Below are 144,179 nucleotides of genomic sequence, written 5' to 3' on the forward strand. Positions count from 1 at the left end.
TGCATGAAAGTGAAAAGTGAAAGTGAAGTCGCTCAGTCGTGTCTGACTCTTAGTAACCCCATGGACTGCAGCCCACCAGGATCCTCCATCCATGGGATTTTCCCGGTGAGTACTGGAGTGGGGTGCCATTGCTTTCTCCACCCATTAGATGACTCTACCACAATTTATGAATGTATTCTGTAGATAGAAGCTACTTGGGTAATTTCTAGTTTGGGTCTTTTTGGAAAGTGCTGCTATGAACATTATTGGGCACATTTTTTGGTAAATATATGTTCACTTTTTTTTGGCCCATGTATTGGAAGGACTGATGCTGAGGCTGAAATTCCAATACTTTGGCCACCTCATGTGAAGAACTGACTCATTGGAAAAGACCCCGATGCTGGGAGGGATTGGGGGCAGGAGGAGAAGGGGACGACAGAGGATGAGATGGCTGGATGGCATCAGCGACTTGATGCACATGAGTTTGGGTGATCTCTGGGAGTTGGTGATGGACAGGGAGGCCTGGCGTGCTGCGATTCATGGGGTCGCAAAGAGTCGGACACGACTGAGTGACTGAACTGAACTGAACTGAAACGTAGGACCGGAATTGCTGAGTCAAAACATTTGTTTAACTAAGAACTTCCCACTTAATTTTTCCCCATGATTGTACCAATTTATTCTCCCACCAGCAAGGTAAAAGAGTTTTCTGGTTGTTTCACATCCTTTTCAACTGTTGATAATTCCTGTCTTATTTTCTGTATTTTTGTTTTAGCCACAGTGATGGAAAACATATCCTTATTAAAGAGACAGCTGGTCAGAAAAATCCCTGGGCCTGTTACCTTACATGAACTTCATTTTGGCAATGTTAGCTAGTTCATTCTCTCTTAATGAAATGAATCTAGGACAGACTGAGCACATTCAGCCTCTGAAGTCCTTCAAAAGTGAATGATCACCCAACCCTCTGCCACCTTCCTCTAAACACAAATGATCTGAGCTCACAGTTACCAGGGCTCTTGAGAAAGCAGTTTTTGCCAAGACTGTCTTTTTCTAGTTTTCTTAGGAAGAGATTCTACAGGATTTCACTCATTAATCAAAACTATCTCTGCCTTTAAAACGTATCTCGGTTGTTATAACATCTATGTTTTATTTATAATTTCAGAGTAGTCTAGAAGTGGTTCTTTATATGCCTATGTTGTGGCATATGCTTTTTTTATTTTTCAGAATTCTACTTTTCACTGAAACAGCTGGGAAAAAATATTATGCTCTCTCCCTCAACTCACATTTCTAGAATTCTTTTTTAGTCAGCAGTGTAAATCTGCTGACTTTTCCAAATTTTGTCTTTCTGACAAGAAAAGAAAATCTAGAAGAGAACATTTTAAGATCTTATTAATTATTTTCCATTGCCTTTGTGTTTGTTTTGCTCTGTTTCATACTATTATCCAGTTAATACTATCCTGCCTATTATTTACTTTAAAATAAAGACTTAGAATAGTTTTTCATATTTTTTGAGAAGACTCCCTTAATGAGAAAGGTATTTCTGGGCAATAAAAATTTTAACTGTGAAATCCTGTCAATAATCTGAGAAAGTTTGAAATATCTTTTTGTTGTATATAGAGTTAGGTGATCCCTTGAATTCTACATGAATTTTACACACAATGATCTTTCAGTAACTAGTCTCTAAGAAGAATAGAGACTTTTCCATACTTAATTTACAAACCTATCTTTAAATTTGTCTCTTCATTTTGTTTATGGTAACTTTTGCCATGAAAACATAAGTGATTTTAAAATAGCCACATATATCTAGTTTTTTCTTTATGGTTTTTGAGATGTCTGTCATACTTAGGAAAATCTTTTCCATCTCAGATTTATACCAATAGCCTCCTACAGTTCCTTCAAATATTTTTCTTTTAAAAAGAAAAAGATCAGTGTCCAGTTCTGTTTTCTTCTGAATATAATATATCTTTCCTTCTGATATAGTGTATCAGCACCATTTGTTAAATTAAACGCTCTTTCTCACTAAGTTAGATAAAAACCACATATATACTTATCTTTCTGTGGATGCTCCATCATATCTGACTAATATATTTATATATAAATATTATATACTTTTGATTACAGTGACTTTATAATTATCTTAGTATCTAAAGTTCTCTCACTTTTTATTAATTGTTCTTATTCAGTATTCAGAAATTTCTTGGCTTCTTTTAGAGATTTATTCTTGCAGTACACATTTCAGAATTATTTTATATAGTTCCATAGAAAAGTTCATTGAGATGGTAATTTGAAATGGATAAACATTTATGTGTTAATTTTAGAAGCACCAACATTCCTATATTAGTTATTATTCCAGTTTATGTCCTTCATTTGGACTCCAAATTTTAATTTTTATGTCTTAAACCATTCTTGCTAGATTTAGGTCTAAGAATTCTATTGTTTTATCTCTATTATAAATCTATATTTTTTCTACTTTAATGTCAAACATTATTGTTAAGACAGAGAAAAAGTTATAGAGTCTCATAAAGTGTCCAATCAGAATTAATTTTGGGACTTTTTCAGGAGCTGCTGGGAGGAGATGCTCAAAATGAAAAACATCTTGTCATGAGGAACTTGGGAATCAACTCAATAGTAAGGAAAATAGAGTCTAGAGATGGAAACATAGTAGGTTCTAAAGCTATTATTTGAATGTATGGAACAAACCATATCCGAAACCATTATCACTTACTCTTTTCAATTTCTCAAGTCAATAATCTTCCCCCATTTCCATTTGATTTTAACAAGTTTCAGTCAGTTCAGTTCAGTCTCTCAGTCATGTCCTACTCTTTGCAACCCCATGGACTGCAGCACGCCAAGCCTCCCTGTCCATCACCAATTCCCAGAGTTTACTCAAACTCATGTCCATTGAGTTGGTGATGCCTTCCAACCATCTCATCCTCTGTCGTCCCCTTCTCCTCCCGCCTTTAATCTTCCCCAGCATCAGGGCCATTTCCAATGAGTCAGTTCTTTGTATCAGGTGGCCAAAGTATTGGAGTTTCAGCTTCAGCCTAAGTCCTTCCGATGAATATTCAGGACTGATTTCCTTTAGGATGAACTGGTTGGATCTCTTTGCAGCCCAAGAGACTCTCAAGAATCTTCTCCAACACCACAGTTCAAAAGCTGTTTAAGTGGGTCTTATTTTTCTTTCCTATCAAATAAGACAGGTATAGACATCATATTAAAAAGCAGAGACATTACTTAGCCAACAAAGGTTTGTCTAGTGAAAGCTATGGTTTTCCCAGTAATCATATATGGATGTGAGAGTTGAACCATAAAGAAAGCTGAGTGCTGAAGAATTGATGCTTTTGAACAACGGTGTTGGAGAAGACTCTTGAGAGTCCCTTGGACTGCAAGGAAATCCAACCAGTCCATCCTAAAGAAAATGAGTCCTGAATATTCATTGGAAGGACTGATGCTGAAGCTGAAACTCCAATACTTTGGCCACCTGATACAAAGAACTGACTCATTGGAAAAGGCCTTGATGCTGGGAAGGAATGAAGGTTGGAGGAGAAAGGGACGACAAAGGATGAGATGGATGGATGGCATCACTGACTCAATGGACATGAGTTTGAGCAAGCTCTGGGAATTGGTGAAGGACAGAGAAGCCTGGCACGCCGCAGTCCATGGGGTCACAAAGAGTCGGACACGACTGAGTGACTGAACTGAACTGATAGACATTTGAACTGGACTCTCCCAGATGATTTTGATGCTGGGAATCTTCAGAAAAATGCCAACTCACACTCTACTACTATCATGGAAAAAATAATTTAATGGAAGTAGAGGTGAACTTGAGAGTTGTTGAAATGTTATAAAAAATGTGATAAAACCAAGATTGCTTCATTAAAGAGCCCAATTTTAAGAGATACTGATACAATAAAAAGTAGGGGTGGGGATTCCAAATGCAAAACTGTAAAAAAATAAAGCAAGTCAGTTGTGTGAAAGGATGATGAAGGGCACTTATGTTCTACTTTGTGTAAAATATAAATTGATATTTTAATATTTCCTTTCTAATAGAGAGTTTAGAAATTCATTTGACAATCATTATTTTATTCAAGGTGTTTTTATTAATTTAAAACAAACATTAATTATATGTAACATAATTATATTCTTTTACTCAAAATATTGCTTGAACCTACTATGATGTTCTGAAGTTTCTTATGTACCCATCTTGCTTATCTGGCAGGCTAATTTCTTCACTACTGGCTTCCTTACAACCCATTCCTCAATTCTGATTTTGTGTTTCAGTTTTAAAGTCACTCTGAGACCAATCAATAGCTTTCAAATATTCGATCATGGTTGAGATTATTTAGGGAAATCCTTTGCTTCCTGTTTAAAAATAGATGAAGCTCAAGTAGAATTTGGACTGGCCATTTATCACTCAGGGTTTCAAAACAATTTCTATATCATTTGATAACTCACGTATTCATTCTTTCATTTCACTCCACATATGTTTAATTGTCTGTGACTATAATCCAGATGCTTTTCTAGACAGAACAGAAACATCACCAGAAAATAGACAAATATCTTGCTCTCATGGAACTTAGATACCAAATAAGACAGAGCAAATAAATCTATAAGCAACATATAAATGATGTCAAGTGGCATTAAGTACTATGAATTAATGTGAAGTAAGGATAGAGTAAACAACAATATAGCATAGGAACCTGGAATGTCAGGTCCATGAATCAAGGCAAATTGGAAGTGGTCAAACAGGAGATGGCAAGAGTGAATGTCAACATTCTAGGAATCAGCGAACTAAAATGGACTGGAATAGGTGAATTTAACTCAGATGACCATTATATCTACTACTGCGGGCAGGAATCCCTCAGAAGAAATGGAGTAGCCATTATGGCCAACAAAAGAGTCCAAAATGCAGTACTTGGACGCAATCTCAAAAATGACAGAATGATCTCTGTGCGTTTCCAAGGCAAACCATTCAATATCACAGTAATCCAAGCCTATGCCTCAACCAGTAACGCTGAAGAAGCTGAAGTTGAACGGTTCTATGAAGACCTACAAGACCTTTTAGAACTAATACCCAAAAAAGGTGTCCTTTTCATTATAGGGGACTGGAATGCAAAAGTAGGAAGACAAGAAACACCTGGAGTAACAGGCAAATTTGGCCTTGGAATACAGAATGAAGCAGGGCAAAGACTAATAGAGTTTTGCCAAGAAAATGCATGGGTCATAGCAAACACCCTCTTCCAACAACACAAGAGAAGACTCTACACATGGACATCACCAGATGGTTAACACTGAAATCAGATTGATTATATTCTTTGCAGCCAAAGATGGAGAAGCTCTATACAGTCAACAAAAACAAGACCAGGAGCTGACTGTGGCTCAGATCACGAACTCCTTATTACCAAATTCAGACTTATATTGAAGAAAGTAGGGAAAACCATTAGACCATTCAGGTATGACCTAAATCAAATCCCTTATGATTATACAGTGGAAGTGAGAAATAGATTTAAGGGCCTAGATCTGATAGATAGAGTGCCTGAAGAACTATGGACAGAGGTTCATGACACTGTACAGGAGACAGGGATCAAGACCATCCCCATGGAAAAGAAATGAAAAAAGCAAAATGGCTGTCTGGGGAGGCCTTACAAATAGCTGTGAAAAGAAGAGAAGTGAAAAGCAAAGGAGAAAAGGAAAGATATAAGCATCTGAATGCAGAGTTCCAAAGAATAGCAAGAAGAGATAAGAAAGCCTTCCTCAGCGATCAATGCAAAGAAATAGAGGAAAACAACAGAATGGGAAAGACTAGAGATCTCTTCAAGAAAATTAGAGACACCAAGGGAACATTTCATGCAAAGATGGGCTTGATAAAGGACAGAAATGGTATGGACCTAACAGAAGCAGAAGATACTCAGAACAGGTGGAAAGAATACACACAAGAACTGTACAAAAAAGATCTTCATGATCCAGATAATCATGATGGTGTGATCACTCACCTAGAGCCAGACATCTTGGAATGTGAAGTCAAGTGGGCCTTAGAAAGCATCACTATGAACAAAGCTAGTGGAGGTGATGGAATTCCAGTTGAGCTATTTCAAATCCTGAAAGATGATGCTGTGAAAGTGCTGCACTCAATATACCAGCAAATTTGGAAAACTCAGCAGTGGCCACAAGACTGGAAAAGGTCAGTTTTCATTCCAATCCCAAAGAAAGGCAATGCCAAAGAATGCTCAAACTACCGCACAATTGCACTCATCTCACATGCTAGTAAAGTAATGCTCAAAATTCTCCAAGCCAGGCTTCAGCAGTACGTGAACCACGAACTTCCAGATGTGCAAGCTGGTTTTAGAAAAGGCAGAGGAACCACAGATCAAATTTCCAACATCCACTGGATCACAGAAATAGCGAGAGAGTTGCAGAAAAACATCTATTTCTGCTTTATTGACTATGCCAAAGCCTTTGACTGTGTGGATCACAATAAACTGTGGAAAATTCTGAAAGAGATGGGAATACCAAACCACCTGACCTGCCTCTTGATAAATTTGTAGGCAGGTCAGGAAGCAACAGTTAGAACTGGACATGAAACAACAGACTGGTTCCAAATAGGAAAAGGAGTACATCAAGGCTGTATATTGTCACCCGCTTATTTAACTTATATGCAGAGTACATCATGAGAAACACTGGGCTGGAAGAAACACAAGCTGGAATCAAGATTGCTGGCAGAAATATCGATAACCTCAGATATGCAGATGACACCACCCTTATGGCAGAAAGTGAAGAGGAACTGAAAAGCCTCTTGATGAAAGTGAAAGTGGAGAGTGAAAAAGTTGGCTTAAAGCTCAACATTCAGAAAACGAAGATCATGGCATCTAGTCCCATCATTTAATGGGAAATAGATGGGGAACCAGTGGAAACAGTGTCAGACTTTATTTTTCTGGGCTCCAAAATCACTGTATATGGTGACTGTGGCCATGAAATTAAAAGACACTTACTCCTTGGAAGGAAAGTTATGACCAACCTAGATAGCATATTCAAAAGCAGAGACATTACTTTGCCAACAAAGGTTCGTCTAGTCAAGGCTATGGTTTTTCCTGTGGTCAGGTATGGATGTGAGAGTTGGACTGTGAAGAAAGCTGAGCACCGAAGAATTGATGCTTTTGAACTGTGGTGTTGGAGAAGACTCTTGAGAGTCCCTTGGACTGCAAGGAGATCCAACCAGTCCATTCTGAAGGAGATCAGCCCTGGGATTTCTTTGGAAGGAATGATGCTAAAGCTGAAACTCCAGTACTTTGGCCACCTCATGCAAAGAGTTGACTCATTGGAAAAGAGTCTGATTCTGGGAGGGATTGGGGGCAGGAGGAGAAGAGGATGACAGAGGTTGAGATGGCTGGATGGCATCACTAACTCGTTGGACGTGAGTCTGAGTGAACTCTGGGAGTTGGTGATGGACAGGGAGGCCTGGCATGCTGCGATTCATGGGGTCGCAAAGAGTCAGACACGACTGAGCAACTGATATGAACTGAAGGATAGAGAATGCTTGTGGAGAGAGCTAAGGGTACCCTTTCATATGACAATGAGGTGGCCTTTATGTAGAGAGTTGAAGTAATGGATGTTTAAGGAGCGCACATTTCAGAAAAGTGAAGAGACTCTGAGACAAGAGCATGCTAGAAAAAGAGTATGCTAAACATATTTAAAAAGTAGCAGAAAAAAAGAGTTGGAGTAGAATGAGGATCCAGGAGAGACCGAAAACAGGTTTGAGAGGCTGGATCATGAGAGACATATTTGTTTTGAAGGAGGAAACAGAACAGGCTCTATCTTGAAAGCAGGACTCTATCTTGGGCCGGACTGTGGAGTTTGAGCTATATGTCCAATATCTATGGAAACAACATACCAACAGGAAAACAGGCCCCGGGAAGGAAGAGCCCCGGGGCTCTCTGTCGCTAAAAGAATGCCTTAATTATCTGTGTAACCAAATAGAATCATACTTTCTATTATGCTTATTGGAGTATGACTACAGGCCTATTAATAATTGTCCACTGTTAACTACCTAGGCTTAAGGCATATGAATTACAGGTTAACTTTGATTGTATCTTTCTTTTCCTTTGTTCAGACTAGTTTCAGGGAATTTGGGGAAGTGCGTTTGGACATGTACACTTAGGTTATATAGGGTTTTCACAAAAACTAGTTGGGGTCCTTGGCTAAGAGGAGACTCTGCCTTGGGCCCACCGGTGTAATAAACTGCACTCCACTATCTGCATTGTCCTTCTGATTGAGTTTGTTTCCTGAAACTTGTGGCTACAACAGTTTCAGAAGGTTGCTCTTTTTGTGTTTGAGAATAGACTGTAGAAGGGCAACTATAAGCTATTATATTATATACCTGCAAGACCGTTACTAAGAAATGACATTAAATTCTTCAGTGTGGAGGTCGTTAATGACTTCGACAAGATCAGTGTAGAAAAAATAAATTTTGTAGTTCAAAAGATAGCTATAGATTTTCTATTGCACGCTCTTCTGGGCCTTAGAAGGCAATGGTCTCTGGGGCAAAACCACTACTATTGCAGTAATACTGAAGAGAGAGACGATGGTGCTTGGACAGGGAAGTGTTTGTGAGACGTGGTCAAATGATATATTTTGGAAATTGAAGAGGAGAATTTGCTGGATGTGAAACAGAGGGCTTGCATCAATGTTCTATCACAAAAGATATGGCACATTTAAGTATGATAATCAGCAATGTGTTAACAAAGGAATTATTTAAAAAGATGCAAGTAGGGTAAAGAGGAACCCAAGGCATAGTGCAACGCCCTGGAGAATGAATATAAAAGCTTGTGTTAAGTGGAATTTTAACAGAAAATCTTAAGGAGAGCACCCAGCTCAAAACTGCCCCATGAGGATGTTGATGAAGGAATCAGTACTTTGACTTCCCTCGCCTCCCCCACTCCAAGCTTCAGCAAAGGCTCCCCACTCACTGAAACCAATTGCAAAGCAAAGGGCAATCTTCATTTAGTTCCCATAGGTCCGTTTTCATTGTCACAAATTAGGGAGTGGAAGGATGGAGAATGAGTCTCCTGAGACAAATGGAAGATACCTAGGATAACTGTATACATTTGGCTTGAGTAACTAGAACTGCGAGAGGACCAGTGGGGTGTATATGTGTGTGTGTGTTAAAAAAGGTTTGATTGAAAGAAATCAAAGTAGAATTTTGGCTAACACAATTTTAAGATGGAAATGTGACAGTAAATGTGAATTTTTAAAATACATGTCAGGAGTTCCCAGAAGAAATTAAAATTGAAGATATAATATTAGGAATTGTAAGCACATAGTTAGCATTTAAACCCCCAGAACTGGATTAAATCACCTGGAGAAGAGCTTATGAAAACAATCAACAGGACCCAGCAAAGGGGACAGCAAAAACATTTTTTTTCAAAGAGGAGGAAGTTGTTAGTTATGTCAAAAGCTGTTAATAGCTAGAGCAAGATAATTACTGAGAAACGATATCAGATTTTTTAGTGTAAAGGTTATTAATGACCTTGACAAGGTTAGTGTAGATAAAAACTTTATGTCTTAATAGAAACCCTTCTGGGTTACCAGATTCTAGCCCAGTTCATTGTCTTTGCGCCATTTTGCAACTTTTTGTAAATGAAGGTAATTGTTAGGTAAATTCTGACTTGTCTGGTAGTATTTAATTAACATTTTCTATCCAGTTTGGTAGTAATTTGAATGACTTGGAAAAACCACAGTTTTGTCTCCATTTGCAATTCATAGCAACATTCCTTTACTCCGAATAAATTTGGACTGTTTTGATTTTCCTCTGAACTGATTATAACATTAGTCTGGTTCTATCACAAGAATAAAATAAATCCTTTAACATGTATTCATTTTTTTATCTGTATGAAAATTATGATTTTTACCTTTTTCTGAAAATTATCTCTTAAAATTAGTTTGGTGTAGTGATGAGGGCAAAAAATTGACTCAATTGTATTTAATGGAAAATGGGGTTAAGATAGTTGATTTTCTATCCAGAAAAATCTATTTTGGTAAAACACATTAAAAAATCCCAATGCTATATAACAATTACTTTTTAAAAGCTTGGTGGGAAAGCAGACGGCTTTCTTAAAAAGTGACGGAGATGTAGGGTGTGTCAGTATTAGATGTGCCCTTGAAACAGGAAATGAAGCTTGGGAGCAACGCTGAGTAAGAGGATACCAGTGAGGACCCTTGCATAAAGCTGGGATTCTTCAAAAGGCAAAATTTCAAGGGGAAATGCTGCCAATTTCATGGACGGGAGGGGCCTGGCAGGCTACATCCATGGGGTCCCCAAGAGCCAGACATGACTGAGCATGCACGCACACTCACCATTAAAGTGGAGATGGTGAAAGAACTTGCCTGCTTTGGCCTTAGCGTTAGTGGAGGTAGGATGAAAGAGGAAAAACTAGCCCCTGAGAATTCTAACCACAAGCTAGCACACACCTTGTTTGTTTGAAGAACTGAAAGAAGGCAGATTCAAAGAGAATGGAATGAACTAAATGAACAATAGTGTGACCCCAGGTGTGCCCTTGTCTCGTTTGATGTCTGTCACCTACGTGTTACCCTAATGTAGGATGTTGCCAAGGATAACTTCTCTATTTCAGTGGATAACTTAGCCATGAGGGTGTCTCTTGATTTACATTATGAAAACCCAAACATGATTCTTTTGTTGCAGTACACACATACAGGTAACAAGGTGATTAAAAACTACAGATTCCATCCTTCTGATCCCCATTTCACAAAAACTGATTTATTATGAAATAATATTTACTGGAGTTTTTATTTTATCATTCAATCCTCCAACTAAATAGTTATCCAAGCAAGAACATTAAAATAAAATAAAAAGAGTTATCCTCATATAATTTCCTCTTCTCTCTTCACATTTTTTATTTTCTTTGAAACCAACACTATTTTTTCCTTGGCTGAGATGGACAGTTAGTTAAAATGATAATTCCTAGGGAAAAAAAATTCTCAGAATGAGAACATAAATGTGAACTAAATTATAAATGTCGTCTTAGTCCAAAATCTCAGAAGGAGCGTTTATTTTAAGAATAGCCTTAGACCTTTCTCTGGGCTCCAACTTCATGATAATTCAATTTGAATCTTCTTAGGTGCTCTCTCATTCACATCCATCTGATGAAACATGAAGCATGTGTTTCAAAGGGAGAAGTCCTTTGGTCTTTGTACCCATTTGGTTACCTCTAGATGCCTAGTCTTTCTTTGGGATTGGAATGAAAACTGACCTTTTCCAGTCCTGTGGCCACTGCTGAGTTTTCCAAATTTGCTGGCATATTAAGTGCAGCACTTTCTCAGCATCATCTTCCAGGATTTGAAATAGCTCAACTGAAATTCCATCACCTCCACTAGCTTTGTTCATAGTGATGCTTTCTAAGGCCCACTTGACTTCACATTCCAGGATGTCTGCCTCTAGGTGAGTTATCACACCATCGTGATTATCTTCATTGTGAAGATCTTTTTGGTACAGTTCTTCTGTGTATTCCTGCTACCTCTTCTTAATATCTTCTGCTTCTGTTAGGTCCATACCATTTCTGTCCTTTATTGTGCCCCATCATTGCACGAAATGTTCCCTTGGTGTCTCTAATTTTCTTGAAGAGATCTCTAGTCTTTCCCATTCTGTTGTTTTCCTCTATTTCTTTGCATTGATCACTGAGGAAGGCTTTCTTATCTCTTCTTGCTATTCTTTGGAGCTCTGCATTCAGATGCTTATATCTTTCCTTTTCTCCTTTGCTTTTTGCTTCTTTTCTTTTCACAGCTATTTGTAAGGCCTCCTCAGACAGGCATTTTGTTTTTTTGCATTTCTTTTCCATGGGGATGGTCTTGATCCCTGTCTCCTGTACAATGTCACGAACCTCCGTCCATAGTTCATCAGGCACTCTATCTATCAGATCTAGTCCCTTAAATCTATTTCTCACTTCATGGGAAATAGATGGGGAAACAGTGGAAACAGTGTCAGACTTTATTCTTTGGCTCCAAAATCACTGCAGATGGTGATTGCAGCCATGAAATTAAAAGACGCTTACTCCTTGGAAGAAAAGTTATGACCAACCTAGATAGCATACTAAAAAGCAGAGACATTATTTGCCAACAAAGGTCTGTCTAGTCAAGGCTATGGTTTTTCCAGTAGTCACATATGGATGTGAGAATTGGACTATAAAGAAAGCTGAGCGCCAAAGAATTGATGCTTTTGAAGTGTGGTGTTGGAGAAGACTCTTGAGAGTCCCTTGGACTGCAAGGAGATCCAACCAGTCCATTCTCAAGGAGATCAGCCCTGGGATTTCTTTGGAAGGAATGATGCTAAAGCTGAAACTCCAGTACTTTGGCCACCTCATGTGAAGAGTTGACTCACTGGAAAGACTCTGATTCTGGGAGGGATTGGGGGCAGGGGGAGAAGGGAACGGCAGAGGATGAGATGGCTGGATGGCATCACTGACTCGATGGACATGAGTCTCAGTGAACTCCGGGAGTTGGTGATGGATAGGAAGGCCTGGCGTGCTGCGATTCATGGGGTCACAAAGAGTTGGACACGACTGAGCGACTGAACTGAACTGAACTGAGATGCCTCGTCTTAGCTCATACAAGTTACTGAAATCTGACAGTCTTGGGTTTCTCTGTTCTATCTGGAAGCCCAGCCAATTTTGTCTGAACTTCAGTCTCCATGAAGCCATCGATTCCCACCCAACCAAAAACTTTTCTCATCTCCTGGTATACTGTGAGGAAGCCTCACAGCTGCAGGCTCTAACTGGGAACTTCCAGCTCTCCCTTTGCAACCTCAACTTCAGGAGGACATCTCCCTTTCCCTCTCCTCTTTTCCAGGAGGTACTTTTCTCCCTTTTGTTTCCTGGGCATAATCCCTTCCAGTATTGGGAAGACAATTATTCTTTGTGTCATACAGAAAAACCTCTTATGAGATAAGAGAACATGAAGGGACTGACGGAAGGGACCGACCACCTTCTCAGAGTAGATGAGAGTGGGATAAAATCCAAGAACAAAGCACAAATTAACATCTCAATCACTTATACTTATCACTTATACTGCCTCACACTTTGTGGGAGTCCTCTCCCCTCATAACCGGAAGTACCTATAAAAGAAGGAAAGGACTGTCACTAATCACGCCATTCAATTCTTGGGTGACCAAAGGAATGCCCTAAACCTCCATCAGTGACCTAGTCCTTATAATCTGATTACAATCATCATTTTCTTTATTCCTCAAATTTGAAACCAGAAGGAGGAAGGAAACCTAAGTTACAAATGTCACCACCCATTTATTTAAAAGTCCTGTCATTCTGCGTATGCAAATGCATTGTATTCTCTTGCAATCTACCTAAACTCCATTTACACTAGCTACCTTCAGGATATCAAAGAAGTACAATAATCTCTTAACTGCCCATGGTCAGATGAGACTGAAGTGAAAAGATTTTGCCAGGAATAACAGATGAATGTTGACTTTAGTAGGGCTTCTCAGCTGTTCAGTGGGTAAAGAATCCTCTGCCTGCAATGCAGGAGATGCAGGTTCCATCTCTGGGTTGGGAAGATTCCCCTGGAGGAGGGCATGGCAACCCACTCCATTACTCTTGCCTGGAGAATCCTATGGACACAGGAGCCTGGTGGGTTACAGTCAATCAAGTCACAAAGAATCAGAAAGGACTGAAGCAACTTAGCACACAAGAGTTTAGTAAGAGACCAGTGGAGATTATGTTTACTTTTTATAAATGGCTTGTCAAATATTCATTCATAATTAAACTGAAAAGGAAAGATAAACCCATTTGAATGCAGAGTTCCAAAGAATAGCAAGGAGAGATAAGAAAGCCTTCCTCAGTGATCACTGCAAAGAAATAGAGGAAAACAATAGAATGGGAAAGAAACAATAGAATGGGAAAGACTAGAGATCTCTTCTGGAGAAGGAAATGGCAACCCACTCCAGTATTCTTGCCTGGAGAATCCCAGGGATCGAGGTGTCTGGAGGGCTGCTATCGATGGGGTTGCACAGAGTTGCACATGACTGAAGCTATTTAGCAGCAGCAGCAGCAGCAGCAGCAGAGACCTCTTTAAGAAAATTAGAGATACCAAGGGAACATTTCATGCAAAGACGGGCTCAATAAAGGATAGAAATGGTATGGACCTAACAGAAGCAGAAGATATTAAGAAGAGGTGGCAAGAATACAGAGAAGAACTGTACAAAAAAGATCTTCATGACCCAGATAATCACGATGGTGTGATCACTCACCTAGAGGCAGACATCCTGGAATGTGAAGTCAAGTGGGCCTTAGAAAGTATCACTACAAACAAAGCTAGTGGAGGTGATGGAATTCCAGTGGAGCTCTTTCAAATCCTGAAAGATGATGCTGAGAAAGTGCTGCACTCAATATGCCAGCACATTTGGAAAACTCAGCAGTGGCCACAGGACTGGAAAAGGTCAGTTTTCTTTCCAATCCCAAAGAAAGGCAATGCCAAAGAATGCTCAAACTACTGCACAATTGTACGCATCTCACATGCAAGTAAAGTAATGCTCAAAATTCTCCAAGTCAGGCTTCAGCAATATGTGAACCATGAACTTCCAGATGTTCAAGGTGGTTTTAGCAAAGGGAGAGGAACCAGAGATCAAATTGCCAACATCCATTGGATCATAGAAAAAGCAAGAGAGTTGCAGAAAAACATCTATTTCTGCTTTATTGACTATGCTAAAGCCTTTGACTGTGTGGATCACAATAAACTGTGGAAAATTCTGAAAGAGATGGAATACCAGACCACCTGACCTGCCTCTTGAGAAATCTGTATGCAGGTCAGGAAGCAACAGTTAGAACCGGACATGGAACAACAGACTGGTTCCAAATAGGAAAAGGAGTATGTCAAGGCTGTATATTGTCACCCTGTGTATTTAACTTATATGCAGAGTACATCATGAGAAACGCTGGGCTGGATGAAGCAGAAGATGGAATCAAGTTTGCCGGAAGAAATATCAATAACCTCAGATATCCACACCACCCTTATGGCAGAAAGTGAAAAAGAACTAAAGAGCCTCTTGATGAAAGTGAAAGAGGTGAAAAAGTTGGCTTAAAGCTCAACATTCAGAAAACTAAGTTCATGGCATCTGGTCCCATCACTTCATGGGAAATAGAGAAACAGTGGAAACAGTGGCAGACTTAATTTTTTGGGGCTCCAAAATCACTGCAGATGGTGACTGCAGCCATGAAATTAAAAGATGCTTGCTCCTTGGGAGGAAAGCTATGACCAACCTAGACAGCATATTAAAAAGCAGAGACATTACTTTACTGACAAAGTCCATCTAGTCAAAGCTATGGTTTTTCCAGTAGTCATGTACAGATGTGAGAGTTGGACTGTAAAGAAAGTTGAGTGCCAAAGAATTGATGCTTTTGAACTGTGGTGTTGGAGAAGACTCTTGAGAGTCCCTTGGACTGCAAGGAGATCCAACCAGTCCATCCTAAGGGAGATCAGTCCTGGGTGTTCCTTGGAGGGACTAATGTTGAAGCTGAAACTCCAATACTTTGCCCATCTGATGTGAAGAACTGACTCATTTGAAAAGACCTTGCTGCTGGGAAAGATTGAAGATGGGAGGAGATGGGGACGACAGAGGATGAAATGGTTGGATGGTATCACCGACTCAATGGACATGAGTTTGTGTAAACTCCAGGAGTTGGTGATGGACAGGGAGGCCTGGTGTGCTGCGATTCATGGGGTTGCAAAGAATCAGACACGACTCAGCTACTGAACTGAACTGATTGTTGTATTGAAAATGATAAGTGACCGTTTGTCAACATACTGCAAAGTCTATCTTGGAGCATCAGGGCTCAATGAACATGTGTTGCAGGAGGCTGACCTGGGTGAGGAATGAAATAGCTGTTAGCTCTGTCAGGTCTTTAGTTTCCTGAGAATGTATAACTGTGATAACTGTTGAGAACTATGACATATGACAGGTTTTCTTTTTTTTTTTTTTTTACATGTTGGTGTGTTCTTAACTAAAATCATATTATATGGACATTTTATTGTTCTCTTTATTTCAATGTGAGAAACAGGTCAGGGAAGTGAGCAACTGTAAATGTCCTTTTACATTGCATTTACTGTGTGGAACTGGGAGTCTCTAAAGTTCCAGTGACTCTGTACTTATGAAGTGGCCACGGAAAACATCTGTGAAAACGGAAAGAAAACTGCAGAGGAAAGGTGCTGAATAAAGGATTGTGATGTATGTTGTCAGCATTCCAGCGCTTCCTCACAACAGCAGCACATTACAAACAATCTGCTTTTCATTATATGGCTTAAAACAGAATTTAAAGCTGGCTTCACTAACTAATAATCACGTCTCAATTCCCAGTGTCTGATTGTGGGTTTTTCCGTTTTGTTTTGTTTTGTTTCTGTGTATGGGAGGAAAGGGACCTGGCCAGCATTTTTGAATGTTGGACTAGATGTACTCTAGCACCACCTACTGGGCATTAGTTTGTAGTGCCCCAAATTACAAAACAAAATCATATTCTTTTCCCAAACTTTCACTTATTTTCTTGCTCTTTTTTTCTCCTTCCTGCATCTTCTTAGTTCCTGTTGTTCTCTATTCAGTGTTATTTATTTCCTTCTACCTATTCAGTTCAGTTCAGTCGCTCAATGGTGTCCGACTCTTTGCGATCCCGTGGACTGCTGTTTCCGCTGTTTCCCCATCTATTTCCCCTGAAGTGATGGGACCGGATGCCATGATCTTAGTTTTCTGAATGTTGAGCTTTAAGCAACTTATTGACTCTCCTCTTTCACTTTCATCAAGAGGCTCTTTAGTTCGTTTTCACTTTCTGCCATAAAGGTGGTGTCATCTGCATATCTGAGGTTATTGATATTTTTCCTGGCGATTTTTATTCCATCTTGTACTTCATCCAGCCCAGCGTTTCTCATGATGTACTCTGCATAGAAGTTAAATAAGCAGGGTGACAATATACAGCCTTGACGTACTCCTTTTCCTATTTGGAACCAGTCTGTTGTTCCATGTCCAGTTCTAACTGTTGCTTCCCGACCTGCATACAGATTTCTCAAGAGGCACGTCAAGTGGTCTGGTATATTCCCATTTCCTTAAGAATTTCTCACAGTTTGTTGTGATCCACACAGTCAAAGGCTTTGGTATAGTCAATAAAGCAGAAGTAGATGTTTTTCTGAAACTCTCTTTATTTTTTGATAATCCAACAAATGTAGGCAATTTGATCTCTGGTTCCTGTGCCTTTTCTAAAACTGCCTTAAACATCTGGAAGTTCACGGTTCATGTACTGTTGAAGCCTGGCTTGGAGAATTTTGAGCATTACTTTACTAGTGTGTGAGATGAGTACAATTTGCTCTTTTTCAATATAATTCTCATATGCAATTGTCTCAAACAAGTATTTTTACAATTTATGCACAGTTTGAAAATGAGGAAAGAAGAGATCCATGCCAGGTCTTCATCTTAAAATGGTGACTCATGGCTAATTAAAGTCAGAAAAGCATTGTTATGTATAGTAAATATTAATGTTAATGTTTAGCACTTCTACACATAAATGTCTTTGAATCCCAACTTTTCCACTAATTAGCTGTGAGATAGCACAAATGCCCCAAATGTCTATCTTCTCACTTGGAAAAAAAAGCAGTGCAAATAGTACATAACTTGTAGCAATACTGTGAGAACTGAGTGATATATATGCACACAAACTCTTTGGCACAGAACCTTTTCATGTGGTAAATGTGTAAACAATGTTTTCTATTATTATTATCTTTCTGAAGATGAAATTCGGATTTTCAGTCATCTCATCACCTTAGAGAGCATGAGGGCGTTATACATGGTAAGAACTTAACAAATGCCTTTTGAATTAACTATTTGGAAAATATGAAATTATTTGCAAATAGTGATATTATTCTCATCCTTGAAATTCTAATGTTTTTTCTTTAGAAAGCTAATGAAAACATTTAATCACTATTTTCTGTCTGAATATATAGCAGAATATCTATTGTGTATGGTAAAGCAGAAAAAAAGCATTATTATCATGGTTATGAGCCAGCCATTCTACTAATCCCTTTGTAAATATTATTATATTTACTGGACAGAGGGTCCAGAGTCTTGATTTTACTCTCTGTTTTATTGTTAACTTTCTAAGTAAAAACTGAGCACTGAAGCTTAGTTTCCTTGAGAGAAGGGTAGGCTATCCAAAGTCTAAAGTGTCCTTTAGCCCTAATATCCTTACTATTATTCTGCCAACCTTATAGATGAGGGCTGAAATAAAATGTTATTGTTTAGTAATAATTCAGCATTAATACTGGCTGTCATTCTGCTGCCTTTATTCTAAAATGACAGGAGCAAGTAAAATGGAATTATAAATAAGTAAATCCAAGAGATTATTGTCTATAATTAAAGGCAAGAGAAGGCCTTCCCTGATAGCTCAGTTGGTAAAGCCTGAGATGCAGGAGACCTGGGTTCAATCCCTGCCAAGGACCAGCCCCGGCTGATCCAGGGTATTCGAAGGGGAGACGGCGTCGGAGACCTATTCAAATGGTAATTAGAGATATAAAGAGTAATAGAATGAGGATAGCTCAGTAGGAAAATTCAGTGGAGAAAAGAGGCTGAGTAGCTTGGTTTACGCGGGAGACCAATAAAACTTCAAGACAAGAAGTTTGCACCACTTACGTAGGCCGCAGGCGCCCTCTCGAATAGCGGAAGGTGCCTCACCCTAGACACCTTCTCGAGTGGGTCTTAGAAGCCCAGGCATAATTAGTAAGCATGGTGGGTTCCGTGCTCCAGATGGAGACTCAGCTGGAAGTTAAAGGGAAGAATGACATGGGGAGACCAAGCGCTGGTGAGCAAGGCCCGTAGCTTTATTTTTAACAGGGACTTTTATACCCTAAGTTACACATAGAGGATAATAGGGGATGCAAAGTCAGCAGTTTTTGATCCTTATCAAAAACCAGGGTTTCTTTCCTGCAAATTTATCGTATACAAATGGTTTAGGTGATTTACATCATCTTCTGGCCAGAAGGCCTACTAACATTTTATGACTCTTGACAAGGACTTATCAACAAAGACTTATTTTCTCTAAGAGTAATTATTTTAAGGTTTGGCGCCATCTTCCGAAGATAAAATTGCATTCCTATAGGGCGGATGTGTAATGGGTTTACAACAAAGAAAAGAATTTATTACCTTAAGGGTCTAAAGTTACTAACACCAAGGCCACTACTTATTTTTTCTACATACCAACTATATTAATTAATACACATTCAAGGATACAATTCAGGGGATGTGAAAACATGGCAACAAACATTGACTCATCAATGAAATCCTTTACTAGTTTTATTCTGACAGTTTCTAATTCTCTGAGAGGCTCTAAGCTATTTGAATATCTTAAGCTTCCCGTGCCTCTTGAGGCTGGGAGACTGTAAACAATCGTATGCATAGCTGCAGGAGTCCGGGTAAACTTGTCAGGCGAGTTAGAGAGCCATCTGAGGGGTTTGGATTTAAACACTCCTAATTGCCCAGGAACTTTATTAATTGGAGCTGTAAGTTAACTCTTTGACAGAGAGAGCAAGATGGTGGTGGGGGACAGCCCCCAGTAAAGTCAGAGGTGAGAGCACAAAGCAATAAAGTAGGCAGACTCTGGTTTTTGGGGGGAAAATGCTCGAGAATATCCGGGCGGACTCCTGAGGCTCGATCCCGCCTTTGCGTATGCCGAGCCTCCTTCCTCATGACCTTTGTCACGAGCGGAATGCCTCACCGGCTCCCGGCAAATCCCTGCATTGGGAAGATCCCCTGGAGAAGGGAAAGGCTACCCACTCCAGTATTCTGGCCTGGAGAATTCCATGGACCGTATAGTCCATGGGGTCACAAAGAATCAGACATAACTGAGCAACTCTTACTCTACAAAGCCAGGAGATCAGAAGTCTTATAGCCAACATGTGTGCTAAAATTGCTTCAGTTGTGTCTGACTCTTTGTGACCTTATGGACTGCAGGCTCCTCTATCCATGGGATTCTCCAAATAAGAATACTGGAGTGGGTTGCCATGCCCTTTTCCAGGGGAACTTCCAAACCCAGGGATCGAACCCCTCTGTGACTCCTGCATTGCAGGTGGATTCTTTGCCACTGAGCCACCAGGGAAGCCCCATAGCCAACTCTCTACCCATATTAATTAAACACACAAACACAGAGAGAAAGAGAGAGAGAGAAGTGAAATATTTTGCCCAAGATCATAACAATAGATGAAGCAATATTAAGAGTTTATTCCCAAAGGTTTGGTAGAAACAGCAGAAGATTTTTGTATACTTTAGCTTCTCCATGATAGGAACCAAAGAAAATGCAGAGTGGCACCAAAGATTTATGTTAGCCTGAAATGTAGTTGTGATATTTTTAGATGGCCACTTGTGAAATGTATACCTCAGCAAATCTAAAAACACGGAGACCATCTAATTTATGATATATATCTTCAGAAAGATGCTGAGATGTATTTGAAATAAGAAGTCCTTTCTTTAAATTTAAATTACATTGTAGTGAGTTTGAAAGGAATAAAGTCATTCATACTTACATGACTCCAAATAATCGCTTACATAGTTTCAAATATTTTTTTCCTCATCATATATTATATATATATATATATATATATATATATATATAGTTATAATCAGAGTGTTCATGAAAAAGTTCTGTTATTTGATGGTAATTTTTGCCAGTGTTACTTAGTCTCTTAGGTATCAAATGCTTGCAGTTATCTAGCAAATGACACAATTTATGCTAACATTCCACTGTATTTCTGAGAATTAAACTATTTGCCTTTCTTTCTCTCTTTTCATTTCTCTTCTCTCCCTTCTTTCCTCACTTCTGCCCTCTCCTCCTTTCTAGAACTTTAAATAATGCATTGCATCCATGGCTTTCTCTACATTTTCTGATTTTTCCATTAAAAAACTATCAGAGTGGTTGTCAAATTGCCAAATTTCCTTCTACCAAAGTGCACCGCATTTAACAATGCCACCAGTAATATAAAAGTCACACAAGTTTTGCTTCACTTCATATACAATGGGAATGATTATAACCATTTCAGTCTATATGCATGGATTATCATTACTAATACATTTGGATTTATTATAATAATTTTATTCTGAATATGTCCTGATTTCTCTGTTTTGTTTGCTTTTTCCCTTATCTTTTTTTCTTTTAAATAATTACTGTACTTCTCTACAGATTTGGAAATTATGCACTCAGTTTTTTTGTTACTTAAAATTAATTTAGCATACATAATGTAAAAGTATAGACTAATTAATGCCTCAACAATCTTACAAAACAACATCAAAACCAGGACATATTAACTTTAATCAGTTGCCTCATGATTTATAAATTAATATTGTCCAGTATGACCCCTGACATACCTGACCCTTAGTGTACATGCCCTGTATAATCTCCTATCCTTGAGTGTGGACGGGACTGTGAATATGATGAGGTATTATTCCCATGATTATGTTACATTTCTTTGGCAAAAGGAATTTTTCAGGTATAATTAAGGTCCCTAATCAGCTGACTTTGAGTTAAGCAAAGAGATTATCTTAGTTGAGTCTGGCTTAATCAGGTGAGCCCTTTAAAAGAAGGATCAGGTCCTCCCTGAAGTCAGAGAGGTTCTCATACTGGCTTCCAGAAAGTGACCTCTGTATTGTGAGAGGTCTGTGAGAGGGCCATGTGGCAATGAACTGTGAGCAGCCTCAAGTAGTTGCGCTCAGCCGCTGGTGAACAGCCAACAAAAAAGATGGGGCCTTCAGTTCTGTCACCACAAGGAACTCATTTCTGCCAACAGCCACATGAACTTGGAGGGGGACTCCAAGCTCTAGAAAGAACCACAGCCTGACCAATATCTTGATTACAACTTTATGGGATCCTGAACAGATGACCAAGCTAAGTTGTACCCAGACTCATGACTCATAGAAACTGAGATATTATAGTATGTAGTTTAAATCAATTGAGCTTGCGGTAACTTGTTATAAAGCACTAGAAAATGAATATACCTTGTATATCAATTCAATTTTAAAACATCGAAACGGCATGATGTTTTATATAAATCCAATTACGTCCACATGTAAGTCTGATGAGAGAAGAAATCTTGACTCTTTACTTTCACCGCTACTGCATTTTTTGAGCTTTTGGAAGTTAAACACAAGTTTATCATATGACTCAGCAATTCTACTTGTATATATTTACTCAAGAGAAATAAAAACATATGTCCACATAAAGATATATTCATATATATTCATAACACTTGGTTCATAATAGCCTAAAACTGGAAATAGGCAAAATAGTCTAACAACAGGTAAATAGAGAAGCAAATTCTGGCCTATCCATATAGTAGGAATACTCAGCAACAGGAAGGAATGCACTGCTGAAATACAAAAATATGAGTGATTCTCAAAAACATTATGCTGAGTAAAAATAAAAAATCCAGATATAAAATGGTACCTACTGAATAATTCCACTTATATAAAATTTTAAAATAGGCAAGACTAATGTATGGCAGAAAGATCAATGGCTACCTAGATGAGGAAATGTGGATAAGGAACATTTAAGAGTGATGAAGTATCTATATCGTATCATGATCATGGTGTAGATTGCACAAGTATATGTATTTGTTAAAACTCATTGAACTGTAACACTTATTGGTTCACTTTAGTGAATTCATTTCAGCGAAATTATACCACAATAAAGCTGACTAATGAAAATAGTGTCTGGTTATAGTAAAACATTCAATATATATTTGTGAACGGATAAAATTTTACTAAAACTCAATTTTATTCTTTAAATAATTTGCAAATTTAGGAAAAAATTATTTTCTATAATAGACCATATGAACCAGTGATTAAGCAGACATGGATCCATACTGCTTAAAATCCATACTGTGTGTTGGATTAAAAAAAAAAAATGATCGTATCTATTTTCATCAGGTCCATGTTATAAACTGTGATATCCCAGCTGCATAGCAAATAATCCACTACTTGCTCACACAGACACACACAAACACACACATATCAGATTTAAAAAATCATTTTAAAAATGATTTTTTAAAAAAATCATTTTTTTAAAAATCCAACACACAGTATGGATTTTAAAAGTGTACAATGCGTGTTAGTAATTATTAATCTCATGTGTCTGCCATGGTGAGTTATCTGTAATAAATAATTTGAAGAGTTTGCCCTTTCAACGCAATCCAATGTTGTTTTCTTTAGGTCTTGAGGATTCACATGAGTTTTTAGTCATTCTAAAATTTCTGAAAAGGTTTGTCACAAAGTGATCAATTACAGTTTAGAAAGTCACAAAGACATTGAGAATTCTAACAGTACATTTTGATACTGGAATTAATGCAGTCTGAGTAAAAACAGAAGGCATATTGTGTTAAGTAAAATAGCTTTACAAATGGGGGTCCCATTGTTTCTTAGGAAATAACATTTTTCATGTCTTTAGAGATATTAAGATAGGGCCAGATTTTTTTTTTTTTTTTTTGAGGCTCTGAGTCCTCATTGCAGTGCAGAAACTTCTTTCTCTCTCTTTTTAAAAAGATTTTAAAAATCTGTGTAATCTCCCCTCCTTGGCTGTGGATAGAACTGTGAATATGATGAGGTATTATTCCTATGATTATGTTACATTTTATGCAGGATTTTTTATAACATAATAAATACGGTAAATAAATATTTTTAAAATTTTATTTATTTTAGTTTTGGTTGCATGGGGTTTTTATTGCTGTGCGAGCTTTTCTCTAGTTATAGCAAGCGGGGCCACTCTCCAGTTGCCATGTGCGGGCTTCTCATTGCAGTGGCTTCACCCGTTGCAGAGAACTGACCCCAAAGTGAGCCAGTCCAGCAGTTGCAGCTCCTGGGCACTAGAACACAGGCTCAATAGTCGTGTCACATGGGCTTAGTTTCTCCTTGGCATGTGGGATCTTCCTGGATCAGGGATCAAACCCATTTCTCCTGCATTGGCAAGTGGATTCCTCACCACTGCACCAGTAGGGAAGCCCTAAATCGCCAGATTAAAAAAAAAGATCCCAACACTGAGAAAGTAAATATTCACATAAAATAAAAATAAATATATTAAGATATTTTGTAGGAAATTTGGTAATGCATATTAAAAGGCAGAGGAATATGACTGAGGACTCAGACTAGTTTTCCTTACCTTGTGTTGCTTTCTGGTATTTCACATGATTGTCTTCTTTATCCAAATCTCCAACAAGATAGGATTGGTTAAAAGCTATGACTCCACACTGAAAGCAGTGATTTTATTAATGAATGATTGATATAAAAATAAAGTCCAAGAATACATCTCATAAATTCACAAGGCCTCAAAGTACCTTTCAAGATCTTCTAGTATCTCCTTCCAAAATGCTTTATGGGATCAGATGTTCCCTGCCCATAGGCAAGAGTATTGGAGTGGGGTGCCATTGCCTTCTCCTAATTATCTCTTTACCTGTGCTCAAACATCTCAGGAACATTATGTGTGTATGTGTGTGTGTGTGTCTGTGTGAGCAGGTAGTGGATTGTTTGCTATGCAGCTGGGATATCACAGTTAATAATATGGACCTGATAAAAATAGATACGATCAATTTTTTTTTTAACAGAGACTTTGAACTTTCTCCTTAGCACTATTTAGCTATTTTCTTCCATCATAAGAGACATGCAGACAAAGTGTAAATGGCCAATAAGCTGGGAAGTTATGAGAAGGGCTCAGGAATAAAGAAGGCCAATGTATTAGATGTCATTTGAAGTTCATTTTGACTCAGATTCTATAACTTTTCTGAAGGCATATTTATTCTGCGCCCCCTCCCTAAATTCAAACAAGTGAGCTGGGACTGTTTTTTTTCATGCAAAATCCTTGTTTTTGCATCTCTCTGTTACAGAAATACCATATTTTTTTTGTAACTCACTCCATATAACTTGAGGAAACTATGGTATTTTGTTTTAATATAGTTATGCACTGTCATAGCTCAATATTTATTTTCATGACTTTTTTAAGCAAAATATTATTCACATTTTGTAAATAGTGAAAATCTTTTCTCCAATTTTATGTTTTTTTTTCAAGGCTGCGAAAGTTTCTATGGTGTGCTAAAATTTCCTAATTTCTCTATTATGAAATAGTGTATAATTTTTGAAAATGCATATAGACATATTATGCTTTAAAAATGATTCAGTTGTTTTATTTAAAGATATGCCCTACTGTTGAGATTTTTCCCTTAAATGTCATTTTGTCCATGGATGTTCTCTAAGCTTCAACCATTTAAATTCAGGCTCTAGACTTAACTACTCCTGTACTTAGGTACTTGGTTATAAATATTAACTCTGAGAACAAACTTTATCATTAAGCTGACATTAACCTATCCAATTTATTGACAAGAGAAAACAAAACAAAACAGGCATAAAATTTGAAACACCATTGTGACATTTAAATGTGTATTAAGACATTTATATTAATGATAGGATACTTTATAAATATATATAAACTTGATAGTGGCCATCATAACTCCAGCATCTGTTTTTAGTAGGCTTTCAAGGTTTAAGATACCAATCCAACATTTTGCCTTTAGCATTTGAAAGATAATTAGTGGCTTCAATTAAAGGCCAATGAAGGACTTATACCATGCAACCCACACAGAAATCAAACCTATGATTATTCCAGTGTTATAATCAACTGTATTACAGACACAAGAAACCTCTTAATGAGGTAAAAAACACAAGGAAAAGTCTATGTTAATACGTGACCTTATCACCTTTTACCACGTTATGAGGCATCCTTTCAAATAAATTATTAGCAAACAGTACTATGCCAACATGTTGTAAAAACAGCAATAAAAATTACTTATAAAAAGCAAAGAATCCTGTATGAAATACCATATACTTTAAATTTTGAGATGTACATTTTGAAAATATTTTTTAATGTTCCAGAAATGTGTGGGAAATGGATTAAAACTGTAAAAATCGAGGGGTTCATTGCCTTTGTAGTTAAATCTTTTCAAGTAACTGGGTGCTCATTTGAGGGGAGAAAAACAGCTGTAAAAATAACTTTATAAAACACAATACCAGACTTTTAAAGACTATTTGGAAATATGTTTCACAGAAAGTTACTACCTGTACTCTAAACAGGTAACAAACAGAAAGGGTAAATATAAAAAGAACATTTTATTAACTAAAGTGTCCCAAGAGGACAGCCAATATTAACTTAATAGATAAGTGTGGAATGAATGGATATGCAATCAAGCGTAGTGTTTTAAGTCTTAAAAATATCTTGAAAAATTTTGTATTTTTAATCATATTTCTAAGACACTTTTCCACTATATTTATTCCCTGAACCTTGGCTATCTATAAGAATCGTGAAAGAAAAATATATACCATATTTATGGTTGAGTCTTGTCTTCTAGAGATAAAATCATTCTTCCATAGAGAACACATAATTATTTTAAATAATGGTCTAAATGTTAGTGGTGTATCACCATAAATTTTAGTTGTATAAACTAAAAATTCTACAGCGTATAGAAGTTTTGCAGTGACAAGATTTTAAGCAATTAATGTTACAACCAGTGGGACTCATAATTTTATATTTCCTCTAAATCACAATGTATAATGACAGCTGATATTTTATTAACAAAAATCACTTGTTCAAATGACTTCAGCCAGCCATCATCTTGTTTAATTTGCTCTGAGGCTATCAAACATCAGTGTTTTAAAGAAGTGTGGAATGAGAGTATGGATTTGAGGTGATAAAAATAAGTTAAATGAAAACTCATGTTTATAACCGCATGCTATTTTATTTTTTGTCATAAAATTAATTCTCTTCCAAGACTTGCAAACTCAAAAGTTAAGTGTTTCTCATAACATTTCATGGGTTTCTTGAGCTTTGAACCTAGCCTACTAACTCATTAACTTTCAGGTCATCTTGAAATATTTCTTATGGAATTCATGTTGATTTATCAGGTGCAATAAAGTTTTAAAAAACAGATAAATATTTTAGGGATACTATATACATTTATGGGAACACTACTGAATAATAATGAGATTACTTTCATAAAACTTCTACCTCTTTCAAAGTTCATGTTATATCTTATAACAGAAATAAATATGTACAGTTCCAAGATAGAAAACATTCATTACAGTTAAGGTTATAAGTAGGATGCTACTTACAGATGAGAATATTTCAAATAAGTAAATCTGAAAAGGCTGTGATAGGAAGAATAAAGTAAATATTCATTATACTAAAAAGAATTTTAAAAATTAAATATAGCAAGGGAACTAATGGCAATAACTAATGATTAAGTTTCACCACTGAAAATCAATAATAACATTAGTAATTGAAGATCAGTTATAATAACAATCATGGTGGGGGGCTGTGGGAAGAAGAAAATACAAATGAAATGTCCTCCCAGTCTTTCTGTAGTCTTAAAGGATAATCTTGATTAAGAAGATTACTGTTTTTGGCTTGGATGGCCCCATCATACTGATTTTGTCCAGTCCAACTGGAAATAAACATAATTGTGTGTGTGTTTTTTTTTTTTCTTAGACCAAATGCAGACAAGTCATCGTATTAAGATAAAAGGGTTTTTTTTCCCCCTTTTAATCAAAAGAAGGTCTGTTTAAGATATATGCTTCTTACATATAAATTTTACCAATTTTTTTCTAAATAAAAAGTGAAAAAAAAATGTCTCTCATGTAGTTAGGTTTAGGAAGCATTTTGTTTTACCTGAAAAATAAATTTAGATGCTGGATTGTGAACCCAGTGGGATATTATGGCTGAGTCTTCATCGAATGTGTTTTAGGTACCTGCTGTGTGTCTGATTCTAAGCTACCAGATGCTGGAAAGAATGGAAAATAAAAAATCTAGTCTTAGGCAACTAAATCCTTATTTCCGGCCTAAGAAGACATGTGTGTGTGTGTGTGTGTGTGTGTGTGTGTGTGTTAGTTATTAATATAACCAGTGATTTGGTAGAACTTTAAATTAAAAGACACATCTGACTATTTTCTACAAAAATCAGAGAGAGTAGATTTTCACTTTCAAAGATATAGTTTGGAAGATTCTCAAGCTGTGGTACAGTATGAATTTAGTCACTTATCCAGATAATGTGCTTTACCTAACAGCCGGAACCTACCTCTCAACATGACATTGTGAAGTGACTTTTCAAAAGTCCTTTGAGAGAAAAAAAAAAAAAAGTAGATCTGTAAAAGAAAACAGCATCTATATATTTGGATAGCCATGAAATAAATGCCTTCAAATGTATTGCTTATGAAGTCAAGCAATGTGATGGTTTCAATTTTTTTAATACACTGTTCTGCGATACAAATTCAAATATCAGAAAGATACTTACTGAAAGGCCAAAAATTAATGCTGTTAAAAATTATTTTGGTTACTCTAAAGTCATGAGAAAGGATGACATTTCCAAGCTTGTCTATTCTCTCTTGTCCAAATCCCAAGAAATCATCTTCCATGGGGACACTGCTGCATTGGGATGACCGTGTGCAAGTTTCACATTTTTCTGGGCTTTTTCCAGTTCCACTCTGATTCCTTGCAGTTCATGGGCAGCTGAAATACAAGGAAGGATAAGGTTGAACCTTACCAGAAAGTATCATTAAAATCACTGCAGATATTTCATTAATGAAAAACTTTAGAAAAATGCGCTGATGGGAGAGTATCTGGTAGAATTTAGATTGTGGTGAGGAGAAAAAAGAAGCGAAATGCTGAACATGTGAATTAACATAATTAAAGATCGCAATAAATACCACTAAAGAAGTAAATAGGGAGCTGTGGTAATGACGTTTGATTATGTAAAGCTGGTTAGAGACCATATCCCAGAGCAGATGGGTTTGAGGTGTATCTTGAAGAGTGGAGAGAAGCTGACCCTGGTGACAAGGAGAGGCTTGGAACTCCCGGTACCCTAGGGGCTTCTCCACACTCCCCTTCATGGTGTTCCATGAGCATAGAACGTGTGTTCCACTTCTACCCATACATTCTTATGCTTTAGTACTCAGCTCAGGCATTTATCTGCTTAGAAGTTATTCCTGAATCTGTCTTTGCTATTCTTCTCCAGGATGTGTTAGATACAATTTCTTATTGCTCCCCTAATAATTCACAAATATCTGCCTTACCTGCAGTCCATGGGGTCGCTAAGAGTCGGACACAACTGAGCGACTTCCCTTTCACTTTTCACTTTCATGCATTGGAGAAGGACATGGCAACCCACTCCAGTGTTCTTGCCTGGAGAATCCCAGGGACGGGGGAGCCTGGTGGGCTGCCGTCTGTGGGGTCGCACAGAGTCGGACACGACTGAAGCGACTTAGCAGCAGCAGCAGCAGCATCTGCCTTACCACACTTCCTTACTGCACTGAAGTTATATGTCCTGATGCTGTCACCCTTATTCCGTTTTATAATCCTGGAATCTAGCACTTTGCCTCATAAATTGTGACTGAAAAAAATGAGGGTTTATTATTCACAAAAATTGCAGATAAAACTTTGAACCATGACAGAGCAATGAATGATACAATAAAAGCTTCCAACTGAGACTCTACCAGGCCCAAACTTTGAATTATAAAGTACGCTTTCCAACTTACCTTTTCTCTTTCCATTTTTCTTTTTTTTTGTTTGCTTGTTAAAGGAAATGTTCTTTCCTTCCATAAACCTATCATTTTCCTTCATCAGAGCCTATATACACTGGAAGAAGCTAAAGGGAGAAGGGCAGAACAGTAGATTTTCCATTATTTAACATTGTTATCTTTATATATGCTTATTTTTGAGACAGAAAAAGAAACTTAAAAATCAATTATAGTCTCAAAATTTTTTAAGTGAATTTCTAGGGAATATTATTAAAATCATGTCTGCATGCTATTTAAAATGAGCTATTCAGTCATCCCATAATCTGGAAGTGAGGTTGAAAGCTTTCATTCAAGTTTTGCTAAGTGGATTTATCAACTGACTTTATATTATCAAATTGACTTAAGTACTTCTCACCTACTATCTCTGCAGTGGGCAAAATAGTGGCATCTGAAAAATATCCTCCCCTTGGATGTCTTAATGCCCCCAAACCTGTGAACTATGTTACATGACAATGGGGAACTGAAGTTGCAGTAAAAGTAAGGTTGCTAATCAGCTGCTTAAATTAAGGAGATTTTCCCGTACTATCTGGGTGGCTCTAATGTTATCACAAAGGTTATTAAAAGTGGAAGTATTCTTCGAAGAGGAGAGTCAGAGACAGAGATGTGACAACAGATGTACTGTCAGATACTATGTTGCTGCTTTCAAAGTTGGAGGAAAAAGCACAAACCAAAGAACCCAGGCAGCTTTAGAAGCTGGAAAAAGCAGGAAATGAATTTTCCCCTAGAGGTTGCTCACATCTTGATTTTGGCCTAGTGAGAACTGTGTTGGCCTTGTGACCTGCAAAATAAGATAATAAATTTGTGTATTTTTAAGTCACTTAATTTGTGGTTATTAGTTAAAGATATAATGAATATGAATATAGTGAATATATTCACAAATATATATATAAGTTAATATATGAATGTATAATGATATAATGAATATAGTAAATGAATATAGTCTTCACTCCCCAAATTGAAGTTTGAAAAGTAACTCAAGAGAAAAATAACATAGCATTTTTTGTCAAGTACACTATTAATTTTGTAATTTACAAGAAGCATTTTAAATTAAGACTACACTATTGAAGAGATCTCTAGTCTTTCCCATTCTGTTGTTTTCCTCTATTTCTTTGCGTTGATTGCTGAGGAAGGCTTTCTTATCTCTCCTTGCTATTTTTTGGAACTCTGCATTTAGACACTTATATCTGTCCTTTTCTCCTTTGCTTTTTGCTTCTCTTCTTTTCACAGCTATTTGTAAGCCCTCTTCGGACAGCCATTTTGCTTTTTTGCATTTCTTTTCCATGGGGATGGTCTTGATCCCTGTCTCCTGTACAATATCACAAACCTCTGTCTATAGTTCATCAGGCACTCTGTCTATCAGATCTAGTCCCTTAAATCTATTTCTCACTTCCACTGTATAATCATAAGCAATTTGATTTAGGTCATACCTGAATGGTCTAGTGGTTTCCCCCACTTTCTTCAATTTAAGTCTGAATTTGGCAATAAGGAGTTCATGATCTGAGCCACAGTCAGCTCCCGGTCTTGTTTTTGCTGACTGTATAGACATTCTTCATCTTTGGCTGCAAAGAATATAATCAATCTGATTTCAGTGTTGACCATCAGGTGATGTCCATGTGTAGAGCCTTCTCTTGTGTTGTTGGAAGAGGGTGTTTGCTATGACCAGTGTGTTCTCTTGGCAAAACTCTATTAGCCTTTGCCGTGCTTCTTTCTGTACTCCAAGGCCAAATTTGCCTGTTACTCCAGGTGTTTCTTGACTTCCTACTTTTGCATTCCAGTCCCCTATAATGAAAAGGACATCTTTTTTGGGTGTTAGTTCTAAAAGATCTTGTAGGTCTTCATAGAACCATTCAATTTCAGCTTCTTCAGCATTACTGGTCGGGGCATAGACTTGGATTACCATGATATTGAATGGTTTGCCTTGGAAATGAACAGAGATCATTCTGTCGTTCTTGAGATTGCATCCAAGTACTGCATTTTGGATTCTTTTCTTGACCATGATGGTTACTCCATTTCCTCCAAGGGATTTCTGCCCACAGTAGTAGATATAATGGTCATCTGAGTTAAATTCATCCATTCCAGTCCATTTTAGTTTGCTGATTCCTAGAATGTCGACATTCACTCTTGCCATCTCCTGTTTGACCACTTCCAATTTGCCTTGATTCATGGTTTTTCCAGTGGTCATGTATGGATGTGAGAGTTGGACTGTGAAGAAAGCTGAGTGCTGAAGAATTGATGCTTTTGAACTGTGGTGTTGGAGAAGACTCTTGAGAGTCCCTTGGACTGCAAGGAGATCCAACCAGTCTATCCTAAAGGAGATCAGTCCTGGCTGTTCATAGGAAGGACTGATGCTGAAGCTGAAACTCCAATACTTTGGCCACCTCATGTGAAGCGTTGACTCATTGGAAAAGACTCTGATGCTGGGAGGGGATGGGGGCAGGAGGAGAAGGGGACGACAGAGGATGAGATGGCTGGATGGCATCACCGACTTGATGGACATGAGTTTAGGTAAACTCCGGGAGTTGGTGATGGACAGGGAAGCCTGGCATTTTGCGATTCATGGGGTTGAAAAGAGTTGGACACGACTGAGCGACTGAACTGAACTGAACACAATTGATACTATGTATAAAATAGATAAAAATAGATAACTAATATGAATGTGCTGTATAGCATAGAGAACTCTTTTCAATATTCTGTGGTGATCTAAATGGGAAAGAAATCCAAGGAAGAGGGTATATATGTATACATGTGGCTGATTCTCCTTGCTGTTTAGTAACTAACACAACATTATAAAGAAACTATACTCCAATAAAATTTTTTTTAAAGATTACAATTAAGGAGAATAACTTCTGGTACTGACCCAGGTGAGAATACAAGGAAGTAATCAGGCTAACATCCCAAGGTCCAAACTTCTAATCTTCCCTCTGTTTCTCTTCGTGAGTTCTAAGTCTTAGAGTGTGAAGAAGCTTCCAAACTGAGCTGTTGGGGCTATGAAAGCTCTCTGTTTCCTCTTCCAGAAGACCAACTATCAACACTGACACTTGAAAAGATACAGAATTCTACAAATTGTCTACAAGACCATTTCAGACTTTTACAAATGTAAATATATGATTAAATACATGATTGCAGTAGTTTTCTTCAAATAAGAAAAAAAGTGGAGTAACTGTACGGCAATTATGTTAAGCATTATTCTTTAGCACTAAGCCTCTTGAAGGCTGAGAAAGAACTTGCATTTATCTGTTGAATTTTACCTTACTTAAAGAAGGTAGCTGGAGAAGCAAATGGCAACCCACTCCAGTATTCTTGCCTGGAGAACACCCATGGACAGAGGAGCCTGGCAGGCCATGGTCCATAGGGTCACAGAGTCGGACACGACTGAAGCCACTAAGCAAGCAAGCAAGCAAGCAAGCAAAGAAGGCAGCTGCAAATAGTTTTGAATCATTTCCCTTCTACTAACCAAGAATACTAACAGTAGAGGGAAGAAGAAAAGAAACGTGTGGATAATCGCAGGAAGGATATTTAACATTAAAAACGAGCTGCCATACATCAACATGGATCAGCCATAGGTATACGTGTTCACTCCCTCTTGAGCCTCCCTTCCACCTCCTACCCCATCCCACCCCTCTAGGTTGTCACAGAGCCCTGGTTTGAATTCCCTGATTCACACAGCAAATTCCTGCTGGCTATCTATTTTACACATGTCAGTGTATATATTTCCATGCTATTCTCTCCATTCATCCCACCCTCTCCCTCCTATTTCCGACTCCTGCCCCCATGTACATAAGTCTGTTCTCTATGCCTGCCTCTCCACTGTTGCCCTGCAAATAGGTACATCAGGACTATCCTTCTAGATACCATTTTTTTCTGTGTGTGCGAGTCACTTCAGTCATGTATGACTCTTTGTGACGCTATGGACTGTAGCAGGCCAGGCTCCTCTGTCCATGGGATTCTCCAGGCAATTTATTTCTTTCTTCAGGTTGCCATTTTTTTCTCCAGGGGATCTTCCTGACCCAGGGATCCAGCCCACATCTCTAGCATCTCCTGAACTGGCAGGAGAATTCTTTACCATTGTGCCCTCTGGGTAGCCCAGGGAAAAGTTTACATTCCAATTACCTTCACTGGACCTTACCAGTGTTTGTTCTTCGTACTACTTGGTCATAACCTGGTTCAAATATTCTCTTTGGTATTTTCATTTTCCTCTCATGGTCATATTTATAGAAACATGAGAGAGAATCCTTAAAAGTGTATTAGCTAAATACAATCTTTGCTCCTTACTATTTGGACACATTTTATAGGGTAAAACCTCAACAAACCCCACTTATAAGGAGAGACAGTAATGGTTAAGGCCACCCATGTCTTATTGTGCTGGTATTAGTAACATGAAGAGTAGCTGAGACTCTGGATCACGTCTCCCCTGCACTTGGGCAAAGGTAGCGTCACTTTTCAGCCCAGCGGTAATCAATACAACCTGGAGCTAAATGGTAAAGCAGCTGCCTTCCTTGGTCAAATCTAGACTTAGAAACATGCTCACACATCCTCTTGGAAAGGGTATCTTTTGGTTTCAAGAATTTAATCTGAATAGCTTAAAAACAGAGTTTTAACAGAAGGTAACCTTAAACATGAACCCCATTTGGGTCTGTATACAGGTATTTTTGTTTTGATGATCTTTCCTGCTCTTTTAAAGCTTATAAGGATTTTTCAAAGCATGCTTTATTTAGTGTTTCTCTATAACTCCCTGCAAATGAGGAGAATGGTAAATTTAGTGATAGAGATGGATTATATTTTGGGAGACTGGAAAAAGATCAAGGTCTTAAATAACAATAAGTTCTCTTACACACACACACACATCTCCTACTAAGTTACACATCGTGAGCACCACGAATTTCACATTTTTATTTCACAACATCTGATAGCCATAAGGTATCTATTAGCATTTTTGAACCCATTTAAAAATATCAACAAGAAACTAAAAATACAGCCACATGCTTACTAAAAACAGGTCTGCTATAGTGTCCAGGCAATCATAAGAGAATAAAAACTTACATTTCCAAACTTCATTAAAGGAATGATGAATACTCACTTTTACTTATCTGAAATATTCAGAGTCTGGATGTGACTGATTGGGAACATTCATATCTCCCCATTAGAATGTAATCTCCACGAAGGAAGAGATTTTGCTTGGTTGACTCATTGCTGCATAGCTGGCACTTAGCATTACTGCCTGGCCCAGAGTAGACTTCTATAGAACATCAACTAAACAGTTCAATGAATTAAAGAGTCTGACACAGAAACTAATAAAACACTATGAAACAATAGTTAAACTTAATGCAGGCATTACTGATTCCTGAGTGCCTCACAACGAAATTAAAATATTGTCTGGATCTGCTGATGTATAGTGTCTTTGCTGCAATGAATCAAAATCAAGAAAATGGTGTAGATAAACTTTATTATATACGTAGAAAATTACTTAATTTCAAACTAGAAATGGGCGAATGCTGCAAGTTGAAATGATCTGTCCATTGGCATTCCTAATGTAGTAGAAGGGAAAAAAATGGTGTCTTAAGTGCTTAGTGTCTGACGTCATTGATAGTTTTGTAAAACTCTATAGGGTAGAAAGGTTTTGGTACTAACCTGTGGATTGTACATAGTTCTAATGCATTGTATTGACCTCTAACTTCAATTATGGTAGACTGTGCATTCAAAACTTTAAGCATTAAACATAAATAACTTATAAATAAATACAGACTGTCTTGGTGCCTGGCATGGAGATTTACGTAGCTATTATTAAAGACCTACATTAGTTCACCTAGATTGTACTCCTGCTATATATAAAAGAGGATATTGTTCAGTTGCATCAACAAGTTCTCCATATACTCAGCATTTGTCAAGCCTATGCATGTGGGGCAGGAGTGAAAGTGTGACCCTTCTAGCATGTGCATACATGCAGATAGTGGTTTTGTGTGTGTACTTGCATTTATGTGTTTATCTAGATGTCTTCCCACCTATAGACCCACAAGATAAGTTCTTAGTAGCTTTTAGAGGTGTGACCGGATGTGCATGTTTTCCTCTACACTATTGGTCAATAGGGGGCGCTATCACCTACCGCTGAAGCAGGACGGTACAAATGCAAATTGATTTTCTGTGGGGACCTGTACATCAGGTCCTATATACGTTATTTTCTCAAAATAAGGCCTATAAATTTTTATGGCCAAGTTAGTGATGGTGTATAATTTTTAACAAGATAATAAATTAGGTCAATGGTGGATTTTAGTACTTATGTACCATAGCATAGGTGTTCCCAGGCGGTGCTAGTGGTAAAGAACCCACCAACCAATGCAGGAGACGTAAGAGATTCAGGTTCACTCCTTGGGTCAGGAAGATCCCTTGGAGGAAGAAATGGCAACCCACTCCAATATTCTTGCCTGGAGAATCCCATGGACAGAGGGTCCTGGGCTGCTACAGTCCCTAGGGTCGCATAGAGTTGGATACAACTGAAATCGCATGCAATTCATGCAGTAAGACAAGGTGTGTATCCTTTACCTTTTCATCTTTTCTCATAAAACCCGTTTGCTTGATTATTTGTCTTTACGTTGCATTTGGTGCACATCCTTTGTAATCTGCAGATATTCAGGAAAAAAATGGAAAAATTAAAAAGGACAGTAAAAGTCCATATGACATATAAACCACTTTTAAAAATTTAATATGATGTTTGGATTTATCTCAAAATTTTTATCATCTACTACGTACAAGCCCTCTATTAAACACTTATCAGACATATTCTTATTTAATTATCAAAAATTATCTTCACAATTGGTTTTATTAATCAAATTTTACTGATGAAGGAATCATTGCTTACAGAAGACGGGAGACTTCTTCAGGCTTAAAGCACTAAAAAGTGGTTAATTTGACATTTGAACCCTAGTTTTTTACTCTAATTCCATGTAACTTTCTCTTCTAAATTAGTCCTCTGATCAGCTATTTGCCCAGCTGCCGGTACATGTCTAGTATATGAGATTATTCTCTCTTCAGAGATAAGTTTCCTGTTCCTCATTCTCATGGTCTGCACTTGAGAAAAACATCTTGCTCAATTTTATCATGTGCTAAGGGTGCTGTTCCGTAAGTGAGTGTTAGTTGCTCAGTCGTGCCTGACTCTTTGCGACCCCATGGACTGCAGGCCACCAGACTCCTGTGTCCATGAGATTTTCCAGGCAAGGATACTGGAGTGGGTTTGCCATTTCCTTCTCCAGGGGATCTTCCCAATCCAGGGATCGAACCTGGGTCTCCTGTATTGCAGGCAGATTCTTTAACCGACTGAGCTACAAGGGAAGCCCAAAGTGCTAATGTCATTCAAAGAATTCAAAAGTGTTACTTTTATGTTATGATGAGTCTGCCATTCTGCTCTGTTCTAGCTGGGCCTGACATACAGCAGAATGTTCTGGAAAACTTAGGCAGTCAGTGGCCTTGTCACCTGTCCAGAATGGCAGGAAAACCACAGAGACTAAGAGGTTGAATCATTAAGAAGCTGACTAGAGGATAAATGGAATCTGTCCACATATCCCCACTGTGGCTTTGTTAATGATATTTATGCTGTATTTACTACAATGTCTGATAAAATTATCATGCCTTATAATTGCATTTGGGGATATAAGGAAAGATGTCTTAAATCTAAACTTTTTTTAAATCAAGATAACCAGCAGTATATGTTATTCAAAAGCTAAGTTGGGTCTTATTTGTTGACACCTTGTTATCAAAAAGGAAGGTGAGTTATTGAGTAATTTCATTTAATTCTTGGAAATTGCACACAAAATACATTATAATAAGAAACATGTAAGGGCTTCCCTGGTGGCTCAGTGGTAAAGAGTCGACCTGCCAATGCAGGAGACATAAGTTCTATCCCTGGTCCAGGAGGATCTCACATGCAGTGGAGCAGCTAAGCCCATGGGCCCCAACCATTGAGCCTGTGCTCTAGAGCCTAGGAGCTGCAATTACTGAGCCCACATGCTGCAACTACTGAAGTAAGCATGCCCTAGAGGCCATGCTCAGCAATGAGTGAAGCCACTTCAATGAGAAGCTCGTGCAGACAAATGAAGAGTTGACACAAGCCCTGCTTGTACAAGGCTTCCCTGATAGCTCAGTCGGTAAAGAATCCGCCTGCAATGCAGGAGACCCTGGTTTAATTCCTGGGTTGGGAAGATCTTCTGTAGAAGGGATAGGCTACCCACTCCAGTATTCTGGCCTAAAGAATTCCGTGGACAAAAATCGGACATGACTGAGCAGCTTTCACTTTCACTTTTTCACTTTCCTGCTCATACACAACTGGGAAAGTCCATGCAGCAAGGAAGATCCAGCACACCCAATAAATAAATAAATTATGAAAAAAAGAAACATGTAACAGAAGCATAAGCTCTGTTTACATGGAGTCATTATTCATTAATTTTTGTGTGTGTGTATTGATATAATTGTTTGTTTATTTAAGGATATGATTATCTGTATTGCCAATTCCTAAACTTTGATTTTATTATAAGTGAGATCTTGTACTAATTTTAACATGTAATCTCCAAATTAATACTATTTTGATTCTGTTCAACAACTCTTGCTTAACCTGACTCTATGCCAAGCAGATTGAATGACTTTTTAAAGAATAGTTAAATATGAATTGTATTATTTATTTAAAACTACAAAACATCTAACCTTTAAACACTTCCACCACCACCCATTTCCTTTGATTGGATTGTTAGTATCTCCTTTGACGTAGTGGACAAAAATGTGAGTCTGGATTGAAAGAGCAAAGACCTAATCTAACAAATTGTGTCAATAATGCTTGAGATCTCCTGGGAGGTTTGACTTAGATTAGATAATCCCTAAAGAGCTACAGTGGAGAAGGCAATGGCACCCCACTCCAGTACTCTTGCCTGGAAAATCTCATGGATGGAGAAGCCTGCTGCAGTCCTTAGGGTCGCTAAGAGTCGGCACGACTGAACGACTTCACTTTCACTTTTCACTTTCGTGCATTGGAGAAGGAAATGGCAACCCACTCCAGTGTTCTTGCCTGGAGAATCCCAGGGATGGGGAGCCTGGTGGGCTGCCATCTATGGGGTCGCACAGAGTCGGACACGACTGAAGCAACTTAGCAGTAGCAGTAGCAAAGCCCTACAGAGGCAGTATAGTGCAGTGTTTAAGAGTACAGAGCTCAGAGACAGATGTGTGCGGGTGCTAATTTTCTTCAGTTGTGTCCGACTCTTTGTGACCCTATGGACTGTAGCCTGTCAAGCTCCTTTGTCCATGGGATTCTCCAAGCAAGAATACTGGAGTGAGTTGCCATGTCCTCCTCCAGGCGATCAATCTGACCTGGAGATCAAACCTCATCTCCTGTGTCTCCTGCATTGGCAAGCGGGTTCTTTACCACTAGTGTCACCTGGGAAGCTAACTTAAGTTCAGATCCCCAGTTCTAATACCTACTAGCTGTGTGACCTTGGGCAGGTTGCTTAAAGCCTCTGTTTCTTCACGTAACAAATGGGAACAAAAACAGCACCTACTTTATAAGTTTAACAAGTATGAATGAGTTCATATGAGAAAAGCACCTAGAACTTGGCCTTGTACAAAATATATATACACACACACACACACACACACACACATACATATACCTGTTTTGGGGCTTCCTCGGTGGCTCAGATGGTAAAGCGTCTGCCTGGAATGTGGGAGACCTGGGTTCAATCCCTGAGTCAGGAAGATCCCTTGGAGAAGGAAATGGCAACCTACGCCAGTACTTTTGCCTGGAAAAATCCATGGACAGAGGAGCCTGGTAGGCTAAGTCCATGGAGTTGCAAAGAGTCGGACACGACTGAACGACTTCACTTTCACTTTTCAGGTGGCAATAGTGGTAAAGAAGCTGCGTGCCATTGCAGGGGACAGAAGAGATGGGGCAGAAGAGATGTGGGTTCGATCTCTGGGTGGGGAAGATCCCCTGGAGGAGGGCATGGCAACCTACTCCAGTATTCTGGAGAAAATCCCATGGACAGAGGCGCCTGGTGGGCTCTGGTCCACACGGTTGCAAAGAATCAGACACAACTGAAGTGACTTAACACACATGCATGCACTTGTTGCTATTATCTAATTTGAGTTAAATATTCAGAAATTTGTAAAATTCTGAGCAGCTCAGATACTCAACGTTTATTCTTTGAGCCTCTAACTGCATGCCAACTGCTACACTACATTTATTCTTACCACTTTTAGATTATATCAATTGTTGTCACCTTTCAGTTCTATCTATATAGCACCAAAATCTGATTTTTTTTTTCTTTTTACAATCTGTAACAATGAGGAAATTGAAACACATTCTATATGGTGCTAGAATCAGTAGGAAGAATAGGCTATTTGTATGCTATCTATCTTAGTTGGGGGTGTGTTTTATGAAACTTGTTCTACAAGTCAGTACAAATGTTTGCATATTGTGTAACAAAATACTTTTTTCCACAGTTGAATTCTTTTCTTTCTTTGAGCCACCTGAAAAAACTCAGCTTTTTGTTGATGCAAAGTCTATCCATCCAGGGCACTCCCAGCTCTTCAACTTCAAGAGATAAGTAAATGCAGATGAAAAGCACACATGGGAAGGCATCTAGAAGAGATCGAGGTCTAATCTCATACCAACGCTAAATGAGAGATGTGGTAATAGAACCCACAGTAAGGAACAATAACAACAACAAAATAGTCCCAATGAATGCTTCCTCATTATTTCCCAGGGTTGTAATGTCTCAGATCAAAGATGTTCATAGTCATTAAACAGGGACTGACCAGAGCCACTCCAGCCTCCCAAACAAAACATACAGAAAGGTGGCGCTGCACAAAATCAAGGATGCTGCAAGCTATACTCCATTGCATTATTTTAACATGCTTGAAGGTACGTGTAAGTAGGTGGCATAGGCTATGTTGACTTTGTTCTGGTGGATATCTCTCGAGTTTTCAAATCTCCATCATCCAGGTGGAAATATAAAAGTTTTGAGTCAGGAACCACACTAAACTCAATCTTTTTCCTACAGAACATCATTTCGTTTATGTTACTAGAGATTTTAAGATTATAAAATATGCCAGTTATTTCATATCACTAATAAAGCCCTTCATTGTATAACTTTCCCCTCTATTGCTACCCAAAAGACAGCTCGTTTTCAGAATTAAAATGCCTGATTTTTCTGATAAAAATATATGCCAAATTGCTTATATTAACCCTGGTTTGTGAAAAGATGTTTACTTCAGGAAGAAGTTGGATGGAAGGAATAATTTATGCCTCAGGGCCTAGATACATCCTTGTTCCCTGACTCTGATTTCAACCTGCTATTCACCAGGCTAGGAAATATCTGAATAGTGAGAAGAGTCACAGGAAAGTCATAAAAACCAAAAATATTGCTTTCTGTGGGACATCCCTAGAAATCAAATGAAGTAGATAATATGGAACTACACAAAAGACTTTCTGCAGTCTTCCCTAAAGCCTCCTTCTTGAGACCACTCTATTTCCCATGCTGTCCTCCTTCATGCGCTAGAAGGATCAAACCAGTTTCTCTCTCATCTCAAGGATTTGCTACTGTAAAGTGGCAGACACATTTCAGTTATGAGAGGAAAAGAAGTTAACAGAGATGTTAGGTCTGCCATTATTGAACTGCGAACAAATGCCAACACAGCCTTACTTTCAGATGTCTTGTGATATAAGAAAAATGTCCCTCCATTGTTAAACTTCTATTAGACCTGTTTTCTGTTACTTCTAAGTAGAAGCATTCCTCGCTGAAATATAAGTCCTGAGTCCAGTCTGTTATTTTGAGAATTTTCATTCAGTGATTAATCACATTGATCAATCATTATTTGTTGTTTTCCTGTTGGCTTGGTATAACAAAATGATATCTGGTGAACTATTTTTTTTTTTGAGATAATTAAAATATCTTGTTAAAAGTCAAGACAACTTATGAAGCTGGTTACTCTTTGGCCCATTTCAGCAGTTTATTGAGAAAAATCATCTCTAATTGAGAGAGGGGCTCTCTAATTTTTGCTGAATCCTCTGGAAGGGAAGGCTTCCATTCATAACACATAACCCAACATAGAAATCCTTTTCATCTCTCTTTCAGTTACCCCAAAGACACACTCATCACAGAATGGCAACTTAATCCCAATCTTCTCCCTCAATTTCTTTTCTTTTTTTCTTAATTTTTACTGTAAAATAATTGTTAGAGTCTTTATTAAATGTGTTACAATACTGCTTCTGTTTTCTGCTTTGGTTTTTGGCTGTGAGGCATGTAGGATCTTAGCTCCCCAACCAGGGATTGAACCTTCACCCCCTGCATTGGAAGCAAAGTCCTAACCACTGGACTACAGCACAAGTCCCTCTCCCTCAATTTCTAACATCTTCCTTAAACCCAGACTCTTGCATCTCCTGTCCTTGCTGTTCATTTTTTTTTTTTTTTACTGTGAATAACTTTTCATTGATTTTCAGCAATGAAAATCAATCAGATGGATTACAGTATACTGTTCTTATTTCTCGTCCTTCACTCACTATTCCAGGCTGCACAACCATGCCACAAATTATGGGGACAAGGGAAAAATTCTCCTGGTATGTGAGAGATACAAGAGATTCTAAATATTCACTTGCAATTTTTTTCTTTACCATAACAAAGGGTAAGATGTTTAAAAGAATAATGTATATAAAATCAATTATTAGAGAAATATAAACAAAAGGAGAAAGATTTTCTTATTATAATGACTTCATAACAAGACTGATTTTCCATTTTTTCTATGAGATATCTTTAAGACATCTCTTTTATGTTGTTCTGAGTTATAAAACAGTTCCTAGGTCTATAATAGTTCTATAAATTATAAGTAGTGGTTGGACATTTTGTTTCCTGTTATTGTCTTAAAAAGAGAGCATTTGACAGTTTATCAATTCTCTTGCTTTTAATCCATGTTAAGCCCTAGCTAACTTCCCGTTGCCTCTGATTCATTGCATGAGAGGGAAAAAGTGGCTTTCTTAGTCATAAACCTGACTTCATATATCTTGACTGAAACCAAAGGATTTGAAACTTAAAGCAAAATTTAAGATATACTTTTCATTGTTTCTTTGACTGTATATTTCCCAGTCATGAAATTTGGCTGTTCCAGAGGCAAAGATGTCTGTCTCCCATTAAGTAATTTCAAACTATGTACAATTTATATTTAAATTAAAATCTGTAGTTAGTAAAAGTAGTTTTTTGGCTTGTTTTCCTAGGATTATGTAATATGAATTGTTTCCAATTTTGAGAGAGTCAATTTCTTCTTCCATATATATTATAAAAAAACTGAAGCCAACACATTTAAAATATTAATAGTATCTTTTATGCAGAAAGTGAAACTATGAGTCTACAGTTTCTGTAATCTATATCATGCCCAATTAAAGATACCTGAAATTATTTTTGATATGAGAAAAGGTAAATTGGGAAGATTTATTTTAATAAAAGAACTGGATGCATGCATCACTTAAAAACAACTTTTATCAGATTGTTTTATATGCTGAAAAAAAGAGTGAAAAAACATTGTTGGGGTAGTATAAAATCTTTCTGGGAAAAACTAGCTGCTATATTTAAAATGTATCACTGCTTCTAAACTGCACAGAAACATTTCTTATTTCATAGCCTTCAGATCAGATCAGATCAGTCGCTCAGTCGTGTCCGACTCTTTGCGACCCCATGAATCGCAGCACGCCAGGCCTCCCTGTCCATCACCAACTCCTGGAGTTCACTGAGACTCATTGTCCATTGAGTCAGTGAAGCCATCCAGCCATCTCATCCTCTGTCGTCCCCTTCTCCTCCTGCCCCCAATCCCTCCCAGCATCAGAGTCTTTTCCAATGAGTCCAACTCTTCACATGAGGTGGCCAAAGTACTGGAGTTTCAGCTTTAACATCATTCCTTGAAAGAAATCCCAGGGCTGATCTCCTTCAGAATGGACTGATTGGATCTCCTTGCAGTCCAAGGGACTCTCAAGAGTCTTCTCCAACACCACAGTTCAAAAGCATCAATTCTTCGGCGCTCAGCCTTCTTCACAGTCCAACTCTCACATCCATACATGACCACAGGAAAAAACCATAGCCTTGACTAGACGAACCTTTGTTGGCAATGTCTCTGCTTTTTAATATGCTATCTAGGTTGGTCATAACTTTCCTTCCAAGGAGTAAGTGTCTTTTAATTTCATGGCTGCAGTCACCATCTGTAGTGATTTTGGAGCCCAGAAAAATAAAGTCTGACACTGTTTCCACTGTTTCCCCATCTATTTCCCATGAAGTGGTGGGACTGGATGCCATCATCTTCGTTTTCTGAATGTTGAGCTTTAAGCCAACTTTTTCACTCTCCACTTTCACTTTCATCAAGAGGCTTTTGAGTTCCTCTTCACTTTCTGCCATAAGGGTAGTGTCATCTGCATATCTGAGGTTATTGATATTTCTCCCGGCAATCTTGATTCCAGTTTGTGTTTCTTCCAGTCCAGCATTTCTCATGATGTACTCTGCATATAAGTTAAATAAACAGGGTGACAATATACAGCCTTGACGAACTCCTTTTCCTATTGGAACCAGTCTGTTGTTCCATGTCCAGTTCTAACTGTTGCTTCCTGACCTGCATACAAATTTCTCAAAAGGCAGATCAGGTGGTCTGGTATTCCCATCTCTTTCAGAATTTTCCACAGTTTATTGTGACCCACAACCCTTGTTCATATAATGCTGTTAACTAGAACACTTAGGTATGACCTAAATAAAATCCATTATGGTTATACAGTGGAGGTACAAATAGATTCAATGGATTAGATCTGGTAGACAGAGTCCTGAAGTACTATGGATAGAGGCTGGTAACATTCCACAGGAGGCAGGGCCCAAAACCATCCCCAAGAAAAAGAATTCAAGAAAGCAAAGTGGTTTTCTGAAAAGGCCTTACAAATAGCTGAGAAAACAAGAGAAGCAAAAGGCAAAGGAGAATGGGAAAGATATACCCAACTGAATGCAGAGTTCTGGAAAACAGCAAGGAGAGATAAGAAAACCTTCTTAAGTGAACAATGCAAAGAAATAGAGGGAAACAATAGAGTGGGAAAGACTAGAGATCTCTTCAAGAATATTGGCGATACTGAGGTAACATTTCATGTAAAGATGGGCACAATAAAGGAAAGAAATGGCAAAGACCTAACAGAAAGTGAAAGTGGCTCAGTCCTGTCTGACTCTTTGTGACTCCATGGACTTTAGCCTTCCAGGCTTTGTCCATGGAATTCCCCAGGCCATAATACTGGAGTGGGTAGCTCTTCCTTCTCCAGGGGATCTTCCCAACCCATGGATCAAATCCAGGTCTCCCACATTGCAGGAAGATTGTTTACTGTCTGAGCAACCAGGAAAGCCCAAGAATACTGGAGTGGGTAGCCTATCTCTTCTCCGGTGGATCTTTCTGACCCAGGAATCAAACCAGAGTCTCCTGAATTGCAGGTGGATTCTTTACCAACTGAGTTACCAGGGAAGCCCCAGACCTAACAGAAGCAGAAGGTATTAAGAAGAGGTGGCAAGAATGCACAGAAGAACTATACAAGGTCTTAATGATGCAGATAACCATGAGGGTGTGATCACTCACTTAGAGCCAGACATTTGGAGTGTGAAGTCAGGCATACCTTAGGAAGCATTATTACAGACAAAGCGAGTGGAGGTGATGGTATTCCAGCTGAGTTATTTCAAATCCTAAAAGATAATGCTGTTAAAGTGCTGTACTCAATATGACAGCAAACTTGGAAAACTCAACAGGGGCCACAGGACTGGGAAAGTCAGTTTTCATTCCAGTTCCAAAGAAGGGTAATGCCAAAGAATGTTCAAACTATCATACAATTGTGCTCATTTCATATGCTAGCAAGGTGATGCTCAAAATCCTTCAAGCCAGGCTTCAGCAGCATGTGAATCCAGAACTTCTAGAGATACAAGCTGGGTTTAGAAAAGGCAGAGGAATCAGAGATCAAATTGCCAACATCCGTTGGATCGTAGAGAAAGAAAGAGAATTCCAGAAAAACATCTTCTGCTTCTACACTAAAGCCCTTGACTGTGTAGAGCACAGCAAACTGTGGAAAATTCTTAAAGAGATGGGAATACCAGACAACCTACCTGCCTCCTGAGAAACCTGTATGCAGGTCAAGAAGCAACAGTTAGAAACTGACAAGGAACAATGAACTGGTTCAAAATTGGGAAAAGAGTATGTCAACCAGTATATTGTCACTCTATTTATTTAACTTACATGCAGAGTGCTGCTGCTGCTGCTGCTACTAAGTCGCTTCAGTCATGTCCGACTCTGCGACCCCATAGACGGCAGCCCACCAGGCTCCGCCGTCCCTGGGATTCTCCAGGCAAGAACACTGGAGTGGGTATATTATGCAAAATGCTGGGTTGGATGAATCACAAGTTGGAATCAAGATTGTCAGGAGATATATCAATAATCTCAGATGTGCAGATGATACTACTGTAATAACAGAAAGTGAAAAGGAACTAAAGAGCATCTTGATGAGGGTGAAAGAGGAGTGAAAAAGCTGGCTTGAAACTCAGCATTCAAAAAACAAAGATCATGGCATCTGGTCCAATCATTTCATGTCTAATACTAAGCTGTAGTATTAGTCATGTGTGGATGTGAGAGTTGGACCATAAAGAAGGCTGGGTGCTGAAGAATTGATGTTTTCGAATTGTGGTATTGTAGAAGAATCTTGAGAGTCTCAGACTGCAAGGAGATCAAACCAGTCAATCTAAAAGGAAATCAACCTTGAGTATTCATTGGAAGGACTGATGGTGAAGCTGAAGCTCCAACATGTTGGCCACCTGATGTAAGTAAAGAGCCAACTCATTGGAAAAGCCTCAGATGCTGGGAAAGACTGAGGCCAAGAGGAGAGGGGTGATGAGAGGATGAGAAGGGTGGATGGCATCACTAAATCAATGGACGTGAGTTTAAGCAAACTCAGGGAGATAGTGAAGAAGGGGGAAGCTTGCTGCAATCCATAGGGTCGCAGAGTCTGCCATGACGTAAAGACTGAACAACAGCAAGGTTCATCTTTTCAACAGTAGTAGGATTCTAGGAAACCAAGCTCATTATAACTTTCTCCACTGGAGGGCTTAGTTCTGAAGCACTCATCTTCACTGCTGTATCAGTAAAGATAGGCTTGGTTATTTTCTGAAAACAAGTTCCAAATTTTAAGGCCTAGCAGGTAAAACTTTGCTCTTGCCCACACAAAGACATATGTGGGTCCAGTAACTCTCTAGAGCAGCTCCCTTCTAAACAGTGACTTAGGAAATAGGTTCTTCTTTTTTTTTTCTTTACAATCTTGTAGATCTATCATTTAGAACTGCAGTCATATGACAGGGGGAGAAAAAGCTTGATGAAATCACACTAACTCTTAAATGGCTCATTCCAGAGATGACACACCATTGCCACTCAGCCTATTGGCCGGAAGTAATCGTATTGTCCTGATCTAATTACATATAGACTGGAAGATGAAGGAAAGCACATGGGTTATTTGATGAGTTCTATGGTCTGTGCCTTAGATTCTAAGGCTTAGAACACATACCAATGTTAAGTCTCAGCAGTGAGAAGTCCTGACAATTCTCAGCTCTCTTTTCCCTCAGTGTAGCTACCCTGGAAAATAAGTATTTCTGATGGTGGCCCTGGAAGATACAAAGAGCCTAGGTATCTGTGGTACTACTGGAAAAGGCCCTGCTGTATAGAGCTCAGATCAGATCAGATCAGTCGCTCAGTCGTTTCTGACTCTCTGCGATCCCATGAATCGCAGCACACCAGGCCTCCCTGTCCATCACCAACTCCCGGAGTTCACTCAGACTCATGTCCATCGAGTCAGTGATGCCATCCAGCCATCTCATCCTCTGTCGTCCCCTTCTCCTCCTGGCCTCAATCCTTCCCAGCATCAGAGTCTTTTCCAACAAGTCAACTCTTCGTGTGAGGTGGCCAAAGTACTGGAGCTTCAGCTTTAGCATCATTCCTTCCAAAGAAATCCCAGGGCTGATCTCCTTCAGAATGGACTGGTTGGATCTCCTTGCAGTCCAAGGGACTCTCAAGAGTCTTATCCAACACCACAGTTCAAAAGCATCAATTCAAACTCTAACTGACTTTTGGTAAACAAGACATACACTTTTATATATTAAGCTGGTGAGATTTCAAGGGTCATTTTCCTACTACAATGTAGCCTATCCCTTCCTGAATAATGCAATTGGATTGAAAATGTCTTTTGTCTTGCTTTGCTCATCCAGATCATCAATTTTACTACAAATTCCAACAATTCTATCTTCAAATTACTCCTCAGTTTTGTCAGAAACCATTGCTACAACTTTGGCTCTGTACTGAGATCTCAACTTTACCCTAGTCTCAACTTTGCCCTAACACTTCTTGGTTCAGTGCTCTCTGATGTTGGATCTATACATGAACTGTCCCCTACTGCCAAAAATAAAAAAAGACAGAAACCACCCCCCCCCCATCCCGAAAAACAAAACAAACAAAAACAAGCGTGTTGTCTTGTTTGCTGAAGAGAATCAAGAAAATATTTGGAACCTAAATTCATCTCTAAAGAAACAACAGCATAACTAGCCTCTTCAAAACTGTTCATGCTAATTATATAAGACAACTTGGGAAAGTTTATACCTGATTAATGTAGATTGTTTACTTTCTTTAGAATTAATGCTGCTATTGAGTTGAGAGCTCATGAGTAGAGATTCTTGTGAAGGTAAAAGAATATATCTGAATCGATGGTTTTGAAGGTGTGTTAAGACATCAGAAACCTCTTTTATAATGAGCATGAAATATTAGAATTCATGTACATTTTGGATTAGTTTCACAGCACTAAGCAATTCTTACCCTGTCCATATTTTTCATCACTCTTAATACCTTTAGTCACAGGTGGGTAGCTTGTATTTCATCAGAAAGAATCCTCAGCCAAGGAGCATCAGGCACCACATCTACTTGTGTCATGGTTCTGCTGACAAGCCATTTTAGGTAATCTTCAGCACCTTGAAAGAGTCATTGGGTTTTTTTTTTTTTTTTTTTTGGTGTTGCCAAGGTTCTGTAAGCAGATTAATTTTTCATTATGTGTTAAAAAACAAAACAAATGCTTAAGTTTGGAACTTCTCTCATAAATAGACAATACAATTTTAATTTTATTTCAAATATTTGCATTAAATCCAATAAACAGGTTTTGAGGTCATAATATGTCCAAATCATTATGTTCAACCTTTGACAGTTGGAGTGAATAAGGAAATAATTTAGGCTTTTTTTCTCTCCAAGTATACATATTGTCATTTTATATACAGTATATACATTTTAAAAATATTTTTCTTCTTATTTGGGTTTATTCATCATTTTTATCACATTATTTTAAAACTAAATTTAAATGGTGAATTACAAGATCACATTTTTATAGCCACTAGGTAAGTTAATAGAAAATATAAGGAGAGGAAATGTTAACAAAACCCTTGTTCAGTTGAATACATAGTTTGTACAAACTCTGCAGTCACTGGGTTATAATAACATGAGCCAATATTTCCTTCCCACGCTTTCGCAAAGTGTCAGTCATGTCACACGACCTTTCTCTTAGTTGCAGGTCAAAGTGAGAGTGCCCTCTTTCTCACTCTTGAGACTGCATCAGTATTGGAGCAACATTTTAGCTAGATGACTGACTCAGGATGGATGGCCTGAAGCATAGAAGGTTAGAGAGCTTGAAATGTTTCCTGATTAACTCCTGATGGTTTTCTGAGAATAAATGAGTAGGGAAATATTTTTCCAGAAACTCTTCAACAAAATAATGTGAAACTCAAGATTTGGCTAACACGAGAGTAGATTTTCTAACACCACTCTGCTTTAAACCAAATTATATCACCAGATAGTCACCATAATGTAACTGAACCCAGAAAGAGTGTTCATGAAATGGAATCTATTTGCTTTAATTCATCCCGTATATTTAACATACTGATAAAGTTATTGTATTTTTCTTACACCAATATGCATTAGAAATATTTTTACATATATTTTGAGAGCTGGTGTCCTCAATATTCCTTCATTATCCTTATTTTTCTCTTTGATTATGGCTCTTACTGTTTATGTCCAGTGTAATTATTCAGAAAAAAATTACTAAACTCTGGCAAGATTTCATAAAATGATAGGTGAGGTAGATGTACAATAATTAAGATGATATAAACAGCTATTTTTGGCAGAACTATTCTTAGGTTTTTTGTTTTTCCACAGTCAAAACGACATGAGTATATGATTTATTAATATCACCAACTAGAAATGCTTTTAATGAGAAGAATATGAAATTTCATGGACTATGACTTAGTTTAAATGGCGTATCAGCCAAGATCCCAGTGGTATAAGGAATAGCCTACTCAAACAGGATAACTGACGAGATTTTAATAGAAAGGATTTTGTTTTTTAAGGAACAGGGTGAGGTTTTAAGAAAATGATAACGGATGGTGTTGTATCCTGACAGTAGCAACAGCAGGGAGCTGTTTCTGAGCCTGGAACAGAGGGACACAGCAAAGAACAGTTATGAGAACCCAGCGAGAGCAGCTAGAGAGCAGATCATTCAGTCTTCAGATCTCCTGCTGAGGTCTTCCTTTGGCCAAACTCAACGGGTTGGGAAGAAAGAGAACCGTTGAGCTAGCCCCTGTGTTAATTTCCCAGAACAAAGGGCAGAGTGAAAAGGAGTGAAGAGTTAATCTGGGAAACGGGGCAAAAGAGATGTAGACAGAGCACAACGAATGCATAACTTTAAATAATAAATTTAAATGGCTTGCTTACTTTTTGACTGCCCCTTCTGTTATCAGACATTTCTTCTCTCTCTTTTCCCATACCCTCACATATGCGTGCGTGCACACACACACACACACACACACACACACACACACACACACACACATACACACACATGCCATCAGGGAAGGAGAACCACACATTTTGGTAGTTGGCAGGAGGTTCTTAAGGAATAAAACAAATCAGAGAAGGGTTGTAATACCATCTATCTCCTACACTGTTTGTTGAATTCATTTTGAGACACCACAAAGTTAACAAAATAGAGAAACCATGAGAATGGCAATAGTGAGGCTTTTCCAAAAGGCTTCATAAGCACTGGAATCAAACCACAAATGAGAGGTGGTGGAAAGGAAGACCAGGGCAAACTTAATGGTGCGTAGGTAATATTTGACAACCAGCTCTCCAGGGAGGAGTTTTTAGTGTTTTCTACCATAGCCAATTTAAAGCTATCAACATAAATTCACTAAACATGGATTTGCAATAAATGTGCACAGCTGACTCTTGTGAGCTCATGGGCACCCTATCCAGCACAGTAGTGACCACAGACCCTGTATGCTGATGGTAGCTAAAAATTGACTTGAAAAACATATGAGACACCTTAGGTGAAATTACGCTTTCATGGTCATTACTTTCTACCAATCCAGTGGGATGACTCTTGCCATCACGATTTAGGAATAAAAAGAAATCACCACTTAATTATTTTCCCTGAGTCTTAGGTCAGTGAATTCTGAAATATCTTGGCATCATGAATAATATGTCATAATTACAAAAATTCCAGAAGGCCTGCTAAAGACATTTATGTATGGAATAAACAAGAATACGAGTGGGATGGAACAATTTCTAACAAAAGGTCATGTGGGTACTATTCATACATTCCTTTGCTACTCTGCAACCACTAATATTTCTTCTGGTTTGACATGGATTGTTTCCCTTTTCAGCCTGCTTTAGTGACTCTCTCTTCCTGATTTAACGTATAGTAAGTCCCCTACATAGGATCGAGTTCTGTTCTGACAGCAGTTGTTAAGTCCAACAAAGTTGGCCTAGGTACCCAACTAACACAATCAGCTATATAGTACTGTACTGTAATAGGTTGATACTACTTTTCACACAATTAATACATTAAAAAACACAAAAATAAACATTTTAATCTTATAGTACAGTACTTGAAGTGTACAGTAGTACAGTAGAACAGCTGGCATACAGGGGTTGGCATCGTGTGGACACATAAGAAGAGTTACTGCCTGGAGGAAGGAGAGGAGGTGGGAGATGGCAGAACCGAAGCATTGTCAGTGTTAAGAGACAGAGGGCAAGCTGCAATTTCACTCCAGCTTCTTGCTGGATTCAGTTCTATCTACCCTCTTGAAAAAATGATCCAGAATGTGGCTTATTTTTTCTTGTCACAGATGACACAGTAGAACTGGACTGCATTCTGAATGGCTGCTGCAACCTTCCTGCTCCTTTCTACTTTTGGGTCCTGTACCTCAAAAAACTAACAGGGCCTCCTGAAATAAAGAAAACCCCTTTGTCATTTTCCACATCATGAAAGTCTTTGGTTCTTCAATCACTTCTTTCTCTGTCTCTCTTCGTCCTTTCAATGGGCCTCCAATTCCAAGGTCTTCAGTATTAAGTTCCTTGTGTTGCACAGAAAGGAGTTCAATGAAGTCATCCTCTTTCAGATCTAGCTTGAAATAAAGATACTGTACTACTGTATTCTATACTGTACTGTACAGTAAACTGCATAAAAGCACAATCACTTGTAGAGGATGCACACACATAACAATGTATGCCAGACATGTGAACTAACTTTCATGACTGGACATGTGAATGCATGTTTGTATCTTTGAAAGCTTGAAACTTGAAGGTTCATATGTAAAGGACTTACTGTAATTGTTTCCCTGGTTTTTCTGGATTTTCCCAGAGTACCTCGTGACTGCTTACACCTGATTGACTCAGCAGTGCTTTCTGAATTTGCATGGGTGAGGCAACATGCACTGCTCAAGTCCCTCTCCTATTTCCCGGCCTTACCATTCCCCACCTCAAATAGACACTTGCTTGCTTTTGTACTTCCTCAAATTACGTGTAGATTGGGATATACCCTCTGACTCTGCTCCTACTTATATTGGGTAAATTATGACACATTCTATCAAAAAAAATTAGGTTGCTGCCAGATACTAAAACAAGATCATCTATTTAAAAGGCTCCATGCAGGCAGTACATCCTCTGCACCGTTTGGCCTCCACCCTCAGTGCCATTTACCCTTCTTGTCTCTTCACGTTCTGCACCCTAACAAGCAATTTTATTTATTATTTATTTGTTAATAGTAAATGCATATCTCTTGAAACCTACACTGACCTAAAACAGTTAAGAGGACTAAAAATTACTCCTACTGGCTTTCTTCATGGCAATCAATCATGACTAATCACTACATGGTAAATTGATGGGGAAAAAGTGGAAACAGTGGCAGAATTTTTCTTGGGCTCCAAAATCACTGTGGATGGTGACTGCAGCCACAAAATCAAAAGATACTCACTCCTAGTAAGAAAAGCTATGACAAACACAGACGGTGTATTAAAAAAGAGAGAGAGAGACATCACTTTGTCAACAAAGGCAAAGTTACAGGTTTTCCAGTCAGATCAGATCAGATCAGATAAGTCACTCAGTCGTGTCCAACTCTTTGCGACCCCATGAATTGCAGCACGCCAGGCCTCCCTGTCCATCACCAACTCCTGGAGTTCACCCAGACTCACATCCATCGAGTCAGTGATGCCATCCAGCCATCTCATCCTCTGATGTCCCCTTCTCCTCCTGCCCCCAATCCCTCCCAGCATCAGACTCTTTTCCAATGAGTCAACTCTTTGCATGAGGTGGCCAAAGTACTGGAGTTTCAGCTTTAGCTTCAGTCCTTCCAAAGAAATCCCAGGGCTGATCTCCTTCAGAATGGACTGGTTGGATCTCCTTGCAGTCCAAGGGACTCTCAAGAGTCTTCTCCAACACCAGAGTTCAAAAGCATCAGTTCTTCGGTGCTCAGCCTTCTTCACAGTCCAACTCTCACATCCATACATAACCACAGGAAAAACCATAGCCTTGACTAGACGGACCTTTGTTGGCAAAGTAATGTCTCTGCTTTTGAATATGCTATCTAGGTTGGTCATAACTTTCCTTCCAAGGAGTAAGCATCTTTTAATTTCATGGCTGCAGTCACCATCTGCAGTGATTTTGGAGCCCAGAAAAATAAAATCTGACACTGTTTCCACTATTTCCCCATCTATTTGCCATGAAGTGATGGATCAGATGCCATGATCTTCATTTTCTGAATGTTGAGCTTTAAGCCAACTTTTTCACTCTCCACATTCACTCTCATCAAGAGGCTTTTCAGTTCCTCTTCACTTTCTGCCATAAGGGTGGTGTCATCTGCATATCTGAGGTTATTGATATTTCTCCTGGCAATCCAGCTTGTGCTTCTTCCAGTCCAGCATTTCTCATGATGTACTCTGCATATAAGTTAAATAAACAAGGTGACAATATACAGCCTTGACGAACTCCTTTTCCTATTTGGAACCAGTCTGTTGTTCCAGTAGTCATGTACAAATGTGTGAGTTGAATCATAAAGAAGGCTGAGCACTGAAGAACTGATGCTTTTGAACTGTGGTGTTGGAGAAGACTCTTGAGAGTCCCTTGGACAGCAAGGAGATCAGATCAGTAAATCCTAAAGGAAATCAATTCTAAATATTCATTGGAAGGACTGAGGCTAAAGCTGAAGCTCTAAAACTTTTGCTACCTGATGTGAAAAGCCAACTCATTGGAAAAGACCCTGATGCTGGGAAAGATTGAAGGCAAGAGGAGAAAGGGATGACAGAGAATGAGATGGTTGGATGGCATCACCAACTCAATGGACATGAGTTTGAACAAACTCCGGGAGATAGTGAAGGACAGGGCAACCTGGCATGCCGTCATTCAGGGGGGTCACAGAGGGTCGAACATGACCTAGTGACTGAACAACAACAACACTGGCTTTCTACTGGTAGGACATTGGAAATTATTTGGGGGCAGGGTGATCTCTTTTGTTCTACAGAAATCATATCATGAATGAAATCAGTACCTCTCTGGTTAGGTAAGCAGCCTTATAGTAAAATTTTTGATGTTTAACCTTCTTATTTTTTCTGGATTCTGCCTCAACACAAGAAATTGAATAACAAGGTTCTTTGCTCACTGGATCACCCGTAATTTATATTTTTCTCTCTATTTCATCGTCTCAACAAAGGCAATTTATATGAGCTTGATTTCTGTCTACATAAGAATCTTTGCTCAATCTGCTGGGGATTTATAATTCTCTGTTAATGAAAGCTGTATATATACATTCTTTTCTATGTATGTTTATATATGTGTGTGTGTGTGTGTGTGTGTATGTTGTTGTTGTTTAGTTGTTAAGTCATGTACAACTTTTGTGACTCCACAGATTATAGACTGCCAAGCCCCTCTGTCCATGGATTTCCCAGGCAAAAATACTGGAGTTGGTTGCCATTTCCTTCTCCAGGTGATTTTCTCAACCCAAGCATCAAACTCACCTCTTCCTGTATTGCAGGTAGACTACCAGTGCCGCCTGGGAAGCCCCACATGTGTGTCTGTATACACACAGCCACTGATAATATTATCATTCCCATTTTTATAGGTTAAAAAATGTTTGAGGTTTAGTAGGTTAAATAACTTGTTTAAGGTTGCAAAGCAAGAGAGTAAGATTCAGGATTTAAGATCACTATTTCAGTTCAGTTCAGTTCAGTCGCTCAGCCGTGTCTGACTCTTTGCAATCCCATGAATGGCAGCATGCCAGGCCTCCCTGTCCATCACTAATACCTGGAGTTTACCCTAACTCATATCCATCGAGTCTGTGATGCCATCCAGCCATGTCATCCTCTGTCATCCTCTTCTCCTCCTGCCCCCAATCCCTCCCAGCATCAGAGTCTTTTCCCATGAGTCAACTCGTCGCATGAGGTGGCCAAAGTACTGGAGTTTCAGCTTCAGCATCAGTCCTTCCAATGAACACCCAGGACTGATCTCCTTTGGGATGGACTGGTTGGATCTCCTTGCAGTCCAAGGGACTCTCAAGAGCCTTCTCCAACACCACAGTTCAAAAGCATCAATTTTTCAGTGCTCAGCTTTCTTCACAGTCCAACTCTCACATCCACACATGACCACTGGAAAAACCATAGCCTTGGCTAGACACACCTTTGTTGGCAAAGTAATGTCTCTGCTTTTGAATATGCTATCTAGGTTGGTCATAACTTTCCTTCCAAGGAGTAAGCGTCTTTTAATTTCATTGCTGCAATCACCATCTGCACTGATTTTGGAGCCCAAAGTGCCCAATATGCTACTGGAGATCAGTGGAGAAATAACTCCAGAAAGAATGAAGGGATGGAGCTAAAGCAAAAACAATACCCAGTTGTGGATGTGACCAGTGATAGAAGCAAGGTCTGATGCTGTAAAGAGAAATATTGCATAGGAACATGGAATGTAAGGTCCATGAATCAAGGCAAATTGGAAGTGGTCAAACAGGCGATGGCAAGAGTGAATGTCGACATTCTAGGAATCAGCAAAATAAAATGGACTGGGAGGGGTGAATTTAACTCAGATGACCATTATATCTACTACTCTGGGCAGGAATCCCTTAGAAGAAATGGAGTCGCCATCATGGTCAACAAAAGAGTTAGAAATGCAGTACTTGGATGCAATCTCAAAAACGACAGAATGATCTCTGTTCATTTCCAAGGCAAACCATTCAATATCATGGTGATCCAAGCCTATGCCCCAACCAGTAATGCTAAAGAAGCTGAAGTTGAATGGTTCTATGAAGACCTACAAGACCTTTTAGAACTAACACCCTAAAAAGATGTCCTTTTCATTATAGGGGACTGGAATGCAAAAGTAGGAAGTCAAAAAACACCTGGAGTAACAGACAAATTTGGCCTTGGAGTATAGAATGAAGCAGGGGAAAGGCTAATAGAGTTTTGCCAAGAGAATGCACTGGTCATAGCAAACACCCTCTTCCAACAACACAAGAGAAGACTCTACACATGGACATCACAGAAATCAGATTGATGATATTCTTTGCAGCCAAAGGTGGAGAAGATCATTATTTAGTTATGTTTAATTTATTTATGTCTATCACTTGAGTGAAATATAATCTTAAAGAAGACAGGTATGTGGACTTCTGTTCACTCCTATATCTTCAGTACCTAAAATATTGCCTGACTTGATTGATATTGGTTGAGATGAGAAGGCAGGTAGGATATCCTCCAAGAACCTCTTCTCAGTTACTGGCCAAGGGATGATAAATAAGGCAAAAGTTTTGCAGGTTAGAGAAAACAAGGAGGATGGTAGAGACATGAGTAAGAGTAGGTTTGATTGAGATAATATTAGAATGTGAACTGATTTGTGTTTTCACAAAATGTTTCCACCATCAGCTCCTAACTAGTTATACAAGAATTACACAATTTTTGTCCTCTTTTTCATCAAGAGCTAATGAACTATAAGCATGGAGCTATTCCATTTTAATAATTTTGTTTAATCTACATTTTCATGTATGCGTAATTAGAGGTTGCCTGAGTTGTAAGGTTAATATTTTTGTCTATATTCTGTTTCTAGGCTCTGAATACTGACTTAGCTTGGCTCCCTGGGAAGAAAATTGTCTTTTTATTTATATTACAACATGAGATTCTGCTGTTTTAATTAACAGATTTGAAAGTTAATTAACATTGGGTGTGAAAATAACATTTGTGAAACTAACACCAAAATAATGATTCCTATAGAATATAATACAACGTTTATTTAGATGTTTATTTTCTGAGAAAAGTCTTGAAGACTATTCTACCATAGGTTGAATTGTTTTGGGAATAGTTTCCATTCTATGACTATAAACAATACCTCTAAATGGATTCATCCCTGCAGTTAACCTATAATTTTCTTATATCACTTATAGTGTCACATGCAAAAGTTTTAATTTATTTATTAAAAATTCAACTAAGTGATTTCACATTTATTATTATGCTTGTCAGAATCAAGATTATAGTAAACTGACTTTTGTATATATTTACACAAAATATTCCTAATTGGAAAAAAATGATAATACCATATCCATCATTTTGCTTTTTTTTTCTAAAATAAAACTTGCATCTTTACATTCTATTTTTAAATGTTTGAAAGTTAAATTATCATTATTGTGATATTTTTCTAAGTGTGTATTAACAAAAATATTTGAAATACTAATTGAGTTACAGATCCACAGAAAATCATTTCTGTAGGAAATGAATATATAAAATTATAACTCCAACTAAAGATAAAAAGTATGCAAACAATACAATTATGATTAGTAATGACTAAAGTAAGATCAGCTTTAATGTTGCATTATATAGTAGAATGTCCTTTCAATGAGACATTATACTGATTAGATATGAAAACATAAAAGCATATAAAAACAGGTTTAACTTAATGGGCAATAATATGAGTCTTAAATTGTCCTTTAGAGAAGCAAAGAGATTCTGCTATTTGTGTGATTGTTTCATATATTTCCCCAACTACATATAACAATTCCTCAAACTTGGCTATGAATTGTATTTTTTAGGACTGTGAGATAAGTCCCTTGTGTGTGCAAATATGAAAACAGAATATAAGATATATCGAATGAAGCAGAGTTTTCAACAGCAGCCATCAACTAAGGGCTCTTCTTACTCCTCTACAACTATTCATCCTTGGTTAAAATTGTATGTGGTCTAGGTTAATCACTCTGTGGAGTGATCCATGTCTTCAAACTTGAAGCATCCATGCTCTGTTGGTACCTTGCACTCATCCAACTCCTGTTACTCGATTAACCCACTCACTTTATCATCATATGTAGAAATATCAAGATGCATCTAAAGGAATCTCCTAAGGTCCATATGTATACTTGTTTCTGTCTCCATTGTATAAAAACAAACCTGGGTAAATTTTCAGAGCCGACACTGACAAAATATGTGTTTCAAGTTTCAGTAGAACACTTATTATGTCTTTCTGGAGTGTCCTCACATGGTCGTTGTCCCTCTGTCTTTGTGTCATCTGCATACTAATCTCTTTTTATAAGGACATTGGTCATATTGGATTAGGGTCTACCCACATGACCTCATTTTAACTTAATTACCTCCTTAAAGGCCCTATCTTCAAATACAGTTACATTCTGCATCACTTGGAATTAAGACTTCAACATATGAGTTAGGGGGGGCATAAATCATTCCATAACAGCTATCTTCAAGCCATCTTAACACCTTTCCTGTTACACGCAGGAATAAATATACCTGGGAATTTATGTTCCTCCAGCTATAGCTTTGAACCAGTGACTGATGGGTACAGAGGTGAGAATCATCTTTGTCTTTGCTGACGCTTGAGTTGTGACCTATACCATCCCCAGGACTCTATGACTAGAATGAGCAAAAGTTACCCTCATTTGGGTGCTGCTTGATAATACATCCTCTTGTACAACATTTTCTTGGTAATATATCCTAATAAATCACTTACACACAAATTCTCATCACAGGATTTGTCTTTATCTGTCCTTGGGACTGTTAAGGGTTTAACTATGTCTCCCCAAAAGATATGTTGAAATCCTAATGCATAAATGTGACCTTATTCAGAAATAGGGTCTTTGTATATGTGCTCAAGTTAAGACAAAGTCATACTGAGCAATATTGATTTTAAGTCCAATATGACTGGTGTCTTTATAAGGAGAGGGAAACTTGAACATAAAGAGACAGAGATACACAGGGAGAATGTCATGTGACCACAGAAATAAAAGGAGAGAACAACATGTGAAGATAGATGAAGAGGTTGGAGTAATATATCCATACACCAAGGAATGCCAAATATTTCTAATTAATCACCAGAAGCCAGGAGACGGGCATGGAACAGATTCTTCCTAGGAGTGCCTAGAAGACACCAACCCCACCAAAACTTCGATTTTTGGATATCTAGCCTCTGGAAATTTACAAAAAATTTCTCTTGCTTTATGCCACAAATTTTGTGAGATTTTGTTGTGGTAATCCTAGGAAACTAATGCTGAAACCCTACTGGAAATAAGTAATTTCAGAAGTGGTCCCAGGTAGCATACTCTTAGGATGCAATTTTGGAATTAGATCACTTGCCAGCTAGATAGTAATAAAGATCCCATTGTTGGAGATAAACCATGTTTAAAACCTCCTGCTCACTCTGGCATTATAATGGCTATAATTTTCATCGTTGTTGAGTCTGGATGGGAATAGATGATAGGAGACACACTGACGCACAGTTCTAAGCATTTCCAAGATAAGGAGGGCTCAGTAATTATAAGGACTGTGTTCGTTGTTGCTAAGTGCTACTGTTGGTTTGAAGAAGAAAACTGACAGGTTCAGATTAATCAATTACCAACCTCGGTACTGTGAAAAAGAAGTTAGAAAGTCTGTGTGGGAGCATTTAAAGAGATCCTGAGTTTTTGTAGCTAGAAGGCTGATTGAAATGGAAATTGGATGAGGCATTATAGGAGGGGGAAAAAAGCTCACTCTTCCTCTGTGTCTCCTTTTTTTTTTTCCAAACTTTTTTGGTCTTCTGTTGTGTACAACAATTACAACACTTGCAACATCAGGTATGTGGGTTTTTTCTCCCACACCAAGCAGTTCTCTCTGACATCAGCTGTATGTGCTACAATTTATCTCAGTTATGACACCGTTTACCTGGAGAGAGCACCAGATCCTACAAGTTAAGTGTTCAGTCCCATGAGACTTCTCTCCACCTAAGATGACAATTCCACTTAGTAGTTGCTCAGGATGCCCACAGCTTTCATTCAACTGGGCTATAAATCTGAAGTTCCCATGGTCTCCTCCCCCTTGGATTTGATCATTTGCTCAAAAAACAACTAACAGAACTCGGGGAAACATTTATGTTTGATCATTTATTATATAACAAAGACTATGCTAAAGGATACAATAAACATCTAGATGGAAATGTGTATGGGAAAAGTACACGGGAAGGAGTGCAGAGCTTCCATGCCTTCTCTGGGTATATCATGTCACTCTCCCAGCAACTCCCCATGTTCACCAGCTAGGAAACTCTCCAAACCTCATAATATTGGGATCTTTATAGAGGTTTCATCATACAGGTAAGATCGATCATTAACTCTATTTCCAGCCCTTCTTCCCTCTCCAGAGAATGGGTGCATGCTTAGTTGCCCAGTCATTTCAGACTCTTTGTGACCCCATGAACTGTAATCTGCCAGGCTCCTCTGTTCCTGGGATTCTCCAGGCAAGAACACTGGAGTGGGTAGCCATTTCCTTCCCCAGGGTATCTTCCCGACCCAAGGATCGAACCCAGTCTCCTGCATTGCAGGCAGATTCTTTGCTGACTGAACTACCCTAGAGAAGCCCCCAGAGAATGGGTAGTGGGGCTAAAAGAATTCCAAGCCTCTAATCATGGTTTCGGAGAAGGCAATGGCACCCCACTCCAGTACTCTTGCCTGGAAAATCCCATGGACAGAGGAGCCTGTTGGGCTGTAGTCCATGGGTTCGTGAAGAGTCAGACACAACTAAGCGACTTCACTTTCCCTTTTCACTTTCATGCATTGGAGAAAGAAATGGCAACCCACTCCAGTGTTCTTGTCTGGAGAATCCCAGGGACAAGGGAGCTTGGTGGGCTGCCGTCTATGGGGTCGCACAGAGTCGGACATGACTGATGTGACTTAGCAGCAGCAATCATGGTTTGCTCTTTCTGGGGACCAGTCCTCATCCAAGAGCCCACCAAGAGTCACCTCATGGAACACAAGACACTGCTATCACCACGGGATAAATTCCAAGGGATTTAGGAGCTCATGTCAGCACAAAGGTCAAATATTAGAACTAAAGTTGCTCCTAGTACTTTTATCACTTAGGAATTACAAGGCTCTAGAGCTCTGTGCCAAGAACTGGGAGCAGAGGCAATATATAAATTTTCTATTATTTCAGACACACTTTTTTATTGTAAAAATAGTAGAGCTAATGAAAACTGAATCCACAGCTTTGGCTAGTCTTTATGCTAAAATAAAAATCCTGATAGGGAAGAAGGGAGTCCCTAAGACATTGAATGGAGATATATATATATATATAGAGAGAGAGACATGCTCAGAATAAGGGCCCCCAGATTCCTCTGAACCCCTGGACCTGCAAGCATAGTCTACTTTGTTTTCCTGAAGAACAGCAGCTTTCTCTTGCCTGAAGACCATACCAAAACCTCAACTAAGGACTTCCCTGGTAGTCCAGTGGGTAAGACTCCGAGCTTGCAATGCAGGAGACCTGGGTTCGATTCCTGGTCAGGGAACTAGATCCTACATGCTGCAACTAAGACTGAAGAGCCCGCATGCCACAACTTAGACCTGGCACAGTCAAATAAATTAATTAATTTAAAAAAAAAAAAAAACAACAACCCTCAACTGAGATGGATGCCTTGGAGGATAACAGTTGTTCTCTTCAGGATCTGACCCCATTTCCTCCCCTTGTCTTCTAGTTCTATAACAAGTCTTAACATGAGCCAACTAAGGAGGTACTTTCCTGCTAGAGGCAAAAAGGAGTTATTTACTAAAGAAACCTCAGGACATGATTAATTGTAGCAAAATAAATCAGAGGTGGGGCGGGAGAGAGTATTCCAAGAAGTTGATCTTGATAGCACTGGACTTGCTTGGGGATTAGGGATGATGAAAGATAAGTTCCATAAAGGAGAATTGTCCAGTAGGGAGAATTCTCCCATGACTGAAAGCTCCCTGGCAAGAGCACCTAGAAATGGTCCTAAAACACTATTGGGATGGATGGTTACTGGAGGCTTGTGCGGACAAAAGGCTCATATTAAATTAAGTGCAAATGACAGAACTCCCTTGGCAGAGCTTTGAGGAAGGGATCAAAAGGCTCAGAAAAGTAAGCATGCTACAATGGCTCTATTGTGTAACAGCTGAGTACCCGCCAGATGGCTAAGTTCTTTGGAAGGGGCAGAGAATGCTCTCATCACTAAGCTTATGAGGAACATGCTAGTGATGGAGGTACTGGCATGTCAGGAAGCTCAGTGGTGACTGCTCCAGGATTGAGGACAGACAATAATTATTAGAGAACTGGGCTCCCTGTAGTCAGTGGGAATGATAGGATTCCTGAGGAGTGGAGGTGAAGAGGCCATAATCAACCACTGAGTCATCAGTATGCTGCTAAGTCCCTTCAGTTGTGTCCGACTCTGTGTGACCCCATAGACAACAGCCCACCAGGCTCCCTCGTCCCTGGGATTCTCCAGGCAAGAACACTGGAGTGGGTTGCCATTTCCTTCTCCAGTGCATGCAAGTGAAAAGTGAAAATGAAGTTGCTCAGTCCTGTCCAACTCTTCACAACCCCATGGACTGCAGCCTACCAGGCTCCTCCGTCCATGGGATTTTCCAGGCAAGAGTACTGGAGTGCGGTGCCATCACCTTCTCTGGAGTCATCACTATGGTGATGACTAATATCCTAAGATGTTGCTAAAGGAAAAATAGATGGACAGCTGACAAGAGCATGGCTTGATACATGTAATTAAAAATTATTAAATTTGGATGAGCAGAAGCTTGATTTCATCAGTTTTCATGGAATGCCATTTCCTCATCTGGGTTATTGGCTTATGGCAGAGATTTCTGCCATATCATTTTACATATTTTGCATATAATTCACTATAATTTGAAATTAGCTAGCCCACTATGCACATTTCTAGTTTCTTTATACAGGCTAATGATTCTTACCGTTACTCTTTTGCAACTTCTTTGTGTGAGTGCTACCCTCTTTTAACGCTTTAATAAAGCCTTTCCCAATGACCTCCATCTCTTGGTAGTCACTTCCTCCTCTATACAGCTATATTGTTCATTTAACTTTTACTATATTCAGTCTTGACTGGTTGTGGAAATTTTTATATATAAAGAAAAATCACTTTTTCAACCCAGTGCTTAGTGAAAGAAAGAAAGTGAAGTCACTCAGTTGTGTCTGATTCTTTGCGACCCCATGGACACCAGGCTCCTCTGTCCATGGGATTTTCTAGGCAACAGTACCGGAGTGGGCTGCCATTTCCTTCTCCAGGGAACTTCCCGACCAGGGATTGAACCCAGGTCTCCCACATTGTAGACAGACGCTTTACTGTCTGAGCCACCAGGGAAGTCCCAACCCAATGCTTAGACCCTTGCAAACAGGATTACTCTTAAACACCAGAACTTATTACAATGCTCTATGTTTGTGAAGTCAAGTGGGCCTTAGAAAGCATCACTACAAACAAAGCTAGTGGAGGTGATGGAATTCCAGCTATTTCAAATCCTGAAAGATGATGCTGTGAAAGTGCTGCACTCAGTAGGCCAGCAAATTTGGAAAACTCAGCAGTGGCCACAGGACTGGAAAAGGTCCATTTTCATTCCAATCCCAAAGAAAGGCAATGCCAAACAATGCTCAAACTACCGCACAATTGCACTCATCTCACATGCTAGTAGAGTAATGCTCAAAATTCTCCAAGCTTCAGCAATACGTGAACCATGAACTTCCAGATGTTCAAGCTGGTTTTAGGAAATGCAGAGGAACCAGAGATCAAGTTGCCAACATCCGCTGGATCATGGAAAAAGCAAAAGAGTTCCAGAAAAACATCTATTTCTGCTTTATTGACTATGCCAAAGCCTTTGACTGTGTGGATCACAATAAACTGTGGAAAATTCTGAAAGAGATGGGCATCCCAGACCATCTGACCTGCCTCTTGAGAAATCTGTATGCAGGTCAGGAAGCAACAGTTAGAACTGGACATGGAACAACAGACTGGTTCCAAATAGGAAAAGGAGTAAGTCAAGGCTGTATATTGTCACCCTGCTCATTTAACTTCTATGCAGAGTACATCATGAGAAATGCTGGGCTGGAAGAAGTACAAGCTGGAATCAAGATTGCTGGGAGAAATATCAATAACCTCAGATATGCAGATGATACCACCCTTATGGCAGAAAGTGAAGAGGAACACAAAAGCCTCTTGATGAAAGTGAAAGTGGAAAGTGAACAAGTTGGCTTAAAGCTCAATATTCAGAAAACGAAGATCATGGCATCTGGTCCCATCACTTCATGGCAAATAGATGGGGAAACAGTGGAAACAGTGTCAGACTTTATTTTTGGGGGCTTCAAAATCACTGCAGATGGTGATTGCAGTCATGAAATTAAAAGACACTTACTCCTTGGAAGGAAAGTTATGACCAACCTAGATAGCATATGAAAAAGCAGAGACATCACTTTGCCAACAAAGGTCCGTCTAGTCAAGGCTATGGTTTTTCCAGTGGTCATGTATGGATGTGAGAGTTGGACTGTGAAGAAAGCTGAGCACTGAAGAATTGATGCTTTTGAACTGTGGTGTTGGAGAAGGCTCTTGAGAGTCCCTTGGACTGCAAGGAGATCCAACCAGTCCATCCTAAAGGAGATCAGTCCTGGGTGTTCATTGGAAGGACTGATGCTGAAGCTGAAACTCCAATACTCTGACTACCTCATGCCAAGAGTTGACTCATTGGAAAAGACCCTGATGCTGGGAGGAATCGGGGCCAGGAGGAGAAGGAGACAACAGAGGATGAGATGGCTGGGTGGCATCACCAACTTCATGGATAGAAGTTTGTGTGAACTCCTGGAGTTGGTGATGAACGGGAAAGCCTGGTATGCTGTGATTCATGGGGTTATAAAGAGTCGGACACGACTGAGCGACTGAACTGAACTGAACTGAGACACTGAACTGAACTGAACTGAACATCACACAATCTTAATAGGGCTTTCCAGGTGGTGCAACAGTAAAGAATCCACCTGCCTGGGGAGGAGAGTCAAGAGATGTGAGTTTGACCGTGGGTAAGGAAGATCCCCTGGAGTGGGAAATGGCAACACACTCCAGTATTCTTGCCTGGAAAATTCCATGGACAGAGGAGCCTGGCAGGCTACAGTCCATGGGATTGCAGAGAGTCAGACATGACTGAACATACACATACACACATGTTTAACAAAATTTATTTGTTTGTTCAGTCACTCAGTCATGTCCAACTCTTAGTATTTTCCATTTAGCATTTTATTCGTTTCATTCTTTGAACTAGAATTGGAGCTGTTTATCACTGCTTATAAGAATGCAAATATTACTACACCCATACATTTATTTTCGTTTCTTAACTGGCAGAATTACTTGAGATACTGAAGATAAACTTAAATAGGAGTATTAATTATGGAATGATTAACTTGGGTATACAGGTAGATTAAATTCAGGTGTCTTTTTTCCCCGAGCTGGAATTACAAATTTTCAACATCAGATGAGTCAAAAGAAATGAATAGCCACTGTAGAACCAGTATGTGGTCTTAGAACTTAGGCCTTTTAGTAAACTCTGTCATCTACTATTTCATAATGATCAAAAAGCCATAATTGCTATCATAGTAACCTTCCATAAATTATCATGCCAAAATGGGAAATGTGACTATGTGCTTAAAATTATCAAAATGTCTTGGCCCAGAGAAACTTGAAGAAGATGCTGGGATTGCTCTATTGAATATCAAGAAATTTTAAAAATCAGTTTTAGAAATCAAGATACTATAGTACTGCTTAAAAGAAAGATTAAAAGATAGAACAGGATAGAAATAATATCTACCCACATACATATACACACAAATGTACATATATGCACACATATTTATATATTATAATATATCCTTTATATATGATAAATCTAACAGGAGAAATTAAAATGAAAGAAAGAATCAAAGTTAATATGGTGATAGCAAAAAAAAAAATACCTTTGGTTTTTTTGAATATTTTTTTCAAGGTAGTGATATCCCGGCATATAACTACAAACCTAAAAAGAGATCACTTACAGGATGAAATAATCCTTTCAAAGATATACTTATCCTCAGTTTCTTGATTTAAATCAAACATTCTCCCACTTGACAAGAACCCTTAGTTTCTATTTTTGTTAGCATTTGCTGATCACTCTAAAGGCTTCAGTGAATAGCCCTCACTTAACTGCTTTGTGCTGAAATGAAATACTTCGTTTAACCTATATTTCTTAATTTTCAATTCAAAATATGATGCTTTTTGTCTTTAATTCTATCTTTTTCACCCTAAGGATATTAGAGTAAACACACAAAGATGACAGCGTTTCTACTTTGACATCCATCTGCTTTGAATTCTCAATGTCTTGTACTATAATTATTTCTATAGCAACCAGCAAAGGAAGTGCCTTGACAGCTACAGACTCCAAAGAAAGACAAGCTGTGACAGGCTTAGACTTTCAGCCTTTGGGCTTTGCATCTCCTTGAGTTTCTAGTATTAAACATTACAGCTTCAGAAACCCTTGTTGTCTTTCTCTCCTCCTTGGTTTCTAGTATCAGTAATATTTATGCTTCTATAGCATCACTGGCAACATTTCTAACCTGCTGCTGCTTTTTCTTCAGAGTTTTTCATTAGATCATTTATAAAACTTCCCTTATTCCTTTTTTATGACATACAGTCTTCTGATAATAAAGTAAATATTTTGCTTGTTCTGAATGGCAGCTCACAAACACAATCAGGAGAAATGCAATCATAAATAATTCACTTGTTTTCTTTCAGCTTCTTAAGATCTCTTCTAATCTATTTTCCTTAAGGAATAAATTCTTAGGAAAATTGAATCATGTGTCTCAAAACACAGAAAGAAATTCAGAGAACATCAAAGCAGTACTAAAAATGAATTCATTCTCTAAAACAACTTCCTTTTTATTCTGAAAAAAAAAATGCAAACTGGTAAAACAACCATTTCCAAAAGAAAACCTAAACTTGTCTTATTTCAAAAGTCACTTTTATATAGGAAAATCATCTTCCTTAATGTGGTCTAGAGGCCATATTCTTATTTTTATGGTCTAGTCTTTTGTTTTATTTGTTGTGACAAAGAAAATAAATCTTTTTCTGAGAAATGTCTATCTACCAGATATTGTGCTAAACTTTCTACACAGATTTTTCTCATATAATCAAGTAGCAGCTATATGGAATACTAGTTGTTATGTGTATTTTTCAGATGTGAAATTGAGGCACGGAAAGATTAAGAAACTTGGTAAAATTTATATAGTTAGTAAATAGCAATTCAAATTTGTTCTGCAGTAATTAGATTCCAGAATCTCTGCTGTTAATTCTTATAAAGATGAACTCTCTTCATCTTATTATTCTAAATACATCATCTTCACATCATATCCATGGATACAAAAAGTAAATGACATTGACACCATCTCTCTTTTAAAGATGAGAGAAATCACATAAATTCAGTCCCCCCAAAACTTCTTTATGAATGGTAAAAAAACAATCAACTATACACCAATTAAAATGGAAAGTTAAAAAAAATTTAAAAAAGGAAAAAGGCATGGTAAAAACAAAATAAACAAACTTCAACAAAAAAAGTATGTGTGTAAAATAAAGTTTTACTCCTCTGGCTTAATTCATTTTCTCATAATTTTTGAAATACACTTAACACTAAACTATATTAAAATGAAAGTTCTATAAGGAAGAAGCTTATACTTGGATTGCTTATGGCATAGCTTTTCAGAGAATGGTGTTTAGAAAATAATTGACCCCAGTTTAAGTTCATGTTCTTTCACATACAGACTGTGGGCAAGTTATTTAACCAATGTAAGGCCTCTTGTAAGGGAAGGAAAATACAGGTATCTGGTTTGCAGATGGTTTTAATGGTATAATGCTCTACAGTGTGAATGTGAGCAATAAATGTTACCTTTAACCTTTATTACTTAAGATGGGCTAAAGCAAAATGGGAAGGCAGGAAAAATACGAAAGCTGATTTTGGATGGAAAAGAGTCTTTCTCTAGAAAATGTTCATGTTCTACATATAAGACATATAGAAAATACAGAGTGAAAAATAAGTGGGTATGATTCAAAGTAGTTTAATTATATCAAGCTTTAAATCTTCACCTAATGCCACTGCTTTACTCTGTAACCTGTAACATTTACTTTGTAATGACTAATTCTCTAAAAATTATAATCTTTATTTTTGTGAAAAATTAATTTTGTTTCTCTTACTATTTCTAGTTTTAATCTAATGTTTTAAATTATAGCTTGAATAAAATAGTTTAATTAAAACACCTTCATAACTCAATGTTTCATCACACTAGAGTTTGGGTGAAGTTATTTACTGAATGTGTAAAGTTTTCTGTACATCCAATCCCATAAAGAAAACAGTAAACAAATTGAATAGCCTCTATACTTGGAACTCCATCAATAATAAATGACCCACAAAGTGTCAATCCAAATTAGCTAACCACTTCAGTAATACATGAACCATGAAATTCCAGATGTTCAAGTTGGTTTTAAAAAAGGCAGAGGAACCAGAGATCAAATTGCCAACATCTGTTGGATCATGGAAAAAGCAAGAGAATTCCAGAAAAACATCTATTTCTGCTTTATTGACTATGCCAAAGCCTTTGACTGTGTGGATCACAATAAACTGTGGAAAATTCTGAAAGAGATGGAAATACCAGACCACCTGACCTGCCTCTTGAGAAACCTCTATGCAGGTCAGGAGGCAACAGTTAGAAGTGGACATGGAACAACAGACTGATTCCAAATAGGAAACGGAGTACGTCAAGGCTGTATATTGTCACCCTGCTTATTTAACTTATATGCAGAGTACATCATGAGAAATGCTGGGCTGGAAGAAGCACAAGCTGGAATCAAGATTGCCGGGAGAAATATCAATAACCTCAGATATGCAGATGACACCACCCTAATGGCAGAAAGTGAAGAGGAACTCAAAAGCCTCTTGATGAAAGTGAAAGTGGAAAGTGAACAAGTTGGCTTAAAGCTCAACATTCAGAAAACGAAGATCATGGCATCTGGTCCCATCACTTTATGGCAAATAGATGGGGAAACAGTGTCAGACTTTATTTTGGGGGGCTCCAAAATCACTGCAGATGGTGATTGCAGCCATGAAATTAAAAGACTTACTCCTTGGAAGGAAAGTTATGACCAACCTAGATAGCATATTCAAAAGCAGAGACATTACTTTGCCAACAAAGGTCTGTCTAGTCAAGGCTATGGTTTTTGCTGTGGTCATGTATGGATGTGAGAGTTGGACCGTGAAGAAAGCTGAATGCTGAAGAATTGATGCTTTTGAACTGTGGTGTTGGAGAAGGCTCTTGAGAGTCCCTTGGACTGCAAGGAGATCCAACCAGTCCATTCTAAAGGAGATCCATCCTGGGTGTTCCTTGGAAGGAATGATGCTAAAGCTGAAACTCCAGTACTTTGGCCACCTCATGTGAAGAGTTGACTCATTGGAAAAGACCCTAATGCTGGGAGGGATTGAGGGCAGGAGGAGAAGGGGATGACAGAGGATGAGATGGCTGGATGGCATCACCGACTCGATGGACGTGAGTTTGAGTGAACTCCAGGAGTTGGTGATGGACAAGGAGGCCTGGCATGCTGCAATTCATGGGGTCGCAAAGAGTTGGACACGACTGAGCAACTGAACTGAATGAGTATTTATGATTCACATTGTATACTCTACGGTGAGCCAAGGTATTTATTTCTTAGTAATCTTATTAAGGACTCTATCAGGACTCTGGCCAACAATTGGCTTGATGTTTGCATTTTATGTATGATGTAGTTTTTTCCTTGGTTGACTCTTGTGGCCCCACCCTGATGAACCAGTTGTAGCAAGCCTCCCCATTTGTACTCAGGATATGTTCTGCCTCTTGCTCATCAAAGTAGCTTTCTGTTTCCGTGACAGATGAGGTAACTGTCCATAATCCAAATACTTCCAAGAGGTACCTTTCAATCGATACTCCCTGTTTCCTCATATGTCTTGTCATATTCTCAGAAAGAAGTAATGTCATCCTAGCATTAACTAAGTATCATGTGAAATAGAACAGAATATTTCCTAGAACATGTCTTAATTGCATTGTTCCTCTACCCAAAATTGTGCTGAAATATTAGTCAATCATCACTGTCTTAGCAGGAAAACATTTACTGACGACCCATCAAAAGTTTCTGAATCTCCTCTCACTTGAAAGAGATAAATTCATGGTAGATCATTTTTTTTCCACAAATTTATTTCTGTAAGAAGAAACACAGGGTTTCCTAAACTTTGCTTCTTAGAAATCATTGCTATATTTTAAGCTCAAATCTGTAGAAAGCGTAAGGACTTTCTTTTTTTTTTTTTTCGCTGAGAGTAAGTCATCATCTTGATGATACTTTTAAAAAATCTAAGATCGGTACTTTGAGAATGATGAAAATCAAATCATTTATTTTTTGCTCTTCAACAATCAGGAAAGTCTTTAAGTTGGAATTTTTAATATTTCCCCCAAACAGTCACATCATCAATGGAAGCAAAATACAATACTTTACATCATAAAGCTTTCTACTTGATTGCTATAGCTAGGACTTCCAAAACTATGTTGAATAATAGTGGCGAAAGTGGACACTCTTGTCTTGTTCCTGATCTTAGGGAGTATGCTTTCAGTTTTTCACCATTGAGAATAATGTTTGCTGTAGGCTTATTATATATAGCCTTTACTATGTAAGGTAGGTTCCTTCTATGCCCATTTTTGAAGTTTTAATCATAAATGGGTGCTGAATTTTGTCAAAGGCGTTTTCTGCATCTATTGAGATTATCATATGATTTTTATCATTCAATTTTTTAATATGGTGTATGACATTGATTGATTTGCATATATTGAAGAGGCCTTGCATTCCTGAAATAAACCCAACTTGATCATGTTGTATGAGCTTTTTGATATGTTGTTGAATTCTGTTTGCTAAAATTTTGTTGAGGATTTTTGCATCTCTGTCCATCAGTGATATTAGCCTGTAGTTTTCTTTTTTCATGTTGTCTTGTCTGGTTTTGGTATCAGGGTGATGGTGGCCCATAGAATGAGTTTTGAAGCGTTCCTTCCTCTGCAATGTTTTGAAAGAGTTTTAGAAGGATAGGCATTAGCTCTTCTTTTAATGTTTGATAGAATTCTTCTGGGAAGCCATCTGGTCCTGGGCTTTTGTTTTTTGGGAGATTTTTGATCACAGCTTCAATTTCAGTGCTTGTGATTGGGTTGTTCATAATTTCTATTTATTCCTGATTCAGTCTTGGAAGATTGAACTTTTCTAAGAATCTGTCCATTTTTTCCAGGTTATCCATTTTATTGCCATATAGTCGTTCATAATAGTCTCTTAGAATCCTTTGTATTTCTGCATTGTCTGTTGTAATCTCTCCTTTTTCATTTCTAATTGTTGCTTTGATTCTTCTCTCTTTTTTTCTTGATGAGTCTGGCTAAAGGTTTGTCAATTTTATCTTCTTAAAGAAGCAGCTCTTAGTTTTATTAATCTTTACTATTGATTGTTTCATTTCTTTTTCACTTATTTCTGCTCAGATCTTTGTGATTTCCTCTCTTCTACTAATTTTTTGCTGTTGTTGTTCTTCTTTTTTCAGCTGTTTTAGGTGTAAAGTTAGGTTGTCTATTTGATGGTTTTTTTGTTTCTTGAGGTAGGATCGTGTTGCTATAAACTTCCCTCTTAGAACTGCTTTTACTGCATCCCATAGGTTTTGAGTTGCCATGCTTTCATTGTCATTTGTTTCTAGAACTTTTTTGATTTCCCTTTTGATTTTTTTCAGTAACCTGTTGATTATTTAGAAACGTGATGTTTAATCTCCATGTGTTTGTGTTTCTTACAGTTTTTTTTTCTTATAATTGATATATAGTCTCATAGCATTGTGGTCAGAGAAGATGCTTGATATGATTTCAATTTTCTTACATTTGCTGAGGTTTGATTTGTGACCCAAGATGTGGTCTATCCTGAAGAAGGTGTATTCTTCTGCATTGGGATGGAATGTCCTGAAGATATCAATAAGATCCATCTCATCTAATGTATCATTGAAGACATGTTTCCTTATTGATTTTCTGTTTTGATGACCTGTCCCTTAGTGTGAGTGGGGTGTTAAAGTCTCTTGCTATTATTGTCTTACTTTCAATTTCTCCTTTTATGTACACTAGTGTTTGTCTTATGTATTGAGGTGCCCCTATGTTGAATATTTACAATTGCTATGTCTTCTTCTTGGATTGATTCTTGATCATATGTAGTGTCCTTCCTTATCTCTTGTAATATTCTTTATTTTAAGGTTTATTTTGTCTGATATGAGAATCCAGATCAGAAAAGAAGAAGTAAAGCTCTCACTATTTGCAGATGACATGATACTGTACATTGAAAAGATTAAAGATAGTATCAGAAAATTACTGGAGCTAATCAGTGAATTTAGCAAAGTTGCAGGATACAAAATCAATACACAGAAATCACTTGCATTTCTATATAATAACAATGAAAAATCAGAAAGAGAAATTAAAGAATCAATCTCATTCACCATTGCAACAAAAAGAATTAAATATCTAGGAATAAACTTACCCAAGAAGATGAAAGAACTATACACAGAAAATTATAAGACATGAAGGAAAAAAATCAAAGATGACATAAACAGATGGAGAGATATTCTATGTTCCTAGGTAGGAAGAATCAGTATTGTGAAAATGGCTATACTACCAAATGCAATCTACAGATTCAATGCAATCCCTATCAAATTACCAAAGGCATTTTTCACAGAACTAGAACCAAAAATTTTACAATTCATATGGAAACACAAAAGATCCCGAATAGCCAAAGCAGTCTTGAGAAAGAAGAATGGAACTGGAGGAATCAACTTTCCTGACTTTAGATTGTATTACAAAGCTACAGTCATAAAAACAGTATGGTACTGGCACAAAAGCAGAAATATAGACCAATGGAACAAGATAGAAAGCCCAGAAATAAACACATGTACCTATGAGTACCTTATTTTTGAAGAGGCAAAGACAGCCTTTTCAATAAATTGTGCTGGGAAAACTGGACAGCTACATGTAAAAAAATGAAATTAGAACACTTCCTAACACCATACACAAAGATAAACTCAAAATGGATTAAAGACCTAAATGTAAGACCAGAAACTATAAAACTCTTAGAGGAAAACATAGGCAGAACACTCGCTGACCTAAATTAAAGCAAGATCCTCTATGACCCACCTCCTACAGTAATGGAAATAGAATCAAAAGTAAGCAAGTAGGACCTGATTAAACTTAAAAGCTTTTGCACAGCAAAGGAAACTATAAGCAAGGTGAAAAGACAACCCTCAGAATGGGAGAAAATAATAGCAAATGAAACAACTGATGAAGGATTCATTTCCAAAATATACAAGCAGCTCATACAGCTCAATGCCAGAAAAACAAACAACCCTATCAAAAAGTGGGAAAAAGACCTAAACAGACATTTCTCCAAACAAGACATACAAATAGCTAACAATCACATGAAAATATGCTCAACATAGCTCATTATTAGAGAAATGAAAATCAAAACTACAATGAGATATAATCTCATACCGGTCAGAATGGCCATCATCAAAAAGTCTACAAAAAATAAATGCTGGAGAGGGTGTGGAGAAAAGGGAACACTCTTGTACTATTGGTGGGAATGCAAATTGATACAGCCACTATGGAAGATGGTATGGAGATTTCTTAAAACACTAGGAATAAAATTACCATATGACCCAGCAATCCTACTCCTAGGCATATACCCTGAGGAAACCAAAATTGAAAAAGACACATGTATCCCATTGTTCATTGAAACACTATTTGCAGTAGCTTGAACATGGAAGCAACCTAGATGTCCATCAACAGATGAATGGATAAAGAAGTTATGGTACATATACACAACAGAATATTACTCAGCCAAAGGAAGGAACACATTTAAGTCAGTTCTGATGAGATGGATGAACCTAGAACCTATTATACAGTGTGAAGTGAGTCAGAAAGAGAAAGATAAATAGCATATTCTAACACATACATATGGAATCTAGAAGAATGGTACTGAAGAATTTATTTACAGGGCAGCAGTGGAGAAACAGACATAGAGAATAGACTTATGGACATGGGGAAAGGGGAGGAGAGGGTGAGATGTAGGAAAAGAGTAATATGGAAGCCAACATTACCATATGTAAAATAGATAGCCAACAGGACTTCGCTGTATGGCTCAGGAAACTCAAAAAAGGGCTCTGTATCAACCTAGAGGGTTGGGCTGGGAAGGGAGATGGGAGGGAGGTTCAAAAGGGAGGAGATATGTGTATACCTATGGCTGATTCATGTTGAGGTTTGATAGAAAACAACAAAATTCTGTAAAGCAATTATCCTTCAATAAAAAAATAAATTAAAAAGAAAAAAAAGAAAAGAAATAACCCCAAAAAAGAAACTGTCTAAATTACTAGAAAGTTGAATGAAACATAAATTCCAATCAAAAAATCATCAGTTATTTAAATATATTGGACATACAGAGTGGCAGAGTGTTTTGAAGTTTATTTAATTGGATTATTCTCCAATATCTGTGAAATCAAAGTAAATCATGATGTCTATGCTTTTGATTTATATTATGTTTTTGTAGTTTTCTGGTTGGTTTGTTTTGAAGATGGAATAACGACATTTTGTATTACATTTGTTGTAATCAATAAAACTTATTCTTGACAGTTTTGTGGGGATTATAACTTATTTGAAATTTAAAGAATCAAAGAAAATTGTTTGGACAGTCAGCTTATATATTTATTTTCTAAGGAACTCTAAGAAAATTGGAACCTAAGTATTTCAATGATTTCATGACACAGGATTCTAGATATAATGAAAGAAGATTCCAATCTAAAAACTGAAAGGTAAGATGTAATTCAAGGATAAAAGAACTTCAAAGTCAAAGAAAATCAAGAAAAACAATGAAGTTCAAGAGCAAACACAGAGAAAAGATTTTTAGTGGACAAAAACTAGGCATGCATGGTGCCTTTGCACTGCATTTTTTTAATTACAAAGACAAAGAATGAATCAAACCATTTCATTATTTCATCACTCAGCTTTGTCTCAAATGTCAAGTATGAAAAATTACTGAGAAGAACAAAAGTTTCAAAAAGGAAAAAAAAAACTTTGAAGAGTATGAACATACCATGAGTGCTAACTCCAGAAGAGCTGGTTTTTCAAGAATCATACAGGAAACTGAATAATGATGTAGTAGTTAGAAACATGAGTGTCCTTTTGAGGCTCCCCACCCTCCTAAAGAAGGGAAACAAAGTGGATGCCTGTGGGTCTATCAGTATTACGTGGTAGGTGTATGTGTAGGTTTGTAGTCACTATAGCCCTCATATTCCAGTCTTATGTTTTTATTTTATTGTCAATCAAAAATTGTCTTTCTAAATTTTTGTCAGTCTTTAATTTAGAATTGTAGATAATTTTATGCCTCCAAATAGCTAAGTCAAATTGGGCATTGTGGTCTGCACTATAAATCTAGATTCATGTCCTGACTCCCCTATTTATTAATTATTCAGTTTAACTAAATCTCAACTTCAGTGCATTTCAGTTTTGAAATATGTGAAATATTACCTGCCTAATCTTTCTCACAATATAATTATGTGGATGAAATAAATATATGTGAAAAAAGTTTTGCAAGCCCTGAAATGTAAAACCAACAGAAAATTTCACCCTTGCTGGATGTAGCAGATGGGATTTCACTTCCACCTCTCTCACTTAAAAGACTTTATAGTTACACGATTGAGAAGAAAGCTCTGCTGCTGCTGCTAAGTCACTTCAGTCGTGTCCGACTCTGTGCAACCCCAGAGACGGCAGCCCACCAGGCTCCCCCGTCCCTGGGATTCTCCAGGCAAGAACACTGGAGTGGGTTGCCATTTCCTCCTTCAGTGCATGAAAGTGAAAAGTGAAAGTGAAGTCGCTCAGTCGTGTCCGAGACTCCTAGCGACCCCATGGACTGCAGCCTACCAGGCTCCTCTGTCCATGGGATTTGCCAGGCAAGAGTACTGGAGCGGGGTGCCATTGCCTTCTCCAGAAGAAAGCTCTAGGCACTTTTTAATATCCCTGCCCACATGATGGTTTTGTCAAGAATCAGGCACAGTCAGAAGATAAGGTTATAGATGCTCAATCATATACTTCATTTGAACAGTAACATGATTCTTGGCATGAAGACAACTTTAAAATACATATTCAAAAATAAGCAACATAATATATATGTCTAGCTATAAGTATTTTAAATATTCCACTCAAATCAACAAAATGGTTTGAGGCACTTTATCTGAACTGTCTTATATATAGTGAATTATTTATGTTTCTGGTTTTAGTAAGTACCATTCTAATGTATTTTCTAGGTAAAATGAATAATTTAAACTGAATAATGACCAGAAGTAAATGTACCTTTCTGAATCAACATTTGCCTTATTAGTCTTGGTGAAAACGAAGTATCTGTGCAGGAATGAGGGTAAGATAAATAAAACATGATAACTACAGTTCCCTCTGAGCCAGATCCTATAGCAGAGTCCACTATTCCAATGTGTTTAAACTTTTTCCAAAGGAAATGCTTTGGAATGTCCATTCCAAATGGACATTGTCCATTTGGATAATGACAATGTCCATTATCATTGTCAAAAATACTGAGAAAATTGAAGTCACTGCTATCTAGGAACCCAGACATTGAGTAAGTGTTAAACACACACAGACACAGATGCTCACACATGCACACACACTTACACATTTGTGTTACAGCAGAATGGAACCAATTCAGTGTTGTAAAACTTAAATGATAAAGCATCGTGATAGGGATGTAAAGCATTTCTACTGGGGCTGCGTAACAGCTCTCCACTCTCCTTGGTTTCCATTTGAGGCAAGTGGAAAATTCAGGCTTGTCTCAGGAATATCAGTAGTGCCTGAGTGTGTCCTATAGATTGGTTTCTGTTGGGTCTCAGTCTTAAACCACTAGGATTCAGCTAGTCAACCATAAATAAATACAATGGCACCATTACTCTGCCACCTGCCCACCTAGGGACAAAGCCATGTAAAGTTTTATGTTTCAAAGTTCAGAATCATGGGTAAGTCAATCCTGTTGATTGGTCAGAGATGTACTTTATATCAGCAATAGCCAGAGTCTTAATTCAGGTTTACCATGATGGCCTGAATTCCCTCCTTACTTATTCAGTTTCAGACAACTCTACACTGGGACTATGGAAAGGATTTATTTACTCAGGAACTTAAAGTCAGGGGAGTATTAACAGTGCTTCTTTCATCCTTAATTCTCTCAGTGAGCTTCACCCTTAGAATGTTCCTCTCCACCCTCCTTTACCTTCCAGTTCTGTTTTCAAAAATTATACACAAATAATATTTTTTCCTTACTTAGATATCCTTCTAAATCCCATTCTGTTCACTCCAAATTTTGTTAGTTAACGATGGGTCTTCAATGGGTTATTAAAGAAGAAAGCCATTCTTCATTACTATCATCATGTCATTAACAGTAAAAAAATTTCATTTTAAAATGAAAGGAGAAAAAAGAATGTTAGAAAATAGAAACTGAAACTAGACTTGACCTCAGAGATGAAAACTGTCCATATCTGTTACTCAGTCACAGCACCTGCATTGTATTATTTAACAGTCAGTACTGGTTCACCTTCATTCTGTTCAAGCATGGCTAGTAGATTTCCTTCGAGCTCAAAAGAATAGTAACAGCTTTCCAATCATGGAAAGTCAACCAGATTGTTCTGATTGATACCTTATTATTAAAGAATTCCTCAGACAAGTGAGCTCATTCTAATATAGAGATATCTTATCATTCATTATTCCTTTAACAAGAACTTATTAAGCACCTGTTGCAGTCCAGGCACTGTGCTGGGGAGTGGAACTAATAAGAAATAAATCAGGGAACTTACAGTCTGTTAGGGGAGATAGATATCAAACACACAATTACACAGAAAACCACACAAGTAATTGTATATTCATACCAAATTATTTAAAAAGGAATTCAGTGCCATCTTCCTCTTAAGTCATAGTTTGATTTTTCTCATTTTTCCTTCTAATTCTGAATGGGAACATGTGAGTAACAATTGGAACACCTACTGTGAACTATGCTGTTTGTAATAGGCAGGAATGTCATTTGTAGTCCTAAAGAAAGTTCAAATATTGTCACAATTCACTTTTCTTTTACAAGGAAAAAAAATCTGAAATCCTGTGAGCCTCACCTCACTTTTATCAACAGAAAAATAATTTCTAACTGGATCTTTTTAAGGTTGAAATTAAAAAAGCTTTGAAAAGTCTGTCGGTTCTCTAAAGACGTTTCTGAGACTAAGGAACTATTAAGTACTAGTATAAACAAGAGTATGATTGTTTACTCAAAGGAATGAACTAGAAAGTTAAGGAGTACATAATATAGGTTGCAGCTGCACTTTAAAGAATGCAAAGATTTATGGGGAAAAAGGGGAGTGTCTTTACTGGAAACAGAATGAGCAATTGTGCAAGAGCAGGAATGGAGATTATTTGGAAAATGGTAAAGAAATTGGTCTAGTTTGGCCAAGGATACATGTGAAGCTGAGGACAGAATGGGAGAGGAAGAGGCAGCCTTCAGGGTTTTAGTTGTTGACTGCAGATGAGAAGGGGAAAATAAAATAAAACAAGCAAAAATAATATTTAACCATTGCATTATCTTCACTTTTTAAGGTCTTTTTAGACATTAAACCTAATGCGAAGAGTTGATTCATTGGAAAAGACTCTGATGCTGGGAGGGATTGGGGGCAGGAGGAGAAGGGGAGGACAGATGGCATCGCCGACTCGATGGATGTGAGTTTGAGTGAACTCCAGGAGTTGGTGATGGACAGGGAGGCCTGGCGTGCTGCAGTTCATGGGGTCTCAAAGAGTCAGACACGACTGAGTGACTGAACTGAACTGAACTGAGACATTAAACCAAGAGATGAAATTCTTACATTTTTACTTTATAAAACATGTTCTGCCTTTCCCCCAGAAAAGATACTGAAGAAAGAGTTTCTTCCTGAGACTGCAAAATAAGATTTTATCTGAAGGACAGGTACAGAACCGGGGCAACAATAGGCTCTTAATGAACATGGCAATTGCTTAAACTGGTCAATTAAAAATAGAAATTGTTCTATTACTTTACTTCACCTATATATGTATATATACACACATATATATATATATTCTCAGCACTTACAGAATATATATAATATATACACACATACATTTTCTTCCACAGAGTTCTACCTTAAATCCTCATTTTCCTTTATAATAGTACAATTATAATCTATGAATGTATATGAAAGTGGTTCATTACCTTCAGGCATCAAAAAAGTAAAATGAAAAGATCAACCATTAGGAGAAAATCAAGATTAAAAATGACAGATGTTGGTTAATGCTCTCAATAATAAATAAAATAATATTATATCATTTTTATATCATATATATATTATATATAAAAAATAATATATATAAAAAAGAAGAGCAAGGTAGCAATCTTTATAAAATGATTGCTTTTTTTTTTTTTTTAAGGAAAAACGTCTTTATTTCTTGAAACAAAACAAATGCTTTTGCTTTAGATTTTGCTTTTCTTTTAAAAGAAATTTAAATATTATAACCCAGATTAGTGGCTCAGTGGTAAAGAATCCGCCTTCCAAGTAAGAGACCTGGGTTCAATCCATGGGTCAGCAAGGTCCCCTGGAGAAGGAAATGGCAACCTCTTCCAGTATTCTTGTCTGAAAAAATCCCATGGACAGAGGAGCCTGGTGGGCTACAGTCTATGGGGTTGCAAAGAGGTGAACATGACTCAGTGAGTGAGCACACATATGCGAGAAAGTATATGGCAGTCAACCATGATTAAAATGAGAGAATTACATAATTGGACTCTGCAAACAGTGATGTACCATATAAAGGCTTGTGACCAGAGAAACAAAAATGAAAGAACAACAAAAAGTTCATGTTGGCAGTTGGACATTGATACGGCCTATATTTTCCTCACCTTCACAATATTGCACTACAATAAAGAATAAATGAAATGAGGTTTTATGACATTTGTAAAAAGAAAATAGGCCTTATTTGTTTGTGGCACTGGTTACAAACTTATAACATATTTGTAGAAATATCAAATGCTTAAAGAATTAAACAAATTTAACTATAATACTATTTATATTGAAAGTAGGATTTGACTTTTTTGTACAAATATGTACAAAAATTTTACTTACATTTAAAAGTTCCTATTATCCATAAATCACTGTATCGACTATAGAAGGTGTTTATCCAGCTATACCAAGGGGAAAAATAAAGGCAATACATTTTAGGCTAAAAGTTAAGTATTTTAAACTTTCCAGACAATAAAAGTGGAGACATGGAGGAAAACAGTGGATTTCCTCCCTGAAAGAATGCTGTAGACATTTATTGCTTTGTCTGAGAAATATTGTTACTGATGCTAAGATTAATCCTACCTTCTTTTGGATAAAATCAACCAACTGGGCTTTCAGTCACAGTAAATTAACTCTCTGACCACTGTAGATGGCTTCAGAAATAAGTGACTGATCCAAAATATGCCAATAGCAACCCTTCCAGTATTTTTTCCCCAACACAGAGACAGAAGCAATGCTTCTTTGATAGACAAGTGATAAGAAGTGTGAAGAACAAGAATGTTGTCTGTCAAGTTTCCCACCATTAGGAGAAAAGCTGGTCTGATTAATGCAGAGATAAGAGAAAAAGAAAGAAACTTCAAACCACATGCAGACTTCTAGTTCTAAGAGTCTGAGGGCTAGATCTGTTCTTGAGTTGCAAAAGAGAACCCTAATACTGTTCTCTTCTATTTTCCCCATTCTGACTGAGCTTGTTGGAGTTCAGTGTTTGTACTAGCAAACCTGACTTATCCAGGGGACTTATATGTAACAGCACAAATCAACAATACCACAGGTACTATTTATATGAAAAAGACGTTAATTTACATATAAAAAGACAACAAACTAGTTGAAAAGCTTTCTTTACTTCTAATGCTATTTTCCCCTGGCAAGTTGGTGAGGTTTCCATAGTGCTTACTTTATCAAGATCTTCCCTCTGTGTCTTGAATCTAGCCCTCTCCCCTCTTTCTTAGTAAAGCCTCCTTACTTTTACCTGGAGAGCTTCCCAAGTGGTGCTAGTGGTAAAGAACCTGCTTGCAATGCAGGAGACACAAGAGATGTGGGTTTGATCCCTGGGTCAGGAAGATCCCCTGGAGAAGCAAACGGCAACCTACTCCAGTATTCTTACCTGGGAAATCCTATGGACAGAGGAGCCTGGTGGTCTACAGTCCATGGGGTTGCAAAGAGTCGGACATGACTGAGGTGACTTAGCACTCTTACCTGCAAGAGCTCAGTAGGTATTAATAATTCCTTAATACCATCCATCCTGTTCTGGCCCTTTACAAAAACTTTGAAGAGTCTGGCCTTTTGCTTCTCTACTATTAAGAGCGACTACAATTAGCTTTGGTTGATTTGTCTTCTAATCCTCTGTGTGCCTCTGCTTCTATTGGCCAATGTGGGACAAGCACTTCCTCTTGAATTTGACTTTCACCCTTGGACACAGTGCTGATCCTGCCTTTTTCAAAGTTGTCTTTTCTCATAACCCTTTCTGATCCATACTATGGAGGGGTAGATGTGATTTCTTCACAGTGTGTCCATAGAGGGCAGAGAATTGCATTTAGATGCTTTCAAAGCTTTAATTTTCTCTGCCTTATGTTATCAACATACTCTAGCTTTTTTTTAAAAAATCAAAGATATTGGCTATGTTTATAAGAGAACAACCTAAACTATCAGACAGCCTTCCATACATGATCTGTTGTCTGCAGTTAACTCATAAGGCAAAAGTGCAGTTTCAAACCCTCCACTATTAATGAGTAGACTATTTAAAAATTCCATAGAGACAGAAAGTTTAAGTTTTCTTATTGGAATAGGTTTGTTGTAGCCATGGGTCCCGGGAAACAAACTCACTCAGAAGGACAATGCAGATAGTGGAGTGCAGCTTATTACACCGGCGGGCCCAAGGCAGAGTCTCCTCTTAGCCATGGACCCCGACCAGCATTTGTGAAAATCTTTTATACCCCATGTGTCTGAACCCACCACTTCAAGTTTCTTGAGACTTACATAAACCAAGGAAAATACAATCCCAATAACCCCATCATTCACTTGCTACGTGCTCATGTGCTCAAACAGTTAGCCAATAATCAATAAACCCGAGGTTACACTCCAATAGATAAAGAAAAATTTATGGCCTGTCTGAGTGCTCAAACTACCGCACAATTGCACTCATCTCACACGCTAGTAAAGTAATGCTCAAAATTTTCCAAGCCAGGCTTCAGCAATACGTGAACCGTGAACTTCCTGATGTTCAAGCTGGTTTTAGAAAAGGCAGAGGAACCAGAGATCAAATTGCCAACATCTGCTGGATAATGGAAAAAGCAAGAGAGTTCCAGAAAAACATCTATTTCTGCTTTATTGACTATGCCAAAGCCTTTGACTGTGTGGCTCACAATAAACTGTGGAACATTCTGAAAGAGATGGGAATACCAGACCACCTGACCTGCCTCTTGAGAAATTTGTATGCAGGTCAGGAAGCAACAGTTAGAACTGGACATGGAACAACAGACTGCTTCCAAATAGGAAAAGGAGTTTGTCAAGGCTGTATATTGTCACCCTGTTTATTTAACTTCTATGCAGAGTACATCATGTGAAACGCTGGACTGGAAGAAACGCAAACTGGAATCAAGATTGCCGGGAGAAATATCAATAACCTCAGATATGCAGATGACACTACCCTTATGGCAGAAAGTGAAGAGGAACTAAAAAGCCTCTTGATGAAAGTGAAAGTGGAGAGTGAAAAAGTTGGCTTAAAGCTCAACATTCAGAAAATGAAGATGATGGCATCTGGTCCCACCACTTCATGGGAAAAAACGGGGAAACAGTGTCAGACTTTATTTTTCTGGGCTCCAAAATCACTACAGATGGTGACTGCAGCCATGAAATTAAAAGATGCTTACTTCTTGGAAGGAAAGTTATGACCAACCTAGATAGCATATGCAAAAGCAGAGACATTACTTTGCCAACAAAGGTTCGTCTAGTCAAGGCTATGGTTTTTTCCTGTGGTCATGTATGGATGTGAGAGTTGGACTGTGAAGAAGGCTGAGCACTGAAGAATGGATGCTTTTGAACTGTGGTGTTGGAGAAGACTCTTGAGAGTCCCTTGGACTGCAAGGAGATCCAACCAGTCCATTCTGAAGGAGATCAGCCCTGGAATTCCTTTGGAAGGAATGATGCTAAAGCTGAAACTCCAGTACTTTGGCCACCTCACGCGAAGAGTTGACTCATTGGAAAAGAGTCTGATGCTGGGAGGGATTGGGGCCAGGAGGAGAAGGGGACGACAGAGGATGAGATGGCTGGATGGCATCACTGACTCGATGGACGTGAGTCTGAGTGAACTCCGGGAGTTGGTGATGGACAGGGAGGCCTGGTGTGCTGCGATTCATGGGGTCGCAAAGAGTCGGACACAACTGAGTGACTTATCTGATCTGATCTGGAGGAAGGGGTGATGAGTGTATGTTTTCTCTTAGGTGATGAGTAACCTAGATAAGATCTTCAAGGTTCCCCTGTCTGGAGGAGGTCTTATCCTTCTGTTGTTGTTTTCACAGGCACTAAACACAGAGTTCAGAGTCCATTGGAAAGGTGGCCGAGCATGATCAGCATGAACAGGCCTAAGATGGAGTCCAGGCCCTATGAATTCCTTCTTCAGGTTCTCTGACATAATACAACTAGTGTCATTAAAATGTTAGTTCTGTAAGGATGGTAGATTTTTGCTTGTGTTTCACCAAGCCCCAGGGCTTGGAAGAGGACCTAATACAAGAGATTGCTAACATCTGTTGGAAGGCTCACACATTGTGACTATAGGGCTGAATCATTCTGCTAAATAATTGAATAAAGGTTTGATTTTCAGTGTGTGTGCCCCTACGATGCGGAAAACCCTGTGGACAATTTGAGGCTGAATAAGAATGCATCCTGAAGAAACTTATCTAGTAGGTGAGAGAAACAATACAAAAACAGGTACACTGGGGGCTCCCCTGGTGGCTCAGAGGTAAAGAATCTGCCTGACAATGCAGGAGAAACGGGTTCAGTCCCTGGTCTAGGAGGATCCCACATGCCACAAGGCAGCTAAGTCTGTGCACCACAACTGCTGAGCCTGTGCTCTAGAGCCAGGCTCCACAACAAGAGAAGCCCATCCACTGAAACTAGAGAGTAATCTCCACTGGCCACAATAGAGAAAAGCCCAAGAAGCAATGAAGACCCTGCACAGCCAAAAATCCATAAATAAATAAATAAAATTATTTTTAAAAATAGGTATACTAAACATTCAATTAAAATGATCCTGTATTCAAGAACCAACAAATGTGCTGTTTGCTTTCCTGAGAAGCAGCACTCCTTTCTGTAGAGATTTGAAGTTCTGCTGTAGAGGATTAGCTTTTGAGCTGTGTCTAAAAATACGAATAGAATTTCCACAGAGAGAAGCTCAAAGGCAGAGAATGCCTTGCACTAGAAATCAGTCTTAGAGTCTTTTCTGAGCCTTTATGAGACCAGCAGAAATAAAGAATGGTATGTTTCAATAGCTGAAAGAACTTTACCTAAATTATTAAGCACTGCAGCATCTTCAAGACACAAGTATTTTAAGCACATCTGAGTGCCCTCCCACCGGCTGGCTGTAGGGAGCGGGGAGTGACTTTTCTGCCATTTTCCCTTAAAGTGAAATGAGTAACTTGAAAAAAAAAAAAGCTTCTTCTGTGTTTATTTTTAAGAGTTTATGTTTCAGTTTCCAGCATGTGTCACATTAAACTCAAACTGCCTATGAAAGAAAAATACTGGTATTTCAAGAAAAGGCATGGTATTATCTTTTCCTTACTTAAGTTCTGACACGACCAAGCAATTCCCTGCAAATCTCCCTCCCCCTCTTCCCCACCCTGGAGCAAATTTTAAAGCCCTGATTCATCAAACCGCAGTTAGACATTCTGAACTTTGGTGACTCCTTCTGCAAAACCGGTTTGTTCACAAAATGGATTCTGTCTTACTTTTTCTCAAAAAGTCTCCTGTATGGTAGTGACATTCATGATACAATAGTTCTCTTCAATGCAGTACTAGTTTTCACAAAAGCCCATCTATAGAGTTTTAAAAAAATATCTCATAGTGATATTAAACTTAGTATACTCCAGCTACATAGAAACGTAACTTAGATGTTTTCGTTTAAAGGAAGTTTAGGAGACACTGCATTTTAAGAAGACCGAGAGGCAGTTCTTCTGATCTGCATTTCATTTCCATATTGCAAATATCAAATGCTACAAAGAAGATTTGCCTAACCCATCATTTCTAATCCCAGTGAGTTTTTTGTACTCTCTCTTTACTCAACTAATCCTTTATTCTCTTTACACTTAGGGTAGTTTAAGCAAATTTACTTGTGTCCACAGTAAATATGCCTCAGCTCCAGGCAGCTGACTTCTTGTTCACCCAGATGGAAATTAAACTGAAATGTGCATATTGCAAGCACCAGCCACTGCCTCTTAAAAATGCAAAACCTTAACCAGGCAACAGGATATAGTTTCAAATAGAAGGAAGAGCTGTTGTTGAAGCCTAAGGATCTTTAATTCTCTGGATTGCTCACTATAAACCCATTAGCTGAATTTAAATTTCTTGGGGTTCTTCTGAACCTGGCTAACACACATGGAATTTAGAATTGTTTCCTTTTCACATTTTGCTTATTTTTAGTCTCTCTAAAAGACTCCTGGTTATGTAGCAGATTTAGGGAAAATGTTAGAATTTGCATGTTTGGCTTTGAGCTTAAAGATGATCTTGGTTATAAAAAGTGTGCAACTTTTCTGCTCTTTTTTGTCTTGTATTCTGATACTTATTTTATGACAGGTTTCATGACCTTCCATAATATGTATGTACAAAAACTATAAAATATCTAAAAATTAAATGAATAATTTTTATACACTAGCTAGCTACACAGGAGTCATATCAACATTTTTGTACAATTATGACATTGAAAGACATTTTGAATCATTCAGTTATTAAAATCAGTCTTAAATCCCATGCCATTCTTTTGCATGTTGAAAAAATATGGTATGTTGTTGCAAAACTCTTTACCCTCAAACTATAGTAACACATATTTTGCAATAGGAAAGTAAAGTTGCTTTAGGACCTTGTCAAAGTCAGATATTCAGATAACCATATACTTTAGACAAAATAGCTTTTAAATTCTTCATAATAATCAATATTTAGGGTACCAGGAGACAATGATGAGTCAAAAGTTTATTCTAATGTCCACCGCTTCCTTATCTGAAACGGTGCAAACAAAATTTGTCGTTTACTCTCTGTTGGTGAAATAAATTTCTTTTTCAACTGCTAGTAGTTCAAGACCTGCACTTTCTTGGGGGTGCACACCAAGGAGCTTGTTGGTAATCTTTAGCTACAGTCCTACGGGGATGACAAGGCATCCCTCATCTTCATGAGAGAGGCATTGGGACCCATCCACTGCCTCTCCAACTACCATAGGAACATCTATTCCCAATTCTGCCACATAATCTAGATCAGGTCAACAGAGAGGAGGAAGTGGGAATACCTTTTGGACAAGGAGAAATTTCTCACACAAATCCATGGTTTGGCCATTTGAATTTGCTTCTCTGAATATTCACATTTCCGCCTCATTTCTATTGCTGTTTAGGTTGCTTGAATTTTTTTCCTCAACAGTTTATAAAAGCTCCTGCTATAGTATACATATCAGCCTTTTCTTAATATATGAAAATAAGATTTGAATTTTTATGAGAATCTAATGATTTTATTTATATTTTTCCACATGTACTTTTATTTGTGTTTATTAAAATCTCTCTCTCTCTCTCTCTAAATCATACTAGATTTCCATGCATGAATAAGTGTTTCCTAGCCCAGAGATTATGTATGTTTTTTCCATATTTGTGCATGCATGCTCAGTCACTCAGTTGTGTCTAACTCTGTGATCGCATGGACTGTAGCCTGCCAGACTCCTCTGCGCATGGGTTTCTCCAGGCAAGAATACTGAAGTGGGTTGCCATTTTCTCCTCCAGGGGATATTCCTGACCCAGGGATTGAACCCACCTCTCCTATGTCTCCTGCATTGCAGGTATATTCTTTATCGCTGAGACATCAGGGAAGCCCCATTTATATATTTACTTCCATTTAAATCTTAGTTCTATCTGAAATATTTTTAATATGATATAAAATAAGGATCCAGTTTTCTAATTGTTCCTATTTAAAGAATTGTTTTAAATTATCTATTTAATCCATTGAATTCAAATAGAAGTTGAAAATAGCATTATTATTTAATTAAAAGATGTGAATCTATTGTTATATAGTCAACTGTTTTTTTTTAATTAATAAATTTAGTTTTTAGAGCAGTTTAAGAGTTGCTGAAAAACTGAATAGAAAATATAGAGAGTTCACATAAAGGCCCTCTTCCTTAGTTTCCTCTATTATTAATATATTGCACTGGTGTGGTACGTTTGTTATAACTGGTGAACCTCTATTGATATATTATTATTTGCTAATACAAGAATTTACATTAGGGTTCACTTTTTATGTTGTACAGTTCTATGGGTTTTGCCAAATACAAAATATCGTATATATAACATTATGATAGTATAGAAAAATGTCCCTGTCCTAAAAATCCCCTGTACTCCACCTACTCATTCTCTTACCATTCTCCCAGACTCGTGGCAACCATTGATATTTTTGCAGTCTCTGGAGGTCGCTTTTTCCAGAATGTCATATAGTTAATATCATATAGTATACAACCTTTTCATACTGCCTTATTTCACTTAGCAGTACACAGTTAAGATTCTTCCATGACATTTCCTAGTTTGATAACATATTTCTTTTTATTGTTGAATAAAATTCCATTATGTGTGTGTGTGTGTGTGTGTGTATGTATGTTTATGCTCAGTCGCTCAGTCATGTCTGACTCTTTGAGGCCCCATGAATTGTGGCCTATGAACTACAGCCTGCCAGGCTCCTCTGTCCATAGAATATTCCAGGCAAGAATACTGGAGTGGGGTGCCATTTCCCATTTCAGGGGACCTTCCCAACCCAGGGATCGAAACTGCATCTCTTGCATCTCCTGCATTGGAAGGTGGATTCTTTACCAGTAGCGTGACCTGAGAAGCCCTGTATGGATGTATAATAGTTCATCCACTCACCGATTAAAGGATATCTTGGTTGCCTCCAATTTTTGGAAATTATGAATAAAGTTGCTATAATGATTTATGTGCAGATTTTTGTGATAAAATAATTTTCTCAACTCATTAGAGTAAGTATCTAGGCATACAATCACTGGACTGTGTCCTAAGACTATGTTTAACTTTTTAAGAAACTATCAGGCTACCTTCCAAAGGGTAGTCCCATCTTGTATTCCTTACCAGCAATTAACAAGTGTCCCTGCCAACTGGAGTTTTGAATAAATATTTATTACTCAAACTAATATCATCATGAAATTAGTTTATATATATATGTATTTTTCTCATCACAAAGTTTTGCTGCAAGTTGGTTGACATAAAGGAAGAAATCATTATGATAGCACAAATTACTAAAGGTTATCAAAGAATATGGTAATTAAGCTAGCATTAGGAAATCTGAAATTTCACAACATTGGATTTAAACAGATGCTTTGCTCTTCTTGAACCTGGAAAGCAGATTTTGAACTCTTGACCTTAACAGACATCTTAATTTTTCTGCCTACAAATTTCTTGATAATTTATTGAAATAAAATTAGTTACAGTGTTCTTGCCTGGAGAATCCCAGGGATGGGGGAGCCTGGTGGGCTGCCGTCTATGGGGTAGCACAGAGTCGGACACGACTGAAGCGACTTAGCAGCAGCAGCAGCCAATGTGACCATTTTATTCTCTCTCCTTTTTAGAATAACATAGAGAGGAATGGTGACACCATATTCAAGGATAAAAAAGACTTGTGAAACATTTTCTAATCCTAGCAAGATCCTGTTAGTAGGAGTGTAAGAACTGACTCACTGAATTATTCACTGACGTTTCCTAAGTCATATAATAATAGATATTAAGCCTCCACTGAATTTGAATTTCTATTTTATCTATGATTTATCACCCACATAGGAAAACATAGAGGAGCAGAGATATAAGATCTTAGCACAAGTATGCTATCACCTCTTTTTGTTTGACAGCTATTGGAATTACAATTTGAACACAGGAGAGATAAAATATTTCTTAAAGTTATAAACTGGATTCACTTTTACCTCAAAATTCACACCCTGAGACTAGCAGTAAATTTAACCTGAGTGCGTGTTCAGCACTTTCTCTCTTATCCCTGCATCACACCGGAATACAAGGTTTTGGAAAACCTAGTGAAATGAGAAACGGCACCACATTGCTCTTAATTTCAATGATCTCATTTGCTGATGACCATTTCAATCATGGGCACCTTCAGTAAGGCCCTGAGACCATGGCAATTGGTGCTGACTTCTTTCATGTCCCATGGAGTCAGCCCCTTCTGTGACCATGCTAGCATAGAAGCATCTGACAGGATTCAAGCACACTATATGATCTAGAAAACCCAAAGCTCTTGTGTTCCTTCCAGGACTGAGAATTGCAACCACCTCTTTAGGTCAGACCAACTACTTTGTGCATGCGGTATGTGTAAGTGTGTATGTGTGTGTATGTAAATTTATTTCAATTTAAAGTATTTTTCAAAAAATTAAAATAGATAAACCTTGCCTGTTTGTGAACATTGTATAAAAAATTTGAATATATAAGTAACACCTACAAATCAGTAAGAAATAGGCAGACGACCCTTTAGAAAAAATGGACCAAAAACTAGAACTGGAATCTAAGAAAGAATATATCCAATGATGAACATATATATATAAGGGTGTTAAACTTCATTAGTCACTGAAGAAAGCTAAATTAAAAACCCAAGGTAATACCACTCACAACACCAGAATTGTTAAAATGAAAAAGACAATAGCAAATATTGACAAAGATAAGGAAAGACTGGATTTCTCATCTCCTGCTGTCTGCAAGTGTAACTTGGTACAACTTTGGAAAACTAAGTGGCAGTATTGACTAAAGTAGAATGCATGCAAACACCATGACCTAGCAAAAGAACCAGAAGGTGTGTATAAGGACGTTTGTTGTAGCACAGTTTGTAATAGCCAGAAATTAGAAACATTCCAATATGTAACCAGAGAAAAATGGATAAATAAATAGTGAAATGTTTTTACAAAGGAATAACATACTCTCTTAAGTCTCCTGTATTGGTAAAGAACCCACCTGTCAATGCAGAAGACTCAAGAGAGAAATTGCTGAAGAACTCAACCTTGACCATTCTACCATCATTTGGCACTTGTAGCAAAATGGAAAGATGAATAAGCTCAATAAGCGGGTGCCTCATGAGCTGACTGCAAAGCAAAAAAATCGTCGTTTTGATGTGTTGTCTTCTCTTCAGTTCAGTTCAGTCCCTCAGTCATGTCTGACTCTTTGCAACCCCATGGACTGCAGCACACACCAGGCCTCCCTGTTCATCACCAACTGCCGGAGCTTACCCAAACTCATGTCCAACAAGCTGATGATGCCATCCAACCATCTCATCCTCTGTTGTCCCTTTCTCCTCTTACTTTCAGTCTTTCCCAGCATCAGAGTCTTTTCAAATAAGTCAATTCTATCACATCAGGTGGCCAACGTATTGGAGTTTCAGCTTCAACATCAGTCCTTCCAATAAATATTCAGGACTGATTTTCTTTAGGATGGACTGGTTGGATCTCTTTGCAGTCCAAGGGACTCTCAAGAGTCTTCTCCAACACCACAGTTCAAAAGCATCAATTCTTCGCGCTCAGCTTTCTTTATAGTCCAACTCTCACATCCATATATGACTACTGGAAAAACCATAGCCTTGACTAGACGGATCTTTGTTGGCAAAGTAATGTCTCTGCTTTTTAATATGCTGTCTAGGTTGGTCATAACTTTCTTTCCAAGGAGTAAGCATCTTTTAATTTCATGGCTACAGTCACCATCTGCAGTGATTTTGGAGCCCCAAAAAAGAGTCTGTCACTGTTTCTATTGTTTCCCCATCTATTTACCATGAAGTGATGGGACCGGATGTCTTCTCTTTTTCTTATGCAATAACAAGAAACCATTTCTTGATCAGACTGTGATGTGTGATGAAAAGTGAATTGTATATGACAACCAGCAACAACCAGCTCAATGGCTAGACTGAGAAGAAGCTCCAAAGCCCTTCCCAAAGCCAAATTTGCACCAAAAAAAAGGTCAGGGCCACTGTTTGGTGGTCTGCTGCCGATCTGATTCACTCCAGCTTTCTGAATCCCAGTGAAACCATTACATCTGATAAGTATGCTCAGCAAATCATTGAGATGCACTGAAAACTGCAATCCCTGCAGCAGGCAGTGGTCAACAGAAAGGGCCTAGTTCTTCTTCATGACAATGCCTGACAGCACATTGCACAACCAATTCTTCAAAAGTTGAATGAGCTGGGTTATAAAGTTTTGCCTCATCTGCCATATTTAAATGACCTCTCACCAACCAACTACCACTTCTTCAAGCATCTTCACAACTTTTTTTCAGGCAAAACATTTCCACAACCAGTAGGATGCAGAAAATGCTTTCCAAGAGTTAGTCAAATTCCAAAGCACAGATTGTTATGCTACAGGAATAAGCAGACTTATTTCTCATTGGCAAAAATGTGTTGATTGTAGTGGTTTCTATTTTGATTAATACAGATGTGTTGAGCCTAGTTATAATGATTTAAAATCATGGCGTGAAAGCTTAATTTTGTTTCCACAAAACTTTTACATTTTTACACCATTCATACAAACATCCACACACATAGCATTATAAGCTAAAGTTTCACAAAATAACTTAGCTTATAATAAACGAAACATACTGATGCTTTCCACATTGTTCCATTTCATTCTATTCTACTCCTTTCTTTCTTTTTAGTGTTGATCAGTGCGTAACAAATTGACTTCATATTTCACTAATGATTTTGATTTAGCAGTTGAAACATTACTCTAGATGTGTCTGGACCTTCAAAACAAACAAAATATTGTCTTACTTTGGCTTGACCCTAACGAGAAACTTAGGAAACTATTTTCCTTCCAAAGTCCATGAGAATAAGGAGATTCCAAATCCCTGGGAATTCTAGTCATGGTTAATTCTTTGGCAGACAGGGTGATAACTTTCATTCTTCCCTGTTAAATCCATATCAAGGAAGCAAGATAATGTATCTAAATGTTATTCCTTCACATTCTCAATTAACCACCTTCCTGTACTGATGTGTTAAGAGGTTCTCAACCTTCTTGGCACCATTAGAAATACAAACTAAGGTAGTATTTTCATTGACTGTGAATAATGGGTGTGAGAAAGCTGTGGGGAAATTTTAAGATTTCAGAGAATTGCGGTCTTTGATGATTCTGAGCATACCTCTTTCTTCACATGAAAAGTAATGCTTAGATAGAACCTAAAACAAAGGGGTGGAGGAAACCCTTTACTTAAATCAGATGTTTTGTCAGATTTTGTCCAAATACTTTTGCTCTGTTAAAGTATGGTATGTGTGAGAGACTCCATACTTTGTATCCTTGTTTTATTTCCTTTTCACTATCAGGTCTGTACTACAGGAGTAGAGATAAATATACTGTGAAAATATAAAACATAATAGTTACTTTAACTTTCTCTTTCTCCCCCTTTTCTTCATTTTCTGTTCTCTCTGTGTAAAATAAATGGAACTAATGAGTCATCTTCTAGAAACAGCAAGAGTGGTGACTCATTCCCCCAGACTTGGAGTATGTGGCTTTTCACGTACACGAAGCATTTAACCAGTTATTATCCCTTAAGCTGCTAATGGTAACACATGATATGTTTTATTTCCAGATTCCACTTGACAGCATTATTGGGGGGACAGAGTTTCCAATAGATTACTCACAGAAATATTCCTATATGATTAGTGACTTTCTTTTTATATTTTGGAGTTTCATTACCTTTAGAGTTACAGCTGAAAGTTAATTTTGGAAAAAAATGTTTTTCTAACTTTTTGTCCTTAATTCTGCCACAGGTACCACATCTACTGTTGCTATCATATGTTTGCCAATGTATTACAAATCTAAATATACAACCCAATTCCTCCACATTAATGCTACTGGTAACCACAAAAACAGGACAAAATGTTTCTTTCAGGTAGTCTTCTAAAAGCTACATGGACTTTTTTCTTTATTTCACAGGAGTGTCACTGTGCATGTTCCAATGTTTCCATTGTCAAAATCAGGAATAAAAATACAAATATAAGATAATTTTGTGTAATTATCTTTTCCTTTTTCACCTGACAAAAATAAATGTGGTATTAAAAAGCTGGTCTACCTCTGTCCAAGATGCAATAATACCAATTTGCAATAATACCAATCAATTAATTAGTTGGCATGTAATTAAATAGTTCAAAACGTACTTGTTATGGTAGGCGACAAAATATTTAGATTAGATGATCTCCCTCTTCAGGATATGTTGACTTTATTAACATTAGCATTGAGAATTTAGAATATGTTTTAAAAATTGACAATCATAAGAAACTATCTTCACCGATTTTTCCAAACCTGATATATACGTATATAATAACCTGAGCTATATAAAAGAAAAAAGAACTACTAAAATGTAGCATAAACTGAACTATAATACTATGAGAGAGTTCATACTTACGTATAGTTTAATGAAAACATCATATATAACTTTATAAGGTTTCATGAAGAATAAAAATGAATCATCATCGAGACTACCAAACAAATTTCCTTTCCTTGAGTCAAGTGGGAAATTTCTTGTGATACCTGTTCGTTCTGAAACAGCTGCTACTCCACTAATCCTTTCATTTTGTAGTTCTGGTTTATTGTTCAAATTCTGTAGAATACCAAGGATCTATTTGTATGAAAATTTATATATAACTTAGTCTATAAAAATAATTAATGTATTAAGCCTTTCTCTAATGTCAATATTTTCTTAGAATGTCATAATGGTTATATTTCTAGAATTAACTTTGAGATTTTGAGACAATTTGGAACTTTATGTCTTTTTCATTTCTTATATATATCAACAAGGTATATGCAAGCATAGAACATATTTTGTTTTGAAGGTAGGAAAAATGCTGGTGAAATAGAAATAGAAAACTATCCAAGCTGATTCACATTATTGTATAGCAGAAACTAACACAATATTGTAAAGCAATTATAACTCCAATTTAAAAAATAAAGATTAAAATAACAAAATAATAAATAACAAAATAATAAAATAACAAAAATTACCCAGTATTTCATAACACTAAATTTTGCAGATATATTATTTTTTAATTCTCACAAGAATTCTAGTAAGTTGGCAGCCTAGAAAGTACTATCTCTATTTTACAAAAGTTGAAACAAATTCAGGGAAGTTAAATATGTCCCCCAAATCACATAGTAACTAGTGGTGAAGCTGAGACTTAACCAGTGAGAGTTTTATTTTGTTTTAAAGTTTATGATTTTTCATTCCACAATTCGTCTAACTAAAAAAAGAATGTCAGTCATTGGTATCAGGATTGAGGCAGATAGTACTGCATACTTGAACACCTCTTGTATTCTGCTCCCTGAAAAAAGCAGTGCAAACTAAAGAAGGGAAAAAAAAAAAATCTGTACTTCCGTTTCTTTTCCTTCTTGCTGTTAGCTCTGAGTTGGCTTAGCGAATAGTTTTGCAAGGCTTGTTTCACTTTGGGGCAAGGTTGAGCCCTGTATTTCAAACAAAAGACAGCCAGTTACTAACTTCTGGTTGCTAGGTGTGGCCTCTTTGAAATTCTATAAAATCAGAAGCTCAGGGTTCCACTTCCAGCACAAACCGTTCAGAGAAGAATCTCTCTTTAGTTCTTTGTACGGAGGTGAAAAAAACAAAAAGGTAAGTCTTGGTTTTCCTTTAAGTTTTGGCTGTTTTGATAACTTTTACTGTCAGTGTTTAATGTTACTACTGTAGAACTTAAGGCTACTGCACTTATATCTTTGACAAACATTTTTGTAAGATTACATTGGGAATTTATATCTTGGAAATCACAAATTGTAGTTTTATTTTTACTTAGTAAAATACAATTTTAAAAACAAGGAAACTTTGCTTAATACTGGCTTTCTGTACTGTTGGTGAGTTACCATGGAAAAGAAGAGATGAATGTGTTTGTTCCTACAAGCTATGAGTTTCCAGGATCTGTATGAACTTTATGTAGAAATCATGATGGATGGTGGGTGTTTGTGGGGACCCAGGCCTGAAGAACCCAGAGGTGGGTTCAAGGGACTTAAATAATTTATTTTTTTCTTAAAAAAAAAAAAAAAAAGATTCAGATCTCATAGTGGAAATTATGCCCTTTGTAATTAACATTTTAAATTAATGTTATGTTCACTTACGCAGTATAAATAAATAAGAGGATCCACTTATTTCTTTTAGAGAGGGTGTGGCCACATTCTTTCCCCTGGAGCCTCTGTGTCATAGACTGGCTTTTCAAGTGCAGATTTGAAAACCTAAGGGGAAAGGAAACATTTCCTGGGTGGTGTCAGATAAGTTATCCCTTGGGAATGTCATTAGGGCCCTCTAAAAATTATTCCACTTACTAGCATCTTGATTGTCGAATGAGCTAATGGTTGTAAAACTCCTTAGAAAAGCAAAAAGCATATCTAAAGTAGAGATTTTACTGGTGTTGGATGTATGTGCAAAAGTGAGGGATTTTTGAATCCTAACCATATATCTGGCTCTTGTTTATTACAACTGCTCCTTCAAGAATTTTTTCTTAGCTCATTCTCAGTGTTAAGTTAAATGATCTGATATCTAATTTTTAGTGCTAGTTAATAAAAAACTATGTACTTTTCTTGCCTAGTTTGTGTCTAAAATTATGTTTGGACTCCTCTGCCCACAGGAATGTATTTTGGTAGGCACATTGCAGAACACCTCAAATGTGGTAAAATGCCAGTTTCATAATTTCAAAATTCCTAGCCTCTTCTCCTGAAGCTGGGTTACCACCCTAGCCCCAGGATCAACCACATCTGGCAGACAGCCATCATTTGACAGATGTTGACAGAATAGCTAATAATAATATTATTAAGAAACCAGCTAGAGTTTCGTGGTAATTAAATACTTTTTCAATCAGAAGATCTGCAAAGATTGGTTTCTATTGATGTTAGCTTGCTCAGCTGCTGCTTGATCTTCTCTAGACCCATTAAGTGATGACATATTTGAAACCAGCGGACATATTATTTTTCAGTGATAAACCAAAAGCTGTCTTTTGAGTAAATGATTTCCTCTTTCCTTAAAATGGGAGAGATTTTTATGAGAGAGATAACAGACACAATTTATGTAATACCTTCCTTCACTGTGGGCTTCCCTGGCAGCTCAGACCCTAAAGAGTCCTCCTACAATGCAGGAGATCCAGGTTCAATCCCAGGATCAGGAAGATCCCCTGGAAAAGGGAATGGCTATCCACTCCAGTATTCTTGCCTGGAGAATTCCTTGGACAGTGGAGCCTGGTGGGCTACAGTCCGTGGGTTTGCAAAGAGTCAGACACGACTGAGCGACTAACATCACTCCACTTTTCTTTCACTATGCTAATTTTTTCCACCTCCTGGTACTTGAGATGAAATTTAAGACTAGCATTTCAGAGCTGTAATGAATCTCAGCTACTGTGCATTCCAACTCTTATTTTTATAATTGGAGAGCCCTCCTCACCCCTAAAGTTAAATGCTTTCTTCAGGTCATAGGGCCAGCTAAAGAGAGTCAAGATATGGCTCAAAACTCCTCAGTTCTTATTTTTACATCCTATAGTTGTGGATAGAAAACATTAGTTAAATTAGTATAGAATTTTTCCTAAATAATTAGCACTGATACCCTATTTGTTCATTCAGTAATGCTTTCCAGCATACTAAGTACCAGGCATTCTGCCAGGCATGGTAGATTATCATTGCCCCCATGGAATGCCACTAAAAATATAGAAGAGTAAATAGAAAGTGATAATGCAGAACAATAGGGGCAAGTGTAGGGGTGAAGGCAGGATGCTTTGGGAGAGCACAGATGGTTGGTCGCTTACCCCAGTGTTGAACTAAGGAAGGCCCGTCTGGAGGATGTGATGAGATCTAGGCTAAGTCCTCTCTAAGAAGCATCATTTAGGCAAAGAGAATTGGATATGGAGGATGAAATAGCATGCCAGGCAAACAGAACACCCTACTCAAAGGCCTGGAAGCGAAACATTCATGAAACTACCTTTCATAAAGTGTTTCTTCATAAGTCATGCCTTTGTACAGTCTAATTGTCTTTTCTCACATGAGTAGGTGTGGGAAAGACTTGTGAAATAGATAATCGAGGAAAAAACTACACAGCCCAAAGCACTGAAAAATAAACTCCCTCAGGCTGGGGTAAAACCTGCCACAGTCTCCATGGGCTTACTGTGAATGAATTTGATTCTTAACTATAGTGAAGTGAAGTCGCTCAGTCGTGTCCGACTCTTTGCGACCCCATGGACTGTAGCTGGAATTTTATTAATTTCCATGTAAATCAGTCTATAGATGTTTAATTTCATCTTCAAATTAGATGATGCTAAGGACTGAGATGATCTTGGTTTCAAGCTCATTGGTAGCCAGATTAAATATATATTGAGCCAAGGAATATTAAGAAAATAGGCTCTTAAATACCTAGTACACATTCTAAATGTTGCAACTAAAATAAAATAAAATAAATGTTGCAACTAAAAAGAAAGATGGAAAAAAGCCTCTTGTGAACTCAGGGGATTATTAATTTTTTATTTTTAATGTACAATTCTAATTTCTAGACTGGATCATTCTCTGAATAGTAAAAATATGTGACAAACATTTATATAGCATGTTGCAGTCTATAAAATGTGTTTGCATGCATTATTTGTTGATAGTTAAGAAATCTTACCTTCAAATTATTAAGTGGGTTTTATCAAGTACAACACATTGGTTTTCATGCAGAGGTTAGGTATTGAAAAAACAGAATGGTTTAGCAATACAATTTGAGCAAAATATTTTTGCTGTTTGTGGTATTTGTAAGGTATGTTGCAACTATTCAAGGTTCTGTTAAAACATGGAGTTGCATTTGAGCACTTAACTAGCAGTATATGATCAAATCTATTTCCTGTAGGGAGTTTTTTTTTTTTTTTTTTTAACATCCTGTCACAATCTTTGTATCTTTAAACTTTGCTGAGAGCTAGTGGATCTTATTAGGCTGAATTGAGATTCCATTTTCCTCTAATTGTTTTCCTGAAGAAGGTTCTATTCAGGCTACTTCTCTTTTCCAGACCATATTCCAGATCACTTTTTCAGGTCACCTAAATAGCTTCTGACCAAAATCTAGCAACACAGAAGATATGTCACAAAGCTGTATTCTCTATGGACATGTGTGAAACAAATTATTTAACCCTTTTATTTTTGTTATTTTGTATAATATAATCAATAGAGAAATATTTTCTAGTCTTCCTCAAGTTTATCCTTTTAAGAAATTAATGCATTATATAAGCATTTTTAAGTGAAAAAATTGTGATGTACAGTAAAGTTTTCATAAAATTTATTTTGAAGTTGTGAGGATCATTTTAAAAGTTATATTTGACAATATTCTTAATCTCCTCTTTGATCACTTTTGAAGTTTTTTGCTTCTAATTGAAAAAAGTGGAAATATTGGAATATCTGTTTCTATTACTGAGGGAAAAATTACTCCACTAAGTGACTGATTGTATCATTCATTTTGAGAATTCTACTTTCTAAAGGGCATGGATGAGATAAAAAATGGATATTTTAAATACCTGCAACCTTGCCAGAAATTGCAAGAAGTTTTGTATATGCCAATTAAGCAAGAGGAAAATGAAACTCCATGTGCCAACAACAGTTGCAGCGGATTATGGTGTAATAGGAACTAAAACCTTGTGCAAAATTGTACACCATGACTTCACCTCAGGAACTAACTTTAAATTGATCAGTTGCTGGGGGGAGAGATTAAATAAGTGCACAATATATTGGTTCTCCTCACAGATGACAGAACAGTAATTTGAACAATTCCCATGATAATTAAGTAGAGCTAGTTTCTGCTTTGGATATTATTTCCCTCATGTATTTAATCTCATTACTTAGAATTTCTGCCCCTTTTCAGCAGGTGGGGATTGAAATACCTTGAACATACCGGTAAAGAATCAGGCTATGGGTTTTACTCCTCATGAGTCATTTAGCTTCACAGGGAGAATTTGAAACTGCTAAGATCATCCTTCCAATCTCTTTCAGATGTACTCATAATAGCAGTCTCCAGAGAAATAAAAGGGTGTGGAGAGATCGATCAGCATAGACCTGGAGCTTAGGCTCCTAAAAAAAAAAAAAAAATCCTAGACAAAAAGGATCCTTGAGGGTTTCTTTTGTAGATAATGCAGTAAATGCATTAATTTTTTAACGTACTTCAAGTTTTAAACATATACATAGCTTATTAAATAAAAATATTGCTGAACGATGATAGTAAGTCAAGCAATTTTCTTTAACGTACAGTTTTCCAATGGAGGGCATGCATGGTGCAGTTTCACTCTAAAGAATCCTGTTAGAGCAAAGCAGCTGGTATAAAATAATTCTTTCCCAGGATTATTTTGTATTGGTAAAAAAAGAAAAAACACACATAGGATGAGAATTCAGACAGCTCAAATAGAAGAAATGTGAGTGTAGTGATTATTCCAGGTGCTGAAATAATTTTATACCAAGGAATGGAAAAGAAAACTGAATTATTTCAAGGAGAAATCTCACAAGAATATCTTTTTTTTTTTTTTTAGGTAGAGTTTTGAGTTGGAATGCACTCCTGTAGATTGTCATAGATTATCTTACCTTATAAATGCCAATATAATGTTCTTTCTCTACCCAATAGCTTTGTTCAAGTCCTCATTAACCCTACATGGATTCTCCCACAGCTTACTAAGTGGTCTCTAATCTTCCATCTTGCCCATCTCCTAGGCATTCTCTATGACACAGGATGAGTCATCTTTCTGAAATATAACTTAAAAAAAAAAAAAAACCATTAATGTTTATCCAAAACTTTGGAAACACATTTGAACTTTTAAATTTGAGCTTCTTGAGCTAATAAACTCTTTTCAACTTCCCTAATATGACAAACTCCTCTGTTTTGTTCTCTTTAACTTTTTAGCCAATTTAATCTCAAACCTTCCCCCAAAAGAGTCTCAGATCACCCAGAACTTCCTCTAAGAATTCTTAAACTTTTAAGTTTTCTTAGGAAGAGCACATACTGGCTTTAAGTTCTTTGAGGCAAAGGATGTTTCAGTGTTTTTGTGTCCTCAGGGCTTGGTATACAGTGGGTGGTCTGTAAATTTAGGACAGTGAAATGAAACACCAGCTTCGCTCTTTACAGCCTATATATGCTTACTTATAGATGTCATCTGAGCCCTAAGGTTAGGCCTGAATATACTGAGAAAGAGCTACATTTCTGAGGCTTTGGGTTTCTGTTCAAAGGTAGTAGAGTCTCTTTAAAATAAATTCAAATCTAGGGACTCCCCAGGCAGTCTAGTGGTTAGCACTCTTGCTTCCACTGCAGTGGGTGCAGGCTCAGTCCCTGGTTGGGGAGCTAATATCCCACATCTTTTGGCATGCAGCATGGTCAAAAACACACTAAATCTAGCATTGTATGGTGCTCCTAAGAGTAATCCTGGAAAGTAAAAGCAAGGCAGCTCTATGTCTTACATATGTAAGAGAGTGGAGTGGTATGTATATGTGGTGAGTTTGTGGTTTGTAAAAACATCAACCTGTTTTCTTTTCAGATCCTTCAAAAATGGCAATGGTATCTGAATTCCTCAAGCAGGCCTGGTTTATTGAAAATGAAGAGCAGGAATACATTGTAAGTCGAGAGGAAATAAAATAACTTATTTAAATCGTAGTATTAAAATAGAAGCAAATGTAAGTGAATGGACAGTAATTTATTTCTCATTCACAGAAAACGGTGAAAGGATCCAAAGGTGGTCCTGGGTCAGCAGTGAGCCCCTATCCTACGTTCAATCCATCCTCGGATGTTGAGGCCTTGCACAAAGCAATCACAGTTAAAGGTAATTCTGTCTTCCCCAAACAGTCCCCTCCTAGACATTTCAGAATGGCTACTGAAAAACAAACATGTGCAATGGAAAGAGTCTGCTTCGTTTTGAAGATACAAGATCTTTATCAATCTCATTTCTAACAGACTGAATGCTGAAGTCAGCACCTCTGTTCACACTTAAGGTGTGAACTAGGAACAAACACTGCAACACAGGGCTGGGGAGAATTTCTTCTTCCTTTGGTGTCTCAGACAGTAAAGAATCTGCCTTCAGTGCAGAAGATCCGGGTTCAATCCCTGGGTAGGGAAGATCTCCTGGAGAAGGGAATGGCAACCCACTCTAGTATTCTTGCCTGGAGAATCCCATGGACAGAGAAGCCTGGCAGGCTACAGTCCGTGGGGTCACAAAGAGTAGGACACAAATGAGCCATTTTTTCACTTTCTCAGAGAGAAGAGAATGTCATCCCAAGTGCTTCCATCTGATATACAGAGTCGCATCCATGTCCCAGCCTGTTATAATTTATACTTCTTTGTTTTGTTAAGATCTTCATTTGAAGCATCTTGATAATGAATCATTTTTTGTCTGTTATTGACAATAAAGAAAATTGATTTTTAAAGTCTAGAGGCCCTTTATTTCCAGGTGTGGATGAAGCAACCATCATTGAAATTCTGACTAAGAGAAACAATGCACAGCGTCAGCAGATCAAAGCGGCCTATCTGCAGGAGAAAGGAAAGGTCGGTTGCAGTGGTTAATTTAGATAATTAATTTCAGTCATATTTATGTTTAAATATAGCGTTTGATGGGCTTCTCAGGTAGCGGTGGTAAAGAATCTTTGCCTGCCAATGCAGGAGACACAAGAGACATGGGTTTGATCCCTGGGTAAGGAAGATCCCCTGGAGTAGGAAATGGTAAGCCACTCCAGTATTGTTGCCTGGAAAATTGTATGGGCAGAGGAGCCTGGTGAACTACAGTTGATGGGACCGCAAAGAGTCGAATACAACTAAGTATGTGTGCATAGATTTTGAAATACAGTTGTCTAGTTCTTTCAGTCTCTAGCCACTGTTTTCCATTACAACTAAGTCTGGGATTACTGTATTTATTTTCTTGGTTGCAATGTAATCAGTTCTATCAAATTTGCTGGTTTTATGCATTGTTTTGATTCTTTGCACATGTGGTTTTCTACATTGGAGATAAGCCTTTAACTTGAGCATAACAGACATCAAGATTACTGTTGGCAGTAAGAAATATGTTCTGATTGAAATGTGACTTCTGTTAAATTTTAAACTGAGCTGTTTAATGTCTGAATGTAAAGTTTATATGTATAATTCTACTTTAAAAGTAAGGTTTCTATTTTATACAAAATATGGGTAATTTTTTTAAGGAGTGTAGTTAGAAAACCACATAATGTCTGATTACAATGCTTATTTGAAAAGTGCAAATCTCAATGGTTGGAAAAGTTATTAATACATTATTTTTAAAGTATTCTTATTACTATTTCTGTTAATACACAATCCCTATCTTTTGAGCTTTGTCATTTATTCCCTCTATAAAAGATTGAGACTTCTATCCTTTAAGGAGTTATCAATAAATTCAGTAAATTTCATTCTAATCACTCTAGAACCATAAAGATTAAGATATTAAATATTGGGTACCCTTTTCTATGTAAAGGGAAGGAGCTATGAAAAATGGTTGGGTTTAGGACTCAGTAAGATTAGCTACACATCAAATAACACTGCTTTACTATATCACCTAATGTGTTATTTACTAAAAGGTTATATATCTTCTTATTATAGCCCCTGGATGAAGTTCTGAAGAAAGCCCTCCTCGGTCACCTTGAGGAAGTTGTTTTGGCTCTATTGAAAACTCCAGCCCAGTTTGATGCCGAAGAGCTCCGTGCTGCCATGAAGGTAAACCACCTGATTTAAACAAAGCTCCTTTCCTCAAATCATGTCCAAACCACTTATGCCTCCTAGTATATTCTCAACAACCAGCACAGGGCCACCCATCAGTGGTAATAAAAGGAATAAGTGAATGAATAAATAAATGAAAAAATAGATGCTGGTGTTAACGACTATGCTCTTTCCACTATCTTCATGATGTTACCATATTTAATAGATCTCACTTTGTATTTATTTGCCAAAATATTGGCATTAAACCCATTTTGTCTTTTAAGCAATATAATACATACTTTATTGCAATTAATAAATATTGTGGATATTTATTAAATGTGAGAAATTTACTAAATGTCAGATTCAGACAAATTTTGGAACATAATAACTAGTTGATACTTTTGAATGAAGATTTTTCTACATTTCTTCTTTTTTTTAATTAATCTTTTTCAATTCAGGGCCTTGGGACTGATGAAGACACTCTGAATGAAATTCTGGCATCAAGAACTAACAGAGAGATCAGAGAAATTAACAGAGTCTATAGAGAAGGTAAGTTTTAATGCCTAACAGTCCCAGTGTCTTAGTTGAAAAGGAATTCTGATATACTTTTTGAAAAATTGAGTGTGGATGTTAATTATGGGAAAAGTACATATTAAAATATTTCTTTCATTGTCTGTCACAGGTCTTTCACAAGCACATATGGTTACCAGACACATTAGAGTTGGTGGGGTACAAATAAGGGACACGATTGTTTCAGTCCTCATCAACTTTGCACTTTAAAAAAAATTGTATGTCTGGGACAAATGGCCACATAGTATTGCAATGAAACCCTCAGTTCAAAGCTCTGAATGTAAAGAATTTTCTAAAAACATTTCCTACTTTTCAGAGATTCATTTCATAAAAATGTCCCGTTGTCTTTTCACTTTGAAAAGATAACAACAACAAAAACAAGCAAACAAAAACCCTCCAAACATTTGTCCTTGAAAAGGAAAACAGCTTGGTGCTTATAATTCTCTGATGGACGCTAATTTTACCATTATGAACATAAATGACTTACTCACTGTTAACATTCAGTTAGATTCATGGGGATGAGAGACTAGCCATGGCTCATTTTATCTATTCAGTGAAACATCTCATTTCAATGGTATGCTTAACACTGTAAACAGGATATCTGCAAATGGGTCCTGGGCAGTGCTGAGTCATCACTGTTTTCTTTTTCTAGTTTCCCAAGCCTCTTGTTTTTTTTTTTTTTTGTTTTATTTTCCCAACCCAATATGTAGCACCATAGAGGATCGTTCTGCGTGATTTTAAAACCAAGCACAGAGAATACAATAGTCCTCGTGTATTATTTTCACAGCAATCTAATAAAGGAATCAGAATGTTTCAATTCTGCAATTCTTACCTTATTATCAATATTTATCTTAGGTCCATTTATCAGTGACAGTCATCAAGAGGGGCATTATTACTGTTTTTTTTTTTATTTTGTAAAACATAGTTTACAAAGGCAAATAGCCATAAATTATTCCCGAGGTACAGTTCAATGACTGTTTATTAAAATGTTCTGCCTTCTAGTCAACTATAAATTCAGGTAAATTTTTGCTGAAAAAATAATAACAGCATTATTTTTTAATGTTAAGTAAGGGTGTTTAACAAAGAAACATTTTAAATCTTTATCTACTGTAGATGTGTATACATACACATATGCATACATAACTAAATTATATTCCATATAAGATATTTATCATTTCAAAGTAAATAAATACTCTATGTTCAAGCAAGCGCTTTGTTTTATCCTTTTTAAATAACTGTTCTATTCACCCCATTGCTTAAATTCTGGTATAGTTTATTTCAGAAATAGTTATCTAGTAATGTATTCCTGTGCAATTTATTCTTGTTAGCAAAAGCTTTAGGGCTGTAGAGTTTCATTCACAGTATTATCTAAATTGTTTTAATTGCCTTATAGGAAATAAATTTGATGATCAAAAATTTTACTCGCTCTGATTTCCCTTTATTAAAAAATAAAACTATTTGAAATGTGTTCCATAAATCATTGAACATTTGGCATTGCAAGTTGTGAACCAATATAGAGATGTTACATATTATTACCATCACCATTATCACTAGTTTACTACAAAATATACTTTTCCTATTTCTCAGAACTGAAGAGAGATCTGGCTAAAGACATCGCCTCAGACACATCTGGAGATTATGAGAAGGCTTTGCTTTCTCTTGCTAAGGTATAACTAAAATAGATCTGGAAATATCTCTTCTTTGATGAAAAGTAAAATCTTAGATTTCATCTCTCTTTAGAAATGAGCAATTCACTCCTTTTTCTGCAAAGAATATTACTCATCTGATTTTAAGAGCATAAATAAGCCATGTGATTATATGCTAGAAAACTACTTACACGAGAATGGGATATTTTCCAGGGTGACCGATCCGAGGAGCTTGCTGTAAATGACGACTTGGCTGATTCAGATGCCAGGGTAAGCAAGTGCTTATGAATACTCCTAGAATCCACTTTGCTACTTCAATTAGGTCCGACCTGAGGTGAGGTACTACTTGAGGGCCTCCGTGTGAAAGCAGATATGAGGTTCTCCAAAAGGATAATGGCACCTAATGTCCATTCCCTGAAGGATGCCCACCAGCCAGGACTCAAACAATCCATGAGAGGAAATGTGGTCTTTATGTTTTCAACGGTTGCACTGTTCATGAAGCTGGAGAGGATTGAGAAAGAACAGTAAAAATTTGATCTGTTATTGAGAAAACTCTGAATTTTTATTTTACCAGGTATAAGAAAGTAAAAGTGAAAAGAATAAACACATCTAACAATTCTTTAAACAGTGAACATTGGTTTAGAGGTGTAAGTTTATATTGTAAAAATATTATGGTAATGATATTAAAATTATAAAGGTTATAGCATTTATATACTTTCAAGTATATTATTATATATTGTTTCAGTGAGTTTGCTTGTTTTTTAATACATCAGTCTATTGGCAACATTAGAAAAACTGTGTCATTTTGGGACTTGGAATTTTTGTTAAAAAAATGGCATCTAGTATTTACATATGCTGTTCTCATGGTACAGTTAATATTCTCCACAAATTCATCACAGTGAGTTAGTAAAAATAGAAACTTACTTGACTACTCCACTCTCTTCACTGTATCAGTGCATTATCCTGCACATAACAGGCATTTATTGACTTTTGTTGAATAAATGCATCTATATCAGTTGTTTGCTCAGAAAGTCCTGAATAACTTTGAGTAACTGCCCATAGTAAGAAATTACTTTTATTTGCTTGTGATACTTCTGAATTTGCTTTCCATTGTAAGACTATCAGGGAGCTTCCCTGGTAGTCCAGTGGTTAGGAATCCGCCTTGCAATGCAGAGGACACCAGTTCAATCCCTTGTCCAGGAAGATCCCACATGCCTTGGGGCAACTAAGCCCATGTGCCACAACTACTGAGCCCATGTGCCTAGAGCCGGTGCTCTGCAACAAGAGAAACCACTGCACACTACAGCTAGAGAATAGCCCCTGCTCTCTACAACTAGAGAAAGCCCACGTGCAGCTGCAAAGACCCAGTGCAGGAAAAAATTAAAGTAAAAAAAGACTATCAGGGCTCTTAGATGTATATTTATGGCCATTACATGGATTAGCATGACCCAGGAGGAGGGTGGTAATTAACGTTTCAAAGGTAACAGAGCATGTTGGTGACAATAAGGCAGAGATTATCTTTTCCATTTACAAAAGAGGAAAGTCTGTAGTTTAATAATGTGAAACTACATAAGATTACTAAGATATCTTAGTACTAATATCTAGGAATGATTAAGTTGCCGAGTCAGAATTTGAATCCAGAAATTCTTACATCAAAATTCAACATCTAGGTAATGGTTGAATTATTGATATATTAGTACCATTCACTGAAAATTACTTTGAACGATTAAAAGTAAAAGTAAAAATTAGAGAGTGTCCCTTGAAGTTTTCTTGATACAGAATGTAATCTTAAAGCGAGTTAACTCAATAAACATTTATTTTGCATGCATAGATTCAGTCTCGTGTTTGCAAGGCAACTTGAGAGATTATGGAAGATACTTGACAAAACAAGGTTTCCATCTCTAAGGAGCTTGTAATCTTAGCATTGCCACCTGCTCTGATTGTATTGGACACAAAGCAGCTGCCTCCAAAATCTTTGAAGAGATCTGGCATTCTTATGCAGATATCAAGTCCTCAGATGGTCAAGTGTTTGTTTTTCTGTTTCTTAACAGGCCTTATATGAAGCAGGAGAAAGAAGAAAAGGGACAGATGTGAATGTGTTCACTACCATTCTTACCACCAGGAGCTATCCCCATCTCCGCAGAGGTAAGAAGAAAACAAATGTTCCCTGAGACTGTTTGCAGAAGTCACTTTTTTTTTTTTTTTTTAATGAGGACAAGCAAGAGAAAGGAAAGGGCTTCCCTGGTAGCTCATATGGTAAAGAATCTGCCTGCACTGCAGGAGACCTGGGTTCGATCCCTGGGTCAGGAAGATTCCCCAGAGAAGGGAATGAATGGCAAATACACTCCAGTATTCTTGCCTGAAGAATCCCATGGTCAGAGGAGCCTGGCAGGCTGTAGTCCATGGGGTCGCAAAGAGTTGGACATGACTGAGTGACTAACACTTTCAAGAGAAAGCAAGAAAGAAATCATAATCAGTGGCACTCCGAAACCAAACAGATGCAGTGCTCCTGATCTCTTATTGCTACTTGTGCATTTGTCCAGCTTTGTACAGACACCACCTGATAGTATTTGAAACACATTTTATGACTTTGGCATGTAGAACATTAGTTTGTTATTTTTACTATTTTTTTTTCCTCAAAATATTTGGAATAGGTCTGACAATATATACATGTAAAACAGAACACATGAAATTACAATGAAGAAAAAAACACCTGAGGCTAAGTGAAGAAAAGAGTATCTAGAAACTCCAGAAACAAAAGCTAAAAGAGAGTTCTTGCCACAAGATTTAGCCCTGAGTGTTTTGGAAGTCAAGACAAAGTGCAGGTCGTGATGATTACTTCAAGTTTATTGTTTGTTAACAGCACTCTGTTAGCACTCTGAGATTAGAATTAAGAGGAATCTACAACACAGATCTTTATATAAAGAAAGATCCATTTGCTGTGACACCTGGCTCTGATGTAGAGTTATGGCTGTCAATCAAATGTCACTTCTAATAAATGTCAACATTTGCAAAAATTTTCCCGAAATACACAGAAGCACAAAAATAGCCATGTGAATTACATCCTTCAGAGAAGATGATGTATCCAAAATATGCTCAGATGAATAGATTTACATTGTGTTTTTTGAAGTTCAGTCCTCCTAAGGAATGCTTTGGGCTTCCTAGGTGGCGCTAGTGGTAAAGAACCTGCCTGCCAATGCAGGGTATGTAAGAAATGTGGGTTCGATCCCTGGGTTGGGAAAATCCCCTGGAGGAGGGCATAGCAACCCATTCCAGTATAAGCCTGGAGAATCCCATGGCCAAAGGAGCCTGGCAGGTGACAGTCCATGGGGTCACAAAAAGTCAGACACGACTGAAGTGAGTTAGCATACACATAAGAAATGCTTTGACTTCGTGGCCATGCCTGATTTTGCTAGTTTGCTAAAAAAAAAAAAAACAGGATGTTTTGTACATCTCTAAATTTAAACTTAATATTCAGTGTTTCAGAAATATTCCAAGTATAGCAAGCATGACATGAACAAAGTTCTGGACCTGGAGTTGAAAGGTGACATCGAGAAATGCCTCACAGTTATTGGTATGTAGTCCTGGAGGGGGAAGAGTTTTCTAACTTGAAATTGTATTGTCAATGTTGTCCAATAATTTATAAAATATAATAATAAGACAAAAACTCATATATAATTTATGTTGCAAATAGAGGTAGCATGTAAGATAATTGGCAATAAATATTTAGCTAAAGTGATGCAATAGTCTTGTTAGTGATTACAGGTATTATTTCCTTGATTAAAAAGATGAGCAGGTGGATAATACTGAGCATCTACTTGTACCATGCAATATATCAGGCTGGGCATGGCACAAAGGGAAGTCAAAATGGTCATTAAGAGCATGGCATTTGGAATTAGATAAATGAAGGTCTGTATCCTGGTCTGTCACTTGCTGAGTAATCTTGGGCAAGCTTAAAGGATTTAGACCTTCAGAAGAAAAGAATTTTAAAGTTTTCCCTTTTATTCAGATGACTAGTCGAGGTTTGGAAACCTACATTATAAAGCAGTGTTTCTCAAACATTAATGTGCACATGAATCCTTTGGGAATCTTGCTAAAATGTAGATTCTAATTCAGTAGGTCTGGGTGGAAACTGGAAGTCTGCATTTCTAACAAATTCTCAGTTGACACCAGTTCTTTTAGTCCATAGATCACACTTGGAGTAAGAAGGTAGAGAATCTTCTTATTACTGATTGACACATCTGTTAGTATTTTATTTGGCAGTTGCCTTATATTTTATGACTGTCCTGTCCCACTTGGATTTTTTTCTCTTATTACAATAGGAAAAATAAGTATTTCTTGCCTGCCAACATGGCCTTTAACATATCTACTGGTTTCCTTGTTTCCATGAAGAGTATACTCAGGATAGCATGAACTATTGAAGTTGCTATCGGTGGGCTTAGGATAATAGGAGATAAATGATACTGTCAGAGGACAGAATATTCAAAATCACCATCTAGAAACAGCTTCTTTTAAGCCAAATATCCCTTACTAGGGGTGGATGATGAGGAACAGGAAAAGAGAACAGAATCTTACTTGAAAACCTCTGTATTTCTATTTCTTTCATATGTATCTTTCTTCTTTTGTGGTAAAGATGTCAACTAAAACATGCCTCTCTTACAGTGAAGTGTGCTACAAGCCAGCCAATGTTCTTTGCTGAGAAGCTCCATCAGGCCATGAAGGTAACATATGATTTGCTTTGGGGAAAAAATTCCTGTGTATGGAGAGAACAGAAAACCCCATATGGTTTAAAAATTACATTTATTTTTTAATATCTTTTCATTAAAAGATTATTTTCTATCCAATAAAGTTCTGTTAGACTTGTTATACTCTTTTATAGGTAAGATAGTAAGGTGAGCTTGAAAGCAATTTGTAGATTACTCATGATTTGTGTAAAATCTGAGTCAGCAGAGGAAGGGCGATATACTTCCTCTTTTAATGTATGATTTTAGCAACCTGCTAAGATTGTAAGCTTTACAATCTCTTCTAAATTTTATCTTTTTTATTATTTTGCCTTCCATGGCATTGCTTAATATGTCATTCTAAGATTTTAAAATGTCATTCTAAGCTCATTAAAGTGTAAGGTGTTGTTAAGATGTATTTGAGATATCACTTTAAGTACTGCACTTTATTGTCTAGCTTGCATTTTATTATATAGGATGGTACCTATATACTTGTGAAAAGTTATGAAGTTGTCTATTTTTTCCCTTTGCAACTCCAAAGTAAGGAAGTCTTAGGAGAAAGCAATCTAACCATTCAATTAATAGAAAAGAGTCCCTGTGATGTGATAGGCATGTTCTACCAGGTAGTTGGCAGTACAGTTCCTGACCCCATGCCTGCTGTTACCTAGTGAGGTTACTAGATGGGTAATGAGAACACCTAGTATTGTAAATGAGAAGAGGGACCTGTGTCCCAGACTTTGGAAAGCAGTGTAGGTGTCAGCTAAATTACAACATGCTATTTGAACAGGAATTAGCCAGATGAGTGCAGAAGTGTAAGGAATGAAGGGATAAAGCAAGTCTGGTCCTGGAGGAGAACACAGCATGTCCCTTTCAGGATAATAAATATAATTAGAGTGATGGTACATGGTGGAAGAAGTTGTAGAATTAGGCAGGGCATTGTAAGCCCAGGTAAAATTATTGATTTTCATCCTAAAATTAACAGAAGGTCACTAAAAGGTTTTAAGCAGATGAATCAAATGATCAGATTTACAACTTAGAAAGTTTACTTTGCAATTCTTGAATAGCTTAGACAGAGGAAAGACTGGATAGTGGAAGATCAGTTAGGAGGTTTTAAAAGCTCTCTATATAATTCTCTTGTCACAGTTGAGTTCGTGTCATTTTATTACCACTTGTTTGAAGTGTGTGTGTTTGTGCATATATTACTGTGGAAATAGTTTCTCCATAAAAACTATATAGGTTAGCAAAAGAGCTTCACATTCAAACCCACATCCTACCTTAAAAGTAAGCTTGGAATATAAGGGACACTTGCCATCATTTGTTTCTGACAGGGTATTGGAACTCGTCATAAGACACTGATCAGGATTATGGTTTCCCGCTCTGAAATTGACATGAATGACATCAAAGCATGCTATCAGAAGTTGTATGGCATCTCTCTCTGTCAAGCCATCCTGGTATGTTGTAATTCTCATAATGTTACCCCCACAAATGATAATTTTTTTGCAACTTCTTCATAAAGAAGGGCTGACTTACTGTATCCATAAATTACATATATAAGATTCATTTGTTATATTAAGATACAGAGAATTTTCTTGTGGTCTAGTGGTTAAGACTATATACTTTAACTGCAAGGGACATGAGTTTGATCCCTGGTTGCTGAACTAAGATCCCACTTGCTGCACAGTATGACCAAAAAATAAAAATTTTTAAAAAGATACATAATTTAAAGTAAATTGAACTTTCACTGGTAAAATCTACTAGTGAGTTCTATGTAGAAAGACTGCAGATTTTTCAATAGTCATGGAAACAGTTTACCATACATACATTTAGCAATCAAAATACTTTGGTAGAGATATATAATGATTTATGTTGTAATAAATATTGATCAGAGGATTAGAAACTTTTTACTCTAAAATTTTCCTTAACTTTGTCATATGTAGAAGATATAGAATGCATGTTCAAGTTAGAAAGTAAAAAAGAAAGACAAGTCAAGGAGTTTTGAACTTAATGAAAGATGACTATTTAAATTCAATTTGAAAATAAATAAATAAATAAATAAATTCAATTTGACATTTATATTGGATAACAAAAATCTAACATGAAAATTGAGACTATCGTGGACTTGTAACCTTCACTCTGGTGTAGCAAGTCAGAGGTGATATGAAATTATATTTTGCTATATTTATTCTGTGTTATATTTCATTCTTGGAAAATAATGGCTTTAATGTAGAGTAATTGAGAGAAGTTTGCAATCTGAATTTTGAAAGCTATTGCTTTCATATAATCAATTAAAAATACCAGTTATCTGCTATATAAATTTTATTAATTAAATAAGTGATATTCTTATCCAAGATCCTAAAAAATTGATATACTGTGATGTATGTTAAGCCTAATACAATAATTAGTCTACAATTTAAAAATATTTTCTATTGATTGTGGTCTCAGGTAGCATTAAGTATACTTTATTTTTATCAACAGGATGAAACCAAAGGAGATTATGAAAAAATCCTGGTGGCTCTCTGTGGAAGAGACTAAACATTCCTTTGATGATCTCAGGCTTTTTGATCAGAAGACTTTTTAATCATCTTTTCATTCCATATCATAGATTTAAATAGCAAAGTTTCTTCAATAGAAATATAGTCTAGTAACTTCTTCCTGAAAAATAGCCTATAAATCATTTTTTGTATTACAACTCTTTATAGATACAAAATTTTTTTTTAAATATGGTTATTCCAAACTATAAAACCCTACAAAGAGGTTGTTCTAGTAACAATGCCTAAGAAAAATATTTACCTTGCAGAAAATAAAATGATTTTACAGGACAGTTGGTGTGTTACTGATTTTTCTATTCTGATTTTCTTTTGTGTGTAGTGCAGTTGCTTAATTTGATATCAAGGGACAGGAATCTGAATTTTATATTATGATCACTTGTTGAAATAGATTTTGCATATTAAATAAAATATTCACAGAGTTAGAAACTGTACTTTTTACATTTTTCCATCTTCGTGTGTGTGCTCAGTTGTGTCTGACTCTTAGTGACCCCATGGACTATAGCCTGCCAGGCTCCTCTGTCCATTAAATTCTGAGCAACTAACACTTTTACTTTGCATTGTGTGTATTGTAGCTCGGATGGTAAAGACTCTCTGCAATGCAGGAGACCTGGGCTCAATCCCTGGGTTGGGAAGTTCCACTGGAGAAGGGAATGGCTACCCACTCCAGTCTTCTTGCCTGGAGAATTCCAAGGACGAAGGGGACTGGCAGGCTCCAATCCATGGGATCACAAAGAGTGGAACACAACTGAAGAACTAACCCTTTTACCATCTGGTTACAGATTATTGAGATGGTATCTCTGTATAATAGTGGAATTTATTGCATCAGCATTGTAACAGTTGAACATTCTGCTATATTTCATGAACCAGTACAAAGATGAAATGGCATCAGCAATAAAAATTCCTCACTTTTTAAAAAAATGGTAGTTGCATGTATCAGTCAGTTCAGTTCAGTCACTCAGTCGTGTCCGACTGTTTGCGACCCCATGAATTGCAGCACGCCAGGCCTCCCTGTCCATCACCAACTCCCGGGGTTCACTCAGACTCATGTCCATTGAGTCAGTGATGCCATCCAGCCGTCTCATCCTCTGTCGTCCCCTTCTCCTCCTGCCCCCAATCCCTCCCAGCATCAGAGTCTTTTCCAATGAGTCAACTCTTCGCATGAGGTGGCCAAAGTACTGGAGTTTCAGCTTTGTATAGATTTCTAAGAAACTATCAAACTGGTTTCCAGGATGGTGTACCATTTTACTTTCCCACAATAAATGTATAAGTAATCTAGTTTCTCCACAACCTCATCAGCACTTGACACTGTCACTATTTTGTATTTTGACATTGTCTATTTTTTTATTGTTGAATTTTGAGAACTTTTTATAAATTCTAGATATTAGTCCTTTGTCAAATATGTGGTTTGCAAATATTTTTTTTCAGTCTGTAGCTTTTTATCATCTTAATAGATAAAATACTTTTTCAGAGGAAATATTTCAAATTTTAATGAGGTTCACTTTTTCCTTTTAATGATTTTGCTTTTGGTGTCACATCTACAGACTCTTTGCCTAACCTTAGGTCCTGGAAATTTTCTCCTCTGTTTTTCCTCTGAGTTTTATAGTTTTTCATTGTCTATTTCAGTTTGTGATTCATTTTGAACTAATTTTTGTGTAACATGTGAGATGAGACTTGGTCAAAATTCTTTTATTTACTTATGAATATCCAATTGTTCTCACACCATTTGTATAAAAGGCTATTTTTCTTTTATTGAATTGCTTTTGCACTTTTGTAAAAAAATCAAAATTTTCCTATGAGAGTATTCTTACCACAGAGGTGATAATTTATTCATTCCCCAAATAATTCAGCTGGGTATTAAAATTCTGACTATATCTTAGCTTTATTCACTTAATTGTAGCTTTATTTGCCTTAATTACCTTTCCTTCACTTTCCTCCACGTACATCTTATGGAACAACCATGATGACTTGGCCCATAACATATTAGCCAAACTGAGGCTAGTAGTAAAAAGTGAAAGTGAAGTCGCTCAGTCGTGTCTGACTCTTTGCAACCCATGGACTGTAGCCTACCAGGCTCCTCCGTCCACAGGATTTTCCAGGCAAGAGTACTGGAGTGGGGTGCCATTTAGACATGCTGCTTATTACATCGCTGACTTTTTTAGTTCTTTTGTTACTATATGTGATACCTCCCTTGTGTGATGGATTGAGAAGTACCTGAGTGGGAAACTAGAAGGAACGTGGTGCTGGTTCATTGAGACAGGATGGATTTATCCAGGTGTTTTTGTTGTCACTGTTCTAAACATAAGGTCAAGGTGGATCAAATAATATTTCTGCCAGTTGAAACTGTGGGGCTTCCCTGGCATCCAGTGGTTAAGAATTTGTGCTTCCATTGCAGGGGCATGAGGAAACTAAGATCTGACATGCCACTTGGCATGGCCAAAAAAAATTCTGCTGGGGAATTCTCTGGCAGTCCAGTGGTTAGGACTCCATATTTTCACTTCAGAACTGCAGGCGGCATGGGTTTGATCCCTCGTTGGGGAAACAAGATTTTACAAATGCCCTGCTGGGCAGCCAAAAAAAAAAGAAAAAGATTGAGTCCACACCTCCTCCTCTTCTAAATTATAAAGAAACTGCCTAACCTTGTTATTCTTCTTTTCCTGTCTTACCATCCCCATCCATTTTCTACTCTTTTTTGCTCCCCTCTGGAAATTGACTTCTGAAGACTTCACCCTACAAGCTCACTTATCTTCTGACTTCTGGGTGAATTCAGGCCTTGGGAGAAAAAGGGAGATCAGGAGGAGGTATTCCTTCTATAGAGATTTTATACAGATTTATAAATCTGATTCTATACAGGTTTATTAACATGTGTGTTCTACAAGTATAACATCTTATGGATGGCCCAAGCTCCCAAGAATTTTTTTTTTTTAGAACTTTCCTTTCTTGTTACTTGGATCCTGGAATTCATGCTGATACTGGTCCTTGGGCGCTGCAAGATGCAATGTTGTTTCCTATAACCTGCTCCACCTCTAAATAGTCCCTTATTTAACACTAACAGCTTGGGGGGCCAATCTTTTCCTGCTAGGACTCTGTATGGTGATACTTTTCAGAGATACTAACCTACATGTTATATAAAAAACTACTTGAGAGGCTCCTGACTAAATTCCAGATTCTAGGCTAGGTAAGTGGATACACAGTTGAATAGGAGAGTATGAAGTAAGTAAGTAGAGATATAAAGAAACATTTTAGAAGATAAAAATATATAACTCTATGATCCATGGAAGAAAAACATTGATTAGACTTCATTAAAATGAAAAACTTCTGCTCTGTAAAAGATACTGTTAAGAGAATGAGAAAACAAGTCATAGACCTGGAGAAAATCTTTGCAAAACATCTGATAAAACACTAGCATCCAAAACATATATAAAGAAAACAATAGCCTAATTTAAAAAGGGCTTGCCAGGTGGCGCTAGTGGTAAAGAACTCGCCTGCCAATGCAGGAGACATGAAGACATAAGAGACATGGGTTCCACCCCTATGTCGAGAAAATTCACTGGAGAAGGGCATGGCAGCCCACTTCAGTATTCTGGCCTGGAAAATCCCCTAGACAGAGGAGCCTGGCAGCCTACAGTCCACAGGTTCACAAAGAGTTGGACGTGACTGAAACGATTTAGCATGCATGCACCTAAATTAAAAAGGAACAAAAGATTTGAATAAATATTTCACCAGAGAAGATACACAGATGGCAAATAAGCATATGAAAAGATGCTCTATATCATACATCAGTAGTGAATGGAAAATTAAAGCAAATGAAACACCACTATACATTTATTGGAATGGCCAAAATCCATTCCAAGTGGAGTAACAGAAAAGTTGTATTCATTGTTCATAGGAAAGAAAAATAGTACAGCCATTTTGAAAGACAGTTTGATAGCTTCTTATAAGTTAAAGACAGTCACATAATTTAGCAATCACACTATTAGGTCTTTACCCAAATGAGTTGAAAAGTTACGTCCACACAAAAACCTTCATACAAGTGATTTTAGCAGCTTTATCGGTACTTTTCAAAACTTGGATACAACCAAGATGTCTTTCAAAAGATTAATGTATAAACTAGTATATTTATTACTGAGCCATAAAAAGAAATGAGCTATCAAGACATTGGGGAAAACACATATTAATCATCTACATTGCTGAGTGAAAGATGTCAATCTAAAAATTGGTTGTATGACTTCAACTATATGACATTTTGGAAAAGGCAAAACTATAGAGACAGTACAAAGATAGATCAGATCAGATCAGATCACTCGCTCAGTCGTGTGCAACTCTTTGCCACCCCATAAATCGCAGCACGCCAGGCCTCCCTGTCCATCACCAACTCCCGGAGTTCACTCAGACTAATGTCCATCGAGCCAGTGATGCCATCCAGCCATCTCATCCTCTGTCGTCCCCTTCTCCTGCCTCCAATCCCTCCCAGCATCAGAGTCTTTTCCAATGAGTCAACTCTTCGCATGAGGTGGCCAAAGTCCTGGAGTTTCAGCTTTAGCATCATTCCTTCCAAAGAAATCCCAGGGCTGATCTCCTTCAGAATGGACTGGTTGGATCTCCTTGCAGTCCAAGGGACTCTCAAGAGTCTTCTCCAACACCACAGTTCAAAAGCATCAATTCTTCGGCACTCAGCCTTCTTCACAGTCCAACTCTCACATCCATACATGACCACAGGAAAAAACCATAGCCTTGACTAGACGAACCTTTGTTAGCAAAGTAATGTCTCTGCTTTTGAATATGCTGTCTAGGTTGGTCATAACTTTCCTTCCAAGGAGTAAGCGTCTTTTAATTTCATGGCTGCAGTCACCATCTGCAGTGATTTTGGAGCCCAGAAAAATAAAGTCTGACACTGTTTCCACTGTTCCCCATATATTTCCCATGAAGTGGTGGGACTGGATGCCATAATCTTCATTTTCTGAATGTTGAGCTTTAAGCCAACTTTTTCACTCTCCACTTTCACTTTCATCAAGAGGCTTTTGAGTTCCTCTTCACTTTCTGCCATAAGGGTAGTGTCATCTGCATATCTGAGGTTATTGATATTTCTCCCGGTAATCTTGATTCCAGCTTGTGCTTCATCCAGTCCAGCATTTCTCATGGTGTACTCTGCATATAAGTTAAATAAACAGGGTGACAATATACAGCCTTGACGAATTCCTTTTCCTATTTGGAACCAGTCTGTTGTTCCATGTCCAGTTCTAACTGTTGCTTCCTGACCTGCATACAGGTTTCTCAAGAGGCAGGTCAGGTGGTCTGGTATTTACATCTCTTTCAGAATTTTCCACAGTTTATTGTGAGCCACACAGTCAAAGGCTTTGGCATACTCAATAAAGCAGAAATAGATGCTTTTCTGGAACTCTCTTGCTTTTTCCATGATCCAGCAGATGTTGGCAATTTGATCTCTGGTTCCTCTGCCTTTTCTAAAACCAGCTTGAACATCTGGAAGTTCACGGTTCACATATTGCTGAAGCCTGGCTTGGAGAATTTTGAGCATTACTTTACTAGCATGTGAGATGAGTGCAATTGTGTGGTAGTTTGAGCATTGTTTGGCATTGCCTTTCTTTGGGATTGGAATGAAAATGGACCTTTTCCAGTCCTGTGGCCACTGCTGAGTTTTCCAAATTTGCTGGCCTATTGAGTGCAGCACTTTCACAGCATCATCTTTCAGGATTTGAAAGAGCTCAACTGGAATTCCATCCCTTCACTAGCTTTGGTCGTAGTGATGCTTTCTAAGGCCCACTTGACTTCACATTCTAGGATGTCTGGCTCTAGGCCAGTGATCACACCATCGTGATTATCTTGGTCGTGAAGATCTTTTTTGTACAGTTCTTCTGTGTATTCTTGCCATCTCTTCTTAATATCTTCTGCTTCTGTTAGGTCCATACCATTTCTGTCCTTTATCGAGCTCATCTTTGCATGAAATGTTTCTTTGGTATCTCTGATTTTCTTGAAGAGATCCCTAGTCTTTCCCATTCTGTTGTTTTCCTCTATTTCTTTGCATTGATCGCTGAGGAAGGCTTTCTTATCTCTTCTTGCTATTCTTTGGAACTCTGCATTCAGATGTTTATATCTTTCCTTTTCTCCTTTGCTTTTCACTTCTCTTCTTTTCAGAGCTATTTGTAAGGCCTCCCCAGACAGCCATTTTGCTTTTTTGCATTTCTTTTTCATGGGGATGGTTTTGATACCTGTCTCCTGTACAATGTCACGAACCTCATTCCATAGTTCATCAGGCACTCTATCTGTCAGATCTAGGCCCTTAAATCTATTTCTCACTTTCACTGTATAATCACAAGGGATTTGATTTAGGTCATACCTGAATGGCCTAGTGGTTTTCCCTACTTTCTTCAATTTAAGTCTGAATTTGGCAATAAGGAGTTCATGGTCTGAGCCACAGTCAGCTCTTGGTCTTTTTTTGCTGACTGTATAGAGCTTCTCCATCTTTGGCTGCAAGGAACATAATCAATCTGATTTCGGTGTTGATCATCTGGTGATGTCCATGTATAGAGTCTTCTCTTGTGTTATTGGAAGAGGGTGTTTGTTATGACCAGTGCATTTTCTTGGCAAAACTCTATTAGTCTTTGCCCTGCTTCATTCCGTATTCCAAGGCCAAATTTGCCTGTTACTCCAGGTGTTTCCTGACTTCCTACTTTTGCATTCCAGAAAAGGACATCTTTTTTGGGTGTTAGCTCTAAAAGGTCTTGTAGGTCTTCATAGAACTGTTCAACTTCAGCTTCTTCAGCTTTACTGGTTGGGGCATAGACTTGGATTACTGTGATATTGAATGGTTTGCCTTGGAAACAAACAGAGATCATTCTGTCGTTTTTGAGATTGCATCCAAGTACTGCATTTCGGACTCTTTTGTTGACCATGATGGCCACTGCATTTCTTCTGAGGGATTCCTGCCCGCAGTAGTAGATATAATGGTCATCTGAGTTAAATTCACCCATTCTAGTCCATTTCAGTTCGCTGATTCCTAGAATGTCGACATTCACTCTTGTCATCTCTTGTTTGACCACTTCCAATTTGCCTTGATTCATGGACCTGACATTCCAGGTTCCTATGCAATATTGCTCTTTACAGCATTGGACCTTGCTTCTATTACCAGTCACGTCCACAGCTGGGTACTGTTTTTGCTTTGGCTCCATCCCTTCATTCTTTCTGGAGTTATTTCTCCACTGATCTCCAGTAGCATATTGGGCACCTACTGACACTGGGGAGTTTCTCTTTCAGTATCCTATCATTTTGTGATTGCCAAAGGTTAGGAAAAAGAAGGGATAGTTAAATAGGTGAAGCACAGGACATTTTTAGGTTAATTAAAACACCTAAGTACAATATCATAATGGTGAATACATGTACTATGCATTTGTCAAACCCTATAGAGTTATGGAAAGGTCAGTTTTCATTCCAATCCCAAAGAAAGGCAATGCCAAACAATGCTCAAACTACCACACAATTGTACTCATCTCACATGTTAGTAAAGTAATGCTCAAAATTCTCCAAGCCGGGCTTCAGCAATATGTGAACCGTGAACTTCCAGATGTTCAAGCTGGTTTTAGAAAAGGCAGAGGAACCAGAGATCAAATTGCCAACATCCGTTGGATCATCGAAAAAGCAAGAGAGTTCCAGAAAAAGCATCTATTTCTGCTTTATAGAGTATGCCAAAGCCTTTGACTGTGTGGCTCACAATAAACTGTGGAAAATTCTGAAAGAGATGTAAATACCAGACCACCTGACCTGCCTCTTGAGAAACCTGTATGCAGGTCAGGAAGCAACAGTTAAAATTGGGCATGGAACAACAGACTGGTTCCAAATAGGAAAAGGAATTCGTCAAGGCTGTATATTGTCACCCTGTTTATTTAACTTATATGCAGAGTACATCATGAGAAACACTGGGCTGGATGAAGCACAAGCTGGAATCAAGATTGCCGGGAGAAATATCAATAACCTCAGATATGCAGATGACACCACCCTTATGGCACAAAGTGAAGAAGAACTAAAGAACCTCTTGATGAAAGTGAAAGTGGAGAGTGAAAAAGTTGGCTTAAAGCTCAACATTTAGAAAACTAAGATCATGGCATCCAGTCCCATCACTTCATGGGAAAAAATGGGGAAAGAGTGGAAACAGTGGCTGACTTTATTTTTTTGGGCTCCAAAATCACTGCAGATGGTGACTGCAGCCATGAAATTAAAAGACGCTTACTCCTTGGAAGGAAAGTTATGACCTAGACAGCATATTAAAAGGCAGAGACATTACTTTGCCAGCAAAGGTCCATCTAGTCAAGGCTAAGTTTTTTCCAGCAGTCATGTATGGATGTGAGAGCTGGACTATAAAGAAAGCTGAGTGCCAAAGAATGCTTTTGAACTGTGGTGTTGGAGAAGACTCTTGAGAGTCCCTTGGACTGCAAGGAGATCCAACCAGTCCATCCTAAAGGAGATCAGTCCTGGGTGTTCATTGGAAGGTCTGATGTTGAAGCTGAAACTCCAATATTTTGGCCACCTGATGTGAAGAGTGGACTCATTTGAAAAGACCCTGATGCTGGGAAAGGCTGAAGGCGGGAGGAGAAAGGGACTACAGAGGATGAGATGGTTATTGGCATCACTGACTCAACGGACATGCTGCTGCTGCTGCTAAGTCGCTTCAGTCGTGTCCGACTCTATGCGACCCCATAGACAGCAGCCCACCAGGCTCCGCCGTCCCTGGGATTCTCCAGGCAAGAACACTGGAGTGGGTTGCCATTTCCTTCTCCAATGCATTAAAGTGAAAAGTGAAAGTGAAGTCGCTCAGTCGTGTCCAACTCTTCGAGACCCCATGGACTGCAGCCTACAAGGCTCCTCCGTCCATGGGGTTTTCCAGGCAAGAGTACTGGAGTGGGGTGCCATCGCCTTCTCCGAATGGACGTGAGTTTGGGTAAACTCTGGGAGTTGGTGATGGACAGGGAGACCTGGTGTGCTGCAATTCATGGGTTCACAAAGAGTCGGACATGACTGAGTGATTGAACTGAACTGAACTGATAGAGTTATATGGGATTCCCTGGTGGTTCAGATGGTAAATAATCTGCCTGCAATGCAGGAAACCTTGGTTGGATCCCTGGGTCCAGAAGATCCCCTGGAGAAGAGAATGGCTACCCACTCCAGAATTCTTACCTTTAGAATTCCAGGGACAGACAATAAAACAAAGAGTGAAACCCAAGTATAGAGTTTAGATAATTATAATGTATCAATATTGGTTCATCAATTTTAAATTGTACCTGCTAATTTAAGATGTTAATAATAGGGAAAATTGTGAGATATAGAGAGAGACTAAAAGGGAAATCTATACAATTTTGCTGCAAACTTAAAATATTCCTAAAAAAAAAGTATATTAAGAAAAAAAGTGGTAATCAACTTTTGAATCCAGAAAGAATCATGCAAAAGTTGATAATATAATGTAATAATAATTATATGCAGACATATATGAAATACTTTAGTGAAATAAGAGTGTAACAGAATTGGGAAAAGCTATGAAATGAAGAATATGTGAAGGATCAGTAAAACTTCATCCTATTGAATTATTGAATGAATAAATTTATTGAGAGTTTCTTATTCTTAAGAACTAGTCTAAGCTGTTATACATATACACATTTTTAATTTAGTCTTCAAACAAGGCTGGCAGGGAAGTGTCGTGTGCTTTGATCACATGACTTGCCCAAGGTCCACAGTATGTGAATGGTGAATGAATTTTGAACATAAATTTGAACATAGGTCTTCTGACCCCAAAGGAAAATTAAGAAAGAAGTGAGACTGAATGAGAACCTGCTTCAGAAGACACCATGTCTTTTGACAAAGATGTTATTTTTATTAATAGGTAACAATCAAAATGTCCTTTGTTCCTTAGAGAGTCAGTGATTTTATTTATTCTTTTGGTGATTCTAATAAACAAGGCCATACAGGTGGTTTTCTTTTCTTTTTTTGACGGCAAATTTTCTTTTAATGCCCAAGTTTAAAGGAAAAAAATTGAGATGTAAGTATCAAATATTAGAGAAATGTATTCATTGTCAAAATTCAGAGGAAAAAGAATAAAAAACTGTCAACTCAGGTTCCCTGACAAGATATGAAATTAAGTACAATGCTAATAAGAAAGCTTTCCCCCTCCTTATTAGGGAATAAATGAACAAACACACAAAGCAGGTAGCTAGTGTTTTGCATTTGCTGAAAAAAAAATTTCATTTATCCTTCCTTGCTTGATTACATGAGTTTTTGTACACTTACAGTGATCTTGTTAAAATATGCAGACACACAGACTACTTGTAGATTCTGGTGTGGAGGAGTACAAACTATATACTTTAAACCATCTAAGAGAAAGTGAAAAAAACCAATGCTTTCAAATCTTAAGTTAATTGGTAATGATAGGTGAAACAGTTAATACAATTGAATGGTGTTTATATTTCATCCATTTCTTTTGCTATGGATGATATAGATCTTATAGTGATTAAACTAGGATTAAATAGTTTTGGGGCTTCCCAGTTGGTGCTAGTGGCAAAGAACCTGCCTTCCAAAGCAGGAGACGTAAGTGACATGGATTCAATCCCTGGGTCGGGAAGATCCCCTGGAGGAGGGCGTGACCACCCATTCCAGTATTCTTGCCTGGAGAATCCCATGGTCAGAGAAGGCCGGCAGTCTACGTTCCATAGTTTCACAAAGAGCCGGACATGACTGAAGTGACTTAGCAGCAGCAGTAGCAAACTAGTTTTCAACTCCAAACCAAAATAACTTTAAAAAATTGAAAGCTCTGAAAAGAAATCCTTGTTGTGGAGTTTGTGTACCTGTTTCAGGCTGAGCCAGAAATGTGGAAAAGAAAAGTCTTTTTTCGTTTCTGGATACCTAAGGTGTAGTCATGTGGAAATGATCCTTTCTTTAGTTTCAGTGGTAGAAACCTGGGATATTGATTCAATAGCCAAAGTGACCCACCTTCCAAATCTTTTCTTTAGCCGTGATGTATAAACAATGCATCGTCTTATAATTATTACCACTGTTTGCTTTTCTGGCTCTGAAGACTGATTCACAGGCGATCAGCATCTTCATAATCATAACTGAGAATTAGTCAGGTTTCATGATTCCAATCCAGCCCTACCACTCACTGATTGTGAGGCTTGCCTAAGTTTCCTGCCTTCTCTGTGCCACAGTTTGCTCGTCTGTAAAATGAGGACACTGATGGTTGTGATGAAAACTATTAATAAATGAGATAATCAGCATTGAGCTCACATAAAGAACTCAGTAAAAATTAAAACACAGTAGCTTCTGCTATGATGAGGAGCTTGCCATGCATTTTTGCCAAAGAAAGCTTCCTTTAATACGAGAATACATTATGAAATGTTCAATAATATCAGAACCATCAGATCATTTTTAGGTGCTGCAAAGAGCAATGAAATGAGAGCTCTTGTATGTAGTAAACTAAGTTGTGGATTATCTTCTTTATACTCTCACCTCACTGGAGATTATTAAATTCAGTAGTGTTAGCCTTTCAAACAGTGAAAAGCTTATTTATTGACTCTGTTTTTCTGCAAATGTGTGTACTCAGTCATGTTGGACTCTTTGCGGCCCCATGGACTGTAGCCTGCCAGGCTCCTCTTGTCCATGGAATTTTCTGGAGTGGGTTGCCACTTCCTTCTCCAGGGGATCTTCCTGACCCAGGGATTAAACCTGCATCTCCTGCATTAGCAGGTGGATTCTTTACTGCTGAACAATCATGGAAGCCCAACAGAAGTAAAGAGACTTCTTATTGATAAGTTAGAACTTGAATGGAGCTGTCAGAAAATAAAAATACTACACTATTCTAGTACATCATCCTTCTGGTTCTAATGTGATAAAAGGTTTAATGCTTATCATTCTCTTCTTAAAAACTTTGGTTTTTTACCTAAGAATAAAAAAAAATTGTAATTAACTACCAGTTATTTTTTTGTTTGGGGTCTCTGAACTAGGCTCTAAACAATGTTCTCTGGTTATCTGTATCTATTGATCTTGCTGTTTGAAATATCCAGCCGCCTGGGAAGTCCATGGAACTAAAAATGGGTCCAAGGTAAAAGTAGGAAAAGCACCTGCAAAAAATGAGCAGGAATAGAATGCAAAAACAGTATGAGAGAAAGAAAAGGAAAAGAAAATGGCTTGAATATACCTATACCTCAAGAATTTCACTGTGTATGTGGGTTTTTTTGTTTCTGTTTTTTTTTCTACCTTTTTTTTTACCCCACCACAGGAATCCATAGAAATTCAGGCTTAGTCCCAAGCTGAGTCACCCACCACACCACCCATCTAGAAAGAAGTCTGTTTTGTTTCGGCCAGTAATGGAAATAAACTTCAAGTCTCTGGCTTCTAGCTGGAAACAATTATTGTTTTATTTTCATGAAGATCGTGACCACTGGGAATGTTGTGCTGTCAGCATGCAAACCAACTATTCACTTCAAGTCTCTCAACTTTTATACTTTAAATATGTTTGTCCTCATTTATCTAGCATGTGTGCTTTTTCTCTTAAATTCTCCACATTCAGAAGTCTACTTTAGTCTTTCTAAATCGATCAGAGAAAATATAGCCCAGCATGGGTACATGGCAAAATGTGAGGGTCCTTGTCCAAAAATTATTAAGAAGTTCAAGACAGATAGAGCAGACCATTGAACCAAATGGTGGTGACTTCTGAGTGGGGCCCCATGTGTATAGGTTACGTATTCATGAAGCCGACCCTGAATGCAGCTCTTTTTTGTTGTCTAAATATAATCTATTATTCTTCAAAAAATTCATACTCAGTTTAAGGAGGAAAAAAATGAACTTTTAGTGCCATCTGGTGTGAATTTTAGTCTGATTTAATAATCTATTTTTAGATCCTCCTCTATCTGTCTAGAAAAAACAGCTCAGTTTCTTAGTTTCTCTCCCATTTCTCTTCCCTTGGCTACTCTCTAAGAATTTTTGGAGTGTACCATGGTGAAGTGAGTCACTGTCGAGGGAAAGACTGAGGGCTCTGGCTCAGTGTCCCCTGGACATTCTGTTTGCTGGTTCACATTTCTCGTCTACTCGGGGGAAAAACTTGACATTAGAGGTTAACTTGGGCTGTGAGACACTGGCCATTCATTTGTTCCTTAGAGGCAGTGACATTATTGGATTTTAAACAAGATAGGGCTCAGAATTATTTTTTCTTCCAGTGTTTGGGAGCATGGGAGAAAGACCCAATTAACTAAAGACAAAATAAGAGGTTTGTACATTGCTCTACATCCAAGCTAGCCATATGGAATTTATGACCTAGTCACGTATAATAGTTTTTCTAATATTTTCTCTTAAAACTTGCAAGTTTCTGTTCTGATGATTTTTCTTTTTCTAAAATAATTTTAAAAAGTCAAACCAAAAAGTTTCAGTTTTATATAAAATCACAAAGTTGACTTCTTACTAAAAAACCTGCAGTAAAATCATTTGTTAGTTTTTTTTTTTTTTAAAGTGGATACAACCATTGTTTCCTCTTGCTTCTCTGTGTTTGTATGGATTGCACAGAATACAAATATAAATGCATCAAATAGGTAGGTGTTTACACTTCATGGGGCTGATTATTAACTACTTCTGTTTTAATCTTCCCCTTTACTGGTTCTTTCCTGTTTTCACTCAAAAGAGTCAAGACTTTTTTTATCTTAAGAGATAAAACAAAAAGAAAAATAGTATCTGGTCCAGTACAAGTCCCTGGCACCTGGTGCCACCATAAGCTTAAGCTCGTGCTTGCGCTCAGTCACTCAGTCGTGTTCAACTCTTTGCAAATCTTTCTCCAGTTAAGTAAAGGGTAATTCATTGCAAGGACTGTTTAGCGAAAAGTGACACCAAAACAGAGCTGAGAGGAAGATCTTCTAATCCATTGAGCAATTCACTAATCCATCCTACTTTTGTGATCTTTCTTGGAGGTAAATCTGTCCACGTAGGTGTTAAGGTTCCCTTGATCTCTGATCAAAAGACAAAATGGTGTTGTTTAGAGGGCAAAGTCTATACAACAAAATGTTTTATCATAACTCTTCACAGTAAGCAAATAAACAAAATGATAAATATGCTCCAAGATAGGTCCCAGGTGGCTCAGATGGTAAAGAATCTGCATATAATGCAAGACACCTGGATTCCTTCCCTAGGTTAGGAAGATCCCCTGGAGAAGGGAATAGCAACCCATTCCAGTGTTCTTGTCTGGAGAATTCCACGGACAGAGGAGCCTGATGGGTTACAGTCCATGTACTTGAGAAGAATTGGAGATGACTGACTAACAAACTCTATCAGTTCAGTTCAGTCGCTCAGTTGTGTCCAACTCTTTGCGACCCCATGAATCGAAGCACCCCAGCCCCCCAGTCCATCACCAACTCTCGGAGTTCACTCAAACTCAAGTCCATCGAGTCAGTGATGCCATCTAGCCATCTCATCCTCTGTTGTCCCCTTCTCCTCCTGCCCCCAATCCCTCCCAGCATCAGAGTCTTTTCCAATGAGTCAACTCTTTGCATGAGGTGGCCAAAGTACTGGAGTTTCAGCTTTAGCATCATTCCTTCCAAAGAACACCCAGGACTGATCTCCTTTAGAATGGGTTGGTTGGATCTCCTTGCAGTCCAAGGGACTCTCGAGAGTCTTCTCCAACACCACAGTTCAAAAGCATCAATTCTTCAGTGCTCAGCCTTCTTCACAGTCCAACTCTCACATTCATACATGACCACTGGAAAAACCATAGCCTTGACTAGACGGACCTTTGTTGGCAAATAATGTCCCTGCTTCTTAATATGCTATCTAGGTTGGTCATAACTTTCCTTCCAAGGAGTAAGCATCTTTTAATTTCATGGCTGCAATCACCATCTGCAGTGATTTTGGAGCCCCCCAAAATAAAGTCAGCCACTGTTTCCACTGTTTCCCCATCTATTTGCCATGAAGTGATGGACCAGATGCCATGATCTTAGTTTTCTGAATGTTGAGCTTTAAGCCCACTTTTTCACTCTCCACATTCACTCTCATCAAGAGGCTTTTTAGTTCCTCTTCACTTTCTGCCATAAGGGTGGTGTCATCTGCATATCTGAGGTTATTGATATTTCTGCCAGCAATCTTGATTCCAGCTTGTGCTTCTTCCAGCACTATACAAACAGTATACTTTTTCTAAATAAAACACTGGCAAAAAAAAAAAAAATAGAAACTGTGAAATTATTAAAAAATTTTAATGCAGTTTCTATCCCTTGATCAGGAAGATCCCCTGGAGAAGGAAATGGCAACTCACTATAGTATTCTTGCCTGGGAAATCCTATGGACTGAGGAGCCTGGCAGGGTACAGTCCATGGTTGCAAAAGAGTTAGACAGGACTGAATGGCTAAACAACAACAGCAAACTGTCATTAAATATAATGAGAATTATTGTGCATCATTCTAATACTGTTTTATGTTTTTGCATTATCCAATTGTTCTTGAAAAATGAAGAAAATATTATACTAGAATGAAGAATGTTAAAATACTAAATGAAGAAATTTCTCTACTTATTGGGGAATGCATTTTTTTTTTTGACAGAAGGCACAGAATTGTACTTTAATATTTTAGGCAAGATTGTCACATAATGTAAAATGCTTGTAAGTTTGTCTCCCGGGAGTTGTTTGTATGCATAATTATCATACAAACAGGCATATCATTATTAGTTGTGTTTTTTTAACCATTTGATTTCAATATTTCTATTTTTTCCCCTGAATAATCCACTTTTTAAGCGCAAATGGTCAGAGAAGGCAATGGCACCCCACTCCAGTATTCTTGCCTGGAAAATCCCATGGGCTGAGGAGCCTGGTAGGCTGCAGTCCATGGGGTCGCAAAGAGTTGGACACGATTGAGCGACTTGACTTTCACTTTTCACTTTCATGCATTGGAGAAGGAAATGGCAACCCACTCCAGTGTTCTTGCCTGGAGAATCCCAGGGACGGGGCTGGTTGGCTGCCATCTATGGGGTCGCACAGAGTCGGACACGACTGAAGCGACTTAGCAGCAGCAGCAGCAGCAAGCGCAAACAGTAGCCAGCATGTTTTTCAGATATGTATTAGTCCTTGTATTTGATCATAACTTTTATATTGATTTCAATTATTCAAATTAAAATTTTATTTCAAAATTCTTACTTCGAAGTTTTTTGGTTTCATTCAGTTTTTGATCTTTACTGCCATCTAGTGATAAACTCTATGAATGTCCTCCTAAATATGTACAAAGTTCTGTATTAAAAAATGTAAAGAAATTAAAAAGCAAGTTCTATTTCTTCATGGGATTTACAATTTAGCCAATGATGCATAAGCTGTAGGCATGAAAAATGTGGAAAATCATTTTTCAAAGAATATAAAAACAAAAATTATCAACGAGGGAAAGCTGTGTGTATAATGGAAGCAGTAATGATTTTATATAGCATTACGTTTTTATCCTTCGTCCATATTTTGATGGACTTCAGATATAATGTGTAAGAATTGATTCCCGAGAGCTCTAGCCTTGAATATCTGGTGACCTGTTGAACATCTGGATGTCCCCTGGGGAAGTAAAGCTCACCATGTCTCCACTTTCAATCTGAAAGTAAATTTTAGTCCTGATGAAGTGAGTGAGGTCTGTGAGAGCAGGCATGAGGCACAGCAGCCTCTCACAAGAATCATCTGGGCTGGTACAGAAGCATAGTGTGGGCACTGATTGCTGCCAATGGTTATCACTGGGGTGGAAGCAGACACAAAGGAGAACAGGAATGTTTGCTCACAGAAGCACTTTGCTGGCTATTAACATCGTCAACTGTCAATTAGAATGAATGGCTCCATTTAGAACTCGGTAATCTGAAAATAGAACTCTGGCAGAAAGCATCCCTCTTCTTGGATGAATGATCTTGCTTTTAAATACTCTTGCTTCTTGGTGCTGTGCCAATGGACTCTCGGATGTACTGGAGATTGCCTAAAGTCAGGTCACACTCTAAAGGAAGGTTTGCAGATGTTTAAGACCACTAGCATCAAATGGAGGGTGTGTACCTAACACAATGAGAAGAAATGAGAGGACTGAAAATGGAAATGTAAGGGGAAAAAAAGCACCCACTGACAGTGTATGAAATCAGATAATCATTCAATTACTTCTTTCCAAGGATCTTTAAAATCTATTCTCAAAGACTAAGTAAATTGGTTTCTTTACACTGTGAATATTTGATTCTTTCTCAACTATGCAGAGAGAAAAAAAAGAAAATATTTTGGCTTTCTTATGTCCATTTTTGAGGGAAAAACTGCACAACAGACACATGGGAAAAACCTTAAATCATTGTTTATAGTTTTATTTTGAAATTTGTACAGTAAATATTCACATGTTATTAAATTAAGAAAATAAGAACATCTCTGGTGGTCTGGTGGTAAAGAATCGGCCTGCTAATGCAGGGCACACAGGTTCGATCTGTGGGCTGGGAAGATTCCACATGCCATGGAGGAACTAAGCCCACACATCCAATCCACAGCTACTGAGGCCTGCGTGCCCTAGAGCGCGTGCTCTGCAACGAGAGGCCGCTGCAGTGAGAAGCCCCGGCACCACAGCTAGAGAGTAGCCCCTACACGCCGCAACTAGGGGAAAGCCTGAGCAGCAGCAAAGACCCAGCACAGCCAAAAATAAAGAAATAAACTTTAAAAAATAAAGAAAATGATAATCATATGATATCTTCTTTCATCTTCTCTCATCTCATCCCATAATTTTGGATGCTTTAATTTATAATGATGGCATTTGAATCAATTCTTTTCTTTTAATTGGTTCTTCTGTTGTCTGAGAATGCACTTCTATCTATAAATAAACCTGTTCGAAAGTTTGTATTTTAATATGTCTCAACTCAATAATTCTTATTATAAACCTATACATCTATTTCTTCAGAGAAGGCAATGGCAACCCACTCCAGTACTCTTGCCTGGAAAATCCCATGGACGGAGCAGCCTGGTAGGCTGCAGTCCATGGGGTCGCTAAGTCGGACACGACTGAGCGACTTCACTTTCACTTTTCGCTTGCATGCATTGGAGAAGGAAATGGCAACTCACTCCAGTGTTCTTGCCTGGAGGATCCCAGGGACGGGGAGCCTGGTGGGCTGCCGTCTGTGGGGTCACACAGAGTCGGACACGACTGCAGTGACTTAACAACATCCATTTCTTAATTTATCTCTCCTGCAAAAAAAGAAGGTATCTTTCTTACTTGATCTCCCCAGCCCCACCTACTCCTACACATTTTTGTTAATAGCATATATTATTATTGTGAGTTTTTCTAATGATTGCATTTTCACATTTAAATGTTGGATCAATATCGGAATGTTTTTGGCTCCAGATAGAAGAAAGCTTGATGAATTATGGCTTAAACAAATAAGAATTTATTCTCTGCTCATAATAAAAAGTCCAGAGGTATATGGCTCCACGGTTGGCCAAGAGGCTAACTGGCAACAATTCTGCAATCTCTTGGCCTTCTACACTATGACTGATATCCTCACTCATTTGAACACAAGAGAGAGCTGGGGTAGAGTGTACCCACAAGATTACCTCCTCCTTCTGTGCCGTTGTTTGGGAGTTTATAGTATGATCTGACAGAGGCTCAGCCATTCTATACTCAACATTTTACTAATACTAAGTACTCTGACAAGTTCTGCCCCTGTACATTCTCCATTTTTTGCAATATTGAGCTTGGCCATTTGTGATTCATTAGAAAGAAACTGTTCTCATCTTTTTTAGGCTTTTCCTTCAGAGTTTTTTTTTCCCCTCTATTTGAATATATCCATATATCAATATTTTCTATATTACAGAAATGCAACATTTATGTGGTTGCTTGATGACATCTTTTATTTTTACCTCTGTAATTTATTCTTCTTGTGTATATTTACTATTATTTCAGGGAGCTCATAAGAAGGAAGGAAAGAAAAATCTTGTCATCATTTCAGCTTTTTAAACTGTTTGTTACATCATTTTTAAAGTATATCTTCTAACTTAAACATAACACACAGGTATTTTATTTTTCACCCTGTGAATTATTAAACGTTGAATGGCAGGGGCATATTACTTTAGTTCATCATGAAGAAAGGAAGTGTTAGTCATTCAGTCGTGTCTGACTCTTTGCAACACCATGAACGGTAGCTCACCAGGCTCTTCTGTCCATAGAATTCTCCAGACAAGAATACTGGAGTGGATTGTCCTTCCTGTCTCCAGAGGATCTTCCCAACTCAGGGATCAAACTTAGTCTCCCATATTGCAGGCAGATTCCTTCCTGTTTAAGTCACTAGGGAAGCCCCTTAGTTTATCATGAAGAAGAGAGAAGTGAAAGGCGCTCAGTCGTGTCCACCTCTTAATGACCCCATGGACTATACAGTCCATGGAATTCTTGAGGTCAGAATACTGAAGTGGGTAGACTTTCCTTTCTCCACGGGGTCTTCCAAACCCAGGGATTGAACCTGGCATTGCAGGCAGATTGTTTACCTGCTGAGCCACCAGGGAAGCCCAAGAATATTGGGGCGGGTAGCCTATCCCTACTCCAGGGAACCTTCCCAACCCAGGAATCGAACCTAGATCTCCTGCATCGCAGGCAGATTCTTTACCTGCTGAGCCACCAGGGAAGCCCAAGAATATTGAGGCGGGTAGCCTATCCCTACTCCAGGAAACCTTCCCAACCCAGGAATCGAACCTAGATCTCCTGCATTGCAGGCAGATTCTTTACCTGCTGAGCCACCAGGGAAGCCCATACCATGTGATAAATTCACAAGGCTCTATAGAAATCATGAATTCTAAGCTTGATATTTGTGAAGATGATATGTGCCAGGAACTGTGTTAGTATTACTTTTCTAGACACTAAATTTCTAAATTTTATTTTGAAGAAAAAAATGTCAGACTGTAGAAAGTTGTAAGAATAATGCAAATAATGTTCATATAACTTTTACTCAGACCCTCGCATTGTAGCATTTTGCTCATTTCTATTCTTCTCTTTTTCTACACACAACACAGACACATGTTTTTCTGATTCATTTGAAAGCAACTTTTAGCCTTCACCACTAAATATCTCAGCATGCACTTCCTGAAAACAGGAATATTTCCCCCACAAAACCATAGCATAATAATCAAAATCAAGAAATGAACATTATGCAATACTCTTATCTAATCTTCAGGCCCACTTTATGTTTTTCAGTTGTCCCAATAATGTCTTTTTATAGCCGTCCTCCTTCCAACAGACGATATCTGGTTCAAGATCCAATCCAGATTCACATGCTGTATTCTGTTGTCCTGTCTCTTTAGTTTTCTTTGCTTTAGAAGAGTTTCGCAGTTTATCATTGATAATCATAAACCTGATTTCTTATAATCTGTTAATATTATCATTTACTTTGATGTACATATTGTCTAAAGTTGGACCACTGGAGCCTCTTTGGTCTGGACTCTTTGTTATTTTGACAGATCTCCATCTTATCTGAGAACTTCCATATTTTCTGGCTAAAAATATGTTCGAGGCTCATCTTACACTTCCCTCAGTGAGTCCTGAAATCACTCATTTCTCTGTTTCTCACTTCTTTTTAAGGAGAATGATTTTAGTCACTATGATTTTAGAATGATTTTAGTCAAATCTAGTCACTGTGTTTGCATAACTACTGGAATGTGATTGTTCTTATGGCTGCTCAGCACATAGAACTGGAAAATAGATGTGTATGTGCTCATGTATTTGTATTTATTTTCATAGCTGTCTCTCTCTGATCTCTATGTATTCTGACATTATAGCTTCAGGAAAGGAATATCCTCAATCTTACACAAATCATTTGGCATTCTGACTTGAAATATCTGACTTCTGCACTGGGTTACCCTACGCGGTCCTTTTAGAGAGACCAAATTCCTATAAAAGTGCAAGTGTTAGTCGCTCAGTCGTGTGACTTTTTGTGACCCCACAGACTGTAGCTTACCGGATTCCTCTGTCCATGGAATTCTCCAGGCAAGAATACTGGAGTGGGTTGCCATTCCCTTCTCCAAGGTATCTTTCTGACCCAGGGATTGAACCCAGGTCTCCTGAATTGCAGGCAGATTCTGAGTCGCAAGAGAAGCTCAAAATGCTATGCATAGCACACCAAAATTGGGAATTTGAGTCTTAGGACCAGGATCTGGAATGTATCCACAAAAGTGCTGCCACCTGGTGGAAATCTGCTGCAAGCTCAGTGGCTGTCTTGGTTCTACAACTTAATAGGAGTTGGAAGATGAATTTAAAACAATCCTGAGTTTGCAAATACAAATAGCAATAATCAAGAACATTTGTAAAAGACAGCCTTAAATTATTGACTTTATATTACAGGAACTTTTAAATTAAGGTTGCAATATCTTACAGAATGGGAAAATCTTAACATTCTTCTTTGGCATCCATACTTTCAAGGAAATAATGTAATTTAATTGCTTAGGTGTGTATAATATACACTAATTCACTGGAATCTATATACTATGAAATTAATATAAGTTTTATAGGGAGATGAGAAATTTGTTGGGTAAATTAGACCAAATGCAAGAATCCATGTGATATTAAATCCACTTGTTATTAGTATTTCCTTATACTTTGCCTCCCTTCCAAAGCCTTGTAAAAAATCACAAAAAAGATTATTGACAACTTGTACACCTGGCTATTGAAAAGTCGTTTCTGGAGGCCAAACTTCCCCTGAAGTAAATTGAATTATTATTCCCCGGCAAAGACTGCAGCAAGAAGCCTAGTTTGGCTCAGTGACTATGTATTCTTAAGAAAAAAATTATATTCTAAAGTGAAAGTGTTAGTCACTCAGTTTTGTCTCACTCTTTGCAACCCCATGGACTGTAGCCCACCAGTCTCTTCTGTCCATGGGATTTTCCAGGCAAGAATACTGGAGTGGGTTGCCTTTCCCTTCTCCAGGGGATCTTCCCAACGCGGGGTCAAACCTGAGTCTCCTGCATTACAGGCAGATTCTTCACTATCTCAGCCACCAGGGAATCCCTTTGCATTCTAAAGGTAAAATATAATTTATGCTCCGAGGCAAATTTGCCTCTTTCTTCATCTGTCAGCGCCATGGTTAAGTTCATTTTCACCACTAGATGGAGATATTGTCATTTATAGCAGAGAGCAAAGGCTGGGTTACACATTTTTCTGCCTTCAAAATTAGAGAAATTTTATGTCCTCTGCGACCCACACCATGCATTTTCCATCACCACGTCCCACCCCCACCCCCCATCACTAAAACACGCAATAGTAAGCTAGTATTGAGAGGCGCAGAACAAAAGTAAAAGAAAACACACCATCTAGTAAGTTAATAATGGATTGGCCACAATGCAGCTACAAAATCAACTTAGGGAGAAATATCTAGGAATGAGTCTGACATTGTAATTACGGGAGTGGGGTGCAGGTTTCTCTTGAAGCATCAGTGCATTTTACATGGGTAGGATATAGCTGTAATCCGATCAGCTGCAACTGCCGCAGTAACAGAAGGACCCTAAAAATAGAACCCCTATGGTAATCTGTCTGGATTACTAAATTCAGTGACAGCTTGGCAACAAATCAGGAAAATGTTTGCGGAAAAGGATTTAAATATATCATGAAGTTTTATCTGCATTATGGAGAAATCCACAAGGCCCTCAGTTCAGAGCTACTGCCTCAGGGGCCGCTTCCAAACAACTGAGCTCATTTTGTCAAAACATCACCTTTCTGCCTTCTTTTTGCAATTCAATGATTCTAAATCCATTAATGAAGGCACACACACACAAAAACCACACAGAAGCTTTCAAAAGGGGCCAAGCTACACCACTCTCTTTTTACATCACTCAAATTTTATACCATGAAGTCTTTACAACTTTTTTTCCTTAATGGTAGTAGAGGAGTTTATCAGGAAATAATATGGATTCTTGTGAAAACATCTTTTGAAATAAAGGTAAGGGTTTTTTTTGTTGTTGTTTGTTTATTTGTTTCTGAAACTATACAAAGATGTGTAACCCATTTATAGCTATATAAACAGAAAGGAGTTAAGTATGTTAGCTGTGTGCTATTACTGGCTGAGGAGAAAAATACTTTTCTTGACCATGAACTCACATTCAGAATCTCATTGAATAAAGCAAAGACAAGTCCTCTGATGTACCTGTTTCTCAGCATTCAGGATTAATTGTTTTGTGGGCTCTTATTGCAGTTTTTCTCCACGTCAGGAAATTACATTCTGCCTTTGCTTCTCAGCCCTTATTCCTTTTTCAGGTCCAGAAAAGCTCCCCAAGGTTTCCTTTGCTTGAGCCTCTGGGATTCAGAATGTTTTTATATTCTTTCCATAGTTGGGTCTAATAACTCTCTTCCCATCTCTTCAGAATCCTTTCCCCTTTCTCAAGAGGCCGCAGCTCCCCTATCCCCTTGTCCTGGTCACTCCCCAAACAATCCTCTGCTCTTCTCTTTTAATTCTTTCACTGAAAAGCTATTAAAGGAACCAGGGAGTGACCAAATAACAAACAGAGGAAATTTTCATCCCGTGCAGGCCAGATTTCTCTTCTAAATCCCCTATATGCCCTTGAAATTATTGTATTCAGATTCTATAACCCTGAAAAATCTTCATCTCTCTTTTATTTGTTTTACTATTTCCGAAAACATCCAGGTGGCATATGCCAATGTTAGTTTCACATGGATAATATTCTTTAGAGATTTACAAAATACAGGGAACTCTGGACACATACAAATCAGCACTCTTTTGATTTTTTAATGTGTATACTTGTTTCGAAGGCTTAGTTTTTTGTGTTTTGCTTTTATTTTGTTTTGAATGGGAGAAATGAGGTTTCTTTTAATTAATAGGCAGGTACTCTGAGATTATCATTACTTTTGCCTTAGCCAGCTTACCAAATTTCAGAATCTTACCAATATTGGAAGATTTTGATACAACTCAATAGGAGCAGATTCATCAATATGAAATTACACAGTTGTGGAACAGGATAATGAAAGATTGTCAAGTGGGACAAATTATAATCAATAAGTAGGAAAATTTTTAAACCCTGTGATTTTTAATGCATAAGCAAGGTTTCTATAGCCTTTGATGCCTTTGTAAGTAATTGTATTGAAGAAAACTGATGAGTTTATATAGCTTAGAAATTTTACGGACAGTAACAGCAAAGCATTTGAGCAACATTTGTTTTTGTTGCAAATAATAGTTTTATTTGTATGACTATTATGTTTTTGAAAAAAGTGAAAATGTTACTCAGTCATGTCCGACTCTTTGCAACCCCAAGAATTGTAACCTGCCAGGTGCCTCTGTCCATGGAATTCTCCAAGCAAGAATACTGGAGTGGGTAGCCACTCCCTTCTCCAGGGGATCTTCCTGACCCAGGAATCGAACCTGGGCCTCCTACATTGCAGGCAGAGTCTTTACCATCTGAGCCATAATATATACAATATAACTGGTCTATTACACAAACTACCTTAATTGAGAAATAAAGCCAATTTAAAATAACCCTAGAAATTTCCTGTGTTGCAACAGCATCCCTTCCATATTTAAAAAAATATTATTCTGACTTTTATAGTAAATCATTTATTTGTTTTCCTTCCTTTTTTTTTTAATCATTTATTTATTTTAATTTGGCTTCACTGGGTCTTAGTTGCTGCATGTGGGATCTAGCTCCTTGTCCAGGGATTGAACCCAGGCCCCCTGCATTGGGAGCACAGAGTCTTAGCCACTGGACCACCAGGGAAGTCCCTTATTTGTTTTTCTTTATGATTTTATTATGTATATAAATAATAAAATTTTGCTTGCTTGTTATTTTGTCCTTTTTGGATGTAGTGATACTATATATACCATTTTGTTATTTCATTTATCCAATATTACTCATAAAGTTGCATATAGCTATAGCTCTTTTATTTTCTTGCAATAGACAATTAGACTATATTTTACTCACATATTATATACGAACATTTTGATCATTTTCACATTTTTGTTATTATGGACTATGTTGCTGTAAGTTTCTAAAACCTGTTGAAAGACATTTAGAAGTTTAAAAACTAAATAAATGGAAGAGTACATCATGTTCATGATCAGAATACATTTTAAAAATGTGAATTCTCCCAGATCAATTTATAAATTTTGCACAGTCTCAAAAGAACTACTCATTTTCTCCCTTTCCTAAACACTGCTGCTAAATTAATCTGCCTAAGATATATTTTTTATCTTGTCTTTCCCTGCTTAAAACCTACAGTGATTCCCTACTCTCTACAGCTGTGCTGCTTAACACTGACACCACTTATCTCATGTGGCCACTTAAATTTAAATTTTAATTAATTAAAATTAAATAAAATTAAGATTCCATTTCTTAGTTACACTAGCCACATTTAAAGTGCTCCATAGCCACATAGAAGGCAATGGCACCCCACTCCAGTACCCTTGCCTGGAAAATCCCATGGACGAAGGAGCCTGGTAGGCTACAGTCCACGGGATCACTAAGAGTCGGACACCACTGAGCAACTTCACTTTCACTTTTCACTTTCACACATTGGAGAAGGAAATGGCAACCCACTCCAGTGTTCTTGCCTGGAGAATCCCAGGGATGGGGGAGCCTGGTGGGCTGCCGTCTCTAGGGTCGCACAGAATTGGACACGACTGAAGCGACTTAGCAGCAGTAGCAGCAGCATAGCCACATAAGCCTACAACATTGGACAGCAACAGTATAAAGCATTTCCCTCGTCACAGAAAGTTCTACTGGACATGAACATAATGTCATTCTCAGCATGACGATCAAGAAGTCCACAGTCTAGAACCCAGTGCTTCAGTCCAATCTATTTACTCAAAATCCCCCTGAAAGAATGTGATCATTCCTACCTACACCTGCTTTTACTTCACAGCTTGCATGTGCGTCTCCCCTTTCTCACTTTAAAATTCACACATATATAGAGAACAAATGTAAGGATACCAAGAGGAAAACAGGGGGCAGGTGGGAGGAGCCGGGAGATTAGGATTGACACATATACACTATTGACACTGTATATAAAATATATAACTAATGAGAACGCACTGGAGAGCACAGGGAACTCTACTCAGGGCACTGTGGTGACCTGAATGGGAAGTCCAAAAGGGAAGGGATATAAGTGTATGTGTGGCTGATTCATTTTGCTGTATAATAGAAACTAGGAGAAGGTAATGGCACCCCACTCCAGTACTCTTGCCTGGAAAATCCCATGAATGGAGGAGCCTGGTGGGCTGCAGTCTATGGGGTCGCTGAGGGTTGGACATGACTGAGCGACTTCACTTTCACTTTTCACTTTCATGCATTGGAGAAGGAAATGGCAACTCACTCCAGTGTTCTTGCCTGGAGGATCCCAGGGACGGGGGAGCCTGGTGGGCTGCCGTCTCTGGGGTCACACAGAGTCGGACTTGACTGAAGTGACTTAGCAGCAGAAACTAAGACAACACTTAAAAAATTTTTTAAATACAAATTTAAAAAATAAAATAGAATTAACAAAAGAAATTTAATTGGCCCACTTTTATTGTAATTCCTCTAAGAGCCTTGACTCTTCTCTTATTAATGCTAAACTTCTTTTCTGAACAATAATGATACTTTTCTCCAGTACATTTTTTGGGTAACTATATTTTATGCATACTGCTATGCATTCTTTTTTTTTTTTCCTTTTTTTTAAAAATTTTATTTTATTTTAAAACTTTACTATATTGTATTAGTTTTGCCAAATATTGAAATGAATCCGCCACAGGTATACCCACGTTCCCCATCCTGAACCCTCCACCCTCCTCCCTCCCCTACCCTCCCTCTGGGTCGTCCCAGTGCACCAGCCCCAAGCATCCAGTACCGTGCATCAAACCTGGACTGGCGACTCGTTTCATACATGATATTATACATGTTTCAATGCTATTCTCCCAAATCTCCCCACCCTCTCCCTCTGCAACAGAGTCCATAAGACTGATCTATACATCGGTGTCTATTTTGCTGTCTCATACACAGGGTTATTGTTGCCATCTTTCTAAATTCCATATATATGCGTTAGTATACTGTATTGGTGTTTTTCTTTCTGGCTTACTTCACTCTGTATAATAGGTTCCAGTTTCATCCACCTCATTAGAACTGATTCAAATGTATTCTTTTTAATGGCTGAGTAATACTCCATTGTGTATATGTACCACAGCTTTCTTATCCATTCATCTGCTGATGGGCATCGAGGTTGCATTCTTTTGGGCTTCCTAGGTGGCTCTAGTGGTAAAGAACTTGCCTGCCGATGCAGGAGACATAAGAGACACAGGTTCAATCCTTGGATTGGGAAGATCCTCTGGAAGAGGACACGGCAATCCACTCCAGTATTCTTGCCTGGAGAATCCCAAGGACAGAGGAGCCTGGCAGGCTACAGTTCATGGGGTCACAAAAGAGTTGGACGTGACTGAGGAGACTTAGCATGCACTTATTCACGCAGTCTTTTAGTTTCCTTTAGTTTGTGAGTATCTCAATTCTAATACAAGTTTCTTGATGGAAGGACTATAACGTTACTTCTATCATACCCTCTACGTTACCCAGTGCTGGGCATTGCCCACAGATAATGACTGGTTTTGGTATCTGACAACAGTATTACTCTTTAAACAAGATTATTTATCCACTGTTGACTTTCCTTTCTAATGCAAACATATCTCTCAACAGTAATAAAGCTCTGTTTCTTCCCTGCTACCAGCCTTCTCATTCCTATGTAATCTTGACAATATGCAAGATGGCTCCTTTCACTATCAAATCTCTTGGAAAACTTCCCCCAAAACATCTCCAACAACTCAAAAGGTACACCTCCATCGTCCCTCACTGTAAATTCCTGCATTGCACCCCTGACACCACTGGTGGTCAAAACTGTCCTCTGACCCTCTGACTGTGTCGTGCTTAATTACTTGTGCATTGTCTCTAGAGTTGAATAATACACGTTATTAATGAGTTTGTATGCCTTTCATATCTAATTTCCCATGTTAAATTTATATCTGTTGTTATTGGTCACATGTCATAGGTTGATACATGCCATATGTAATATTTTCAGAAAGCTTTGTTAGATGTTGGTTTTAAAAGAATTGGTAGACTTAGCCCACTTCTCCACAACTGAAGTCCCCATGTCTCCAGCAATTTTATCAGCATTGACATTAATGAAGCCTGACTCTCCTTTACCACCCTAAGCAGAGAAGCCAAGGACTAACTACACTCAAAATGTACTCTCTTCAGATTCTCTCCATTTTAGTAAAAGACCCATCTTGTTGGGCGGCTGATTACTGTAATGCGGTTTTTGCCAGGATAGTTAATTGGTGATGATTTTGCAACATTGATGAGAAAAAATAAAAACAGGGAAACATGAACTTCTATTGTCTGTCAGCTATTGTTCTATCTCTGAACCAAAGACACATCCACTCTGCTAAGTTCTTTAAGAGATACAATCAGGACAGCTTATTTGAGCTGAAACCGGGTTTCTAAATATCTATGAGATTGAGAAAATCATTTCACGAACTCTTGCAGCTTTGATGTTTATTTGGAGGCTGCATAAAATCCTCTGAAATTTCACTGAAAGCAGACAAGAATCAATGGAGAAAATTTCGGTTATTTTTTTAATGATAAAAATAATTCACATTTTCTTTATTGATAACTGACAGAGATTGGCTCAAACTGAAACAAAGAACCATATATTTTTGTATGACTTTGAATATTATCTTTCTTTATAGAATTGGTGGTAAGTTATCCTGAATCAGTCCAAGAACAGTATTTGTTCTCTGTGCCTGTCAAAGACAACTCTTCATTACACATCTAAGATGCATTGTTTTTGTTTTGTTTTGATTATAGACACTGCTGTCTCCAACATTTAAAAAATCACAGTACTCTTGAATACAAATGTCGGGGAAAGGGGAAATATCAGACCCTTATTTCTTGGCATTTGCCTGCTGGGCTCCTAGTTCGGTTAGTAGTATCATGTTTTTAAAGATGCTCTTTTAATTGTCTTCTAATACATCTCTTCATCAATATTTGCCCAAAACTATCATTGCAACGGTTTTTTATTTGTTTCTTTGGTCTCTGATATCATGATTTTTAAATCTTTAAAAAATGTATTTAAATTATTATTCCCTAGAAGAAAAAAATATTGTTTTTGTTATTTATCTTTGCTTTGTTTTGTTTCCAGAGGGGCCATTTATTGGTTATTAGTATATGTATTTTTTTCTAGATGTTGTACTTTTCACCCTTTATGATATTCTTTTAGGCCCTAGATAGCAAGACAAAAAAAAATGTATGAGGTTTTTATTTCTTCTGTGCTAAATATCAACAAAGGATGTATGTGTGTGTATCTGTATATGGCAAATTGCCAATGCTCCTTTTCTTTGTCCAGTATAAGTAAAAGGGATATAGTAGCAAGACTGTAGATGTGTAGTGTTTATTTTGAAATGATATATTTTTATTGGGCTTGCTGTGTAAATGTCTAACAACTTTTGGACTATGAGTTCTCTAGTTATAAGAGTTCATGGCTTGATTTTATCACATAAACTAGTTTGTTAGGGTCATCTTCAATTCATTAATGTAAATACTACTTCAGAATATTCCCTTAAAACAATCAATACACTACAAATTGTGACTTACTCTTATTTACATTCTTACTTAGTGAAGTAGTTTCTCTGATGACTGCTTCTAGGCAACATTTTATTAGCCTAGTGTGAGGCACTGAACATACTCAGGAGGGAAAGAGATACCACTGACTTCAACATAGTCATTAATTCAGGACGTTCCCTTTTAGTTAGTTTAAAATAGGGGAGTTTTGCTAAATGTATTATTTATTCTCCCTGCTTCAGCACACCCACTTAAAATCCCCCAAATTATACAAACACATAAGCCTGAAGCTTCTTTCCTTTTCAAAGTACTACCAAAAGATGCTACAAAATGTAAGATGTATAGTGTTACTGAGTTTGTGATGTTGATTCTAGCAAAAAGGTGAAAGGAGCAGTTACTTTACTACTATTTTCTAAAAGGTCACTACAAATAATTACAGAGAAAAAGGGTATTTTTATAAATTATTTCTGTCCCTTTGTTCTTGGAAGTGATGCATAATTGTTGAATATGATGTAATATACATTTCATCGCCACTAGTTAATTCCTGGTATTTAACCAGTGACTGGCTTTGAAAATTGTCAGGGACATAGGTACTATGTGTGACTTTGTATAGGGGTTTAAAATGTTCTTGTCTTTGTGTGTGTGGGTCTGTGTCTATATAAAAGTATGCATGGATGCAGAGAAGTGAATTTTCTTGCTGTCCGAAACTGAAGGAGATGGTAGGGCCATGAAAAGCTTCCTGTTTCCCTTGTATCTTGTTTAGACATGGCAGCCATAGCAACATAGCATCCATAACCATATAAACACAATATCTCCTTATCAACAATTCATTCGAGGAATGCTCTGGTTTAGTTTCAAGTTTCCTTTCCTTCAGTGCTTAATTCCAAGGACACAAATTGTAGGCTATATCAGACCAATAGAGTATTAAATTGTTCAAGGGAAATATGATCTTCCTTTCAAGCCCTCATTATGGTAGCCACTTGGTTGTATTTTACCACCTCCTGATATTTGAGGTCTTCATACTGTGACCACTAGTTGGGATCATGGTAACTTTATAACTTGCCTTATGATACTATATGCAATCAGATCAGATTAGATCAGATCAGTCGCTCAGTCGTGTCCAACTCTTTGCAACCCCATGAATCGCAGCATACCAGGCCTCCCTGTCCATCACCAACTCCCGGAGTTCACTCAGACTCACGATCATCGAGTCAGTGATGCCATCCAGCCATCTCATCCTCTGTCGTCCCCTTCTCCTCTTGCCCCCAATCCCTCCCAGCATCAGAGTCTTTTCCAATGAGTCAACTCTTTGCATGAGGTGGCCAAAGTACTGGAGTTTCAGCTTTAGCATCATTCCTTCCAAAGAAATCCCAGGGCTGATCTCCTTCAGAATGGACTGGTTGGATCTGCTTGCAGTCCAAGGGACTCTCAAGAGTCTTCTCCAACACCACAGTTCAAAAGCATCAATTCTTCAGCACTCAGCTTTCTTCACAGTCCAACTCTCACATCCATACATGATCACAGGAAAAACCATAGCCTTGACTAGATGGACCTTTGCTGGCGAAGTAGTGTCTCTGCATTTCAATATGCTATCTAGGTTGGTCATAACTTTCCTTCCAAGGAGTAAGCGTCTTTTAATTTTATGGCTGCAGTCACCATATACAGTGATTTTGGAGCCCCCAAAAATAAAGTCTGACACTGTTTCCCCATCTATTTCCCATGAAGTGTTGGGACCGGATGCCATGA

At 37.8% G+C, this 144,179-nt stretch overlaps 1 protein-coding gene and 1 long non-coding RNA gene across 2 annotated transcripts; one reads left to right on the forward strand and one right to left on the reverse strand.

Annotated features, from left to right (window-relative positions):
• Positions 1–17,998: 17,998 nt before the first annotated feature.
• Positions 17,999–79,750, reverse strand: LOC139184551 (uncharacterized). Its single transcript, XR_011568072.1, has 3 exons — positions 28,339–79,750; positions 24,165–24,252; positions 17,999–24,008 (listed from the first exon to the last, which is right to left on the reverse strand). It is a non-coding gene; the product is annotated as an uncharacterized lncRNA (long non-coding RNA).
• A 15,378-nt stretch (positions 79,751–95,128) lies between these two features.
• On the forward strand, positions 95,129–113,137 carry ANXA1 (annexin A1). The gene is made up of 13 exons (XM_070794662.1): positions 95,129–95,332; positions 101,226–101,302; positions 101,399–101,507; positions 102,132–102,226; positions 103,286–103,399; positions 103,840–103,930; positions 105,539–105,618; positions 105,811–105,867; positions 107,649–107,742; positions 109,076–109,171; positions 110,260–110,318; positions 111,647–111,769; positions 112,794–113,137. Exons 2-13 carry the CDS (start codon positions 101,237–101,239, stop codon positions 112,848–112,850), a joined length of 1,041 nt encoding a protein of 346 aa, XP_070650763.1. The 5' UTR covers positions 95,129–95,332; positions 101,226–101,236; the 3' UTR covers positions 112,851–113,137.
• Positions 113,138–144,179: the final 31,042 nt, after the last annotated feature.

The sequence above is a fragment of the Bos indicus genome, chromosome 8 (genome assembly GCF_029378745.1).
Source record: "Bos indicus isolate NIAB-ARS_2022 breed Sahiwal x Tharparkar chromosome 8, NIAB-ARS_B.indTharparkar_mat_pri_1.0, whole genome shotgun sequence".
NCBI classification, from domain to species: Eukaryota; Metazoa; Chordata; class Mammalia; order Artiodactyla; family Bovidae; genus Bos; species Bos indicus.

Excerpts from the sequence above, each read along its gene's own strand:
- ANXA1 (XM_070794662.1), top strand. The coding sequence starts at position 101,237 with ATGGCAATGGTATCTGAATTCCTCAAGCAGGCCTGGTTTATTGAAAAT. Across the intron at positions 105,619-105,810 it reads CTTTGCTTTCTCTTGCTAAG|GGTGACCGATCCGAGGAGCT; the intron begins GTATAACTAAAA and ends GATATTTTCCAG. Across the intron at positions 105,868-107,648 it reads TGGCTGATTCAGATGCCAGG|GCCTTATATGAAGCAGGAGA; the intron begins GTAAGCAAGTGC and ends GTTTCTTAACAG.